The sequence below is a fragment of the Lycium barbarum genome, chromosome 6 (assembly GCF_019175385.1).
Source record: "Lycium barbarum isolate Lr01 chromosome 6, ASM1917538v2, whole genome shotgun sequence".
In the NCBI taxonomy this organism is placed as follows: Eukaryota; Viridiplantae; Streptophyta; class Magnoliopsida; order Solanales; family Solanaceae; genus Lycium; species Lycium barbarum.
Window position 1 is genome coordinate 72,506,923 of NC_083342.1, and position 144,179 is coordinate 72,651,101.

Below are 144,179 nucleotides of genomic sequence, written 5' to 3' on the forward strand. Positions count from 1 at the left end.
AAAGAATGATAAGGAGTAAAGTATAAACTAGATGAAGACTTCACAAAAGGACTATTGGCGTATAAGGAGCCCCTTAAAAAAGGGGGGGGGGGAGAGAATATATTATATCAGACTCTAAAGTAATCACAACACTTTCAAGCGCCAGAAAAGGGAATTTATTAACTCGGGGCTAGAGTTCAAAACATATCGGCATATCAAGAGAATGCATGAAAGGAATAGAAATGAGTTGACAATGAAGTGTACCGTGAGGCCGACATGAAGGGAAAGAATGGAAGACACCTTAGGAGAATGCTCCATGCCAACATGAATTATGATATGTTTATGACATGATTTGAATCCCTCATACTGGGCAAAATGGCACCGTACCTAAATACGCAGCGACATGTTTTATAGAGTAATAAAAAGAGCAGGAAAGGGCTACAAGATAAGTGCACAAAGGATAATGGACAGAATGATAAGACTTAAGAGATATTTCGGGTGACAATGACTATTATAACGAAAGTATCAACGATTGGTAGTTTGAAAATTTTTAAAGGAAAGAAATAACGCAGCGCATGTGAAGGGAATAAAAGAGCTTATCAGACACTAGAAAGTAGTTCATGGACCTTTGATTATACGTAGCATGAGAATACATGCTATGAAGTTATATGAATCATCGACGTGAAGCAATGCCCAACCATATTCGTAAGGAATCCACACCGAAGAGCCAACAAGGAATAACGATGGACGAAACGAGCGCCAATACAAAGAAATCAATGACAAGTATACTTGTGTCAAGAAATGTGAGAGCAAGGAACAGCCTGTGGCCATATTGGATCGTCAAGTGAAGATTGCGTGCCAAAGACATGACTTCTATTAAGATATTGTGATGAAACAGTAACAAAGAAGAGACAACCTGGGAAGGACAAGGATAATGAGTTGGTGCAGTGGAGTAGAAAACCCATGACACGGAATGAGGATTCATGTAAAGACCGAGGAGTTCGATTATAAAAGAAATAGGGTGAAAGATAAGGAATAAGCATGAAGAAAAGGACAACTATAAGAGGGACCCTCCCGAAGTATTATAACACCCCATAAGGCCAGTTGAACATTCGAGGACCAATGGTCTAAAGGGGGGGGGGGAGGATGTTATATCCCGTATTTTGTACATTCGGGTAATTCGAGAAAATTGCGAGAAGTCAAAGGCAAGACTATTTTCAAAATTTTTTTAATGAACAAGTTGTTTATTAGTATGGAAATATTGAGAAAGGCTAAAGGTAAAAAGGGAAATTCACAAAGTGGTTCATGGTAATATTGTGGAAAGCTAAGGGCAAAATGGGAATTTCACAAAATATTCAAGGGGGTTCTTGAAGGGGCCATGTTGGCCATGTGGCATATAATCATATGTCCACATTTTTATTTAATGGGGACTAATTATATATATATATATATATATATATATATATATATATATATATATATATGTGTGTGTGTGTGTGTGGACTAAAGCTTACATAAGAAGATACTTAGTCTTCCTTGTTTTTTTTTAAGAAACTTCAAGAAAAAGGGGGAAGGGGCATGTGTCCATATGCTATTTGATGAGGCTAAATATATATATCTGGACAATTTCTCACAAAGCAAGACAATTATTCATGAAAACTCCAAGAAGAAAAGTTGGAGAAAGGAAACAAAGGCCATTTGGCCATGACTCCATAATATGAGGTTATAGAAATTGATCAAGAATAATTATTTTCTTCTAGTATTTCCACCAATTGGAAGGTCCTCATTAACATTAGGGAGTTGTTGGAGCAAGCTAAGCATTCATTTGGGTGATTTATAAACCCTAGCCAAGTAAGAAGACAAGTGGAGGAAGGTAAGGTTCAATCTTCTTTTACATGTGTTATAGATGATTTATGTATGTTGAAGAATGTAGAAATATATGGAATTCATGAAACATGTATGTGTATAGTGTGGCCGAATATAGGTATGTTGATAAGGTGTGAAGAAGTGATTTTATTTAGCATTTTGATTGTTGTAGTTGTGGATTCCGTGATGAAAATAAAGGTTGGAAAAATTGAAATGAAGTTGTAATCGTTGAGGAATTATTGGAGGAATTAATGTGGTTCTAATATGGTTTCTTTTAATTACAAGAATAAAGTTGTTAGAGTGTGAATTATGGGTATAGTTCATGAATTGAAGGAAGAAGATGTGTTGTTATTGTTCTTGTTGAGTTTGGAAGGTTTCGGGTGAAGTAGTATGTTGATTGGGTTTTTTTGAATATTATGTGAATTGTTTGAAGTATTCTTGAATTGTGTTGGTAAGGTCTTGGGCAAGTATTTGAATGTGTAAGCGTTGATGTTGGCTTGATTATATGTGATAGAATTGAGTATAAATGATATGCCGTCGAATTGTGTAGAAAGGGTTGTTAATGTTAGAATATATTTTGGATTGATTGTTGAAGTTGTTAGTATGATTGTTGGTATCGTTGTTGTTAATTTGGCGTGTCTACGAGCCGTGTCCAATCGAGTCTTGTTTATGGGTCTGAAGTATGCCACACTTATAAACAAGAGGTCACGGGGCATTTAGGAATAATGACCGTCTTTCTTCTTCGTAGATCATGCGATAGAGCTGTAATATAAGATTTCTCTTTTCCCTAATTGTGCGTTATGATTTCAGCAATGCCAATGAAGAGGAAAGCAATAACCACCCAGAAGGGCAAAATTGCGGCAAGAAGGCGGACTAAACAGGAGCCACTGGTAAATAAAGAATAGGGTGAGTCCCATAATGAGGCTCCATCTCAAACTTCTTATACTCCGCCTGTTTTAGAGGAGCGTGAAGGGGCCTCAGCTCCAGCCCCAATGCCTCCAGTCCCTCCAGCAGTGCTTCGAGTTAGCAGATGACCAAGGCTATTCAGTTATTAACCCAGCTAGTTGCTGCTCAAGCTCAGCGACAGAGTGCGGGTCTAGGTGACAGAGCGACTAGTGCCAGAGCCTGTGATTTTATGAGTTTGAATCCTCCCGAATTTTTCGGGTCAAAGCCGGATAAAGACCCACAGGGTTTTATAGATGAGATGCTGAGGACGTTGAGAATAAAACATGCGTTCGATACTGAGTCAATGGATTTAGCTTCCTATAGGTTGCGGGATGTAGCCGTTCTATTGTATAATAATTGTATATCTTCGAGAAAGTAAAATGCACCTCCCCCGGTATGGCAGGAATTCGTAGATGCTTTCATCTACCATTATTTGCCACCTGGGGTCCGTCGGGCCCGAGGTGACAGGTTTTTGAATTTAAGGCAAGGGAATATGAGTGCGCGGGGCAGTATAGTTTCCATTTTAATTCATGGGCTATGTATGCTTCGGCCATAGTAGCTGACATGAGAGATCGCGTGCATCGATTTCTGAGTGCTTTAAGGCAACACTGGATCGAAGATTGCTTGACAGCTTCACTTCAGAAAGGGATGGACATTTTCCGTATTCAGGTCCATGCCCAGAATTTAGAAGAGCAGCAGCAGCCGCATAGGGGTGAGCGCGATATTAATAGAGGGCATAGTAAGAGGGCTAGATCTGTGAGTGCTAGTAGTGAGTATAGAGGGGGTCAATGGCAATAGTATTCCAGATATTCAGACCAGTCTGCGGCTAGTGCACCTCCTCGATTTGTGGGCAGGAGATTTGATCATCCCGTTTATTCTGGATCGGGCCAAAGCTCGAGAGTTTTGGGTTCCCATTTTGGAGGTGAACCTAGTCAGAGGAGACCACTAGTACCACGATGCAGCCAGTGCGGTAAACTACATTCAGGTCAGTGTCGCCGATGCTCAGATGCTTGTTATGCCTATGGTCAGACTGGGCATGTGATGCGAGATAGTCCATTAATGAGTGGTAGAGTTGGGGCCCAGCCTACAGGATCAGTAGGCTGCTTTTCTTCGTTCGTGCCCCCTATAGGGCAGACTCGCCAGACTTCAGCAAGTCGTGGCAGGGGCAGAGGGGGAGCATTAAGTTCGAGTGGCCCCTAGCCCCGTATATATGCATTGGCCGGTCGACAGGAACTTGAGTCCTCTCCTGACGTTGTCACACGTATCCTATCAGTGTTCTCTCATGATGTTTATGCATTGAATGATCCGGGTTCTACCTTGTTGTATATTACTCTGTATATTGCTGATCGTATTAGGGTGAAATCCGAGCCAATTAAACCTTTTGAGGTGTCTACTCCCGTTGGTGACCCGGTAATATCTAGTCAAGTATATAGAAATTGTATGATTGTGGTATGTGATCGTCAGACTAAAACTAATTTGATTGAGCTGGAAATGTTGGATTTCGATGTTATTATGGGCATGGATTGGCTGGCTTCTTGTTATGCGAATGTGGATTGTAGAACAAAAAATGGATCGATTCCAATTCTAGGAAGAACCAGTGCTTGAATAGAATGGTAACACAACATCTCCAGGAGGTAGGTTAATTTCCTATCTCAAAGCGAGGAAGATAATTGCAAAAGGTTATATTTACCATTTAGTCAGGGTTCATGAGACCGAAGCAAAGCTGCCGACTCTACAGTCTGTTCCGGTAGTGAATGAGTTTCCAGATGTATTCCCAGATGAGCTTCCAGGTCTCCCACCAGAACGGGAGATTAGTTTTACTATTGGTGTGCTGCCGAACACTAAACCTATATCTATTCCTCCTTACAGAATGGCTCCTATAGAATTGAAAGAGCTAAAGGCACAACTGAAGGGTTTGCTCGAGAAGGGATTTATTAGACCCAGTTCGTCGCCATGGGGAGCACCTGTCTTGTTCGAAAGGAAGAAAAATGGTTCCTTGCGAATGTGCATTGACTATAGGCAGTTGAACAAGGTGAAATAAAGAATAAATATCCACTCTCGAGAATCGATGATTTATTTGATCAATTGCAGGGTGCTAAGTGGTTTTCCAAGATAGATCTAAGATCAGGATACCACCAGGTAAGAGTTAAAGAAGAAGATATTTCGAAAACGGCTTTCCGAACCAGTTATGGTCATTATGAATTTCGGGTAATGTCATTTGGGTTGACTAACGCCCCGATAGTATTTATGAATTTGATGAATAATGTATTCAGGCCTTTTCTAGATATATTTATGATCGTGTTCATCGATGACATTCTGGTAAACTATCGGTCAGAAGCGGAACATTTACGTACTGTTCTCGGAATTCTTCGGGCATGTGAATTACATGCCAAAATTTCATAATGTGAGTTCTGGATTAATTCTGTAACTTTTATGGGCCATATTATTTCAGCCGATGGTATTCAAGTAGATACTCAGAAAATTGAAGTTGTGAAGACTTGGCCAAGGCCTATGACACCCATAGAAGTCCGTAGCTTTCTGGGATTAGCAAGCTATTATAGAAAATTTGTGGAAGGATTTTCTTCTATTATAGCACCACTGACGAAGCTAACTCAGAAATCAGCAAAGTTTCAATGGACCGATGCTTGTGAGCATAGTTTTCAAGAGGTGAAAGATAGATTAACTTCGGCTCCGGTCCTGACACCTCCAAAAGGATCCGGAGCCTATGTTGTTTATTGTGATGCCTCCGGTGTTGGGTCAGGCTATGTGTTGATGCAGTACGGTAGGGTTATTGCCTATGCTTCCAGGCAGCTGCGGAAATATGAGAAGAATTATCCGACTAATGACCTTGAATTACCTGCGGTTATTCATGCATTAAAGATGTGGAGACACTATTGTATGGTGTTCATGTTGATATCTATACAGATCACAAGAGCCTTCAGTATATTTTCACGCAGAAGGAGTTGAATCTGCGGCAGAGGCGATGGTTAGAGTTATTGAAAGACTATGATGTTAGTATTTTATATCACCCTGGAAAAGCGAATACAGTGGCCGATGCTCTTACCTGTAAATCTATGGGCAGTCCATGTGATGTTCAGCCAGAGAAGAAAGAATTAGTTTGTGAGCTCCACCAGCTAGCTAGCCTAGGAGTCTACTTAATGGACTCGAGCAAATCAGGAGTTTCTGTTCACAATCTAGCTGTTTCATCCCTAGACATGGAGGTGAAAAGGTGCCACTATGAAGATTCCAAGTTGCGTCATTATAGAGATACATTTCCCCATAAGGAGAAGTCAACATTTGAGATTTCTACAGATGGGGTTCTTAGGTATCGAAGCACATTGTGTGTTCCGGATGTTACGAGATTACGCCATCAGATTTTAGAAGAAGCCCATTATTTTCGTTATTCTGTTCATCCAGGAGCGACAAAGATGTACCATGATCTCAAGTCAATGTATTGGTGGAACGTAATGAAGAAGAATATAGCAGAGTTTGTAGCTCAATGTCCAAATTTTCAACAAGTGAAAATTGAACATCAAAAGCCAGGAGGATTGGTGCAAGCTATGGGAATTTAAACCTTAAAATGGGAAGTGATCAACATGGATTTTATTGTAGGCTTGCCTCATTTTCGATGTAAGTATGATTCCATATGGGTAATTGTTGAAGAACTTACGAAGTCATCTCATTTTCTACCAGTCAGAACTACATACTCAGCAGAAGATTATGCAAAGTTGTACCTTAAAGAAATAGTGCGACTTCATGATGTTCCATTATCTATTATCACAGATAGAGGGGCACAATTTACAGCTAATTTCTGGAAGTCCTTTCAATAAGGTTTGGCAACTCAGGTGAGACTTAGCACAACATTTCATCCACAGACCGATGGACAAACAGAACGCACTATTCCGACCTCGGAGGTAATTAGGATGATCATTTGCCGCTTATTGAGTTCACATACAATAACCATTATCATTCCAGTATCCAGATGGCCCCGTATGAGGCTTTATATAGAAGGAAGTGTAGATCGCCACAACTAATAGGTCCAGAATTGATTCAGCAAGCAGTGGAAAAGTTCAAGCTCATTCGAGATAGGTTGCCGACAGCCCAGAGTCACCAGAAATCTTATGCGGACAATCGTTGACGAGACTTGAAATTCTAAGTTAATTATTGGGTATTCTTAAAAGTATAGCCAATGAAACGTGTAATGAGATTTGGTAAGGAGGGTAGGCTTAGTCCCCGGTATATTGGACCTTACAAAATTATGCGCAAGGTGGGCCAAGTGACGCATGAATTAGATTTACCTCCAGAGCTTGAATTAGTTCATCAAGTTTTTCATGTTTTAATGCTCCGTAAGTGTGTTGGAGATCCTTCCAGAATCGTGCCTATAGATGATGTTCAAGTTACAAAGTAGTTGGCTTATAAAGAAGTACCCATTGCCATACTAGATAGACAAGTGCGGAAACTCAGAACTAAAGACGTAGCTTCAGTTAAGGTCCTATAGAGAAACAATAATAGAGAAGAGATGACTTGGTATGCAGAAGAAGATATGAAGTCTAGGTATCCTTACTTATTTCCGTTCCCAGAAGAGGTTCAGGATGACACATCATTGTCCCCAGGTATGTAATGTTTTCTTTTAATGCTTTTGGGTCGTGCGTGGCCATGTTTCTTGTTGTTGTATTGTAGCCCTGTGAGGAGATGTTATTTTGGGTTGCAGTGAAAGGACGGTAGTGCCTTATTACAGGGGAAAATCAGCAAATTATTTGTAGAATTCCCGAGAACTTAATATTCGAGGACGAATATTCCCAGGGGGGAGAATGTTACACCTTGGACATTTCATGTTGTTGTGCTGTGAATAGACTAACGCAAGCTCAAGGTGAACATGAAGTCCATATTAACTTAAGGAGGGCATTTAGTAGCTTTAAAGTGCATACGACAAGATTCTAAAGCTAGATGAATCGATGAAACTAAGTTCATCGAAGAAAGTAGAGTATAAGTCATGTTTGGAGAGGTTTTTGCAAGTATCGAGTTAACGCTTATTTAGTAATGTTTTGGGAAGGATATATAGGGCTCCTTAGATAGTTAAGGAAGTGTTAAACAAGTGCCGAGAAGACTCCGTAAGGATTTGAGATTAAACGAATCGACGAAAACAATTTTGGAAAAAGTGAGTTATACGACCACTTATACAGTCCGTATAACTTTATATGGTCCGTATAATGGTTCGTATAACATTAACAGTGAAGGGTCATCACTGGTGATATTATACGGTCACTTATACTGACCGTATAAAATTATACGGACCGTATAAGTGTCCATATAAATCCAATCGGGCAGCTTTGTTTTTTTTTGTTTTTTTTTAATAAAAGATGACCCAAGTTCTTATTTTCATTTCCAATCTTCTCCACACCTCTTGAGAGCTCTAGAATATTCTATATGCCATATTACCACAAATCCAAGGGAAATCAAAGATTAAACACCAAGAATCAAGAGGATCAAGTGCAAAGAGGCTCACTAGGGTTTATAGGAACCGAGAATTCCTTTGGTATTGAAGTTGGGGTTGTTCTCAAGTGAAGTATATTCATCCAAAGTTCATAATTACATGATCAAAGGCGAGTTTTACATCTATTTGATGTTAGTAAGAGTATTTGAGTGGTTGAATGACTTGGATGAGAGAAGAAAATAGAATATGAGCTCAAATATGGGAATAATGATATTTTGAGTAGTAAGTTAACTTGAGTCATGATTCTAAGTATGCTATGGGTATAATTTTGTTATGAATGATATTAAGGATGTTGAAGAAGTAGTATATGTAGATGAATATGGTGTTGTGTTATAATTATGGTTATGAATAACTTTGAAAAGGAGTTTTGAGGATTGAACAATGTTTAAACTCGTAGAAGTTTATTGATTACGGTATTATGGGTGTTGCTATTGATGTTTGGGAGCTGTTTAGCATATGGAGAAAGTTATCGAAACAAAGGAAATGCTGTCCAATTTTCGTTAGCTTTTAGTCGCTTTAGCCTAAACTTAAGCGTATCTTCATTTGTCTAATTTTAATACGAATTCTCTTGAATGTAGAGTCATGAGGTTGGAAGGAGAACGTTTAGTCGTTGAGAGGGCGTGAAGGTATGTTAAGGCTAGTCCCCTTCTTTTAAGGGCATGATTCCTAAATTATGATTTCTTCTCTACATTTCCATGACCTTCTTACATCCCAAAAGTTACAAGTTAAAGATTCTTAAAAGCTTCTCATGTGAAAGTAATAAGATGTGTTCTATGATAATGATGGTGATGATTTTACTTTTTGAGATTCCAAAGCTTATGAATTGATGCTATTATGAGCTTAATGATCTTATTTCATAATTTCCTTAATGTTATTCATCGTTGGCCATCTCACCTCATGATACTAGTTCCTTTAAGGTGAGATATAGTGACGATGATTGTTCCATAATATAATTGGAGGGTACAGACCTTACGTTACTCCGATAGAGTTATAGCTTTTACTTGAGCTCTCATGCATGCTTTATTCTAGGTATATGTATGATTACACCATGCCTTATTGGCTCGGCAAACACCACTACGCGGGGCGTAAGTGGGCGGCTTATGGATAACATCGTGCCTAGTTGGTCGGACAGTCACCACTTATGGGCGGCATGAGATGGTTACCACAGACGCGGGCTAATGATGGTATATAACTGAAACAGTTTACTTATGCATATGTATGTATGAAATGATGTTGTTTATATATAAAAGTTACCATGTTTGACTCCGCCTTAAGCGGCAATCAGTTACAAATTATCTCTTCATCTTATGCTCTTTTATTCCTGTATCGTGTTGTTATATGTCACACCCTAATCTTAATCAGGGTATGATGGGCACCCGACCTTTATTTAAGGCCGAGCGAAACCGCAGACACTTATTACACATATAATCTCTTTGGACTCTTAAATCAAATACAAATGACATTCATAGTAAATACTTTTAGAATATTCTTTTCATCTTTCTCAAATCAATAAAATCTATAATCCCATGGAATCCGTGACATAATATATATATATAGTCAGATCGGCTGGTGAAGCCGCTTACAAGGCTGACATATTATACCCACGACTCTGTCTGCAAAGTCTCTAACATCAATCCAGAAATCATAACATACATATACTCTGACTCAACAGCGCTCCAGAAGGAGATGGAGCTTGCCAATCCGCTGGATCATCTTTTGACAAAATCTTCTATTCATCTGTATGTACCTGCGTGGCATGAAACGCAGCCCCCGAAGAAAGGGGGTCAGTACGGAATATGTACTGAGTATGTAAAGCATGGAATACAGAAAACAGAACCATATCTGAAACAAACAGTACAGAAAGTCAGTACATTATTCAGAATACCAAAATGCTCATTTTTCAGAATGCAAATCGTGTATACCGATGTCATATGTCAGAAGAAGTACAGAAGATAAGTAGACCGTCCAGAGTACCAAAATGGTTACTTTCAAAACACAGACCATGCGTGCCAACATCATATGTCATCATATACATATACATATAACTGATTCATATGTAACATAACAGTGCCGAGGAACGTACGGTCCGATCCATATATATATATATATATATATATATCATATTAGTGCCGAGGAACGTTCGGCCCGATCCACAAATATATTACTGCGGAACGCGCAACCCGATCCATATACATATTTTATATTGCGGCGGAATGTACAGAAGGTCAGTACAGACAATAAGCTCCATATGCAGATTAATAAAAACAACTTACGGGAAACACGAATCATGCATGCCAGGAACGGTATCCGGTCCCTTGCGGGACCCGAGGAATGTGGCGCCACCCTGCCTTTGGTGCCACACACATCATACTCCAGAAGATTTGCTCAGTAATCTTCGTCACACATAACACATCATAACATATACACGGTACCCGGGAACCGGACATATATACACGAGAACTCGGGAACCGGACACATCATACTCCATAATATATACACGGTACCCAGGGACAGGACATATATACACGGTACCCCGAAACCGGACACATCATACTCCGAAATTATATAGATGGAACCCGACCCTCAGCAAGGGACTCGGCGAACCATACGCAAGATACATACCGGCCCGGGACTCGGTGAAAGAGGTCATGACAGATGCATGAGCAGAGTAGTCAGAAACTATATGTACATAAATTAAAACTCGATAGATACATACACTTACCGACATCTGAAGGCTCAGAAACAAGTTTCAGATCAATCCGACTTAGTATAGGAAAGTTATGAGCGTTTGAAGTACAGAACCTTCTACGAGCGTTTCAGAAGCCATTTTTGAAAAATCAAGGCAACAATCATATCAAGTACCTTTCGGACATAGTTATGGATCAAATCAAATAGAGCTTTAGGAACCATATGTACGTATCAAAATATATGAAAGACTCAAAGGTGTTACATCCGACATTTTTGCATATTCAAAAAAAAAAATTGAGATAACTTGACTTGTAATGAATAGGGCCATATTTGGACTTTATTAGGTAGGAATGTGGCGGTTATGAATACGTTGGTGTGGAATTAATAAAGGAGGCCAAGGGCAAAATTGGAATTTTGGAAATTTGTTCCATGAGTTACAATAATTAGCCCAACAATTGGACTAAAAAAAAAAGAGAAAATAAGGCCCAACAAAGGGAGGCCCAACCGGCCATGTACATTGACCCAAGTCCATGGAATTATTTTTTCCATGTGATAAATTATCTTATAAGTCATCTATATCTATAGAACATTCAAGAGAAAACAAGAAAAACCAAGAGAAAAGAAAGAGAGGCAATTCGGGTAAGAGAAAGAGAGAAGAGAAAAAGAAAGAAAAATTCTTGGAGCCAATTCCTTTGGTTCAAAAATTCAATTCTTGTGGGATTATTACCAAGCTCAAGATTCTCTACAACTTGGTATAATTAATTTGGCCAAAAGGTGACTTTGGTGGCTAGTGAAGAACTTGAGGAAAAGGTATGAATTAATTCATTTTCTTATATTATGAAGTTTGGTTTATGTTGTAGTATGTAGAATTGAATAGAGTGTATGAAAATATGGAAGTTTGTAAAGTGGGTATGTTGTTTGGAAGTTGGCCGTGTGTATGCATATGTTGCATGTATATAATGACTTGAATTCATGTTGGAATCTAGTTGTGATTATGGTAGAAATTGTATTGGAAGTGAAAGTTGAATGAATTAGTGGAAGTTGGAAAATTTAGTGTGTGGCCGTGTGATGTAGGAGTTTGAAATGAAAATGGATTTGTTGTATTTAGTATGTTAATGGTGTGATTGTGAAATGAATGGAAGAATAATGACTTTAGTTGTTATGGAAGAATGGTTGTTAAGTTGTTGTAGGAAATTATGCAAATTTATTGTCACTTATGTAAAAATTGAAATGAAAGTATTAAGAGTCAAATTATGGTTGTCATTGATGAAGTTGAAAGATAGAAATATATCATGAACATGTTTGCTAAAAGATTGGAAGTTGTGGGTGAATTATGCTTTTTGTAGGAAACTTGTATATTGTGTATACTTTATGTATATTTGGTGAAAACGATAGGATATGCCTTTGAATCATGTTGTAGTGATCTTGATGAGTGATGAATATGAAAATAATAAGTTTGGTTTGGAAGTGTATGGTCGGAATGAAAGATGTTACGTTATGATGGAAAGATGGTAAATTGTGCCATATTATGTGTTTTGAGATACTTGGTGTCATTATGGATATTGTTGTTGGGTTGCGTTGATTGTTTGGCTGTGTTTAACTTTTGGGGATGTCATATGTATAAAGGAAATGCTGCCAAAATTTCGGTAGGCAAATATGTAATGAATTTGGAGTCTTAAGTCTTCCATTTAACAATTGGTAAACATGACCATTTGTAGATTCTGGACGAAATTGGAAGTGAAGCTAAGCGAGCATAAGGTGCAATTGAGGTATGTAAAGCCTACCCCTTCATTCTTAGGCATGTTCTGAACATAATAGGCTCGGCCGCTAGCCTTAGCTACGACTCCGTTTCTCGGAATTCGAGATGGAAATCCGCCCCAATTCCTTCAGTAAGATTGAACCAATTTCCTTATAACTTGTCTTCAAAGTGAGCTTTAAGTATGCAACCTTCCTAAACGGAGTCGGAATACTTCCAAATGATTATGGACGACCTCATAAGGTCTACTATCTGTAATTTACGTACGTCTCCTCGGGTTGGTCCGAGGTGGGCCCTCAAGGCCCGATACTTTCTGTATAACTTTAACTACTTTGTTTCTGTCCGACTTTCTCAGACAACATCTGGACTATTATTCTGATCATGATATGACTACTTTTTATATAAATTTTACAAAATGGCTTTGACATCTGAAAATCTGATTCTGGTAATAATCCGTCGTGCCTTCCCAAGCAGGATATAGGCGTATATTATGAACGCTATCCGAATACTCTGATTTGACTCGCCATTTGGCCTACTTCAGTTTGATTGAGTCGGTATGACGATCTGTATGTATGTGGTTTCTCATTAATCTGTTCGTGGATGTCTCAATGCTTCCTTTCACCGAATACCGGGCCAGTTTATATCGTGCGGATGGGCCGCCGAGTCCCTGGTCGGGGGCCGGGTCCCATGTATGAATTCCGAAGTATGATGTGTCTGATTCCGGGGTACTGTGGTATATGTCCGTCCCCGGTTACCGTGTATATGTTACGAAGTATGATGTGTCCGGTTTCCCAGCGTGTGATCTGTCCCCGGGGTTACCTTGGTTATGATATGATGTGTTATGTGACGGAGATGTTCGAAGCTATGAAATCTTCTGAAATATGATATGTTGTGGCGCCAAAGGCAGGAGTGGCGACCACGTTCCTGTGCCCTATTATGATTCTGTCTATCTGATTGGATTCTGATTCTGTCTGTCCGTATGGATTCTGATGCTGTCTGTCCGTATGGATTATTATTCTGTCTGTCCGTATGGATTATGATTCCGTCTGTCCGTATGGATTGTGATTCTGCCCGTCCGTCTGGACCATATTTCTGTCCGTCCGACTGAGTTATGATTTTGTCCGGTATACTTCTCTCTGTCCGTCTGGACTATGCTTCTGTCCGGTATACTTCCGTCTGTCTGTTGGGTTATAATTCCGTTTGCTATATTTCTGTGCTTCTGATTCAGACTATGATTATGTTTGTTATATTTTCGCTTTACATACTCGGTACATCTTTCGTACTGACCCCCGGTTCTTCGGGGGCTGCGTTACATGCCCGCAGGTATAGACGCACCTGAAGATACGCCGCCAGTCTAGGGCTCAGATTCAGCTATTTTGGAGAGCTCCTTTGGTCCGGAGCGCGTACTTTTGGTATATATCTTCTGTCTTCTGTATATTCTGTATGTATGGCAACTCCGGGTACGGCGGGGCCCTGTCCCGTCATATGACTCTGTATGTCTGTTAGAGGCCTGTAGATATGTTTGTGGGTTAGGGTCTTTCTGTACGGATGTGTGTATGTGTTGTGTTTGGGGCAATCCCATTCGCCGCGGCGGCCGGTCCGCATATGTTTATATGTTGCTTTGTTGGCCGGTGTGGCCTTTGTTGGTATTTTCTGTGCGCAGGGTTATTCTGGATAGTCTGTAAAACAAAGGAAACTCTGCCAAAATTTTTCTGGAAATTATCTAAATTTGAAATATAGCCTTGACGGCTTCTGCTTTATACTTGAATGCGTTTGATAACAGTTGAGATAACATTGGATAGATGTGTTTGGGTGCCCAGATCGGGTACTAGTCACGACCTACGGGGTTGGGTCGTGACAGAAGTGGTATCAGAGCGGTTAGTCCTCGGAATGTCTACAGGCCGTGTCTAGTAGAGTCTTGTTTATCGGTGTGTTGTGCACCACATCTATAAACAGGAGGCTACAGGGCATCTAGGATGTTACCCTTCTTTCGATCTTAGATCGTGCGATAAAGCTGTATGGTTAGGATGTTGTTTCCTGATAACGTCCAAATCCACCCTATTAATTAGAATGGGCACGGTCGTATGCAAATATAATTTACCCAACTATGAGTCGGGGTTGAATCCTACAGAGAACAATATGTAGGTGATTTAAGCAGATTAGGAATTATCACTAACAATAGCTATGCCCGAACGCATCAATGGTTGTTTTTGATAAGTTTTTATAAAATATGGAAATATAAATTCTAATCTACAAAGCAAGTAAATTGATCAATGGCAACAAGAATGGAAGAAGGGAAACTACTTCTCAAGTAACGATCCAATCTATTTCACGAATTGTAAATAATAGCAAGTTTATGTTATTTAGCCTCGGATAATGACTCTAAATTAACTTCTTCCGAAGATTAAGTAGACTACCCAATTGAAGATCCCTCAAGCAATTAGGAGCATTAAGAACACCCGAATATGGCTACAAGTGGTATTGCCTATTCCTAGGTCAACTTCCATTAGATGAGGGTTAACGCCCCAAATTCATGTTAATTATTCTATCCCAACTCCGTTCTTCCTCTTCCGAGTTTCAAACAAAGTAAATGGGCGAGTTCAAAGGTTAGCTAATCCAATGAAAACATTCAAGAACAAGAATAATTAAAATAGCAAAAACTTACTTGATTAAGAACAATGCAAATGAATAAATAAGCACAACAAGAGTATCAATCTTAATTGTCACCAAGAGATTTCCATCAACAAGGATTAAAAAGAAGAGAGAACATTTTTGTACGAACCCTAGCCTCCAACTTGTGGGAGCTGCCAAAGATAATAATGTTTTTGCCCTAATTTTCTATTTATATGAACTGGAATGGAAGAAATCGTCAAAATTCGAGTTCTGGTCGAAATTTCCGAAAATCCTTCAACGCGATCGCGCCATGTGTCTGCGCGATCGCGTGGATGACGTCAGCTCCCCTGCTCCCTTAATCGCGATCGCGTGTCGAGCCTGCGCGATCGCGTGTCATTAACAACGCGCGTGAGCGCGGTCGCGTTACATTACAGCGCGAACGCGTGGAGTGCAATTCCCGCGTGGGCGCGATCGCGTGGGTACTCTGCGCGATCGCGTAGAGTATTTTTCCACGGTATTTTCCAGAACTTCCAGTTATTTCCAGTTTTGCAACTTTTTTGCTTGTTTTCCACACTTAGGCTCTAGGGACCTCGTATTACCTGAAACATGACAAAAACTACGTAAAATGACATAGACTTGCTTAAAAACAAGTAAAACTTATAGTTAAAAAGCATCGATTGTGGCGTAAAATCACGCCACATCATTTCCCTAGGAATTGCTGTATCTACAGCGAGGCTCCAAAAAAAAAAAGCATCAGTGTCAGTATTTGGGGAAAATGTTTCTGACCCTCTGCCTGCAGGTGATTGTAGATTGACAAGAATGAAGAGGACTGCTTCTGGCGATGTGGATGGGGGTGCTAAGAAGGCCCCCAGGATATCACCAGGACCGAGTAGGCAGATCCCCAGCTACTCGATTGAGACAGACCCTTCGGAGGATCCAGAGACAATTCCTCCAGAGTTTCTGATCCCCAGAGCAGAGGATCCCAGAGAAGATAGTTATGATACTGACCCTTCGGAGGATCCGGCGACGATACCTCCAGAGCTTCTTACTCCCAGGGAGGAGGATGGCCATGATGCAGATCCCCTCGAGCATTCCTCTGGGACGCCGGAGGAGGAGGTTTCCGGGGATGTGCCAGCAGCTCCTGTGATAGAGCACTATGTCAGACAGGCTTCTCCGCAGAGTGTTACGCCCTACTCCAGCCCATTGTCCTGGCCATCAGTGAACCAGCAATTGCCGGGCTACCTATACTCCTCTGATTCGGACGCAGGTAATAGCGGGGGCCAGGCGAGTGGGGGCCAGACAGACGACGATGATGATGGACACAGTTCCCACGACAGCTCCCCAGGTTAGACCTGAGATTGATCATTTATAAGTATATACGTTTCCTAGAATTCCCGATGTGTGTATGATATCTGTAAAATATTATTCGATGATGACGACGGAAAGTTTAAAAGGGTTAAAGACCTAGTGGTTAAAAGCAAGGGTGACTGAGATGTCCCCACTATCAGTGTGAATTTAGAAACCCCAGATGAAAGTGAATATCGAAAGTTAGAAGGGCAATATGGTAATTGTATGGTTTAGACCGGGGTGGGACACGCTACGAGAATTTTTCGAAAATTTACTAAGGTCCCGATCCGCCCTAAATTACTTGACAAAGGTCGTGCGGGGCAATCAACAAAATTATATTAGCCGTAACGCGCCAAAATGCATGAAAGTTTCGAGGTTAAGCGTGCTAAACCCAGAGCAATTCTGGGATAGGTGACCCCCTGGGAAGTAATACAAAATTTTTCACAAAGTGTAAGTATGATATATATAAATGGAAATTTGGGGTAACTTAAAGGAAAAGAGAATGTGTGGAATAGCTAGTGCCCTTACAGAAGCCGTGCAGACCGAGGAGGACTAAATGGGCGAAAGGAAAAAGTGCAATACCGCTCGGGAATTTGGGCGAACTTGAATGGCGGTTGGAGATGTTTGTAGGTAACATAATAATAAACGTATATGTATGTGTGTGATTTTTGTCTGGTGACCATATGGATTAAGAGCCGAGTTTCGGCGACTAATGTTGTGATAGACGAAAGGTGTTACTAAACAGAATGTATGAAACGAAGCGAAGGTAAGGATATGAATGTTGTAAAAATAAATGGATAAATCCTGATTACTTTATAAGTTAGTCTAGTGCGGCGATATCTGGAAAAGAGAATAAGTGTGGATATTAGAAAAGATGAAGGATAAGAGATGCGATTAAGCAAAACTTTCGAAGGAGTCGACAAGCGACACGTAAGATGATTTGTATGACAACTTGGCGAACAAGTTTATAAATGAGTGAACAGGTTTCGATGAGATAATCTGTGACACAATGGTCGGGGTGAATAACGAGATGTCGACAAAGGGAAATTTTCGTAAATCACTGGAGCCTTAATAGAAGTGGTCTGATTCTAATCATAACTCTATTTGTTATACTTCTGCACCTCTGATTCTGATAAGGCTCTGTCTATTACGCCTCTGTACTTCTGAATCCGATTACGTTTCCGTCTGATACACCTCTGTCCGATTGACTCGGGATATGAATCTGTCTAGTACATCTCTGTACGTCTGATTCTGATTACGAATCTTTCTGATACATATCTGTACGTCTGACTCTGATCTCGGATCTGTCTGATACCCTCCCATACATCTGATTTTGACTACGAATCCGTCTGCCATAGTTTAGTACATTTGCCTCCGATTACGATTCCGTCTGATATGCTCCTGTGCGTCCGATCTCAGTTCTGAATCTGTTTGGTACGACGTGGAATCATGATGATGTGGTAAGGAACCGAAGAGTATGAGAAGAAGTGATAGTAAGTATAATGTCTAAAAAGCTTTGAAGGAAAAGGAAGAAAGGACACAATGTTTGTGAAAGAGCGAAAAGCATTCATCTGTTACGAGAGTATAGTTCATGGCCTAGTGACTCTGTGGGATATGAGAAAATACGTTATGAAAGCATATGAGTCAGCAATGTGAAGAATTACTCCGTCATATTAGTAAAGAATCCATATCGAAAAGTCAACGAAGGACGATTATAAAAAGAACCCTCCCGAAGTAGTATGACGCCCCATGAGGTCAATTTAACATTCGAGGACGAATGTTTTAAAGGGGGGGAGGATGTTACATCCGACATTTTTGCATATTCAAAAAAAAATTTGAGATAACTTGACTTGTAATGAATAGGGCCATATTTGGACTTTATTAGGTAGGAATGTGTCGGTTATGAATACGTTGGTGTGGAATTATGAAAGGAGGCCAAGGGCAAAATTGGAATTTTGGAAATTTGTTCCATGAGTTACAACAATTAGCCCAACAATTGGACTAAAAAAAAAAAAAAAAAATAAGGCCCAACAAAGGGAGGCCCAACCGACCATGTACATTGACCCAAGTCCATGGAATTATTTTTTCCATGTGATAAATTATCTTATAAGTCATCTATATCTATAGAACATTCAAGAGAAAACAACAAAAACCAAGAGAAAAGAAAGAGAGGCAATTCGGGTAAGAGAAAGAGAGAAGAGAAAAAGAAAGAAAAATTCTTGGAGCCAATTCCTTTGGTTCAAAAATTCAATTCTTGTGGGATTATTACCAAGCTCAAGATTCTCTACAACTTGGTATAATTAATTTGGCCAAAAGGTGACTTTGGTGGCTAGTGAAGAACTTGAGGAAAAGGTATGAATTAATTCATTTTCTTATATTATGAAGTTTGGTTTATGTTGTAGTATGTAGAATTGAATAGAGTGTATGAAAATATGGAAGTTTGTAAAGTGGGTATGTTGTTTGGAAGTTGGCCGTGTGTATGCATATGTTGCATGTATATAATGACTTGAATTCATGTTGGAATCTAGTTGTGATTATGGTAGAAATTGTATTGGAAGTGAAAGTTGAATGAATTAGTGGAAGTTGGAAAATTTAGTGTGTGGCCGTGTGATGTAGGAGTTTGAAATGAAAATGGATTTGTTGTATTTAGTATGTTAATGGTGTGATTGTGAAATGAATGGAAGAATAATGACTTTAGTTGTTATGGAAGAATGGTTGTTAAGTTGTTGTAGGAAATTATGCAAATTTATTGTCACTTATGTAAAAATGGAAATGAAAATATTAAGAGGCAAATTATGGTTGTCATTGATGAAGTTGAAAGATAGAAATATATCATGAACATGTTTGCTAAAAGATTGGAAGTTGTGGGTGAATTATGCTTTTGGTAGGAAACTTGTATATTGTGTATACTTTATGTATATTTGGTGAAAACGATAGGATATGCCTTTGAATCATGTTGTAGTGATCTTGATGAGTGATGAATATGAAAATAATAAGTTTGGTTTGGAAGTGTAAGGTCGGAATGAAAGATGTTACGTTATGACGGAAAGATGGTAAATTGTGCCATATTATGTGTTTTGAGATACTTGGTGTCATTATGGATATTGTTGTTGGGTTGCGTTGATTGTTTGGCTGTGTTTAACTTTTGGGGATGTTATATGTATAAAGGAAATGCTGCCGAAATTTCGGTAGGCAAATATGTAATGAATTTGGAGTCTTAAGTCTTGAATTTAACAATTGGTAAACATGACCATTTGTAGATTCTGGACGAAATTGGAAGTGAAGCTAAGCGAGCATAAGGTGCAATTGAGGTATGTAAAGCCTACCCCTTCATTCTTAGGCATGTTCTGAACATAATAGGCTCGGCCGCGAGCCTTAGATACGACTCCGTTTCTCGGAATTCGAGATGGAAATCCGCCCCAATTCCTTCAGTAAGATTGAACCAATTTCCTTATAACTTGTCTTCAAAGTGAGATTTAAGTATGCAACCTTCCTAAACGGAGTCGGAATACTTCCAAATGATTATGGACGACCTCATAAGGTCTACTATCTGTAATTTACGTACGACTCCTCGGGTTGGTCCGAGGTGGGCCCTCAAGGCCCGATACTTTCTGTATAACTTTAACTACTTTGTTTATGTCCGACTTTCTCAGACAACATCTGGACTATTATACTGATCATGATATGACTACTTTTTATATAACTTTTACAAAATGGCTTTGACATCTGAAAATTTGATTCTGGTAATAATCCGTCGTGCCTTCCCAAGCAGGATATAGGCGCATATTATGAACGCTATCCGAATACTCTGATTTGACTCGCCATTTGGCCTACTTCAGTTTGATTGAGTCGGTATGACGATCTGTATGTATGTGGTTTCTCATTAATTTGTTCGTGGATGTCTCAATGCTTCCTTTCACCGGATCTCGGGCCGGTTTATAACGTGCGGATGGGCCGCCGAGTCCCTTGTCGGGTGCCGGGTCCCATGTATGAATTCCAAAGTATGATGTGTCCGGTTCCGGGGTACTGTGGTATATGTCCGTCCCCGGTTACCGTGTATATGTTACGAAGTATGATGTGTCCGGTTTCCCGGCGTGTGATCTGTCCCCGGGGTTACCGTGGTTATGATATGATGTGTTATGTGATGGAGATGTTCGAAGATATGAAATCTTCTGAAATATGATATGTTGTGGCGCCAAAGGCAGGAGTGGCGACCACGTTCCGGTGCCCTATTATGATTCTGTCTGTCTGATTAGATTCTGATTCTGTCTGTCCGTATGGATTCTGATGCTGTCTGTCCGTATGGATTATTATTCTGTCTGTCCGTATGGATTATGATTCCGTCTGTCCGTATGGATTGTGATTCTGCCCGTCCGTCTGGACCATATTTCTGTCCGTCCGACTGAGTTATGATTCTGTCCGGTATACTTCTGTCTGTCCGTTTGGACTATGCTTCTGTCCGGTATACTTCCGTCTGTCTGTTGGGTTATAATTTCGTTTGCTATATTTCTGTGCTTCTGATTCAGACTATGATTATGTTTGTTATATTTTCGCTTTACATATTCGGTACATCTTTCATACTGACCCCCGGTTCTTCGGGGGCTGCGTTACATGCCCGCAGGTACAGACGCACCTGAAGATACGCCGCCAGTCTAGGGCTCAGATTCTGCTATTTTGGAGAGCTCCTTTGGTCCGGAGCGCGTACTTTTGGTATATATCTTCTGTCTTCGGTATATTCTGTATGTATGGCAACTCCGGGTACGGCGGGGCCCTGTCCCGTCATATGACTCTGTATGTCTGTTAGAGGCCTGTAGATATGTTTGTGGGTTAGGGTCTTTCTGTACGGATGTGTGTATGTGTTGTGTTTGGGGCGATCCCATTCGCCGCCGCGGCCGGTCCGCATATGTTTATATGTTGCTTTGTTGGCCGGTGTGGCCTTTGTTGGTATTTTCTGTGCGCAGGGTTATTTTGGATAGTCTGTAAAACAAAGGAAACTCTGCCAAAATTTTTCTGGAAATTATCTAAATTTGAAATATAGCCTTGACGGCTTCTGCTTTATACTTGAATGCGTTTAATAACAGTTGAGATAGCATTGGATAGATGTGTTTGGGTGCCCAGATCGGGTACTAGTCACGGCCTACGGGGTTGGGTCGTGACAAAAGGAATAATCGAACGTGCTAGCATTTGAAAATCAAAACTTTAGTCATATCGATTATATTTCGAGTGCCATTCGGAAACATATCAAATAGAACTTCGGACATCATGGATACGCTTCAAAACCATATGAAATAGCTTATGGAGGTCAAGAATATTAGCCATCCTAGTGACTCTAAGAATAGGAATTTCCTTGAAAGCATATATATATATATACGTCATTTGTTCGTTCATAAAGATCATGCCAAAAGGAAGAAAGGGTAAGCCTTACATACCTGTCCCGCGTCCGATTCGCTACGCTTATTCGTCCAAACTCGCTAGTCTACATTCAAGAAAATCGATATAATCATTAAACTCATTGACATATACTTGTGTTAGTCTTCGAAACAAATTCGTTTATAATCTGCCGAAATTTCGGCAGCATCTCCCCTGTAAATACACCATCCCCGAGAATCTAACTCGGCCAATTTATCAATCAACAACCCGAGAATTCAACTCGGCCAAATTATCAATAACAATATCAACAGTTATTCTAACAACATCCACAATCAATTCAACCAATATTCAAGAATACTTCAAACAATCCGTACAATATTCAAAACAATTCAACCAATACTCTACTTCATCCGAAACCTTCCATATGCAACAAGAACAATAACAACACATTTCCTTCCTTCAAATTCATGAACTACACCAACAATCACACACTAACAACATTGTTTTCCATAAATACAAGAAATGGCTTTTAGCATCACATTAGGTTCTAAGCAACTCTCCAACACTTACAACTTCAACTAGAATCATTAAACTTTCATTTTCGTCATAGATTCCATTACAACAACAACCAAAATACTAGATAAAATTAGTTCACCATCCCTACACAATACAACACATACACGGCCAAGCTTCACACCACACGGCCACAACAATTTCAAGTTCAATTGAATTATTAATATCTCATTTTCACCATAGAATCCATGACGACAACAACCAAAACACTAGATAAAATAATTGGCTCATTATTTCTACACAACACACATATACACGGCTACAACCAATACTCCCATATTTCATGAATTTCATTCATTCTTACATACTACAACATGCACAAATCACCCATAACACATGAAAGAGAAGATTAAACCTTACCTTTTTCTTCACTTGTCTTCTTCCTCGGCCAAGGTTCCAAATTGCACCAATACGTTTTTGCTTGCTCCAACAACCACTCCACGTTAAAGAGGGCCTTCCAATTGGTGGGATTGCTAGAAGGATATATTTTTTTGATCAAGATTTTCCAAGGTTCTTCTTGGGTTAGCTATGGCCGAATGGCCCCTTTGGGTTTGTCTCTCCAAGTTTCTTGAATATTCTAAGTAATGAAATGAAAATATGACTACTTGGTCAACTTTTATGAACATGTATTGGGCCTCCATGTGGGCCTTGGCCCACACCAACTTGCGATGGCCACATGGCCCATTATTTCAAGAATCTTTTTTTTTTATTGTATTTGCAATTCATAAAAAATTATTTTCCTAATTCCAAATTTGCCCTTAGCTTTCCTCAATATTACCACGGACCACCTCGTGAATTTCCCCTTTTACCCTTATCCTTTCTTAATATTTCCACATCAAAATTTTCATAATCAACTTGTGTGTTTAACAAGATCAAAATGTAGCCTAGCCCTTAACTTCTCGCAATTGTCTTGAAATATCCGAATGTACGGAATGCGGGATATAACATCCCCCCCCCCCTTTAGAACATTCGTCCTCGAATGTTCAACTGGTCTTATGGGGTCTTAAAACACTTCGGGAGGGGGGGGGGGGGGGTCCCTCTTATAGTTGTCCCTTTCTTCATGCCCCATTCCTTATCCTTCACCCTATTTCCTTTATAATCGAACTCTTCGGTCTTTACATGAGTCTTCATTCCGTGTCATGGGTTTTTCTAATTCACTGTACTAACTTATTATCCTTATCCTCCCCAGGTCACCTCTTTTCTGTTACTGTTTCGTCACAATGCCTTAATAGAAGTCATGTTTTGGTACGTAACCTTCTCGTCCGATGATCCAATATGGCCACAGGTCGTTCCTTGTTTCTTTATGGCTGACATTTTGTCATTGTCCCTTTTAAAAATTTTCATTCTAAATATTCATCCAAAGACGTATGTACGTAATGTTTCTTTACTATTTATCAACCTTCGCAGTCCAGTTACCCTTATGGTAATTTATGATCCGAATTCACTTAACTTCTTAGTTCGCAACATCTTGAGTTCTTACTACAACTTTTCTTTACTTTCTTCCCTCACATTTCTCGACACAAGTATACTTGTCTTCGATTTCTTTGTGTTGGCGCTCATTTCGTCCATCGTTATTTCTCGTTGGCTCCCCGGTGTGGATTCCTTACGAATATGATTAAGCATTGCTTCACATCGATGATTCATATAATTTCATAGCGTATCTTCTCATGTTCCGTATGATTAATGGTCCATGCACTACTTTCTAGTATTCGACGAACCCTTTTATTTCATTCACAAGCACTGCGTCCTTCCTTTCCTTCAAAAATTCCCAAACTACCAATCTTTTTATGCTTTCGTTATCATAGTCGTTGTCATCCAAAATATCCTTTGATCGTTATCATTTTCTGCATTATCCTTTGTGAACTTAGCTTGTAGCCTTTTTCTGCTCTTTTTATTATTCTTAAAACATGTCGCTGCGTACTTAGGTGTGGCACAAATTTGCCCGATATGAGGGATTCCAATCATGGCATAAGCATATCATAATTCACGTTGATAAGAAGCATTCTCTTAAGGTGTCTTCCATCCTTTCCCTTCATGTCGACCTCACGGTACACTCATTGTCATTTCGTTTCTACTTCTTCCATGTATCCTTTTGATGTGCCAACATGTTTCGGACTCTGGTCCCGAGCTAATAAATTTCCTTTCTTGGCGCTTGGAAATGTTGTGATTCCTTTTTAAGCCTAATATAATATGGTCTCCCCCCCTTTTAAGGGGGCCCCTTATACGCCAACAACCCTTTTGTGGAGTCTTCGTTTATACCTCATTCCTCATCTTTCTTTCCAACCCTGTGCATAACATACAGAAACTTCTTATCCTAAGTTTTTGTTTTACTTTCTGTCTATATCATCATTTTGTCCACATTTCCATACTCTTTCACCCACTATTAATCCTCTCACCCGTTTAATTCACATACTCGTAAGTTTTCTTAACTATGCATTAGCGTTACAGTTGTGCATTCATGTTTTTCGAGCGTCCCGCTACTTTTGCTCTTAGCACAAAATCCTTACAGTTTATACTCTCTCTATCCTTGCTCATTGAGCCTTTAACTATACTTATGACACTATGACCGAGCGGTCTTCCATGCATATTCCTTATTTTTCATTCCATGTCATCTAAAATCAAATCTTTCAGACCTCACATGAACTCTCATTCCCTTTCATTAATTTCCTAATCAACAATGTCGTCCCATCATCCTTATTCTTCTCTCAATACGTAATCGAGTTCTTATTATTTTGCTCCCAAACGTTCTCTTTTTCCTTCGACTAACCCGTTGGTACACTCTCCCTACTTTCATCCTTACCCTTCCTTGGATTTCTTCCTCCTCGAACACTCTTCTCCTTTTGCCGTTTGTGGCATCGGCTCTAAAGTTCGTGAAGTTTTACTTTAAACTCACAAGTCCGTTCTATTCTTTGGTCATTCCTTCGGCAGAAAGCCCCCCTTCATGTACGAGGCAACCACATTAATTTTACCATACATTTATCCCTTTATATACTTCTCACCTTATCATCATCGCAAGACCTAAGCATTGTTTCTCTTACTTCACATCCCTCGTCATAGTCACTATTCCCTTAGCCTCACTTATTGAAATTGGTTCTTGAACCTCACACATTCCTCTTTTGTTCTATATTACCATACTTTATTCTTTTCACGTGCCTATCTTTGAGTCTATACCCAGGTAGTCTCATGTTTTGCCGGTAATTTCCCTCGGGGCTTCCCTTACCGGAATTTCTTACCTTTCACCTTTTTCCGACATTTTGGTCTCCTTATTTTCCATCTACTCACTCTCTTTCTTTTCCAAATATTGTTGTATTAGAAATTTCCAATCTTAACCTGTAGTAAAAATAATAGCAGCTTACCTTGTAACACTTGTACCATTTATTTTTGCTGTCACTCGAACTTCGGTACCCTTACTTGATTAATGCCTTCTTTACCGTAACATCGGTTGCTGGGGCACACATGCCCGCCGATACGATCATATGTGGGATATCCTACGCATTCATATATATATATATATATATATATATATGTATCATTGCTACTACCTTTCCCACAAAATATCTCCAAACGCTATTCAAGCCTATCCCAATTCCAAAGCTGTGATGCACTTTCTTTCTCTTCACCGATCTAGTCCGCCTCGTCCTACGCAACCCCTTATGGTCTCCAACCATCCCATATGATTTAGTTTCCCTTAGGACACTCTAGCTTCTCATTTGTCTCTCATGTCTGGATATACAGAATTTCTTGCACACTTCCTATGGGGGTCACCCATCCTAGAATTTCTCCCACCTTAGCACGCTAAACCTCGAAACTTCGATGGAATCCGGTGCCTTAATGCTGATATAATCGCGTCCGCTTCCTCACATGACCTTTATTACATGATCTAGAGCAAATTGAAGTCTTACAGGTTCCGGGACATTTTCGTAACACGTCCTTCCCTTTACAATTACTATTTTACCCTTTTCGATCCTCCATATTCACCTTTCACCTGTGAGTATGGTTACCTTTTATCCCAGATTTCCAGATTCCCGATGGTAACGAATATGCCTTCGTCGCAGTTACTTAAGCATACTCGATTATCAGCCTGTTTGAATTTCCGTTTCACCATCGTTACATAATAATCTACAACAAAACTGATTGTCAACTTCCTCTGAATCCTCCAGCAGACCTTGTTCTTACTAAACCTCGAATATTATCCATCTTAATCCTCTGGACTGCTAATCGTCTTTCTCACAATTGTTCTTCAGACCATGCCGAATCCATAACCCTTCTGAAACAATGCATCCCACTTATCGTCTGTTTACGATATTTCCTTTCCACTCTTCTTCGTGTTAGGTATACCTGGTTAAATGACCTGGTTTTGAAAAATTTTGATCGGGTCTCCTTTACAATTCTTACTATTCAAAATATGTACGCAATAAATATCAACAATGCCTTACAGAGCATACGGCTATATATCACATTCCAGCCATCCAGAGCTTCCGGTTTCAAGTAACAAAACAGAATATCAATACTTACCTCTGTGACTTTCCATAACGCCACTCACCTTCTTCCGTCGTATGTAAGGCTTATATAAGGGATCTCATTCCCTATGACTTGGCTCTATCGCACGATCTAAGACAGAAAGAAGGTCAACAATCCCTAGATGCCCCGTAGCCTCCTGTGTATAAGTGTGGTGCGCTTCACACCATAAACAGGACTCTACCGGACACGACTTTGCAGACAACCCCTAGGACAACCTGCTCTGATAACACTTTGTCACACGCTAATATTAATCAGGGTATGATGGGCACCTGAACTTTATTTAAGGCCGAGCGAACCCGCAGACACTTATTACACATATAATCTCTTTGGACTCTTAAATCAAATACAAATGACATTCATAGTAAATACTTTCAGAATATTCTTTTCATCTTACTCAAATCAATAAAATCTGTAATCCTATGGAATCCGTGACATAATATATATATAGTCACATCGGCTGGTGAAGCCGCTTACAAAGCTGACATATTATACCCACGACTCTGTCTGCAAATTCTCTAACATCAATCCAGAAATCATAACATACATATACTCTGACTCGGTAGCGCTCCAGAAGGAGATCGAGCTCTCCAATCCGCCGGATCATCTTCTGACAAAATCTTCTATTCATATGTATGTACCTGCGTGGCATGAAATACAGCCCCCGAAGAAAGGGGGTCAGTACGGAATATGTACTAAGTATGTAAAGCATGGAATACAGAAAACAGAACCATATCTGAAACAAACAGTACAGAAAGTAAGTACATTAATCAGAATACCAAAATGCTCATTTTTCAGAATGCAAATCGTGTATACCGATGTCATATGTCAGAAGAAGTAGAGAAGATAAGTAGACCGTCCAGACTACCAAAATGTTTACTTTCCAAACACAGACCATGCGTGCCAACATCATATGTCATCATATACATATACATATAACTGATTCATATGTAACATAATAGTGTCGAGGAACGTACGGCCCGATCCATATATATATATATATATATATATATATATATATATATATATATATATATATATATCATATTAGTGCAGAGGAACGTTCAGCCCGATCCACAAATATATTGCTGCGGAACGCGCAGCCCGATCCATATACATATTTTATATTGCGGCGGAACGTGCAGAAGGTCAATACAGACAATAAGCCCGATATGTAGATTAATAAAAACAACTTACGGGAAACACGAATCATGCATGCCAGGAACTGTAACCGGTCCCTTGCGGGACCCAGGGAACGTGGTGCCACCCTGCCTTTGGCGCCACACATATCATACTCCAGAAGATTTGCTCAGTAATCTCCGTCACACATAACACTTCATAACATATACACGGTACCCGGGAACCGGACATATATACACGAGAACCCGGGAACCGGACACATCATACTCCATAATATATACACGGTACCCGGGGACCGGACATATATACACGGTACCCCGGAACTGGACACATCATACTCCGGAATTATATATATGGAACCCGGCCCTCAGCAAGGGACTCGGCGAACCATACGCAAGATACATACCGGCCCGGGACTCGGTGAAAGAGGTCATGACACATGCACGAGCTGAGTAGTGAGAAACTATATGCACATAAATCAAAACTCGATAGATACGTACACTTACCGACATCTGAAGGCTCAGAAAGAAGTTTCGGATCAATCCAACTCAGTATAAAAAAGTTATGAGCGTTTGAAGTACAGAACCTTCTACGAGCGTTTCAGAAGCCATTTTTGAAAAATCAAGGCAACAATCATATCAAGTACCTTTCGGACATCGTTATGGATCAAATCAAATAGAGCTTTAGGAACCATATGTACGTATCAAAATATATGAAAGACTCAAAGGAATAATCGAACGTGCTAGCATTTGAAAATCAAAACTTTAGTCATATCGATTATATTTCGAGTGCCATTCGGAATCATATCAAATAGAACTTCGGACATCATGGATACGCTTCAAAACCATATGAAATAGCTTATGGAGGTCAAGAATATTAGCCATCCTAGTGACTCTAAGAATAGGAATTTCCTTGAAAGCATATATATATACGTCATTTGTTCGTTCATAAAGATCATGCCAAAAGGAAGAAAGGGTAAGCCTTACATACCTGTCCCGCGTCCGATTCGCTACGCTTATTCGTCCAAACTCGCTAGTCTACATTCAAGAGAATCGATATAATCATTAAACTCATTGACATATACTTGTCTTAGTCTTTCAAACAAATTCGTTTATAATCTGCCGAAATTTCGGCAGCATCTCCCCTGTAAATACACCATCCCCGAGAATCTAACTCGGCCAATTTATCAATCAACAACCCGAGAATTCAACTCGGCCAAATTATCTATAACAATGTCAACAGTTATTCTAACAACATCCACAATCAATTCAACCAATATTCAAGAATACTTCAAACAATCCGTACAATATTCAAAACAATTCAACCAATACTCTACTTCATCCGAAACCTTCCATATGCAACAAGAACAATAACAACACATTTCCTTCCTTCAAATTCATGAACTACACCAACAATCACACACTAACAACATTGTTTTCCATAAATACAAGAAATGGCTTTTAGCATCACATTAGGTTCTAAGCAACTCTCCAACACTTACAACTTCAACTAGAATCATTAAACTTTTATTTTCGGCATAAATTCCATTAAAACAACAACCAAAATACTAGATAAAATTAGTTCACCATCCCTACACAATACAACACATACACGGCCAAGCTTCACACCACACGGCCACAACAATTTCAACTTCAATTGAATTATTAATTTCTCATTTTCACCATAGAATCCATGACGACAACAACCAAAACACTAGATAAAATAATTGGCTCATTATTTCTACACAACACACATATACACGGCTACAACCAATACTCCCATATTTTATGAATTTCATTCATTCTTACATACTACAACATGCACAAATCACCCATAACACATGAAAGAGAAGATTAAACCTTACCTTTTTCTTCACTTGTCTTCTTCCTCGGCCAAGGTTCCAAATTGCACCAATATGTGTTTTGCTTGCTCCAACAACCACTCCACGTTAAAGAGGGTCTTCCAATTGGTGGGATTGCTAGAAGGAAATATTTTTTTGATCAAGATTTTCCAAGGTTCTTCTTGGGTTAGCTATGGCCGAATGGCCCCTTTGGTTTTGTCTCTCCAAGTTTCTTGAATATTCTAAGTAATGAAATGAAAATATGACTACTTGGTCATCTTTTATAAACATGTATTGGGCCTCCATGTGGGCCTTGGCCCACACCAACTTGGGACGGCCACATGGCCTATTATTTCAAGAATCTTTTTTTTTTGTATTTGCAATTCATAAAAAATTATTTTCCTAATTCCAAATTTTCCCTTAGCCTTCCTCAATATTACCATAGACCACCTCGTGAATTTTCCCTTTTACCCTTAGCCTTTCTTAATATTTCCACAATAAAATTTTCATAACCAACTTGTGTGTTAAACAAGATCAAAATGTAGCCTTGCCCTTAACTTCTCGCAATTGTCTTGAAATATCCCAATGTACGGAATGCGGGATATAACATTATACATGCCTTACATACTCAGTACATTGTTTGTACTGACATCCTTTATTTTATGGAAGCTGCGTTCATGCCCGCAAGTAGACAGGGATTCGGCACAGACGATTAGGAGCTCATCAGAAGATACACAGGAGCACTCCACTACTTCGGAGTTGCAGTTTATTGGTATATTCTTTTGTGTGCATGTTTGGGGCATGGTGGGTTCCTGTCCCGTCCTTATGATTTCAGTACTCTAGCTAGAGGCTCGTAGATACATATGTGTGGGTAGTAGATGTCTCATTATCCTCTTAGTGTATATCTTGTTTATCATTTTGTTGCCTCGTGGGCTTGTACATATATGTTTATTTTAAGGAGTAGTTGAAGATCATTTCATGATAATCTTGTGTTGGGAATGGTGTATGTTCAGGTTGAGTTTGATGATAAGTCTGTCGGGTGGTGCTCGGTACACTAGTTCAGTATTCCTTTCAATCTAGTATTCATATGTTCATGACAGTAGTGTACACATGTTCCCGTCAGTCTTGTCTTACCATGACATATCATTCGAGGACGAATGATCCCAAGGGGGAGATATTGTAACACCTAGAACCTCTAAACTAGCCTATGTTCATGATTCAGGGACTTAGAGACCAAGACAAAAGTTTTGAAGTGGAAAAATAGGCTCAGAACGGGAGAAGTACGACTTACGTCAATAGTATGTCCCATACTTTGAAGTATGGGACGTACATGGAAGATGTACATGGAGGGGAGGAAACCAGAGGTCACTGGTTTAGTAAAGAAAAGTACGTCATATGATGTACGGGACGTACATCCATGTACGGGTTGTACTTTTCTCCCATACATCATTGGCCAAAATACGTTTCTCACTTGATTTTTAAATCCAAGTACGAGATGTAAAGTACGACCTGTACTTCCATGTATGGGACGTACAAAGAGCTCGTACATGGCCAATCTCGCCAGAAACTATAAATACGTGGGGTTCAGCATTAATCTAACTTTTCATACTCTTCAAACCCTAGAACGACATGCCCTTCTCCTCCATCACCAAGAACACTAAGGTAAGCAATCCCAAACCATTCCAAGTGAATTCTAGCATATGTTAATGAATTTTAAACAAGAATTCATTGTTCCTAACCTAGGGTTTTCAAGAAAACCCATCTAAAGGGTTCAAGACTTAGGCTCTTGAGATTCTTCTAAAGTTCAGACCAAATGTTAGACCCCGTATTTTTATACATCGAGTTATTCGCGAAAGAATCGATGTGAGATAGAGACCTCGGATTTTTAATTTCTAAACTAGAACTAATCGGTTATAAATTTTACTTAGTATAAGAATGTTGTTGGAAATTAGGAACTACTTAATTGTGGTGTTAAGTAAAAATTAGTGGCAACAATGAGCCAATATGAACATTAACATGCCATGTCCAAAAGATGACTCAAAGTCATCTAAAATAAGGCTATTATGGAAGACATAAAAATATGCATTTAAATGTTGATTCATCCACTACATTTTCATCATATTATGGACAACAAAATTGGAAGAAAAATACATGTGAATTTCGGCCAAGGTGGCTAAAAAAGAAGACATCCATGTGAGGAATCCATTTTAATATGGAAGGCATCTATTACTTTATAAAAGCATGCATTATTTTATGAAGACACACATGTTAGAAAGAATCCTTGCACACTTAAATATTGACATTCAGCTTTGTATGATTGCAATGGACAAAGGTTAGTGTATGAATCATCCACTACACATGCAATTGTCTTGTAAACAATAAAAAGGAAAGGAAGAAGGAGAGGCAAGGGGGGGGGGGGGGGGGTTCGGCCAAGGCATATAGCCGAAAGTGAGGGAGAAAAATATTGAATTTTGGTGTAAAGTTAATGGAGTGACTCATTGTCATGAGTGGAGCATGTGTCCACCTTGTAGGCATCATAATTTAACCAAATAGTGACTAAGGAATCAGCCATTACAATTCATTTCAACTTCACAACACAAAGAAAGAAAACTAGAAAACCCTAGAGAGAGCGAGAGAAAGCTCACGACCAAAGGGCTGATTTTGGAGCTCCTTGTGTGTTGATCAAAAAAATATTTCTTCAAGAATTTCAACCCTTTAGAAGGTCCCTAGAAACGTGAAGATAGTCTTTGGAGCAACAAGAACCATTATCATTTCAATTCACAAACTCTAGCCAAGTTGAGAAGTCGGATTGTCAAGGTAAGATCTAACTTTCTTTTACATGTGTTAAGGGTGATGTAGATATGTGAATATAAGTTTCATGCATGAAATGATGTGTGTTGATGTTGGAACATGATAGTAGGCATGAACGTATATATGTTGATGTTGAAGTATGGTTGTAACTTGATGAACATGAATTGCATGCATAAGATCATGAATGTTGGTGTTGGAATGTTAATGTGGCCGTAGGGACTGTTTTAGTGGCCATGGTGGACTGATTTTCTTTAGTAATTATGGATGATGCTATCATATATTGCATGGTAAAAAGAATTAAAGGAATTGGAAGGTTAAAGGTGAAGTTGTGTTAGTATGAAAATAATTGAATCCATGATTTTATGTGTGTGATGTTGAAGCATGGTTAAGCCATGTAGTGGACTGTTTTGTGTGGAAGTTAGTGAACTGATTTTACTTGATATTTTGATTTTTATTGTCATGAATTTTATGATGGAAATAAAGGTGTTTAATGGTTGGAGTTGGAACTAAAGTCGTTTGTGAGTTGTTGTAAGGATTATAGAGATGACGATGTAGCTTAGTTGCGTATGAATTGATGATGTAGTTGTCATGTGATTGCTGGTCATAACTTACTGAAATTATATGAAAAGAAGACATGAAATAATGTGTAAGAATCATATGTTGTTTGCTTAGTATGTTCGTAAACGTTTGCAAGAATTCCGAACATTGTTATGTTGTCGGTTAGGGACTGCTTTGGACGTGTTGTTGGTTAGGGACTGTTTTGGACGTGTTGTTTTGGCTAAGTTGGAAAAACTAATTATAGTTAAGAATATACATCATGTTTTCATAGTGGTTGGGATGTTATAGAATCGTTTCGACGAAATGTTATGACTATAGACTAACAAGAATAAATTGGACGTGTCATAATCACATGTAGACTATTATTGGGTGTTGTAATGTGCGGACTGTTTGGAATGTTATGTGGGCTGTTCGGATTGGTATTGAACGTATAATTATTGATGTGGTATTGATTGTATGTAGTTGGTTTGACTACAAGAGAAAATGTCGTCTAAACATCTAGAAAGGAGTTACTAACGTTAGAATACGTTTTAAATCATCCCATAGCTTAACCGTAGTTTTTGGCGTCTTAATATAGGTTGAAGTATTATTGGGTAGCATATACATATTGTGTGACAAATAAGTGCTAAAGGTATGTGAAGCTAACCCTTCTTTCGTTTTGGCATGATCATTGTGAAATGAATATACGACATATATACGATTCCAAAGGAAATTCCTATTCCTAGAGCCACTAGGATGGCTATTGACCTTGATTCACATAATTTATGTTTTGCTTCATATATATTGATATGTACACATGATTTTAAAGTTCCATTTTGATATAATCCACAGGGACATCCGAAAGGTAAATGATATGACTATTATTGAAATTGCGAATGATGATTCGCATTGACTATTCTATTGAGTCCTTAAAAATGTTTTTAATTGCATATGGTTCTCACTACTCTACTCGTGCATACCTCGATGTATCTTTCACCAAGTCCCGGGCCGGGTATGTTATCGTGCACAACTTCAATGCATTGTTCACCGAGTCCCTCACTAAAGGGCCGGGTACGGTATATATGTATATGATGATATAATGATATGATGATATGATTATATGACGATATGACGATATGATGATATGATGATATAATGATATGATGATATGTTATGGCGGCCAGGAGGGCATATGACGATCTTATTCACTGAGTCCCTCATTAAAGGTCCGGGTACGTTATATATAAACATGCATACGATATATGATATTGACAAGTATGATTATGTTACAAAGGCAAGTGTTTTGACATTCTGGATATTGTACACATTTACTGTACTCCATGTTTCAGTTATGATCCTTTTACTGTATTTCATGCTTTACATGCTCAGTACATATTCCGTACTGACCCATTTTCTTCGGGGGGCTGCGTTTCATGCCTGCAGGTACAGATACGCGTTTTGGTGAATCGCCAGTTTAAGACTTCCTTTCTGCTATCTTGGAGAGTTCCGTTGTTCCAGAGCCCAGACTTTGGTATAGATCCTTCTTGATCTAAATATATGCATATGTTGTTTAAGGGTACGGCGGGGCCCTGTCCCGTCATATTTCACTGTTGAAAACTCTTAGGGGTCTGTGGACATGTGTGTGGGTCGTGTTCAGACGTTATCAGTATGTGTGTTCTATCGTTGTAGCAGCCTCGCCGGCTTGCAGATATTATCATGTTGTGGTAGCAGCCTTGTCGGCTTGCCTTTTTATGAATATTTATGCAACAGTTCTGAGACCAAGGTTTGGTCGTTATAAGTTACATATGGTGTTTATTGTGGACTGAACATGTAGCTAACGGGATTGTATATGAGTACCCAGTTCGGGTACTTAGTCACGGCCTACGGGGTTGGGTCGTGACACCAATAGTTACATGTTTTGGAGCGTATACAGGTATATGAGGCTAACTATCTACGTTAGGGAATATTCATGATTCTCCCTATGCCTCGTTCTTCATGCTTATCAGAAATTGACTCAGAATACAGTTTAGCCCTAGTTTCATGAATAATTGTAAAACTTCTATCTTCTAGGGATATAGTTTCATAATTCGTTCATGGTTATCATTTTGAATATCGTGAGCTCAATACGTAATCATTATAGACTTGTTTATTGACATCATATCAGTCTAAATTAGTGTATAATCAGTGATTGTCTTAAGTTCCATAATCTGAAGTAGTTTTCATGCTATCAGTTATCTCTTAGTCTCAAGATTATGAATTGCTTCATGTTGAGCACCTGTATCTGTATTTTGGGCCCCAGGCCACAGTTTATGCATACACATTGCTTGGTCCTGAGGACACAGATTTGTGTACATTTATTGGGCCCTAGGCCACAGATTATATTGTCAGTTACACAGGTTTTCTTCATTCAAAAAAAGAAGTATTCATATATTTTCTTCTCATGTCTAGTTCAGTTCTAAGGCATCAGTTTCAGTTTTAATTTCATGTGCTTACAGGTCCTTTTTTCAGTTTCCTTACATACTAGTACAATTCAAATTTCTTGATGTCCCTTTTCATTGCTTGGGGGCCTGCTTCTCACAATGCAGGTAACGATTTACAGGGTGACGATTTTGCTAGCTAGGACTTGCTCGTATCAGCTGCTTGGTGAGCCCCAGTTCCTTTGGGGTGTTATCATGTCTTTAGTTTTTACATTATGTTAGCCAGTTGGGTAGGCCGGGGCCTTGTCCCAGTTAGACAGTTATCCTTTCAGTATTCATTAGAGGCTTCATAGACTACAGTTCAGTCACTCAGATCCTAGCAGGCATTTGTGTTAGCCTTGTTGGCTACTTATTCAGTATTTTCGCATTTATAAGATATTGCAGTCAGACTTTTTTTTTAGCAGATCAGCATGTGCTAGTATTATTTTCGCATTTTACAATGTTTTGATATCACATCTTGATTTAGCCAACCAATAGGTTCGCTCAGTCACATGCAATTAGGCACCGAGTATCGTGTCACGTCTTAGCCATGGTTCGGGTGTGACAAATCTTTGACAGAAGTATCTGAACCCCCTTAATTAACCCATGACCCTCTTATTAGATTTATTTTAGCTAACCACACGTTTAAGAAACAGTGCAAAATATCAACTTGCCTGGAATTGCCGAATCTCGAATCACGAAGCCCGTTGCCATTTCAAATAGCCTCCAAATGATCAAAGTCTAGTCAAATAGGGGTCATACTTTAGAATACGAACGCACCAATACCCATATTGGTACATAAATCAAAAACCCAAATTAAGCCCTAAAATTAGAATTCTGAAACCTAAAAGGGCTAAACAGTAAATTGAACCTAGAATCACGTTCCTCATGCTTTATGTAACTAAAATACCAAAAATTATTCATTAACAACCATGAATTCATGCTCAAACATCAAAATCTGTAATTGTCAAATCAGGTTTCAAAACCCTTCAATTTACCTCTTTAATTCAACATTCTAAGCATGGGCTTTGATTCTAATCATAGAGATAATAAAAAAAATTGAGGTTGAAGACTTACCAACTGATTCTTCCTTGAAATCTCTCCAATTATCCTTCAAAAATGTTCTCAACTCAAGTGTTTTAGAATGGGGAAAGTGCAAGGAAATAAGACACTAAAATATATTCTGTCTAGCGATCTTGCGCACCTGCACATTCGCATCGGCTGAAAATAGCTCGCCGAGGTGAAACCTCACAAAATATCTCAGGTCCACGGCAGTGAAACATTGCTCGCCGCTGCAACCTCACTTCTGCGAAAATATCTTCAAAGAAGCAGAACCACCCCAACTCACCAGACTCTCGCTCCTGCGAACCTTCTCTCACTAGAGCACATCTGCTGGGGAAAAACTACCTTCGCTCTTGCGCGTACACCAAAACCAGCAAAATTTAGTTTTTGACTCTCATAACTCGAAATTCCGTGACTCTCCCGTAACCTCTCCGATACAAACTGTAATGACCTGCTAGGTCATTATGGGGGTGACTTAGGAAAACCAGACCTCCGTTTGGAATTTCGAGATAGTGGGTGAGTCCATAGCGTGTTTTTATATATATGTGCATGTTTGGTTTAAGTCTGTAGGCCCTCGAATAGGTGTTGGGATTTTGTTTGAAAACTTGTCAAAAACCTGAGCTTCTAGTAAAAATAGACCGCTGCAACGGGTGTGGGACCTTTGTAGCAAATTCGTCGTAGCAGGTAGAGAGTCGCCACCACAAGGAAGGGAAATTCACGAGGTCCACCATAGCAGGAAAATTCCCGCTGTAGCGAGACCGTTGCAACGGTCGACGGAAGGCAGAACCAGCGTTTTATATTCTTTATTCCGAACCCATTCCCCATATAACTTGGAAACAGTTCCCAACAACTCTTGCGGCGAAATTCTAAGGCTAGGGCTAAAACACTCTTGAAAGGTAAGTCTCAACCCTCTTCTTTGTTCATTCCCTCATCACATTAAGTTCCATGATTAGTTTAAGGTTTGTTAATGATGAAAAGAAGAGGATAGAACCCTAGAAGTTGCGAACCCTTGAATAATTGATGGGTTACTGATTTTATTGCTGTTTAACCATCTAGAAGTATAGATTATCACTTCTTAGGATGAGAATTTAATTATTAATGGTGAGAATGATGTATTGAGACTTAGGGTTTCATAAAGATGGTAACTTTAGCATAAAAACTGCTTGTAAAAGGGTTGAATTGATTAGAAATTGAAAGGGAGTAGTATGATGGTTGGGGTGGATTTTTATGATGAATTCACACCTAGTGATAGTTCACCCATTTGAAAAGGGTAGAAGTAGTTGGTATTTTTTCTCCAATTGTAGTTTGTTTAAGTAGATGATCCATTACTCACTTAGCATTATGATTGCTAGACTTTGAACGTTCTGAAGCTTTGCGAAAGGGAAAGCTATTGCGGAGTGATTGCATTGGCCCAGTTCGGATTTGAGGTAGGTTACGATCTACTTGAGTTAGACATTGATTAGTTGATTGTATTAAATTAATAGGAGAAGCATGATTAGGGCTCCGGACATAAAGTGTGGTTGGAAATTCCTAAGTTTGATATTGATTGATTGATTAAATGATTAACTATTTTGATATGATAAAGAAGGAGTTAATGAATACTCTTCTTGTTGACTTGGAGTAATCCCTTGTTCATGCTTTTGATGAATTGATTCTTGAGTCTTGATATGACTTGTGGCATGGTGAGTTTTGTTCTTTGATATTGGTGTATTGATTTTTCACATTCCTTACTGATTTTGGAAGAGAAATATATTGTGATAAGAAAGATAATATAAATATGAAAGGCACATTAGATAGGGGTGAGGATGTGGCCTAGGTATGGGCTCGTGATGCGACGTCAGTTTCGGAGCGAGTGGTACATGGACACCATGGGTCCCCTGCAGGTCATGGTTAATTGGGCAAACAATACAATTTAGCATGTGTGTACGGATATGTGATAGAGTTGAGATGATTCGTGAGTTATGGTTCTATTGGTAATGACACGGGTTGAGTTACTCTATTGATTATTGTTTGTGTAGGCTTATCTTATTTCAGTGTTGGATGATTCTTAGTGATAGTTTCATATGGTTCTGTGTTGTTGTGACTATCTGTCTATTCTATTGATTTTGTGATTTTATGCATGATACTAATCGTAATCAGCCTATGATATCTACCTGTACATAGTATTATTACTGATACTACATTGTTGCATTCTTTTGAGTGCAGATTGTGATCCCGAGATATCTACCAAACCTCATATTTAGTGTGAGGCCAGTTCCAGATCAGATCCGAGGGTGAGCTCTTATCCATGCCATGCCTCCTGAAGATCTTTCTTATTTTGGATGTCTATTTCCTTTCAGACATTTATGATTATTTCGGACAGATGTTCATTCTTTAGACAGTTATATTTTAGAGTCCTTGTACGATGACTTTCAAATTTTGGGGGTGTAATAGTTAGGACTTCCGCACCTTTATTTATTTATGGCATGATTAGACAGTTTGAAGATTTTTATTATCATTACATCCTTGAATGTGTTAAAATTGATTAAATAAATGATGATTGGTTAAGGGGATTGGTTTGCCCACTAGGGAAATTAGTGTGGGTGCCACTTACGGCTATTTAGGTCGTGACAGAGTTGGTATCAGAGCGCTAGGTTCGTCGATCTCGTTGTACAAGGACATGTCTAGTAGAGTCTTGCGGATCGGTACAGAGACGTCTGTACATATCTTCGAGAGGCTATGGGACACTAGGAAAATTTAATTTCTTTCTTTCGTGCTACTTGATTCCAATTGGCATGTGGATTATTCCAATTGGCATCTGACTTTTCTTTCTATTCTCTCACAGATGGTGAGGACTTGTATGGCAGCAGTAAATGTGGTACCCGCACCAGCCGCTGGGGTTGCAGCTCGCGGTGGAGGTCAGGTCGCTGGGGCTGCAGTTCGTGGAGGAGGCCAAGCCAGAAGCCATGGTTGCGGAAGAAGCAGGGGAGCAGCAGCACCATCCAGAGGCGGGGCTTCTACGGCTAGTCAGGCCCGCGCTGAGTCCCCTGAGCCTCAATAATTCCAGATGAGGTAGTAGATTTTGTAGCAGCACCAACTCAACCAGATATTGTAGCTCCTCTAGTATTGTCAGACATTATGGTTCGATTGTTGAACCTGCTGAACGGGCTGACAGAGGCAGGTGTGTTACTAGTTGTTCCAGGTGTTCAAGGTGCCAGAGTAGGTGATCTAGCTCTGGGCGGAGTTCGTGCTCTGGGGTTACAACATGTTACAGCTATGGCTTCTCGTTTGGATGAGGCTCCAGGACTGGAGGTATTTCCTAGGCCAGTGGGAGGTCTGATTTGGACAGGGGATAAGTACGATTTGTTCTGGAGGTTCACTAAGATGAAGCCTCCAGAGTTCTTTAGTACTGAGGTTGAGGATGCTTATGAGTTTATAATGGACTGTCATGAGAGGCTCCATAAGATGGGGGTAGTGGAGAAATATAGTGTTGAGTTTGTGACCTTCCAGCTCTTGGGTGATGCCAAGTTATAGTGGAGGGAATTTGTGGATTGCAGGCTAGCGAGGTCACCCCTACTTATATGGACTCAGTTTTACCATGTGTTCTTAGATAAGTATGTTCCTCGTACTTTGAGGGACCACAGGCGTGATGAGTTCAGTAATATTGACCAGGGTAATTTGTCTGTGGCTGCTTATGAGGGTCGATTCCATTCGTTGTCTCGCTATGCCCTCTAGCTTGTGCCTACTGAGGAGGTAAGGGTTAGGATATTCGTGAAAGGGTTGAACACTTCTCTTCAATTGTTAGCTCTTCAGCTTGCATCAATAGGTGCTTTCTTTCAGGAAATGGTGGATCATTTAGGACTGTCGAGGGTGTTAGGTAGGATGGTTATAATAAGTATCCAGAGAAGAAGGCCCAAAAGGATGGTAGTTTCACTGGCTCTTTCTCCAAGGGCTAGAGTTCCCAGGTCTATTCGGGATACCATGTTTAGTCAGCCATACAGGCTTCAGTTTGAGGTCCATAAGGGGCCAGTCAACACTATTCCGGTCAGACAGGGCAAGTTGATCACAATGGTTCACAGGCTTCTGGCAAACGGTTTTATTGTTATGCCTTTCCTAGTAAGACAGAGGCTGAGGGCTCAGATGCAGTTATTACATGTAACATCTCAGTCTGTCACTGGATGGCTTCTGTATTATTTGAGCCAGGTTCTACATTTTCTTTTGTATCTACATATTTCTCTATGGATTTTGATATGGTTTGTGATTTACTTGATGCCCCTATTCATGTATCTACTCCAGTAGGAGACTCTGTGGTTGTAGATAGAGTTTTTCGGTCTTGTATTATCACACTAATGAGGTATGGCACCTGGGTTGATTTAGTGATTCTAAACATGATAGATTTTTATGTCATCCTAGGTATGAGTTGGTTAGCTCCTTATCAAGCAACTTTAGACTGTCATGACAAGACAGTCACCTTAGCTATGCCCAGGGTGCCTAGACTTGAGTGGAAGGGTAACCTTAGTCCCTCTTCAAAGAAAATTATTTCCTTTATTCATGCAATGAAGCTAGTTGACAGGGGGTGTTTGGCTTATTATGCACATATTCGTGACACCAGTGTTGATGGTCCATCTCTTGAGTCAATTCCTATGGCGTGAGTTTGCGGAGATGTTTCCCGCAGACTTTGCAGGCATGCTACCAGATCGTGACATTGATTTTCTTATTGACTTAGAGCCAGGTAACCGCCCTATATCTATTCTGCCATATCGGATGGCACCAGTAGAATTGAGGGAATTGAAAGAACAACTTCAGGATCTTCTTAGTAAGGGTTTTATTCATCTGAGTGTCTCCCCGTGGGGCACTCCTGTGCTTTTCGTGAAAAAGAAGGATAGGACTATGCGGATGTGCATTGATTACCGCCAGTTAAATAAAGTCACCATCCGAAATAAGCACCCCATCCATCATATTTATTATTTGTTTGATCACCTTCAGGGAGTTTCTGTGTTTTTGAAAATTGACTTAAGATCGGGGTATTATTAGTTAAAGATTCAAACAGCTTTCCGGACTAGGTATGGGAATTATGAATTCCTCATTATGTCCTTCGGGCTTACTACGCCCTGACTGCTTTTATGGATCTGATGAATGGCATTTTTAAGCCATACTTGGACTCTTTTGTGATAGTTTTTATTGATGACATTCTAGTTTATTTGAAGAGTAAAGAAGATCATGAAAGACACTTAAGGGTTGATCTTGGGTTGCTGAGAGACAGGAAGTTATACGCTAAGTTCTCTAAGTGTGAGTTTTGGCTTGCGTCTGTGTCCTTCTTGGGACATATAGTTTAGAAAGTGGGGATTATGGTGGATCCGAAGAAAATTGAGGAACTGAGAGATTAGGCCAGGCCCACTTCTGTGATAGGGATTCGCAGTTTCGTGGGTTTGGCTTGTTACTATCGTCGGTTTGTGAAGGTTCTATTGCTTCGCATTTGACCCATTTGACTCAGAAAGAGGTGCCTTTTCAGTGGTCCGTCGAGTGTGAAGAGAGCTTCCAAAAGCCTAAGACTTTATTGACTACATCTCCTATTCTATCTTTGCCCGTGGAGGGCAAGGACTTTGTGGTTTATTATGACACTTCTCGGTCTGGTTTTCTTACACCTCGTAGTTTTTGTACGTTGAGGTTCGCTAGGTGTTAGTTGTTCAATTGTGGACACTGGAGTTATTGTCAAGGGTATATGAGATTATATGTGCCTATTTTATGATTATAAGGGTTTGAGCACATGTAATAGGCCATGGAAGGGTTGGAAAACAAGTAACTCAAGGAGATTAAGTTTTTTGAACTTTTAAGAAAAGTTTGAGCAAGATTTCGTACGATAATTTTGGTCTAACTTGGGGAAATAATATCTTTTATTCTATTAAGAGTTTTGAAGTGAAACCGAAGCCTAAATTGAAGTTCAGGAAGTCTAGTTTCCAACGCAACAAACCGCTCGTCAATCGGACATCGAAATCAAGAGTTATGAGCATTTTAAGACGGACTGCCAGAGTAGAGACTAACACTGCGCGAACGTGCCTAGAAGTGGCGCAAACGCGCAAAGGGGCATGGGATAACTCAGAGCGAACGCTCCCCAAGTTGGCACGAATGCCCTGAGCAAATTCTAGGTCGGTGCAGACAGACTCTAGAACAATATAAAAGGGGGTTTACCCCCTTGTTTTCATCCAAATACCTCTTAAAAACATCCCAAATATTCTGGAACTTTCCCCTAACTTCCATTCATCAAATTTTAACGCGAATCAAGTGTAACCTCGAGATTTAGGTTCAGATAGCGTATAGTTGTGATTATAATATATTATTGCAAGAAATCTTGGCTTGGATTCAAGGTGAAAATTGAAGATATTGCAGTTCTAGCAGGAACCTACAAGGTATGAATCTTTCCTTAGTGATATTGATTTAAGTTTACTTACGGAGGTAAAGCTATTAAATGACCGTATAATGAATTTGTAGGTTGAGAAATTAGATAAACATCGTGTGGGATGTTTTATGTAAAATTTTGGTATGGATAATGATATTGTTGACATTAAGGTTGTTGTTGTGTTGGTTGTTGGTATTATGATTTTGGGCTAGGGATATCAACAGGGGAAATGCTGCCCGAATTTTAGCAGATTCTAAAGGGATTTAATTTGAAGACTTAAGATAAGCATATGACGATGATAAGCCTAACAGTAGTATGAATTCTCTTGAATGTAGATTTACCAGCTTGGGAGGATAAACGTTAATTAGTAAGAGACCGAAAAGGTATGTTAAGGCTAGTCTCTTTCTTTCCAAAGCCATGATTCTTTTATTATGCACCCATATACGTTTCCCATAACATCCTTATTCTTAAAAGTTAGAAGTTCATGATTCTCAAAGTTCTTATGATAATAAAGATAGATGTTTTCTATGATGATAATGATATTGATGATGATTTTATTTCTAGAGATTCCAAGCATATGGATTTGATGCTATTATGGATTATTGAGCTTATTGCATGATTTCCCTGACTTTATCCATTCTTGTTGGTCTCACCTCATAATACTTGTTCCTTCAAGGTGGGATATAGGGCTGACGATAATTCCATTTCAAATGCTATCCAAGTTCATCATTCTTGATACTCTCATGACACTATTGGTCTCATCCTAAGAAAAATGATCCTCTAAGGAATAATATAGTGATAATGATAATGATAATGATGATGATGATGTGCTTTTATTTATGTACTCTTATATATGTATATATATAGTTATGTGTGACACCGAGCCTATGTGGCCGGGTACGATATATATTGCGCGCGCACCACTGCAGTTGGGTACGGACATTACCCAGCCTTACTACGGCCGGTTACGAATACTATCGAGCCTTACTATGGCTGGGTACGGTTATTACCGAACCTTACTATGGTCGGGTACGGATAATACTGTGTCTATATGGCTGGGTACGGTATTGTATTGGTAGGTATGTGGATGTATGAAATATTTTTTCTAGAGAAAGGGTAAGTAAGTATGACTAATGTCTTAAGAGGTATTACGAGGTATACATAGTTCTTTTACCTCACGCTATTTTTCATGTTTCTATCATGTTGTTATTCATGCCTTACATACTCAGTACATTGTTCGTACTGACGTCCTTTCTTGTGAATGCTACATTCATGCCCGTAGGAAAGCAGGGGAATGGATCAGATCCTTAGGGACTACATCAGCGGAATCTCAGGAGCGCTCCTGTTGTTTCAGAGCTGCAGTTATTGGTACTACTCTTTTATATATATATACTTGGGCATGGCGGAGTCCTACCCCATCCTTATGGATTCATGTGTTATATATAGAGCCTCGTAGACATATGTATGTACCTAGATGTTCTATAACCTTATCAGTTCATATTGTTATATAATATTTTGGCAGCCTTGTCGGCTTGTGATGATGGGCATAGTTGTTGATGATTATATAGAAATGTGTTGTTATCTTATGGCTTGTGCCTTTACAGACCATGATACCTATGAGCTATCTTTGTGATCCACCTAGAGATGGTTATGAGATGTATGTTCAGAAGTACTCGGTAGGTTAGCTCCCGGTGCCCGTCATGCCCCCCTGGTTAGGTCGTGACAAAAGTGGTATCATAGCAGTTCGTCCTTGGGTGTGCCTACAAGCTGTGTCTGGTAGAGTCCTGTTTATGAGTGTGAAGCGTGCCACACTTATAAACAGGAGGTTGCAGGGCATTTAGGAATAATTGACCTTCTTTCTTATCTTAGATCGTGTGATAAAGCTAGGCTGCAGGATCTCCTTTTTCCTAATCGTGTGCTATGATTTCAGTGATACCTCTGAAGAGGAAAGCCACAGCGGCCCAGAAGGGCAACATGGTGGTCGGAAGAAGGACTGAATGGGAGCCACCAGCGGAGATAGAAGAGAGCGAGTCTCATAACGAGGTTCCATCGTGGACCTCTCCTACTCCGCCCCTATCATAGGAGCATGAAAGGGCTTCAGCTCCAGCTCCAGTATCCCCAGTTCCTCCGCAAGACACCTTGGGCAAGCAGATGAGAGAGGCTATTCCGTTCTGACCCAGTTAGTCACCGCTCAGGCCTAGCGGCAAGTTGCGAGCCAAGGTGATAGAGCGGTCAGTGCAAGAGCTCGTGATTCTATTAGTTTAAACCCTCCAGAATTTTATGGGTTGAAACCGAATGAGGACCCGCAGAGCTTTATAGACGAAATATCGAGAACCTTGTGAATAATACATGCTTTGGATATGGAGTCGGTAGAGTTGGCCTCCTATAGATTATGGGATGTTGTGGTTCATTGGTATAGGGTTTGGTTGTCCTCTAGAGGAGTAAGTGCACCTCCCTCGGTATGGCAAGAGCTTATAGATGCTTTTCTCTTAAATTACTTGCCGCCAGAGGTTCGACAGGCCAGAGCTGACAAGTTTTTGAACCTTAGACAAGGGAATATGAGTGCTTGAGAGTACAATCTCCGTTTTAATTCCTTGGCAAGGTATGCTCTAGCCATGGTAGCTGATATAGGGGACCACGTACACCGGTTTGTGAGTGGTTTGGGGCCACATTTGATTAAGGAGTGTTTTACGGCTTCCCTTCAGGATGGGATAGATATTTCTCATATTTAGTCCCATGCCCCGAATCTGGAAGAACAACAGCGGCCGCAAGGGGTGAGCGTGATTATGATAGAGGTTATCATAAAAGGGTAAGATCTTCAGGTGTCATCAGTGAGTCTGAAGGGGATCAGAAGCAACAACATTCTAGACACTCAGGCCATCCAGTAGCTAGTGCATCTCCTCGATTTGTAGGCAAGAGATCTGATCGTCCTAATTATACTAGACCAGGTCAGAGCTCTAGAGTTTTGGGTTTCCAGTATAAAAGTGAATCTGGTCATGTAAGACCGCCCTTACCATGGTGCAATCAATATGGTAAGCAATAGTTTAGACAGTGTCGCTTGGGTTTGAATGTTTGCTATGCCTGTGGTCAGTTAGGCCATGTTATACGTGAGTGTCCATTTCTAAGCAGTCGAAGTAGGTGTCAGCCTACCGGATCGGCAGTCGGATCGTCATCGTCGGTACGACCTCCAGGAGAAAACACTCAGATATCCACAGGTCATGGTAGAGGTAGAGGGGGACCATCCAGCTTGAGTAGTCCTAGAGCCGTATTTACGCATTGACTGATCGACAGGACTTGGACTCTTAACCCGACGTTGTTACAGGTATATTGTCAGTATTTTCTCATGATGTGTACACATTTATTGATCCAGGTTCTATATTATTTACATTTATTGATCCAGGTTCTATATTATTAGATGTTACTCCTTATATTACTGGTCGGATTGGGGCGAAACTTGAATCGATTAAACCTTTCAAAGTGTTTCATTAATGAGACATTAGTATGATTAGATGGGAGTGTAAATTCTTCTCGAAGTAAGAAGTGGAAGGGATAAGTATATGTTTAAATGTGACTTTAAGTATAAATATGCTAATGATTTATGAGTACAGAGGGGTAGAAGAGATAAGGGAGTGATGTACGTTACCAAAAAGAAAAAAAAGCCAAATATCGATAAGGGCCTTTTTATTACATAAACTATATTGGCAAGGATGTTGTACGGAGGTACGAGTATAAGGACATATGAATATAAGACAAAGGTGGAACTAAAGTACAAAATAATTCTCTTCTAGAAGTTCTCTTTTCACAAGATTATTAAGTTAGTAATACAACGTTGAATAGCTAATGGAAGATGTGAATGATGATTTGTAGGAATTAGTTATATGGTTGTAGATGAATAAGGTTGAATTCGCGAGTTCATATAAGATGCCCCCTTCATTAATGAGATGAATTTGTAATTTAAAGAAGGCTTGTCTAAAGATCGAGTGTTCATGTAGCGAAGAAAAAGAGGACTAATGGGTTGTTGAATATAGAATAATGGGCTAACACCCTAAGGGGGGAGGATGAGACAAACAAGTATTGGACTCGGAGTATGCTTTCTTAGAAGCTGGAAAGATAGCAACAAAAAGGAATCGGGAACCACCTCAAAAAGGATAAGGTTAGGAAATAAGGTACCAAGGAAAGTCTTACCCGAAGTTCCAAGAAAAAGAGGGTACGAAAGGTCCAATAATGAAGAAATAAAGAAGGATTGGGTGTCACCTAGGAGCAAAAGCTTATAGATGATACAAGAATCTTAGGTACGGATGATTCAAGAGGTAAAGGAATTAAAGTCACGATTGCAGTAAGGTGGAACCAGATAGACCTAAATGAGGGACTAAGGACTGGTGGTGATAATGGAGAAGGATAACGACGAGTAACTTCACGTAAAATGGTTTGGTTGATTAGGAATAATAAGGGTGAATCTAGCATCAGATGGATACGTTCATTCTGGGTGGTAGAAAAAGGGTATAGAATTATATATCAAAGACAGGATAGGCATATATGAGAAGCTTGTCAGGATTATTATAGAGCTTCAACTGGTGAAGCGTAGCGTAGTCGAGGATAGCAATGGAAAATAAAATGAGACTATGCGTAGGATGAGCCAAATTAAGATTGGAAATATGTACATCCAGTCTTTTATATGTCCATGCCTTGTAAACATGTTGGGAATTCGCCTAGAGTTGCGCCAGGTGATGATTTTTAGGGTTCAGAACAATTGTAGTTTGAGAAAGTTTTTACTACCCTATCAGATCACCAAGTTTCAGATTGTGGAGGTAAAAGAGACGACTTGAGAAGTTAAAAAAGATATGAGATCCAAGTATCCGCATTTGTATTCATTACTAAAGGAGATCTAGATTGAGACATTATAACCTTCAGGTTGGTAGTAATACAGCTACAGAGGAAGCTCTGCCGAAACATTCATAAGATCTCTAACAACTTAACATTCGAGGACGAATGTTTCTAAGGGGGGAGGAATGTTACACCTTGTAGTTTTTGTACAATGAGATTCGCTAGGTGTTAGTTGTTCAATTGTGGACACTAGAGTTATTGTCGAGGATATATGAGATTATATGTGCCTATCTTATGATTATAAGAGTTTGAGCTCATGTAATAAGTCATGGAAGGGTTGGAGAACAAGTAAATCAAGGAGATCAAGTTTGTGAAACTTTGAAGAAAAGTTGGGTAAGATTTCGTATGATAATTTTGGTCTAACTTAGGGAAAGAATATATTTTATTATATTAAGAGTTTTGAACTGAAACCAAAGCCTAAATTGAAGTTCAGGAAGTCTAGTTTCAAACGCAACAAACCGAGCGTCAATCCGACTTCGGAATCAAGCGTTATGAGCATTTTAAGATGGACTGCCAGAGAAGAAATTAACTCTGCGTGAATGTGCCTGGAAGTGGCGTGAACGCGCAGAGGGGCATGGGATAACTCAGCGCGAACACGAAGCGCAAATTCTAGGTCAGTGCAGACCGACTCTAAAGCAATATAAAAGCGGGTTTACCCCCATGTTTTCATCCAAATACCTCTTAAAAACATCCCAAATATTTTGGAACTTTCCCCCAACTTCCATTCATCAAATTTTAACACGAATCAAGTGTAACCTCAAGATTTGGGTCCGGATAGTGTATAGTTGTGATTATAATATCGTATTGCGAGGAATCTTGGCTTAGATTCAAGGTGAAAATTGAAGATATTGCGGTTCTAGCGGGACCAAGGTATCGATATTTTCTTATTGATATTTATTTAAGTTTATTTATGGAGGTAAAGCTATTAAATGATCGTATAATGAATTTGTTGGTTGAGAAAATGTGTGGGATGTTTTATGGAATATTTTTGGTATGGGTAATGATTTTGTTGGTGTTAAGGTTGTTATTGTTGTGTTGGTTGTTGGTATTGTGATTTCGGGCTAGGGGTACAAACAAGGGAGATGCTAGCCGAATTTTAGCGGATTCTAAAGGGATTTAATTTGAAGACTTAAGATAAGCATATAATGATAAGCCTAACAGTAGTATGAATTCTCTTGAATGTAGATTTACTAGCTTGGGAGGATAAGCGTTAATTAGTAGGAGACCAAAAAGGTATGTTAAGGCTAGTCCCTTTCTTTCCAAAGGCATGATTCTTTTCTTATGCACCCATATACGTTTCCCATAACATCCTTATTCTCAAAAGTTAGAAGTTCATGGTTCTCAAAGTTCTTATGATACTAAAGATATATGCTTTCTATGATGATAATGGTATTGACGATAATTTTATTTCTAGAGATTCCAAGCATATTGATTTGATGCTATTATGGGATTATTGAGCTTATTTCATTATTTCCTTAATTTTATCCATTGTTGTTGGTCTCACCTCATAATACTTGTTCCTTCGAGGTGAGATATAGCGATGATGATAATTCTATTTCCAATGCTATCCAAGTTCACCGTTCTTGATACTCTCACGACACTATTGGTCTCATCCTACGAGAATTGATCCTCTAAGGAAAGATATAGTGATAATGATAATGATGATGATCATGTGCTTTTAATTATATATATAGTCATGTGTGACACCAAGCCTATGTGGCCGGGCACGAGATATATTGCACGCGAACCACTACAGTTGGGTACGGACATTACCAAGCCTTACTACGGCCGGGACAGATACTACCGAGCCTTACTATGGCTGGGTACGGATATTACCGAACCTTACTATGACCGCGTACAGATAATACCGAGTCTATATGGCCGGGTACGGTATTATATAGGTAGGTTTGTGGATGTATGAAATGTTTCTTCTAGAGAAAGGGTAAGTAAGTATGACGAATGTCATAAGAGGAATAATGAGATATTGTTACACCTCGGAAAATCTTCCTGTTACACCTTGGAAAATCCCCTGTATATGTGTAGTGCATAGGCTAACAAAGGACATAGCGTATGTGATGTTTTGATGAGTAAGAAATAGTATTTGATGACCCTCAACGAGATTTCAAAGGCATATGATGCACGGAAAGAAAGTTGCCAAGGAAAGCGAACCATATGTTGTGTATCAGATAAGAATTTTGAGCAACGAGTCTATGATGGCATAATGATGTCTTGGAGACAAGTAATAACGTCCCTTAGATTGGTATTGAGATGTTAAACAAGTGTCAAGAAGGTTCCATAAGGATTGGAGATCAAACGAGTCGACGAAAACAAGTTCCGGAGAACTGGACAACATACGGCCAGACATACTGGCCGTATAATATTCACGGACCGTATGTCCAGTCCATAGATCCAGTCCAGAACAACATGGCTCACTGGACCAAATATACGGTCCCAACATACGGTCAGTAAAAATTATACGGATCGTATGTTTGTCCGTATAAAGTGGTTCGGCCAGCTTTTGTATTTTAATATAAGGGACTCTTTTCATTTCATTTCATTCCATCCTCCACTCCACAAGACAAGAACACTCTAGAATATTCTCCAACATCCATCCACAAGAAAATCAAAGGAAATCAATGATCAACAACACCAAATCCATGAATTAAAGTGTATGAAACCCAAGTAAAGTTCATCTTCCTCAAAGAAAACCAAAAGAGGTGAAGTAGGGTTTTGGTGCTAGAGGAGAAACTCCACTCAAGACCTGTTCAACCATCATCTAAGGTAAGTTTCATGACTAAACCATGTTGTTTAAGGTAATGGAAGATTAAGATACTTGAATTGTAGCAAGACATAGGAAATGGGTCATTAATGAGTGAATAGTGCCATGTTTGGATGGTAGTTGGATTGAGTCATAAATGTTGGTGTGTTATGATTATGAATACGTTATAAATGACATTTAGACCATGAAATAAGTGTGATACATGAGAAAACGTGATAGTAAGCTATAACCATAAATGTGGAGAAATTGAAGAGGAATGGTGGATTATGGTCATTGTATATGGATAATGATTGTTTATTGCTATATTGTGAATGTTGTTGTGACTGTGGGGATTTGATATAGAATATGGGAAAAGTAGTATAAACAAAGGAAGTTCTGCCCAATTTTTCCCTAGCTTTAGAAAGCCCGTTCTTATAATTGCTTAGCTAATGACGATATAAATTCTCTTGAAGGTAGAACGTGTGCACTAAAGGAGGCAAGTGATAACTTAGTTAAACGCCAAAGGTATGTAAGGTTTATCCCTTCCTTCAAAGGCATGAATCTTTCAAACTTTCCATGATCCTTCTATGTAATGGAACTTATGAGTCTTTAATATACTAAATTACATACGAGCATGATAATAATGATGATAAGTTAAAGTATAGAGATTCGATAATTCTTGATATGATGATCTCATAACGCTAATGATGTTATTACTGTGAACACTCAACTTATGCACTACTTCCTTCGAGGTGAGGTAAGATACTCCTAAATGTTCATAATATAATCGGGGGTTTACGACCTTACGTCACCCCGACATAGCTATAGTTGTCTTCAAAGTCTAATGTATACTCCTAATGCTAAATGTGAAATAATGCAAAGTCATGATATGTCTATAAGGTGATTAATGATGCTAGCTTATATTATGCCTATGTTATGCATGAATATGCCAAGCTATGATAAGATTATGATACGTTCATGAGATGTGCAATAGTGATGGGTAATGATTGATTTTGTGATGAAATGATTCCACCGCGCCAGAAGGGCCAGGCATGTCACCGCTAAGGCAGGCTGCATATGGTTCCACCGTGCCTAGATGGCCGGGCATGTCACCAATAAGCGGGCTGCGATGTTACACCGAGCCTAGAGGGTCGGGCATGATCACCACTAGTGGGCGGCATATGATGGTTACCCGAACGCGAGATAACGATGAGATATGTGATGTGATGAGACATATGATGTGACGAGATATGTAATGTGACGAGATATGTGATGTGATAATATACGTACCATGATTATGTGAAATATGATATATGTACGAAATATGTTTGCTTATGACACTCTTACATGTTATATCTTTCTCTTATGGCTCATAATCCTCCTTTTATATTTATTTCATTCTTGTCTTACATACTCAGTACAATGTTCGTACTGACGTCCGTTTTCTTTGGACGCTGTGTTCATGCCCACAGGTAGACAGGGAGGCGAGCCAGAGCCAGATTCGTAGTAGCCGTCAGCCGATTGAAAGCACTCCTTTGTTCCGGAGGTGCTTGATCATTCTTTTATGTATATTTGTATATATTGGGCTCGACGGGGTCCTGTCCCGCCTATTCGTTTTGTACTTCAATAGAGGCTCGTAGATACTCAATGTGGGTTATGTGGTCGGATAAAGTCACTATGGTATAATTGTATATATATTATTATTGATAGCCTAAAGGGTCTTATGTATATGAAACTATTTATGTTTACAAATGAAACATGACTTTCCTATAATTTGAGTATAAAATCGACAAAAGAGTAGTTAATGAGCATGATGGGTAGTAGAACGAGCGGTGCTCGGTGGTTAGCCCCGGGTACCCGCGCGTGGCCCCTAGCTGGGTCATGACACTTTCGCTGATGCACAAGTGAATATACTAGTGAAGAGTACGAGTATACGATATTTCCATAAGTGAGAAATTATATTTGATGACCCTAAGTAAGATTTCAAAGACATCCGATATTAGACAAGAAAGTTGGCCAAGAGGAGGCTAGGCATATGATGAGTATCGGAAAGGAAATACGAGTAACGAGTTAACAAGACTTTAATGATGTCTTGGAGAAGAGTGATAACGTCCCTTAGATTGGTATTGAAGTGTTTAACAAGTGTTAAGAAGGTTCCACAAGGATTGGAGATCAAACGAGTCGACGAAACGAACTTCAGAATCACTGGGGATTATATGGCCAAACATACTAGCCGTGTAAATTATACGGTCCGTATGTTCGGGACCGTATAATCAGCCCAGAGTGGCCTAACTTTCTGGACCAAATATACAGCCAAACATATGGCCCGTACAAATTATATGGACCGTATGTTGGTCCGTATATACGGTCGGGGACAACATGGTTCATTAAATAAGGGAGTCAAGGTTTATTTCATTTCATTTCCATATCACACCCCTTCTCTCTAAAACATCTCTCTACATTTATTCCACAAGAATTCAAGAGTTATAAGTGATCAATAACATAAACTAAGTGAATCAAGTGTAAGAAAACCAATTAAAGATCATTCAAGTCAAGAATCTCATTAGAGATGAACTAGGGTTTTGCTTAAGTGGAGTACTATCAACCAAGGCTTGTTCCTACAACATCTAAGGTAAGATTTATGTTTTTTCTATGTTGTTTAAGGTATTTGAGAGTTGAAATACTTAGATTGTAGAAGGGTATAGAAAAATGGGTCATGAATGTGGAATAGTGCCATTTTGAGAAATAGCTCGAATCGAGTCATGATTTTTGATGTGTTGTGATATAAATATGTTATAAATGACGTTGAGAACATGGGATAGGAAATGTAAGTGAATGAAAGTAGTCGTGTGTTATAGCCATGGGTATGAGTAATTGAAAGTGAATTGAGAAGTGTGGATAATGTGGATGAATAATGGCTAATGTTATGATATTGTGAATGCATTATTGACGTTTGGGAGATGATATACGCTATGGAGGGATGTCGTATAAATAAAGGAGATGCTGTCCGATTTTCTCTAGTTTAGTCATGTATGCTAGCTATCGATTTCTAATGACAGTATGACTTTAATAAAGGTAAAAAACGTGAGCATTGAAGAAGCACGTGCAAGTGAGAGAATAGTTGAATGGAAAGGTATGTAAGGCTAACCCTTCTTTCGTAAGACATGGTTCTTTGGCAAAACATCTAAATCTTCCATAAGTCTATGATGTCTTACAAATCATTCGATCTTCCGAGCTATTGAGCTCACAATTCTTGATATGCTACGACTGTACTAAGTTCCTCATATGACGAGTAAGCCTATAAAGATAGATGTAATGAATGACGATTATAGTGATAATGATGTGGATGACGACTATAGTGGTAATCGCGATAACGATGACAATAATGATAGTGATGATAATATTAAAGATGCTCATGAGATATTATGTATATGTATCTGTCACACCCTCATCTTGATAGGGCATGATGGGCACCCGACTCTCTTCAGAGTCGAGCGAACCCTTAAACGTTCGCTTTACCAAAACCTGTCATTTCAAAAAACTTTTAAAAACATGAAACTTTTCCAAATAGAGGTCATTATCTTTATACAGATTATGAAAAATTTCCATCAATTACATACTTTTTTTTACCAACTGAAATCATATGAAAATACATACTCTTTCAACATCTAAAAATGATTCGCGCTTCCCGACGCCCTATCCACAGGACACTGTCTGCAAAGTCTCTAACATATACAAAATGCCATAACAAAAGTACTTGACTCGGCAATACTCCGAACTGAGATGGAGCTCGCCAATTCAGCTGGTAGCCTGGGAACATCCTATAGCCAATGCCTTCCACTCATCTGTATACACCTGTGTGGCATGAAACGCAGCCCCCGAAGAAAGGGGGTCAGTACGGAATATGTAAAGCAGTAACAAATCATGACAATAGCTTAATTTAGGAGAGAAGAAATTACAATCAAACTCAATACCTGCAGCCTTCGCTGGAAGAAGCATAAAGGTATACACGAGGTCTCAAACAATCCTTAAGTAAATAATGCAAGTGAACACACATTCTTTAAGCAAATGATGCAATCTAACACACGTGTCGCTTCCGGAATTCTAACCAAATAGTCCATTCGGACGGCCTCTTCCGACGTAGCAATGATGGCCCCTTCGGGCATGCCGCTTCCGGCATAATAATGATAATGGCCCCTTCGGGCAGCCACTTCCGGCTTATTAATGATAATGGCCCCTTTGGGCAGCCGCTTCCGGCATAATAATGATAATGGCCCCTTCGGGCAGCCGCTTCCGGCTTAATAATGAAAATGGACCATTCGGGCAGCCGTTTTCGGCATAATAATAATGATAATGGCCCCTTCGGGCAGCCTCTTCCGGCATAGTAATAATGATGGTCCCTTTGGGCATGCCGCTTCCAGCATAATAATGATAATGATGACGTCGTGCATGTATGTAAATATGCAAATACATGAAAATCTTTGAAAACCATCGAAAGACTCCCTTCGGAGTAGCTTTAGTTTCAAACGAGAACTTCTTCCCTTTCTCTTAGTCACGTCATGAAATCATCCAATAGCTTAGGCTCGAAAATCTCGCACCCCCTTCGGAGTGGTTTTGAAAGTCTAAATAGTAAAATCTCGCACCCCCTTCAGAGTGGGTTTGAAAGTTTAAATAGTGAAATCTCGCACCCCTTTCGGAGTGGTTTTGTGAGAGTCTACATAGTAAAATCTCGCACCCCCTTCGGAGTGGTTTTGAAAGTCTACATAGTAAAATCTCGCACCACCTTCGGAGTGGTTTTGAAAGTCTAAATAGTGAAATCTCGCACCCCCTTCGGAGTGGTTTTAAAAATCTAACTTTATGTTTCTTTTAGTATAAAACTGATTATTTTTCTCGAAATTATTTGTAAAACCATATGCACAACTCAATTGGCATAACATAAACTGAGGCCATATGTTATATAGCACGCTCAGACATAAGCTGAGGCCATAGCACACTCAGAGATCAGCTAAGGCCATAGCACACCCGGACTTAAGCCGAGTCCGTATGTGATATAGCACACTCAGTCACGTCATGAAATCATTTAGAAAAAAACTATTATGGACGTCATGTATGAAATCAAACCCTTTTCATTTGTCTCTTTCGAGACTCACAAATTTAAATGTAAAATGCATAGGTAAGAGAAAGACCTTATGAATGTCCCCTTCGGGATTTAGACAGCATTATGAAGTCGCACAACTTGAGGATGCCCCTTTGGACTTAAGAGGTCAAAGAACTCACGATATCCTACATCTAGGAATGGATTCATTATCGATATCGTTACGCTACGTTTCCAAAACAATCCGAGTTAGCATATGAAAGTTAGGAACGTTATTCATTATAGAAACCTCTACGAACATTTCCAAAACAATCCGAGACCATCCACGAAAGTTAGGGACATTACTACTTACATAACTCTTTAAAAGAAAACAAGAACTCTATATGCTTGCTGGTTATTCAATCATATGATAATCTCGACTATACTAAGCATACTCACATCAAGAAGTGAATAAGAATCATTAACAAGCTCGGAATCAAGAATAGAGTTACCCCAAGATACGTATCATAACTTACTTAGCTCTAGGACATTCCAAAAGAAAGAAAGGGTAAGCCTTACATACCTGTCCCACGTCCAATTAGCCACACTTATTCGTCCAAACTTGCTAGTCTACATTCAAGAGAATTTACATAATCACTAGACTCATCGACATATGCTTGTCTCAGTCCCTCAAATGAATTCATTTATATTCTGCCAAAATGTCGGCAGCATTTCCCCTGTAAATGCACCATCCTCGAGAATTCAACTAGGACAAATTATCAACAACAATACCAACAATCATATCTCCAACTTCAATAATTATTTCAAATACATTCTAACACTAGCAATACTTTCTACACAATTCGACGACATTCCTTTTATATTCAATTCAACCACACATAGTCAAGCTAACATCAATGATTACACATTTAAGTATTAATCCGAAATCATTCTAACATGATACAAGAACACTTCAAACAATTCAACCAACATACCCCTTCACCCGAAACCTTCCAAATTCAATAAGAACAATAACAACATATTTTCTTTCGTTACAAATTCATGAACTAAACCAATGATTCTGTTATATCCCGTGTGTTCGCGTGTTCAGAAAATTTGGAATAATTGTGACTTGGAAAGAATAAAGCCACATTTTAATTTCATTTGACATATATGTTGTTGTTTATGAAAAGTGTTGACGCGGAGACATCGGGGAAGGCCAAGGGCAAAAATTGAAATTTCGAAAATTAGTTTTGGGAATTTCAAAACGAGATTTCTAACAATTTGGGCTCACAAAAATTTGAGACAAATTGAGGCCCAAGACCACAAGTGGCCGGCCATATGGCCAAATGGCCCAAGGCCCATGAAAATTTTAATTCAAGAAATAAAAATAGATATGGCCCATGTATTAGTTCATTTTATCACTTAGAATGTTCAAGAAAGTAGGAAAGAAAATAGAGAGCAAGAAACACAAGGTGTTTCGGCCATGACCATGGAGAATTGAGACCTCCAATTTTGATTCCAAAAAATATTTTCTTTTAGTATTTCTACTAATTCAAGGTCCCTCTACAACTTGGTGTAGTTGTTTTGGAGGGTGGAGCACTTAATTTCTCAATTTGATCACATATTCAAGTGAAGAAGACTAGGGAAAAAGGTAAGAATTCATCCCTTTTATTTGTGGTATGAAGTCTTGTTTGTGTTGTAGTATGTGGGAATGAGTTGATTGTATGGAAAAATTGAAGTTTGCAAAGTGGGTATGGAATATAGAGTTTGGCCGTGTGTGTGTGTCAATGTGTAAGTGAAATGAGTTGAAATTTATGTTGTATTCTAGTTGTGTGTAGGATGGAATGTATATTGGAAAGGAAAGTTGAATGAATGGGATGGAAGTTGGAAAAATGGAATATGGCCGTGTGGTATAGGTATTGAAATGGGAATGGATTAATTTTGTTTAACATGTTAGTTGTGTTGTGGTGATGCTTGCAATGTAAATGAAGATAATATGATATAAGTTTGCATTGAAATGGAATGTAGAAGCTTATGTCCTTTAGGTATGATCTTACGACATTATGAAAAATGAAGTTGTTAGGGTGCAAATTATGATGATTATTGATGAACTTGGAAGATGGGAACATGTTATGAATATGTATGTCAAAGGTTAGAAGTTTTGAATGAATTATGACTTTGGTGTAAAGTTGTATATTTTGTATATCGTATGAATATTTTGTGGAAACGATATGAAATGCTTCTAAACTATATGGTGATGATCTTGATTAATGATGAATATGAAAATATTGAGCCTAGTTTGGAAGTGTGAAGTCGGAATGAACGTTATTGCATTATGTCGGAAAGTAGAACTAGTTGCCTTATATTGTGATGATTGTTGACATTGTTGATATTGTTGGGTTGTTGTTGCTGCTATTTGAGCAGAGATGATTCTTGGGGGTGCTATATTTATAGGGGAGGTGCTGCCGAAATTTCGGTAGACAACTGTGACTTTAAGATGAATCCTTAGAATCCATAACTTACAATTGGTAAATGTGACCATTTGTAGATTCTGGGTGAAACGGGAATCGAGTTTAAGCGAGCGAAAGACGCACGTAAGGTATGTAAAGCTAACCCATTCCTTCTTTTGGCATGTCCTAAGTATACTAGGTCGATACTTGAGCCTCGGGGATAATTCCGTTCATGGAAAATTCGAATTTGAATTTGAGTACTATTCATTCAATCCAATTGAATTATAAAACTTCACATTTTGTTGGAAAATGATCAAACGTCCGAAACTTTTGTAAATGTAATAGAATCGCTTCGAAACTTCCACTGATGATTACATAGATCCTAATACTTGTGATTCAGGTCCGCCACCTCGACTTGACCCGAGGTGGGCCCACTAATCCCGAGACTCCTTTATTTGTTCTAATAGGCGTATTTTTGTATAGTGTCGGAAAAAGACTATTGTTTATGACTTTGGCTATTATAGAATAATGTCTTGACTGTCCCTGACGTTCTAAATTACATTTCGAACTATAAATGTAACTTTGAAAGTAATTTCGTGAAATAAATCCTGTATTGACCAATTGTTCGAACTAGTTTGACTAATGGGCTGATATATGATTATATCAAGTTTTATAACTATTTTGATTTATAAATTGTATTAGTCGCTCATGACTCTGCTCGTGCCCCTTTATTACGATATCGTTCACCGGTTCTCGGGCCGGTTATTGATCACGCGCACTATGACAATTCGACCGTATGCCCTTTTGTTGACATGAGTATCCGGGCATAGGTGTTCCGATACAAGTACTCCGCTAGAAGTATTTTGATATAAGTATTCCGATATAAATATTTTGATATAAGTAATCTGATGTAAGTATTTTGATATAAGTATCCGGATAAAGTATTATGATATGAGGCTTCTGAAATAAGTATTCGACATAAGCATTCTGAAACAAGATTTTTGATGTAAGTGTTCTATTATAAGTATTCTACTATGAGTATTCTGATACAAGTACTCTGATGTGAGTATCCAATATGAATGTTTTCTGTAAGCTTTAGCGTCTCCAACTTTCGTATACGACATCGGATTGCTTAGAAGTGCCCGAAGAGGTTCCGGTACCAAAAACGCTCATGATCTTTCTGTATGTACATATGGTTCCAAAATCTCTGTTTGATCTGATTCGTAAGGACATCTGAAGGTGCCTGGTATGACTATGACTCTGATTCTCCGAAAAAGGCTTCTGAAACGCTTACGAAGCGTTCTGTACTTCAAACGCTCGTAACTTTCTCATACTACGTTGGATTGACCTGAAATCTGCTCCGAGCCTCCAGGTATCGGTAAGGACGCTTGTCTGTCGAGTCTTGGTTTCCATGTGCATCTGGTTTCTCACTACTCTGCTCGTGCGAGCCTTAGCATGTCTATTCACTGAGCCGGGCCAGGATATGTTATCGTGCGCTGTTCCCCTATGTTGTCTACAGTGTTCTGAAATAAAACCGTGAGGGGTGGTCTGGGCAGAGCTCGATCCCCAAAGCGGACAGTATCTGCGCTACATAATCTGATGCTAGGCGGACGCGTTGGGAGTGTACTGGGCAGAGCTCGAGCTCCCGAGACTGATCCGTGACCCGTGTACTGGGCAGAGCTCGAGCGGGAAAAACGGGCAGTTTCTGCATGGGATGACCACTGTACTGGGCCGAGCTCGAGGTGGCATACCCCTTGTAGACGCGTGTTCTGATATGATATGATATGATCTGATATGATATACTCCGGCTATACGCCGCCTGATACGATACATTTATGTATGGTGTGACCATTGTACTAGCTGAGCTCGAGGTGGCACACTTCTTGTAAACATCATATGATTCCCAGGTTGCAGCATTTGATCCGATACGCTACAACGTTCTGATATGGCATATGACTATAATGTGCACTATGTGTGATCTGCGTCTGGAAAGTAAGTTCTGATACTCTGTACGTCCTGTATTCCAACCGGTATACTATATCATCTGAGTACCCGGTAAGTCCCGTATTCCTTTTTATATATGACGTCATCTGAGTATTCTGTATGTCATACATTCCGGCTGACACATGAGCTAGGTAGGCATAAGTTGCGTCTGGAAACCCTGTACGTTTGGCAACCCTTCTGACAGATTATATCGGTTTATATGATATGTGATGATCTGTATGACCTGGGCCTGGGAAGTGAGTGATTTTGATACTCTGGACCATGTACTTATTCTATTACCGCTTGTTTCGATAATAGTTCTGATTTTTTTTGTGTTCCATGCTTTACATACTCAGTACATATTCCGTACTGACCCCCTTTCTTCGGGGGCTGCGTTTCATGCCCGCAGGTATAGACGCTTATTGTGGTGATCCGCCAGCCTAGGGTACACAGTCTGCTGTTTGGAGTGGTCCTTTGATCCGGAGCCCATACTTTTGGTACAGAACTCTTTGTTGTATATGGTTTCGTGCTTATGGTTATTTTTGGGTACGACGGGGCCCTGTCCCGTCATATGATTCTGTTGTCTATATTAGAGGCCTGTAGACATGTATGTGGGTCGTGGGTCGTGTTTGGTCCGTGATGTTTGCTTGGTTTGTGCTCGGTTTATCCCTACGCTACGTTAATATGTTCGATCTATGTTTTATGGTATAAACAATGGTTTAAATGATATGTTTATAATCTGGGACGCACGAGATTCATAATATGTAGGCACAAGTGAAATTTGGTTACCATGTATGTACGAGTGTCCATGTCGGGCACTAGTCACGGCCTACGGGGTTGGGTCGTGACAAAAGTGGTATCGGAGCGGTTCGTCCTCGGAGTGTCTACAGGCCATGTCTCGTAGAGTCTTGTTTATCGGTGTGTTGTGCACCACATCTATAAACAGGAGGCTACAGGACATTTAGGATGTTACCCTTTCTTTGAATCTTAGATCGTGCGATAGAGCTGTGCTATTAGGGTGGCTCCTTTCTAACAGATTGCTATGTTTACAGTGATGCCTCCGAAGAAGGCGACGGCTGCCCAGAAGGGCAAAGCAGGAGAGATCAGTCAGATACAGAGAGTCACCCGGGCTCATACTCAGATTATGCCCGATATTGCACCCCAGTCAGAGGATTCTGCTACGCCATCATCAGCAGACGATCCTGGAGCGGCTCCGCCATTAGCTCCAGAGGCTCCAGCGCCCGAGCCTCCAGCTCCTCAGCCAGGGGCGGAGGACAGGACACTGAGAGAGGCCGTGCAGTTGTTGACTACGTTGGTAGCGGGGCAGGCTCGCAGACGCGGGCAGAGAGATGACGATGATGATGACAGGCGTGATAGCCTAAGGGTTCGAGAGTTTCTATTATGTGGCCCCCCAGAGTTTTTCGGGTCTAAGCCCGACGAGGACCCCCATGACTTCATTCGGGGGATGCGGCGCTCATTGGACTTGGTCAGGGCTTCAGAGACCGAGTCTGTCGAGTTGGCCGCGCACAGATTGCGGGATGTTGCTGCTAACTGGTACGAGTCCTGGGAGCTATCCAGGGGCGAGGGTGTTTCCCCAGCTACTTGGGACGAGTTCGTGGCTGCTTTTACCCGTCACTTTTTGCCCCCAGAGTTACGGCGGGCGCGGGTTGACCGATTTTTGCATCTGCAGCAGAGGGGTCGGAGCGTTCGTGAGTATAATATGGAGTTTGATTCTCTGGCTAGGTATGCACCCGCGATAGTAGCTGATATGGCTGACCGGATGCACCGGTACGTGATAGGGTTAGACCCCTACTTGGTTGACAGCTGCATGGCGATGGCATCGCAGACTGATATGGACATCGCCCGATTACAGGCTTATGCTCTAGGGATGGAGGACCGGCACAGGGAGGATCAGTCAGGTAGAGGTTGTGACAGGAGACAGCCCAAGAGGGCTAAATTGGCTGGGTATTCTAGGAAACTCTTAGGCAGACAGCCTCAGCAGCAGCATAATAGACATTTTTCCCAGCCAGCAAGGGATACCCCTCCACAGAGTTCGGGCAGGAGGTCTGGTGACACATGGTACTCCGGGGCAAGTCAGAGCTCCAGAGTCTTGAGCTCGCGGGTGGATGGAGGTTCCGGTCAGTCGAGGCCACCCAGACCTCGGTGTCCGTATTGTGGGAGACGCCACTCTGGAGAGTGTCATTATGCTACAAATTCTTGTTTTTCCTGTGGCCGTCAAGGCCACATTATGAGAGAGTGTCCGTATAGGACCAGTTCGGGTGGTGCAGCCCAGCCCAGCGGGTCAGTTGCTGATTTACCTTTTCCTTCTGTAGCGATACGCCCTATGGGGCAGAGTGTGTCGACACCATCGGGCCGCGGTAGAGGTCGTGACGGAGTTTCCGGTCCTAGCGGTCCTTTGAACCGCTTATATGCTTTGGCTAACCGGCAGGACCCAGAGGCGTCACCAGATGTGTTTACAGGTACATTGTCCACTTTTTCCGAATATATATATACATATATATACACACATGCATTGGCAGGTCCGGATTCTGTTTCATCACGTATTCCTCCCCGATTACTAGTAGAACTGAGATAAGGCCCAAATTGATAAAATCGTCTGAGGTAATGATATATGTGGATAAAAAGTGAGAGTCGAAAATTTAAAAAAGGGCTAACGCAGTAGTTACATAATCGGAAAAATAAAGGGGCCCTCTCTCTATATCAGAGCGGGACCCGCCACAAAAACTTTCCAAAAATTGCCAAGACCCCGACTTGTCCTAAATTATGTGACCAAGGTCGTGCGGGGCGGTCGATGCAACTATACCGGCATTAACGTGTCTAAATGTACTAAAGTCTCGAGGTTAAGCGTGCTGGGGCCAGAGCAATTCTGGGATGGGTGACCCCCTGGGAAGTGTACAAAAAATTTCATAAACGTAGATATAAGAGACCAATGGAAAGTCTGGGGTAACCTAAATAAATTAGAATGTACCGAAGGGTTAGAAACCCTAAATAGGTCGGGTAGGCTAAGGCGAACTCGGCCGCCAAAGAAAAGGAAAGTGCGACACAGTTCAGGAATTAGAATAAATATAAATGGCGTTTGAAAATGTATTGTAAGGGAAATGTTAATAAAGGTATATGTGTGTAAATCACATCCCAGTTACGACTGTTTCAACTGACAGGTGGGCCCCAACAGTCAGCATTAAGATATATGAAAACTTTGACTGAATGGAACCTAAAAGACAAAGCGAAAGACACGATATGACTGTTATAAGTAGACTAATGTCGGTTTAACCACTAGTTAAAGCCGGAAAGTCTTAGCGTAATGATATTCGAGAATAGAACTAAGGCGAGTGTGTAAAAGGGGATAGTAATTGTGACGTTTGGCAGAATTTTGAAGGAAATAAGGAGAATTCCCCCGAAATGCTTGTAAAACCCTATAAGGCTAATTTAACATTCGAGGACGAATGTTCAAAAGGGGGGGAGGATGTTATATCCCGTGTTTTCGCGTGTTCGGAAAATTTGGAATAATTGTGACTTGGAAAGAATAAAGCCACATTTTGATTTCATTTGACATATATGTTTTTGTTTATGAAAAGTGTTGACGCGGAGACATCGGGGAAGGCCAAGGGCAAAATTTGAAATTTTGAAAATTAGTTTCGGGAATTTCAAAACGAGATTTCTAACAATTTCGGCTCACAAAAATTTGAGAAAAATTGAGGCCCAAGACCACAAGTGGCCGGCCATATGGCCAAATGGCCCAAGGCCCATGAAATTTTAATTCAAGAAATAAAAATAGATATGGCCCATGTATTAGTTCATTTTATCACTTAGAATGTTCAAGAAAGTAGGAAAGAAAATAGAGAGCAAGAAACAGATGGTGTTTCGGCCATGACCATGGAGAATTGAGACCTCCAATTTTGATTCCAAAAAATATTTTCTTTTAGTATTTCTACTAATTCAAGGTCCCTCTACAACTTGGTGTAGTTGTTTTGGAGGGTGGAGCACTTAATTCCTCAATTTGATCACATATTCAAGTGAAGAAGACTAGGGAAAAAGGTAAGAATTCATCCCTTTTATTTGTGGTATGAAGTCTTGTTTGTGTTGTAGTATGTGGGAATGAGTTGATGGTATGGAAAAATTGAAGTTTGCAAAGTGGGTATGGAATATAGAGTTTGGTCGTGTGTGTGTGTCAATGTGTAAGTGAAATGAGTTGAAATTTATGTTGTATTCTAGTTGTGTGTAGGATGGAATGTATATTGGAAAGGAAAGTTGAATGAATGGGATGGAAGTTGGAAAAATGGAATATGGCCGTGTGGTATAGGTATTGAAATGGGAATGGATTAATTTTGTTTAACATGTTAGTTGTGTTGTGGTGATGCTTGCAATGTAAATGAAGATAATATGATATAAGTTTTCATTGAAATGGAATGTAGAAGCTTATGTCCTTTAGGTATGATCTTACGACATTATGAAAAATGAAGTTGTTAGGGTGCAAATTATGATGATTATTGATGAACTTGGAAGATGGGAACATGTTATGAATATGTATGTCAAAGGTTAGAAGTTTTGAATGAATTATGACTTTGGTGTAAAGTTGTATATTTTGTATATCGTATGAATATTTTGTGGAAACGATATGAAATGCTTCTAAACTATATGGTGATGATCTTGATTAATGATGAATATGAAAATATTGAGCCTAGTTTGGAAGTGTGAAGTCGGAATGAACGTTATTGCATTATGTCGGAAAGTAGAACTAGTTGCCTTATATTGTGATGATTGTTGACATTGTTGATATTGTTGGGTTGTTGTTGCTGCTATTTGAGCCGAGATGATTCTCGGGGGTGCTATATTTATAAGGGAGGTGCTGCCGAAATTTCGGTAGACAACTGTGACTTTAAGATGAATCCTTAGAATCCATAACTTACAATTGGTAAATGTGACCATTTGTAGATTCTGGGTGAAACGGGAATCGAGTTTAAGCGAGCGAAAGACGCACGTAAGGTATGTAAAGCTAACCCATTCCTTCTTTTGGCATGTCCTAAGTATACTAGGTCGATACTTGAGCCTCGGGGATAATTCCGTTCATGGAAAATTCGAATTTGAATTTGAGTACTATTCATTCAATCCAATTGAATTATAAAACATCACATTTTGTTGGAAAATGATCAAACGTCCGAAACTTTTGTAAATGTAATAGAATCGCTTCGAAACTTCCACTGATGATTACATAGATCCTAATACTTGTGATTCAGGTCCGCCACCTTGACTTGACCCGAGGCGGGCCCACTAATCCCGAGACTCCTTTGTTTGTTCTAATAGGCGTATTTTTGTATAGTGTCGGAAAAAGACTATTGTTTATGACTTTGGCTATCATAGAATAATGTCTTGACTGTCCCTGACGTTCTAAATTACATTTCGAACTATAAATGTAACTTTGAAAGTAATTTCGTGAAATAAATCCTGTATTGACCAATTGTTCGAACTAGTTTGACTAATGGGCTGATATATGATTATATCAAGTTTTATAACTATTTCGATTTATAAATTGTATTAGTTGCTCATGACTCTGCTCGTGCCCCTTTATTATGATATCGTTCACCGGTTCCCGGGCCGGTTATTGATCACGCGCACTATGACAATTCGACCGTATGCCCTTTTGTTGACATGAGTATCCGGGCATAGGTGTTCCGATACATGTACTCCGCTAGAAGTATTTTGATATAAGTATTCTGATATAAATATTTTGATATAAGTAATCTGATGTAAGTATTTTGATATAAGTATCCGGATAAAGTATTATGATATGAGTCTTCTGAAATAAGTATTCGACATAAGCATTCTGAAACAAGATTTTTGATGTAAGTGTTCTATTATAAGTATTCTACTATGAGTATTCTGATACAAGTACTCTGATGTGAGTATCCAATATGAATGTTTTCTGTAAGCTTTAGCATCTCCAACTTTCGTATACAACATCAGATTGCTTAGAAGTGCCCGAAGAGGTTCCGGTACCAAAAACGCTCATGATCTTTCTGTATGTACATATGGTTCCAAAATCTCTGTTTGATCTGATTCGTAAGGACATCTGAAGGTGCCTGGTATGACTATGACTCTGATTCTCCGAAAAAGGCTTCTGAAACGCTTACGAAGCGTTCTGTACTTCAAACGCTCGTAACTTTCTCATACTACGTTGGATTGACCTGAAATCTGCTCCGTGCCTACAGGTATCGGTAAGGACGCTTGTCTGTCGAGTCTTGGTTTCCATGTGCATCTGGTTTCTCACTACTCTGCTCGTGCGAGCCTTAGCATGTCTATTCACTGAGCCGGGCCAGGATATGTTATCGTGCGCTGTTCCCCTATGTTGTCTACAGTGTTCTGAAATAAAACCGTGAGGGGTGGTCTGGGCTGAGCTCGATCCCCAAAGCGTACAGTATCTGCGCTACATAATTTGATACCAGGCGGACGTGTTGGGAGTGTACTGGGCAGAGCTCGAGCTCTCGAGACTGATCCGTGACCCGTGTACTGGGCAGAGCTCGAGCGGGAAAAACGGGCAGTTTCTGCATGGGATGACCGCTGTACTGGGCCGAGCTCGAGGTGGCATACCCCTTGTAGACGCGTGTTCTGATATGATATGATATGATCTGATATGATATACTCCGGCTATACGCCGCCTGATACGATACGTTTATGTATGGTGTGACCACTGTACTGGGTTGAGCTCGAGGTGGCACACTTCTTGTAAACATCATATGATTCCCAGGTTGCAGCGTTTGATCCGATACGCTACGGCGTTCTGATCTGGCATATGACTATAATGTGCACTATCTGTGATCTGCGTCTGGAAAGTAAGTTCTGATACTCTGTACGTCCTATATTCCAACCGGTATACTATATCATCTGAGTACCCGGTAAGTCCCGTATTCCTTTTTATATATGACGTCATCTGAGTATTCTGTATGTCATACATTCCGGCTGACACATGAGCTAGGTAGGCATAAGTTGCGTCTGGAAACCCTGTACGTTTGGCAACCCTTCAGACAGATTATATCGGTTTATATGACATGTGATGATCTGTATGACCTGGGCCTGGGAAGTGAGTGATTTTGATACTCTGGACCATGTACTTATTCTATTACCGCTTGTTTCGATTATAGTTCTGATTTTTTTTGTGTTCCATGCTTTACATACTCAGTACATATTCCGTACTGACCCCTTTTCTACGGGGGCTGCATTTCATGCCCGTAGGTACAGACGCTTATTGTGGTGATCCGCCAGCCTAGGGTACACAGTCTGCTGTTTGGAGTGCTCCTTTTATCCGGAGCCCATACTTTTGGTACAAAACTCTTTGTTGTATATGGTTTCGTGCTTATGGTTATTTTTGGGTACGGCGGGGCCCTGTCCCGTCATCTGATTCTGTTGTCTATATTAGAGGCCTGTAGACATATATGTGGGTCATGGGTCGTGTTTGGTCCGTGATGTTTGTCACGACCCATCCCCGTGGGCCGCGACTGGCGCCCTACTTGGGCACCCCAAACGGACATACGAGCCAAATCGTCAAATCAAAACTTAACTCAGATTTCATAATAGTTATTTTAAACATAATTTAAAACAAAACTTGTCTTAAGCGGTCGCATACCAAAATATCATATCGGAACAAATAGAAGCGGCGGAATGCACATCGCCGATCATATGTACAAATATAAACATTAGGGCCATTTTGGCCACCATAACAGACGGACCGCATTAAGACACAAATCGTAATCAAATAGACACATATTGGACCCTCGACCCACAAACATGACTACAGGCCTCTACAAATACAAAACGAAAACATATGACGGGACAGGGCCCCGCCGTACCCCAAATAGTCAAATATACCGATACATATACATCACAAAAGATTTATACCGACATATGGGCTCCAAATCCAAAGGAGCACTCTGTAATAGCAGGACGGGGAGCCTACGGTGGTGGATCACCGGCGTCTGTACCTACGGGCATGAAACGCAGCCCCCGAAGAAAGGGGGTCAGTACGAAAGATGTACTGAGTATGTAAAGCATAGAGTGCAGAAGTGTAAACCATAACTGAAACCAAACAGGATACAAAAAAAGCTAATACTGACCAGTATATCAAAATCTGTACCAAAACGTATGTACCTAATGCAGATAAAAATCATGCGAAGCTCAGGAACGTGGTCACCCCTCAGACGCAGGTGCCATACACAGCATAACACCAGAAGGTTCAAATCTCCGTACATCCCCGAACACACATATCATCATAACATATCACCGGCCATATCACAGCATAACTCCAAACGGAACCCGGCCTATGGCGAGGTCTCGGGAATCGTAACACAGCATACGGCCGAATTAATCATAGGGCGCACGAATCATAACCGGCCCGGGAACCGGTGAACGAAATCATAATAAGGGCACGAGCGGAGTCGTGAGCAAACAATGCAATTCACATATCAAAATACTTTTGCAAACTTGACAAAATCATATGTTGACTTATTAGTCAAAATAATTCGAACAATTAATCAAAACGGGGTTCATTTCACAAAAGTTTTTCCAAAACGATAATTATGGTTCAAAATATAATTTAGGATATCGTGGCAATCAAAACATTATTTTACAATAGCCAAGTTCATAAACAAAAGTCTTTTGCCGATGTTATACAAAAATGAGCCTTATAGGGCAACCGAAAGAGTCTCGGAGTTAGCGGGCCCACCTCGGGTCAAGTCGAGGTGGCGAACATGAATTACGAACATTTGGGGTCTATGAAATCATACGTGAAAGTTTCGAAGCGATTCGAATACATTTACAAAAGTTTCGGACATTAGATCACTTTTTAACACAAATGAGAGTTTTATGCTTCAATTGAATTGAATGAATAGTACCCAATTTCTAATTCGGATTTCCGAGAACAGAATGGCCTCCAGGGCTCTGATGTCGACCTAGTATACCTAGGGCATGCCAAAAGAAGGAAATGGGGTAGCCTTAGATACCTTTCGCGCTCCCTACGCTTGTCCAAAATCGAATCCCGTTTCGCTCAGAATCTACAAATGGTCAAAGTCACCAATTAGGAATTTCAAGACTTTAAGAATTCATTTAACTTCATATTGGTCTACCGAAATTTCGGCAGCACTTCCCCTATACATATAGCACCCCCGAGAATTCAACTCGGCCAAAATATTCACAACACTAACAACAATAACCATAGCTACAAAACACACAATATGGCACAACTAACCTTCTTCCCGACATAATGTCACAACCTTCATTCCAACTTCATATTTTCAAATCAATATCAACATCCTCACATTCATTACTAATTAAGACCATGACAATATAATTCGAGAGCATTTCATAACATTTCTACAAAATATTCATACGATATACAAAGTATACAACTTCCCACCAAAATCATAATTCATTCAAAACTTCTAACCTTTGGCATACATATTCATAGCATGCTTCCATATCCCAAATTCATCAATAATCATCATAATTTGCACCTTAACAACTCCATTTTCATAATGTCATAAAATCATACTAAAACGACATAAACTTCTACATTCCATTTCAATGCAAACTTATATCATTTCATCTTCATTTACATTGCAAGAATCACAATAACACAACTAACATGTTAAATCAAAATTTAATTCATTCCTATTCCATTCCCTATATCACACGGCCAACCTATACATTTCCAACTTCCACCAAATTCATTCCACTTTCATTCTCAATATGAATTCCATCCTACACACAACTAGAATACAACATAAATTCAATCCACCATAAGCATACAATGTATATATATACACGGCCATGCACCATATTCCATACCCACTTTGTAAACTTCCATGTTTTCATGAATTCTACTCATTTCCATAGACTACAACACAAACAAACCTTCATAACATAATAATATGGAATGAATTCTTACCTTTTCTCTTCAACTTCTTCAAACTTCCACTTGCCAACACAAGTGCTTTCTTGCCTTAAAAATTATACCATCTTGAAGAGCATCCTTGAGTTAGTAATATTGCTAGAAAATTATGATTTTTGAACCAAGATTAATGGACTTGAATTTTTTTTTCTTTTCTCTTGGAGGGGGCCGAAACCCTCCCCCTTGTTCTTGCTCTATTTCTTTGTTTTTGCTCTCTCTCTTTTTCATTATGTTTCATGAATCTTCTAAGGGGTAAAGCTTCTTATATAAATTAATCACATGGCAAAATTAATTAAAACATGGGTTGGGCCATGAAGCATTGCCGGCCACCCCTACTCTTATTGGGCCTCATTTTCATTTAATTTTTATTGAGCCCAATTAGTTACAAATCTTGTTTTGTAATTCCCGAAACAAATTTCCGAAATTCTAATTTTTGCTCTTGACCTCCTCCCGTGTTTCCACACCAATATTTTTCATAAACAACACACACATATATTAATTCAATCAACATATGACCTTATTCCTTACAAATCAAAATCATTTCGAATTTTCCCGAATACACGAAAATACAGGATATAACAATGTTTGCTTGGTTTGTGCTTGGTTTACCCCTACGCTACGTTAATATGTTCGATCTATGTTTTATGGTATAAACAATGGTTTAAATGATATGTTTATAATCTGGGACGCACGAGATTCATAATATGTAGGCACAAGTGAAATTTGGTTAGCATGTATGTACGAGTGTCCATGTCGGGCACTAGTCACGGCCTACGGGGTTGGGTCGTGACAGATTCACACACTAACAACATTATTTTCCATAAATACAAGAGACTACATTCAACCCACTTTGGCTTCCAAAACAGCCCACAACAATTTCAACTTCAATTTGAATCATTAAACTCTCATTTTCATCATAGAATTCGTGACAACAACAACCAAATTACTAAGCAAAATTGGTCCCTTATTTCTACACAACACACACGGCCAAGCACCACATATGCACAACCACAACATACATCCATATTTTCATGAATTTCATCCATTTCTACATACCACAACATACACAACCACCCATAACATATAAAAGAAGATTAATTCTTACTTTTTTCCCTTAACTTCTCACTTGGCTAAGGTTATGAACTTGCAACAAAGAAAGGTCTTCTTGCTCCAACAATTATACCACATTAAAGAGGACCTTCAAATTAGTAAGAATACTAGAAGAAAATATTTTTTTGATCAATTTCTATGGCCTCACTTTAGCTAGCCATGGCCGAATATGGCCCTTGTTATTTTTCTTTCTCTCCATGCTTCTTCAAAGTTCCAAAGATGAAGATGAAAAATGAGCAAATGGGTCATCTTTATTCACTTTTATTTAACCCCCATGTGGGCTTTAGCCCACCCAACTTGGACAGCCCACTTGGCCTTTTTATGACCATTATATTTTTTTGTTTTGTTTTATTTTGGAATCCATGAAAAATTATTTCTCCAATTTTCAAATTTTCCCTTAGCTTTCCTCAATATTACCATGAACCACCTTGTGAATTTCCCTTTTTGCCCCTAGCCTTTCTTAATATTTCCGCATCAATAATTTTCACAACCAACTTGTGTGTTAAACAAGATCAAAAATATGGCCTTGCCCTTAACTTCCCGCAATTATCTTGAATTATCCGAATACGCAAAATAAGGGATATAACATCCTCCCCCCCCCCCCTAGAACATTCGTCCTCGAATGTTCAACTGGCCTTATGGGGGTGTTATAATACCTCGGGAGGGTCTCTCTTATAGTTGTCCTTTCCTTCATGTCCATTCCTTATCTTTCACCCTGTTTTCTTTATAATCGAACACCTCGGTCTTCACATGTATCCTCATTCTATGTCATGGATTTTCTAATCAACAGCGCCAACTCATTATCCTTGTCCTTCGTACCGCCACATGTTCTTCCTATTTGTCTCTTATAACTACATTTATAGAAATTTTAGTACACTTCCCAGGGGGTCACCCATCCCAAAATTTCTCTCGCCCTAGCACGCTTAACCTTGAAACTTCGGTGAAATCCAGTGCATTAGTGCCGATATAATCGCATCCACCTCTTCGCGTGACCTTCATTACATGATCTGGAGCAAGTCGAAGTCTTACAGATTACGAGACATTCTCGTAACACGTCTTTCTGCTTAAAAATTCCTAATTTAGCCCTTTCGATCCCTAATATTCACCTTCACTTTCATCCCCCACTTTACATTTCAATCATATTTCAATATTCTTACCTCATCCAACATGCCTCTTCTGCACTGTTACTTACCGTTGTACTCTGTAACTGCTAATGTCATCGGTCGCCTTCTTCTGTCGATGTCGTCCTTTAGCTGAAATCAAAGGTTAGTACGAGGGACTTCATTTCCTACGACTGGGCTCTATCGCACGATCTTAGATATGAAAGAAAGAATGACACCCTATTAATGTCTCGTAGCCTTCTGTTTATAGATGTGGTGCACAACACACCGATAAACAAGACTCTACTAGACACAACTGTTATATCCCGTACTTTCGCGCGTTCGGGAAAATTTGAAATGACATTGATTTGTAAGGAATAAGGTCATATGTTGATTGGAATTCACATATGTGTGTGTTGATCATGAAAAGTATTGGTGTGGAAATACGGAGGAAGGCCAAGGGCAAAAATTGGAATTTTGGAAATTAGTTTCGGGAATTACAAAATACGGACTACATCAATTGGGCTAAAAAAAATAGGAAAAGAGGCCCAAATGGCATGGGGTGGCCGGCCATATGCTTGGCCCAAGCCCCAAATATTAAGTCATGTGTTCAAATTAATAAAAAGGGGCCAATTATTCATTAAAATCCCCTAGAACTTTCAAGAGATAATGAGAGAAGTAAAGAAACAAAGAAGAAGAGAAACAAAGGGGAGCATTTCGGCCAACCCATGGGAATTTGACCATGAGAAATCTTGTTCTAAAAATCATTTTCTTGTGGTATTCCTACTAATTCAAGGGTCCTCTACAACATGGTATAATTATTTCGGAAGATAAGTCGTTCGTTTCATCAATTTAACACTTGAGCCAAGTGAAGAAGTTTGGAGAAAAAGGTAAGAATCCATCCCTTTTTATTATGTTATGGAGCTTTGTTCATGTTGTGGAATGTAGGAATGAGTAGAAACTATGAAAATATGGAAGTTTGTATGGTATTTATATATATGCTTGTGTGGCCGTATGGGTGCCTTGATGTATAGCCAACATGAATTGAATTTTATGTTGTAGTCTAGTTGTGGTTATGATAGAAATTATATTGGAAATGAAAGTTGAATGAATTCAACGGAAATTGGAAATATGGAATGTAGCCGTGTGGTGTTGTGTTGATGGTGAAGGATAAATTAAATTTCCTTAGTATGATGATTGTGTTGTTGTGAAGTGAATGGAAGAAAAATGGTTCTTGTTGTTATGGAAAGTTTGTTGTTAAGTTGTTGTAGGAAATATGCAACTTTATTGTAGTTTATGTATATATGGAAATGAAAGTGGTAAGGTGCAAATCATGATATTCATTAATGAAATTGGAAGGTAAGAATGCATTATGAACGATTATGTTGAAGATTGGAAATTTTAGATGAATTATGGTTTTGGTGAAAAGTTTGTATATCGTGTATACCTTGTGAATATATTATAGAAAGGATATGAAATGCTTCCTATTTGCGTTGTAATGATCATGACTAATGATGAATATGAAAATATTAAGATTGGTTTGGAAGTGTAAGGTCGGAATGAAAGATATTGTGTTATGTCGGAAAGATGGCTAGTTATGCCATATTGTGTATTTTGTAGTACTTGTTGTTGTTGTTGTTAATGTTGTTGTTGGATTGTTGGGTTGTTGTTGTTGATATATTAAGCCGAGCTAAGTCTCGGGGATGTTATATGTATAGGGGAAATGCTGCCGAAATTTCGGTAGGCAAGTATGTGCTTAAGTTGGATTCTTAAGGTTTGAATTTGACAATTGGTAAAAGTGACCATTTGCAGATCTTGGACGAATCGGGAATCGAATTCGAGCGAGCGTAAGGCGCAGCCAAGGTATGTAAAGCTGTCCCTTTCCTTCTTATGGCATGTCCTAGGAGTACAAGACTTGAATTTGAGCCTCGGGGATTATTCTGTTCGTAGAAAATCGAGTTTGATTTTGGGCACTATTCATTCAGTAAGATTGAATCACTTTTCTTATAATTTGTCCTTAAAGTAAACTTTGAGTATGTAACTCTCCTAAACCGAGTCAGTATGCTTCCAAATGATTATGGACGACCTCATAAGGTCTATTATCGGTAATTTATGTACGCCGCCCTGAGTGGGTCCGAGGTGGGCCCACAAGGCCCGATACTTTCTGTATAACTTTAATTACCTTGTTTCTGTCCGATCTTCTCAGACAACATCTGGACTAATATTTTGTCCATTATATGACAGGTGCTATGCCTATTTTTATAAATCTGACCAAATGCTTTTGACATCTGGAAATCTGATTCTGGTAATAATCTGTCGTGCCATCCCAAGCGACATATATGCGTATGTTATGAATATTTGTCCGAATATTTTGATTCGACCTGCCATTTGTCCTACTTCAGTTCCATTGAGTCTGTATGATGATCTGTGTGTATGTGGTTTCTCATTAATCTGTTCGTGGACGCCTCAATGCTTCATTCACTGCGCCCGGGTCAGGTTCTGTTATCGTGCACATTCCACTGCATTGTTCACCGCGTCCCTCGGTGTGCGGGCCGGGATCTGTTTACATCTGTATGTGATATTTTGATGTGTGTATGGGGATGGTGGCCAGGATGGCATATGATCTGATCTGTTTGTCCACCGCGTCCCGTACTAAGAGGGCCGGGTTCTGTTACCGCGTCCCTCATGAGAGGGCCGGGATCTGTATGTATGTATTTATGTATATGCTATCTGCATCTGTATAAGCATATGACTCTGTATGACTCTGTATGACTCTGCATGCATGATTCTGTCCGGTACATTTCTGTCCGTCCGTCCGGATTATGATTCTGTCCGTCCGTCTAGATTATGATTATGTCCGTCCGTCTGGATTATGATTCTGTTCGTCCATCTGGATTGTGATTCTGTCCGTCACACTTCGGTCTGTCCGATTGAGTTACGATTCTGTCTGTTACGCTTCTGGTAATCTGACCCGGACCATGATTCATTCTGCTACACTTCTGTACCTATGGCTCTAATTATGATTATGACAGTCACGTTCTGTGCCCCTGATCCGTACGATGATTCTGCCAGCTCAACTCTGTATTTCTGTTTCGGGTTCTGGTTCGATTCTGTCCGCTATATTTCTGTACTTCTGGTTCGGATTATGATTATATTTGTTATATTTTCGCTTTACATACTCGGTACATTTTCCGTACTGACCCCCTGTTCTTCGGGGGCTGCGTTTCATGCCGCGCAGGTACTCCTAGATGAGCTGATGTTATTACAGAAGATGATCCAGCGGAGTTGGCAAGCTCCATTTGCTCCTGGAGTGCTGCCGAGTAAGAGTTTGTATGTTACGGTTCTGGATTTATGTTAGAGACTTTGCAGACAGTGTCGTGGGTTGTGGTTGTCAGTCTGTAAGCGGCTCCATCAGCCGATATGTCGGTCTGTGCTATGCATCGCATTCTGCATGATTATGGATCTGTTCAGCTTGAAAGAATATTTCTGGAAAAAAAAATTATTATGTATCTTATCCTATTTGACTTGAAAGGTTTGATGCGATTTCATGTGCAGTAGGAGTCTGAGGGTTCGCTCGGCCCTAAGTAAGGGTCGGGTGCCTATCACACCCTAGTGAGGACGGGGTGTGACAACGACTTTGCACACAACTCCTAGGACGACCTGCTCTGATACCACTTTGTCACACCCTCATCTTGATAGCGCATGATGGGCACCCGACTCTCTTCAGAATCAAGCGAACCCTTAAACGTTCGCTTTACCAAAACCTGTCATTTCAAAAAACTTTTAAAAACATGAAACTTTTCCAAATAGAGGTCATTATCTTTATACAGATTATGAAAACATTCCATCAATTACGTACTTTTTTTTACCAACTGAAATCATCTGAAAATACATACTCTTTCAACATCTACAAATGATTCGCGCTTCCCGACGCCCTATCCACAGGACACTGTCTGCAAAGTCTCTAACATATACAAAATGCCATAACAAAAGTACTTGACTCGGCAATACTCCGAACTGAGATGGAGCTCGCCAATTCAGCTGGTAGCCTGGGAACATCCTATAGCCAATGCCTTCCACTCATCTGTATACACCTGCGTGGCATGAAACGCAGCCCCCGAAGAAAGGGGGTCAGTACGGAATATGTACTGAATATGTAAAGCAGTAACAAATCAAGACCATAGCTTAATTTAGGAGAGAAGAAATTACAATCAAACTCAATACCTGCAGCCTTCGCTGGAAGAAGAATAAAGGTATACACAAGGTCTCAAACAATCCTTAAGTAAATAATGCAAGCGAACACACATTCTTTAAGCAAATGATGCAATCTAACACACGTGTAGCTTCCGACATGCCAACCAAATAGTCCCTTTGGACGGCCGCTTCCGGCGTAGCAATGATGGCTCCTTCGGGCATGCCTCTTTCGGCATAATAATGATAATGGCCCCTTCGGGCAGCCACTTCCGGCTTAATAATGATAATGGCCCCTTCGGGCAGCCGCTTCCGGCATAATAATGATAATGGCCCCTTCAGGCAGCCGCTTCCGGCATAATAATAATGATAATGGCCCCTTCGGGCAGCCGCTTCCGGCATAATAATAATGATGGCCCCTTCGGGCAAGCCGCTTCCGACATAATAATGATAATGATGATGTCGTGCATGTATGTAAATATGCAAATGCATGAAAATCTTTGAAAACCATCGAAAGACTCCCTTCGGAGCAGCTTTAGTTTCAAACGGGAACTTCTTCCCTTTCTCTTAGTCACGTCACGAAATCAGTCAATAGCTTAGGCTCGAAAATCTCACACCCCCTTCGGAGTGGTTTTGAAAGTCTACATAGTAAAATCTCGCACCCCCTTCGGAGTGGTTTTGAAAGTCTACATAGTAAAATCTCGCACCCCCTTCAGAGTGGTTTTGAAAGTCTAAATAGTGAAATCTCGCACCCCCTTCGGAGTGGTTTTAAAAATCTAACTTTATGTTTCCTTTAGTATAAAACTGATTTTTTTTCTCGAAATTATTAGTAAAACCATATGCACAACTCAATTGGCATAACAAAAACTGAGGCCATATGTTATATTGCACGCTCAGACATAAGCTGAGGCCATAGCACACTCAGAGATCAGCTGAGGCCATAGCACACCCGGACTTAAGCCGAGGCCATATGTGATATAGCACGCTCAGTCACGTCATGAAATCATTTAGAAAAAAACTATTATGGACGTCATGTATGAAATCAAACCCTTTTCATTTGTCTCCTTCGAGACTTACAAATTTAAATGTATAATGCATAGGTAAGAGAAAGACCTTATGAATGTCCCCTTCGGGATTTAGACAGCATTATGAAGTCGCACAACTTGAGGATGCCCCTTCGGGCTTAAGAGGTCAAAGAACTCAGGATATCCTACATCTGGGAATGGATTCATTATGGATATCGTTACGCTACGTTTCCAAAACAATCCGAGTAAGCATATGAAAGTTAGGAACGTTATTCATTATAGAAACCTCTACGAACATTTCCAAAACAATCTGAGACCATCCACGAAAGTTAGGGACATTACTACTTACAGAACTCTTTAAAAGAAAACAAGAACTCTTTATGCTTTGCTCGTTATTCAATCATATGGTAATCTCGACTATACTAAGCATACTCACATCAAGAAGTGAATAAGAATCATTAACAAGCTCGGAATCAAGAATAGAGTTACCCCAAGATACGTATCATAACTTACGTAGCTCTAGGACATGCCAAAAGAAAGAAAGGGTAAGCCTTACATACCTGTCCCACATCCAATTAGCCACACTTATTCGTCCAAACTTGCTAGTCTACATTCAAGAGAATTGACATAATCATTAGACTCATCGACATATTCTTGTCTCAGTCCTTCAAATGAATTCATTTATATTCTGCCAAAATTTCGGCAGCATTTCCCCTGTAAATACACCATTCCCGAGAATTCAACTCGGCCAAATTATCAACAACAATACCGACAATCATATCTCCAACTTCAACAATTATTTGAAATGCATTCTAACACTAGCAATCCTGTCTACACAATTCGAAGGCATTCCTTTTATATTCAATTCAATCACACATAGTCAAGCTAACATCAATGATTACACATTTAAGTATTAATCCGAAATCATTCTAACATGATTCAAGAACACTTCAAACAATTCAACTAACATACCCCTTCACCCGAAACCTTCCAAATTCAATAAGAACAATAACAACATATTTTCTTTCCTTCAAAATTCATGAACTATACCACTGATTCACACACTAACAACATTATTTTCCATAAATACAAGAGACTACATTCAACCCACTTTGGCTTCCAAAACAGCCCACAACAATTTCAACTTCAATTTGAATCATTAAACTCTCATTTTCATCATAGAATTCATGACAACAACAACCAAATTACTAAGCAAAATTGGTCCCTTATTTCTACACAACACACACGGCCAAGCACCACATATGCACGGCCACAACATACATCCATATTTTCATGAATTTCATCCATTTCTACATACCACAACATACACAACCACCCATAACATATAAAAGAAGATTAATTCTTACCTTTTTCCCTTAACTTCTCACTTGGCTAAGGTTATGAACTTGCAACAAAGAAAGGTCTTCTTGCTCCAACAATTATACCACGTTAAAGAGGACCTTCAAATTAGTAAGAATACTAGAGGAAAATATTTGTTTTGATCAATTTCTATGGCCTCACTTTAGCTAGCCATGGCCGAATATAGCCCTTGTTATTTTTCTTTCTCTCCAAGCTTCTTCAAAGTTCCAAAGATGAACATGAAAAATGAGCAAATGGGTCATCTTTATTCACTTTTATTTAACCCCCATGTGGGCTTTAGCCCACTCAACTTGGACTGCCCACTTGGCCTTTTCAAGACCATTATATTTTTTTTTGTTTTGTTTTGGAATCCATGAAAAATTATTTCTCCAATTTCCTTATTTTCCCTTAGCTTTCCTCAATATTACCATGAACCACCTTGTGAATTTCCCTTTTTGCCCCTAGCCTTTCTTAATATTTCCGCCTCAATAATTTTCACAACCAACTTGTGTGTTAAATAAGATAAAAAATATGGCCTCGCCCTTAACTTCCCGCAATTATCTTGAATTATCCGAATACGCAAAATACGGGATATAACAGTATCGATGTATGACTATTATGGAACCCCGAGATTTTGAGGCCGGGTAGGATATGTGAATAAGTATGTATATGATTATATAATGTGTGCACACCTCTGCAGATGGTACGGATAACCCTGACGCCTTGGTAGTGTTACACCTCGGAAAAGCCCCCGTACATGTACAAGGAATAGACCAACGAAGGGTATGAGTGTGTGGTGTTTTACTAAGTAAGGGGTGATGATTCATGAATTTTTGGAAATAAGAAAGTGGTGGAATTTTATCAAGCCCAGTGGTCGTAAAGTCATTTACGGCCCGTAAAGTGATTTACGGACCGTAAATCACCATCTTACTCCAGCCTTCCAAAATCTCAACTTTCTGTTAAGTGTGGAAATCGTTAAAAATGACTTGGTATACGGCCCGTAAACTGGTTTACAGACCGTAAACCTCGATCGTAAATCACCATATCATCAGCCAACCTTTCTGTTTTTGACATGCTTAAATACGACCACACTATACGGTTCGTAAACTGTGGTTTACGACCACTGTTCACCCCGACAATTGCTCATTAAAAATCAGATTTTGAGTTATTAAAAAGGGACCCAAGCCTCATTTTATTTCATTACTCATCCATACCATTCAAGAACACTCTAGAACTCTCTCAACACTTCCTCCATAAGAATTAAAGAGAATCAAAGGGAAACTAAGATCATCAACACCAAATCCAAGCAACAAAGTGTATGAAACCTAGTTGGAGGTCATCTTCTTCAAGAAATTCCAAAAGAGGTGAAGAAGGGTTTTAGTGCTAGAGGAGTATTCCCATTGAAAGCTTGTTCAACCATCATCTAAGGTATGTTTCATGACTATACCATGTGATTCAAGGTATTGTAAGGCTTAGATGGTTGAAATGTAGAAGAACATAGAAAATGGGCCATTGTTGAGTAAAAGGGTGTCATAGTTGGGTGGTAGCTAGATGGAATCGTGGAAGTTGACAGGTTTTGATTATGAATACGTTATAAATGGTGTATAGGTCAAGATATAAGTGTTAAACTCATGGAAATGCGATAACGGGCTAAAACCATAAATGTGGAGAAATTGGAGGAAAATGGTGGATTTTGCTTAAAGTATACAAATGAGGATTGTTGCTTGCAATATCACCAGTGTTGTTGCAAATGTTTAGGAGTTGAAATAGAACGGGGAGAAAGGTAGTAGAAAAAAAGGAAATGCCGCCTAGTTTTCCTTAGGAATAACGATGTGTTTTCGTAATCTATTAACTAACGCTAGTCTAAATTCTCTCGTGAAGGTAACGACGTGACATCGAAGGAAGACAAGTGAATGATAGCCTAGCTAGACGATAAAGGTATGTGAGGCTAGTCCTTTCTTTCCAATGGCATGAATCCTATGGTATAAGTTCTTTCCCATTCATGAGTTCATATATCCCGAGAAGCTAAAAGCCTATATTCCTATACATCTACATAAGATAAGAGATATGATATGATGATGCCATATTTACAATAATGTCCTGGATTGCTTACACTCACCTTATGTACTAGTTCCTTCAAGGTGAGGCAGAATGTCAATAATTGCTCCATAATGAAATCGGGGGATCTCGACCTTACGTCACCCCGATAGAGTATGTATGATCTTGAGCCTTATGCATGTATTATGTTAAGATAAGCATATTTTGATAATCATATTATTATAAGTATTTTATAATGAACATGTCATGATTGCATCACACCGCGCCTCGTTGGCCGGGCAGTCACCGCTACGGCGGGCAGCTATACGGATACACCACGACCTTCGGGCGAGGGCAGACACCACTAATGGGCGGCATGAGATGGTACCCCAGACGTGGGAGGCCTGGACACGGGCTTATATTATTGATTATCACACTGTTCCGGTAAGGACGGGCAGCTTGCATGTCGTGCATACATGATTTGATGATGAGTATGAGTAAGACAGCCTGTATCACTTCTTTCATGATTATCGTTCAGAATCAGATGTTCATATTGATGCTCTCATTATATTATTGTTGTCCTTCTTCATTGTTTATGCCTCTCATACTCGGTACAATATTTGTACTGACGTCCTTTACTTTGGACGCTGTGTTCATGCCTACAGGTAGACTGGGAGGCGAGCTTGATCCAGATTCTTAGGAGCTGTCAGCGGACTGAAAGCACTCCATTGTTCGGAGGTGCTTATGATTATTCCTTTGGTGTATATACATTTTGGGCACGACGGAGTCTTGTTCCGTCTATATGTGCAACATGTCAGTAGAGGCTCGTAGATGCGCAGTGTGGGTAGTATGGTCTCACATTTTTCATGTATATGTGTACATATTATTTTGATATATTAAACGTCCCTATATATGTAAAAGTATTTATGTTTCCCTATAAACTATGACTTTTCAATGCTTTGAGTTAAAAGAAAAAAAAAGGGCATTAATCTAGTAAAGTGAGTAATGGAGCGAGCGGTGCTCGGTGGTTAGCCCCGGGTACCCGTCGCGGCCCCTAGTTGGGTCGTGACAGGTAGGGCCAGGTAGATGTAACCATGAAGCCTTGGTAGGGCCATGTATTTGTGACCTTGAGCCTTGGTTGGCCAAGTATGTATGAAACACCGAACCCTCGTGGTCGGGTACTTTATGCAAATGGTATGGGTAGGATATGAATATGTATATGCTATGGATAGATATATGATATAGACACGAGTATGATATGATTATGAAATAGAATATGTACATGATAAGAATGTGAATAAGGATATGTAAATGAGTACGGATACGAATATGGATGTGGATACGGATGTATGTGCACTATCACACACTCGAAATGGAAAGTTCCTATTTAAGTGCTTATGACGACGATTCCACTATCTCCCATCTTATGTTATTTCTTACGTTGCTTATTATGCTTCTATATTGATATTGATCATGCTTTACATACTCAGTACATTCTTCGTACTGACGTCCTTTTGTTTGGGGACGATGCGTCGTGCCCGCAGGTGCACAGGGAGACAGATTTGATTCATAGCTACATTCTCATAGATTACATAGCAGAGCTCCATTTCATTCGGAGCTATAGCTTTTGGGTACTTATTCTTTTGTGTACATAATTATGGGCATAGCGGGGTCCTGTCCCGCTTATGTGATATGATATACTCTTCTTAGAGGCTCGTAGACATGTGTATATGGTTAGATATGTTTGGCCTTGTCGGCCGATATTTTGTATATCATTTTGTAGCCTTGTCGGATTATGTACATGAGTACGGCATGGATGCCGGAGGAGGACCCTCGGGATTTTATTGATGGTATGTTGAGGACGCTTCGATTGATACATTCTTCGGACACCGAATCGGTGGAGATAGCGTCGTATAGATTGAGAGATGTCTCGATCCAATGGTACACCGTTTGGATGGCTTCACGGGGAGCTAATGCACCTCCCCCGGTATGGCAGGAGTTTGTTGATGCTTTCCTCCGACACTATATGCCTCCAGAAGTTCGGCGAGCTAGAGCCGATAAGTTTTTGAATTTGAGGCAAGGTAGCATGAGTGCTTTAGAGTATAGTCTCCGCTTCAATTCTTTGGCTAGGTATGCTTCGGTCATGGTAGCGGATATGGGTGACCGAGTACACCAATTCGTGAAGGGCCTAGGGGCACATTTGACGGATAGGTGCTTGACTACGTCCCTTCAGGACAATATGGATATTGCACGCATTCAGGCACATGCTCAGAACTTAGAAGAAAGTCGGCAACAGCAAAGTAGTGAACGTGATCATGATAGGGGACATAGCAAGAGGGCCAGATCTTCAGGTCCGATAAGTGAGTTCAAAGGTGGGCACAAGCAGCAGTTTTCTAGGCATTCAGGATATTCTATGACCAGTGCACCTCTATGATTTTCAGGCCAGAGATTTGATAGGTCGACCCCTTCCGGGCCGAGTCAGAGTTTTTCAGGGTCTCAGTTCAGAGATGATTCAGGTCAGGCAAGGCCACCCGTACCATGATGTTCCCAGTGTCGGAAGTTGCATTGGGGTCGATGCCGATTGGGTTCAGATGTTTGCTATTCATGTGGTCGATCAGGCCATATTATGCATGATTGCCCCTCAGTTCATGGTAGAGGTAAGACCTAGCCTTCAGTGGGACCCACACATCGAGATCAACCGTGGCGCGTACCCAACGTACATTCAAGCCAATATCAACGCTCACATATTCATTACTTGTTATATCCCGTATTTTTGAACGTCAGATTATTTGCTGAGGTGGGACCCACACATCGAGATTTTTTTGGGACATCTGAAAATTCATATGAATCACATATGAGAAGTTAAACACGACTCAAGAAGGACCCTTGGGCCAAATCAAAGTGAAAGTCCTCCAAACGAATATTTTTAAGAAAACGTTTTCGGGTGATCTGACTTCAAGGGGAAAATCGGTATTATAAGTTTGGAATTTGGAAAAATACCAAGAAATAGAAGTTGTAGGTAATTGAATTAGCTTTCCAACCATAGGTCGTGGGAGCCCAGGTGACGTCGGTACAAGGAGATATGAACGTTTTAAGGTCGAAAGGTCAGTGGGCTAGGCCCAACTCGGAACCAAACCGAGTTGGCCCAAAAAAAATAAAAAATATAATAAGGCCCAAATTTGTGAGGCCCAACCGGCCATGGTTATGGCCCAAGCCCATATTAAATAAAATTTGGTCAATAAATAAGATGACTAAGTCATCTTTATCACACAACCTCTAGAATATTCAAGAAGTTGAAGAACAAGAAAGAGAAGGAGAAAAGTTGAAGGCCATTTCGGCCAAGGGTAAATTTCCAAGGAAAAATTGACAAAAATTCTTCAAAAATCATTTTCTACCAAGTAAAGGGTGCTTAACAAGGTGGAGTTGTTGTTGGAGCAAGAAAGATTCAAAATCATACAAGTTGTCAAGTTGTAGTCAAGTGAGAAGTTGAAGAAGAAAGGCGAGTTTTGATCTTTCTTTATGTGTTATATATGGTTTATATGTGTTGTAGTATGCTAAAATGGATGAAATTCATGAAGGAGAGAAATATAGTATATGGCCGTATATATATATGTGTGTAGGAGTCATGCTTCAATTATTTTAATTAGTGTTTGGTTGTTATTGTTGTGAATGATATGTGAAAAATGGAAGTTGAATAAATTTGGAGAGGTTGTAGTGTGTATGCTTGATGTTGGCCGTGTAGTTGTAGAGTAATATGGAAGAAAAGGAGTCAATTCTATTTAATGTTTTGGTTGTAGTTGAATTGTGGATGCTAGATTGCTAATGAATGCATAATAATCTTGTGAAGTTGAAGTAGGTGGAGGTTTGTTTTAGAAGTTATGTGAATTGAATGTAATGTTCTTGCATGCATGGAAGGTAATGTGGTTAGTATGATGTTGTTGGAATATAGATCATGAGGTTGTGATTGTTTTCATTAAAGTTAGAAAGTTTTTGGAAGAAGTAGTAAGTTGATTGAATATGGAAGTTGTTAGTATTGTTGTTGTTGGAATTGTGGTTGATATTTTGGCCGGGTTTGAATTCCCGGGATTGTTGTTGATTGAAATTAGCCAAGTTGAACTTGGTGGGATGGAGTATTTATAGGGGAAGTGCTGCCGAAATTTCGGTAGCCAAATGTTTCCTTAAGAATTCAACTCTAAGTATCCTAACAAGAGTTTTGGTAAACATGACCAATTTGCAGATTTTGACGAGATTGCAACGTGAATTCGGAATAGCAAAAGAAGCGGAAAGAGGTATGTAAGGTTTCACCCTTCTTTCTATGGCATGTCTTAGACGTAATAAGTTGGGTACGCGCCATGGGGACAACTCTCTTCCCCGGAATCCGCATCCAAAGTTTTCCATTTTTTGTTCAATAGAATTGAACTAGAAAGTGTGCAAATGATGGAAAGACCTCTTAAACCCCTAGAACTTGCATAAGTGGGACCCGATTACCCTAGGACCCTCACAAGTAATGACATGACACGTAATATATGTAAATCATATACGTCACCCCATCCGGCCCGAGGTGGGCCCGCTACTCTCGGATATTTCCTTACAGTCTTGCTTGACTTACTTGAAGTGAATCCAAAGGGAACCTTTGATCCCGATTTCGTTACCAAATGATAAATACTATGACTCCTCTAACGAGGGTACTTCCATGACGATAACGATAACAATGATGTTAGATAAGAGAATATGCCTATGATACGTATTACCGGAACGACTCTATGCCTAAGATGACTAAGCTAAATATCTTATGTAAACATGAAAATGATAAACTAATTTTTGAATCTTATTTATATTTCCTAGCTATGACTTTATTTTCTAAAAGATTTCAAAGTCTATGAACTGTCATCTATGATGCCCCGATTTCATTCTACGTTTACTTTAATATTATTCCCCGTTGGTAGTCTCACCTTAAAATACTCGTTCCTTCAAGGTGAGACAAAGCGATCACGAGTGTTCTATAATATAATTGGAGGTCACCGACCTTACGTCACTCCGATGACTACATGATTCTTCTTTGGGCTTTCCTGCGTGCCTATGAGACATATGTATATAGGATACTTAAATGCATATAAGACATGTAAATGTATGTAAGATATGTGTATATATTTTTAAAACATGCACATGACGAAAGAGCTAGAGCGCTATAGACGCTGATACATGCACATGATACACGTATATGTATATGATAAAAGCACCAGAGCGCTATAGACGCTGATGTACCTACGCGACACACGTATATGTATATGATAAAAGAGCTAGAGCGCTATAGACGCTGATATATGTAAATGATATATGCATGTGTATACGGGGAAAATGGAGGTAAGGGCAGAGCGTTATGAACGCATATCCACCTGATCAGTTGGCATTACATGATATGATATCGTCCCGGACGCGGGATGCCCGGACGCGGGATGTGTATATTTATGGTTAGATGGATCGGCTGCCGACGCCTCGGCAATATGAGATGTCCTATTTTATATGTATATGTATATGAACAAGGAAAGATTCTTAAAGGAAAGCTAAGTACGCATAGCACCTGCCAAGGGTATATATATACAGGTTATGTTTCTACCTCAGGACATATGCTATTATTCTCTTATGTCGTTATTTCCGTTTTATACTTCCCGTATGCTACTATTCATGCCTTACATACTCGGTACACTATTCGTACTAACGTCCCTTCTTGTGGACGCTGCGTTTCATGCCGCGCAGGTCAGTAGACAGGTGGACTTGATCCTTAGAAGCCTTACCAGCAGTGTTGACAGCGCTCCAGTTGTTCCGGAGTCCCACTTTCGTGGTACTATTTTGTGTATGTATTTTCGGGCACGACAGTACTCGGCCCTTTCTATGTACAAGTGTACTATGTCTAGAGGCTCGTAGACAGATATGTACAGTCAGTTAAGTACAGTTAGGTATATGGTGTTTTGGCATGCTAATGTTGATGTATAAGTGATAACGAAGTTTATTAGTCTATATTCAGAATGACGCCGCTAATGTTAATGTTAAAAAAAAAATGGCTCTATTTACATGGCTTGCTAATAGGTAAAGGTAAAACGATAGACAAGGGGTGCTCGGTACAAGTATCGGGTACTCGTCACGGCCCCTAGACGGGTCGTGACATTACTAATCCGAGATCATTCAAACACAATTCAAGAACATTTCAAACAATCTATACAATATTCAAACAATTCCACCAACACACCATACTCCACCCGAAATCTCTACAAATGCAACAAAACTACAACGTCGCATTTTCTTCTTTCAAATTCATAACTATCACAACAATGCACACCTTAGCAACTCCATTTCCACAATTACATAAAACCATATTAAAATCACATTAATTTCCTACAACAACCCACAACAAATTTCAATGCCGACTTGAACCATTAAACCTTCATTTACATCATAAAGGCCACAACAACACAACTAACATGCTAAATAAAATTAATTCATCCTTCCTCCACTATACAACACCACACAGCCACACACACTCACACACACCCACACGACCGCACCCACAACACACTATTTTCATGCTTTTAATTCATTTCTACATACTACAACATACATAAACCTTCTATAACATATAAAAGAAGAGAAATTCTTACCTTTTTCCTCAATTTTCCACTTGAATAGAATTTTTGGACTTGCCACAAAAGTAGTTTTCTTGCTCTAATAATTATACCACATTGAAGAAGGTCTTTGAATTAGTAAGAATACTAGAAGAATCAATTTTCGGATCAAAGATTGATGGCTTAAATTTTTTTTTTCTCTTCTTTTTCCTCTTGGCCGAACCCCTCTCCTTGCTCTCACTTTCTCTTTTTTTTTTTTTCTCTTGAATGTTCTTGAACAAGTGATGAACAATAGGCCCTTCCTCTTTTTATTATTTGGATTAAAATTCTTCATGGGCCTTGGCCCAAGCCCCCTATGGACGGCCACTCTTTGGGCCTTTTTTTTTCCAAGCCCAATTACTTATAACTAATATTTTTGTAATTCATGAAACTATTTTTCAAAATTCCAATTTTTGCCCTTAGCCTTCCTCAACATTTCCGCGTCAATATTTTCGTGAACAACTTATGTATTAAATAAGATCAAAATATTGTCTTATCTCTTACTAGTCACAATTATCTTGAATTATCCGAATGTGCAAAATTACGGGATATAACATCCTCCCCCCCTTTAGAACATTCGTCCTCGAATGTTAAACTAGTCTTTTAGGGTCTTGTAAGCATCTCGGGGGAGTTTCTCTCTTTTTTTTTGGACAGCACATATAATTCATTCACCAATTAATATAACCAATTAAGGAATTTAGATTACCTATAGGCATAGGAAACAAGTGAGGATACTTCTTCTTCATCTCGTCCTCTGCTTCCCAGGTCATTTCTTCTCGGTTATTGTTCCGCCACAAGACCTTAACAGAAGGCACATCTTTGGTACGCAGTCTCCTCACCTGACGATCCAAGATTGCTACAGGCTGTTCTTCGTAGGACAGTTCCTCTGTTACTTGGATATCTTCTAAGGGGAATATTCTAGAAGGATCGCCAATACATTTGCGGAGCATTGATACATGAAATATCGGATGTACTGCTTCCAGATCGGATGGTAAGTCTAACTCGTAGGCAACCTTGCCTATCTTTCGAATAATCTGGTAAGGCCCAATATATCGCGAACTGAGCTTTCCTTTTCTGCCGAATCTCATTACACCTTTCATAGGTGATACTTTCAGAAATACCCAATCGCCAATCTAGAATTCTAAAGGTCGACGTCGTTTGTCTGCATATGATTTCTGTCGACTCTGGGCTGCTAATAACCGTTCCCGAATGAGTTTCACCTTATCAACTCCTTGCTGGATCATATCTGGACCAATTAATTTAGTTTCACCCATATCGAACCAACCAATCGGAGATCTGTATTTTCTACCACATAAGGCTTCATACGGTGCCATCTGGATGCTGGAATGATAACTATTATTATAAGAGAATTCAATAAGCGGCAAATGATCATCCCAGCTACCTCTTAAATCAATAACACAGGCCCGTAGCATATCTTCCAGCGTCTGAATAGTACGCTCGGCCTGTCCGTCAGACTGAGGATGGAATGCGGTGCTAAGGCTCACCTGAGTCCCTAATCCTTCCTGAAACGACCTCCAGAAGTTAGCTGTAAACTGAGCACCTCTGTCGGATATAATAGATATAGGAACTCCGTGAATCCTTACTATTTCTTTAATATACAACCGGGCATAATCCTCAGCCGAATAGGTGGTCCTGACCGAAAGAAAATGGGTTGATTTTGTCAGCCTATCAACAATAACCCATATAGAATCATACCTTCGTGGAGTACGTGGTAAACCTGTAATGAAATCCATATTAATTATTTCCCATTTCCAAGCTGGAATTTCCATTTCCTGTAGCAATCCACCGGGCTTCTGATGCTCGATCTTAACCTGTTGGCAGTTTGGGCACTGGGCAACGAACTCTGCAATGTCACTTTTCATGCCATCCCACCAATATAAACATCTGAGATCATGGTACATTTTAGTGGATCCAGGATGAACAGAATACCGAGCGTCATGTGCCTCTCCCATAATCTGTCGCCGCAGCCCTGCAACTTCAGGTACACATAACCTGCCTCCATATAATAATACCCCGTCTGGTGAAATCTCGAATTGGTTCTTGTCCTTATCAAGGGCCGCATCTCTGTACTGTACCAAAATAGGATCCTCATATTGGTGTCATTTTACTTCTTCCGTGATAGATGATTCAGCAACTTCTCAGACAAAACCCCCAACATTTCCAAAATCTGCCAAACGGACTCCAAGACTGGCTAGTTGATGAATCTCACGAACTAATTCTTTCCTTTCTGGCTGCACGTCGGTCAAACTGCCCATGGACTTGCGGCTAAGTGCATCGGCTACATCGTTGGCTTTTCCAGGATGATACAAAATGTCAACATCATAATCTTTCAATAACTCGAGCCATCTCCTTTGCCGCAAATTCAGCTCCTTTTGCTTAAAAATATACTGAAGGCTTTTGTGATCCGTATAAATATCAATATGAACCCCATATAAGTAATGCCACCATATCTTCAAAGCATGAATTACCGCGGCTAGTTCCAGATCATGAGTAGGATAATTTCTCTCGTGCGGTCTGAGCTGCAGGGAAGCATAGGCTATAACACGACCATGCTGCATTAGTACACAACCTATTCCCATGCCTGAAGCATCACAATAAATAATATACCCGTCTGGCCCCTCGGGAAGAGTTAGAACTGGAGCTGTAATCAACTTTTCCTTCAGAAACTGGAAGCTGCGTTCACAAGCATCGGTCCACTGGAATTTTGCTGCCTTCTGAGTTAGCTTCGTTAATGGTGCAGCAATCAAAGAAAAATTCCCTACAAACCTCCTGTAATACCCTGCTAATCCCAGAAAACTGCGTACCTCGGTCGTTGTCGTAGGCCTAGGCCAATTCTTTACAGCTTCGATCTTCTATATATCAACCCGAATACCATCTGCTCTGACGATATGCCCCAAGAATGCCACTGAGGTTAACCAGAATTCACACTTGGAGAACTTAGCATATAATTTCTATTGCCGAAGTGTGCCAAGTATTGTCCTCAGATGATCTGAATGCTCCTCTGCTGATCGTGAATAAACCAGAATGTCATCAATAAATACGATCACGAACATGTCTAGAAACGGCCTGAGTACCCCATTCATCAAATCCATAAACACTGCTGGAGCATTAGTTAGCCTAAAAGACATCACCCTGAACTCATAATGCCCGTATCAGGTCCTGAAAGCAGTCTTTGGAATATCTGCCTCTCGTACCCGCACCTGATGATAACCAGAGCGCAAATCTATCTTCGAAAAATATTTAGCACCCTGCAACTGATCAAATAAATCATCAATCCGGGGGAGGGGATATTTATTCTTTATAGTCACCTTATTCAGCTGTCTGTAATCAATGCACATCCACAGCGACCCGTCTTTCTTTCTTACAAACAATACCGGTGCTCCCCAAGGTGACGTACTGGGTCTGATGAAGCCTTTTTCTAATAAGTCTTTCAGTTGTTCCTTCAATTACTTCAATTCTGCAGGTGCCATTCTGTAAGGAGGAATAGATATAGGCTGAGTATCTGGCAGCACATCTATCGTAAATTCTATCTCCCATTCAGGTAGGAGACCTGGAAGCTCATCTGGAAATACATCTGGAAATTCATTAGCAACCGGGACTGTCTGGAGTGTAGGTGTTTCTGCTTTAGTATCATGCACACCAACCAAATGATAAATATACCCTTTCTGAATCATCTTCCTGGCCTTGAGGTATGAAATAAACTTACCCCTCGGCGATGCTGTATTTCCTACCCATTCTATAACTGGTTCCCCTGGAAACTAGAAACGAACTACCTTTTTTTGACAGTCAACATTAGCATAACAAAAGGCTAACCACTCCACGCCCATAATAACATCGAATTCCATCATATCTAATTCTACCAAATCGGCCTTGGTGCAACGGCCACATATAATCACAGAACAATCCTTATATACCTACCTTGCTATAATAAAATCCCCGACCGGTGTAGCTACCTCGAAATGGCTCTATAGGTTCAGGTGTTATCCCAATTTTACTAGCCACGAGGGGAGAAATATATGATAAAGTAGAACCTGGGTCTATCAATGCATATACAGCTCGAGAGAAAACCAATAATGTACCTATGACTACATTTGGCAACACCTCCTGATCCTGTCGGCTAGCCAAGGCATATATGTGGTTCGAGGGACCGTTAGAATCAGAAATCTCGCCACAGCCTCTACCGCAGCCTGCTGGTGCTTACGTAACCCGCCCCATAGGGCGCATAGCAACAGAAGTGGAAGATGAACCAGCAGCTGATCCCGTCGGCTGAGCTGCACCACCGGAACCACCCGCCAACGGACAATCTCTCATAATATGGCCCTGGCGGCCACAAGAAAAACAGGCACCTGTAGCTCGATAACACTCTCCTGGGTGAGACCTCCCACAATAAAAACATCGAGGCATAGGTGGCCTCGCCTGGCTGGAACCTCGGCTCACCTGCGAACCTGAAGCCCTGGAGCTCTGGCCTGCTCCTGAATGCCCTGCACCATCAAATCATCTGCCTGTAGACTGTGAATGTGCACTCCGGCCGGACTGAGGAGGATATCTGCTATACTGCTGCTGAGGCTGCCCGCCTCGAGACTCCCCAGAATAACTAGCTGACCTAGCCCTCTTGGGCTGCCTCCTATCACAGTCTCTATCGGGCTGACGCCCTCTGTGCCGGTCCTCCATTCCTTGCGCATATGCCTGTAACCGGGCAATGTCCATACCAGTCTGCGATGCCATCGCCATACAGCTATCGACCAAGTAATGATCCAAACCTATCACGTACCGGTGCATCCTGTCGGCCATATCAGCTACAATGGCGGGCGCGTACCTGGCCAGAGAATCAAACTCTAAGCTGTACTCTCGGACACTCCTGCCTTTCTGCCTCAGCTGTAGAAATCTGTCAACTCTCGCCCGCCGCAACTCTGGAGGCAAAAAGTGGCTGAGAAAAGCTGCTGTAAACTCATCCCACACAGCTGGAGGAGCATCCTCGCCTCTGGACAGCTCCCAAGACTCGTACCAATTAATCGCTACATCCCGCAATCCATGTGAAGCCAGCTCGACAGACTCAGTCTCAGAAGCCCTGACTAGTCTCAGTGTGCGCTGCATCTGTCGAATGAAATCCTGGGGGTCCTTCTCGGGCTTAGACCCATAGAACTCTGGGGGATTACAGGTCAAGAAATCACGGACCCTCAAACTGTCACGTCTGTCCACATCATCACCCCCTGGCCCGCGCCTGCGAGCCTGTCCCGATACCAATCTCGCCAATAACTGCACAACATCTCTCATTGCCCTGTCCTCCGCCCCTAGCTGAGGAGCTGGAGGCTCGGGCGCTGGAGCCTCTGGAGCTACTGGTGGCAGCGGCTGCCGCTCCAGGCTCCTCTAATGGTGGGGGTGTAGCAGAACCCTCTGACTGGGGTGCAATATCGGGTATAGTCTGAGCACGAGCCCGAGTGACTCTCTGTATGTGGCTGGTCTCTCCTGCCACCGCTTTGCCCTTCTGAGCTGCCGTCACCTTCTTCGGAGGCATCACTGTAAACATAACAATCGGTCAGAAAGAAATCATCCTAATAGCACAGCTCTATCGCACGATCTAAGATCGAAAGAAAGGTAACACCCTAAATGTCCTGTAGCCTCCTGTTTATAGATGTGGTGCACAACACACCGATAAATAAGACTTTACTAGACACGGCCTGTAGACATTCTGAGGACAAACTGCTCTGATACCACTTTTTGTCACGACCCAACCCCGTGGGCCGTGACTGGTGCCCTAGCTGGACACCCATGCACACTCACTTACCAATTCGATATATCAAAGATTTATCCGTAGTCAGCTTACATTAAGTTATACCGATACTAAAATCAGATGTCATCTTAAGCGGTCATATATAGAAAAATATCATACAGAAGCCGACGAGGCTGGCGGAAAACACATCGCCCAAAATATATACGTCCAGACACACATATGGGCCGTTTCGGCCATCACAACAAACGGACCGCTTAAGATTCCGATCACAGACATAAATGAACAATAATGACCCATGACCCACATATATGTCTACAGGCCTCTACAAACCATAACAGAAACATATGACGGGACAGGGCCTCGCCGTACCCCAAATAGTCATACATATATATACAGAGACATACACATTGAAAGATCTGTACCAAAAGTATGGGCTCCAAGTCAAAGGAGCACTCCAAAGTAGCAGAATATGTATCCTACACTGGCGGGTTACCAGAACGAACATCTGTACCTGCGGGCATGAAACGCAGCCCCCGAAGAAAGGGGGTCAGTACGAAATAGGTACTGAGTATGTAAAGCATGAAATATACTATCCAAAGTCATAACGGAAATATGGAGTATGGAAAATAAGAATAGAATCAATATACCGAAAATCTCGTTTTAAGACACACATAATGCAAATATAAGAATCATGCATAGGGCTCAGGAACGTGGTCGCCACCCCGACGCTGGCGCCACAACACATCATACTCCAGAAGGTTTCAAATCTCCGTACAAACCCGAACATATCGTATCATCATAACATATCACAACATCAGAGCATATCATATGCCATATCACATCATAACTCCGTATATAAACGGTACCCGGCCCTATGACGAGGAACTCGGGAACCGTAACACATCATACTGCCGAATATAACATAGTGCGCATGATAACAAAACCGGCCCGGGACTCGGCGAACGATATCATAGTAGTATGCACGAGCAGAGTAGTGAGAAACCATATGCATATAGATGAATAAATAAATTCCAAGATTCGACGAACAAATATATATTTACGACATCCGATGGCTCGGAAAACAAGTTTCGGGTCAATCGGAATTAGTATACGAAAGTTACGAACTTTTGAAGTACAGAACTTTCTAAAAGCGTTTCATAAGCCAATTTTAAAAATCAAGTGACCATCATATTATGTACCTTTCGAATGTCGTCATGGATCAAACTAAATAGAGCTTTTAGAATCACGTGTACGTATCAAAATGTGTATCAAAGACTTTAATCATAGCAATCCTCTTTCATACAGCATTCGGAAACATATCAACTAGAACTTCGAATATCATATATACGCGTCAAACCATATGGAGTATCTTATAGAAGTCAAGGATATTAGTTATCCTAGTAGCTCTAAGAATAGGATTTTCTTTAAAATCATACATGTATGTCATTGGTTCTTTCATAAAGGTCATGCCAAGAGAAAGAAAGGTTGGGCTTTACATACCTCGCTCGCCTCCTAAGCTAATCGCAACTCAAGTCTCGGGCTCCCCACGATCTACAATAACGCCATTAATTACCAAACATTAGCTACAAGTACTTAGAAATTCAATTCTAACTAGTACTTGTCTACAGAAATTTCGGCAGCATCTCCCCTGTAAATTCAACATCCCCGAGAATTTAACTCGGCCAAATTTATCAACAACCATACCAACAATACCAACAACCATATAATAACATAAACAATCAATTTAAAACGTATTCTAACATTAGTAACCTTCTTCTCTACGTAGCTTATCACATTCAATTCAACTACATACATTCAAGCCAATATCAACGCTCACATATTCATTACTAAGCCGAGATCATTCAAACACAATTCAAGAACATTTCAAACAATCTATACAATATTCAAACAATTCCACCAACACACCATACTCCACCCGAAATCTCTACAAATGCAACAAAACTACAACGTCGCATTTTATTCTTTAAAATTCATAACTATCACAACAATGCATACCTTAGCAACTCCATTTCTACAATTACATAAAATCGTATTAAAATCTCATTAATTTCCTACAACAACCCACAACAAATTTCAATGCCGACTTGAACCATTAAACCTTCATTTACATCATAAAGGCCACAACAACACAACTAACATGCTAAATAAAATTAATTCATCCTTCCTCCACTATACAACACCACACGGCCACCCACACACACTATACAACACCACACGGCCACACCCACAACACACTATTTTCATGCTTTTAATTCATTTCTACATACTACAACATACATAAACCTTCTATAACATATAAAAGAAGAGAAATTCTTACCTTTTTCCTCAATTTTCCACTTGAATAGAATTTTTGGACTTGCCACAAGTAGTTTTCTTGCTCTAATAATTATACCACGTTGAAGTGGGTCTTTGAATTAGTAAGAATACTAGAAGAATCAATTTTTGGATCTAAGATTGATGGCTTAATTTTTTTTTCTCTTTTTTTTCCTCTTGGCCGAACCCCTCTCCTTGCTCTCACTTTTTTTTTTCTCTTGAATGTTCTTGAACAAGTGATGAATAATAGGCCCTTCCTCTTTTTATTATTTGGATTAAAATTCTTCACCGGCCTTGGCCCAAGCCCCCTATGGCCGGCCACTCTTTGGGCCTTTTTTTTTCAAGCCCAATTACTTATAACTAATATTTTTGTAACTCATGAAACTATTTTCCAAAATTCCAATTTTTGCCCTTAGCCTTCCTCAACATTTCCGCGTCAATATTTTCGTGAACAACTTATGTATTAAATAAGATCAAAATATTGTCTTATCTCTTACTTGTCACAATTATCTCGAATTATCCGAATGTGCAAAATTACGGGATATAACACATACAAATTATACGGACCGTATATACGGTCAGGGACAGTATGGTTCATTAAATAAGGGAGTCAAGGTTTATTTCATTTCATTTCCATATCACACCCCTTCTCTCTAAAACATCTCTCTACATTTATTCCACAAGAATTCAAGAGTTATTAGTGATCAACAACATAAACCAAGTGAATCAAGTGTAAGAAAACCCATTAAAGATCATTCAAGTCAAGAAATCTCATTGGAGATGAACTAGGGTTTTTGCTCAAGTGGAGTATTATCAACCAAGGCTTGTTCCTACAACATCTAAGGTAAGATTTATGGTTTTTATATATTGTTTAAGGTATTTGAGAGTTGAAATACTTGGATTGTAGAAGGGTATAGAAAAATGGGTCATGAATGTGGAATAGTGCCATTTTGAGAAATAACTTGAATCGAGTCATGATTTTTGATGTGTTGTGATATAAATATGTTATAAATGACATTGAGAACATGGGATAGGCAATGTAAGTGAATGAACGTAGTCGTGTGTTATAGCCATGGGTATGAGTAATTGAAAGTGAATTCAGAAGTGTGGATAATGTGGATGGATAATGGCTAATGTTATGATATTGTGAATGCATTATTGACGTTTGGGAGATGATATACGCTATGGAGGGATGTAATATAAATAAAGGAGATGCTTTCCGATTTTCTCTAGTTTAGTCATGTATGCTAGCTATCGATTTCTAATGACAGTATGACTTTAATGAAGGTAAAAAACGTGAGCATTGAAGAAGCACGTGCAAGTGATAGTATAGTTGAACGGAAAGGTATGTAAGGCTAACCCTTCTTTCATAAGGCATGGTTCTTTGGCCAAAAATCTAAATCTTCCATAAGTCTATAATGTCTTACAAATCATTCAATCTTCTGAGCTATTGAGCTCACGATTCTTGATATGCTACGACTGTACTAAGTTTCTCGTATGACGGGTAAGCCTATAAAGATAGATGTAATGAATGATGATAATAGTGATAATGATATGGATGACGACTATAGTGGCAATAGCGATAACGATGACAATAATGATAGTGATGATAATAGTAAAGATGCTCATGAGCTATTATGTATATGTATCGATGTATCACTATTATGGAACCCCGAGCTTTTGAGGCCGGGTAGGATATGTGAATAAGTATGTATATGATTATATAATGCGCGCACACCTCTGCAGATGGTACGGATAACCCTGACGCCTTGGTAAGGCCAGGTAGATGTAACCCTGAAGCCTTGGTAGGGCCATGTATGTGTGACCTTGAGCCTTGGTTGGCCAAGTATGTATGAAACACCGAACCCTCGTGGTCGGGTATGCTATGCAAATGGTATGTGTATGATATGAATATGTATATGCTATGGATAGATATATGATATAGACACGGGTATGATATGATTACGAAATAGAATATTTACATGATACGAATGTGAATTAGGATATGTAAATGAGTACGGATACGAATATGGATGTCGATACGGATGTATGTGCACTATCATGCACTCGAAATGGAAAGTTCCAATGTAAGTGCTTATGACGACGATTCCACTATCTCCCATCTTATGTTATTTCTTACGTTGCTTATTATGCTTCTATATTGATATTGATCATGCTTTACATACTGAGTACATTCTTCGTACTGACGTACTTTTGTTTGTGGACGCTGCGTCGTGCCCGCAGGTGCACAGGGAGACAGACTTGATCCATAGCTACATTCTCAGAGACTACATAGCAGAGCTCCATTTCATTCGGAGCTATAGCTTTTGGGTACTTATTCTTTTGTGTATATAATTATGGGCATAGCGGGGTCCTGTCCCGCTTATGTGATATGATATACTCTCCTTAGAGGCTCGTAGATATGTGTATATGGTTAGATATGTTTGGCCTTGTCGGCCTATATTTTGTATATCATTTTGTAGCCTTGTCGGATTATGTACATGAGTACGGCATGGATGCCTATAATGATATAAAAGATGTTGTTGTCCAATGTGACTAGCGTGACGGATAAATAGAAATATATGTTTTATCATGTGGCTCACCTAGATGTAAGTGTAAGTGTATGACAAGGGGTGCCCGGGTGGGATAGCACCGGGTGCTCCTCGCAGCCCTAGTCGGGTCGTGACAGATATAAATGGTTATTTTACCTCATGCTATTTCTCATATTTCTATCATGTTGCTATTCATGTCTTACGTACTCAGTACATTGTTCGCACTGACGTTCTTTCTTGTGGACGCTGCGTTCATGCCCACAGGAAAGTAGGGGAACAAATCAGATCCTTCGGAGCTCCATCAGCGGAATCTCAGGAGCGCTCCAGTTGTTTTGGAGTCGCAGTTAATGGTACTACTCTTTTGTATATATATACTTGGGCATGGCGAAGTACTGCCCCGTCCTTATGGATTCATATGTTCTATATAGAGGCTTATACACTGATGTATGTACCTAGATGTTCTATAACCTTATTAGTTCTTATTCTTCTATAATATTTTGGCAGCCTTGTTGGCTTATGATGATGGGCAGAGTTGTTGATGATTATATAGAAATGTGATGTTATCTTTTGACATGTGCCCTTACAGACCATGATACCTATGATCTATCTTTGTGGTCCACCTAGAGATGGTTATGAGATGTATGTTCAGAAGTGCTCGGTAAGTTAGCTCCGAGTGCCCGTCATGGCCCCATGGTAAGGTCGTGACATGTTTGGGTGTTGTCTTGATGCAGGAAAAGAAGGTGATTTCTTATGCTTCCCGACAGCTGAAGATCGATGAGAAGAACTATCCTACTCATGACTTGGAGTTTCCAGCTGTAGGTTTTCCAGTGAAGATTTGGGGGCACTATCTCTATGGTGCCCGTTTACTGATCATCGTAGTCTTCAGTATGTGTTTACTCAGAGGGATCTTAATTCTAGGCAGCGAAGATGGATGGAATTGCTTAAGGATTATGATATTACTATCTTGTATCATCCTTGCAAGGCAAATATGGTGGCAGATACCTTGAGCAGGATATCAACTAGCATGGTCAGGTTAGCTCATTTGATTGCATCAGAGCGTCTGTTGGCCAGGGATGTTCAGACTCTGGCTAACAGTTTCATGAGGCTTGATGTGTTTGGTTCGGGGAGAGTGTTGTCTTGTGTTGAGGCGAGATCGTCATTTCTGGAGCAGATTAAGGCCAGAGAGTTCGAGGATGCGAGTTTGAGTAAGATACATGATAAATTCTTACGTGGTGAGGCCAAGGAGGTCGTAATTGATGATAAGGGTGTCTTGCAAATCAAGGGGCATTTTTGTGTTCCCCGTGTTGATGATTTGATTAAGACAATTTTAGCAGAGGCTCACAGTTTTAGATATTTCATTGCTACCCAGATGTATCGTGACTTGAGGTTGCACTACTGGTGGGCTAGGATAAAGCATGATATCGTTGAGTTCGTTGCGCAGTGTTTGAATTTCCAGTAGGTGAAATACGAGCACCAGAAACCTGTGGGTACACTTCAAAGGATACCCATTCTAGAGTGGAAGTGGGAGAGGATAGCGATGGATTTTGTGGTTGGTCTTCGAAAGACCTTGGGTAAGTTTGATTCGATTTGCGTCATTGTTGATAGATTGACCAAGTCTGACCATTTCATACCGGTTCAGATCACCCACACGACTCAGAAGTTAGCTCAGATTTATATCTGTGAGATTGCTCGTCTGCATGGGGTTCTTATTCACATCATATCCGATAGAGGCACGACATTTACATCCCGGATCTGGAAGACTTTGCATTTAGAATTTTGCACTAGATTGGACCATAGTACAGCTTTCCATCCTCAGACAGATGGCCATTCTGAGCGGACTATTCAGGTCCTAGAAGATATGCTCGGAGCTTGTGTGATTGACTTCAGTGGCCATTGGGATCAATTCTTATCATTGGAAGAGTTTGCATATAACAATAGTTACCACTCGAGCATTGATATGGCCCCATTTGAGGCTCTTTATGGGAGAAGATGTAGGTCTCCTATCAGGTGGTTTGATACATTTGATGTAAGGCCATGGGGAATCGATCTTTTGAGAGAGTCATTAGATAATGTTAAGGTGATTCAAGAAAAGCTCTTGGCGGCTCAGAGTAGACAGAAGGAGTATGCGGACCGAAAGGTCTGAGATCTTAAGTTCATGGTTGGAGAACAAGTCTTGTTGAAGGTCTCACCCATGAAGGGTGTGATGAGGCTAGGGAAGAAAGGTAAGCTTAGTCCCATATTCATTGGTCTGTTTGAGATTCTCAATCGTATGGGGGATGTAGCCTATAAGTTGGCATTGCCCCCAGGTTTGTCCCGTGTTCATCCTGTTTTCCATGTCTCTATGTTGAAGAGATATCATAGTGATGGTTCATTTCTCATTCATTGGTATTCTGTCTTGTTGGATGAGAATCTTTCCTATAAGAAATAGCCTATTGCGAGTATAGATAGAGAGGTTCGTAAGTTGAGGTCGAAAGAGATAGTGTTGGTAAAGGTTCAGTGCAAGAACCGTCCCGTTGAGGAAGCTACTTGGGAGATCGAATCCAATATGTGAGAGAATCAGCTTTTTACTGAGTCAGGTACCTTTTCCCTTATTTCTCTACCTTTTCTTTTTGAGGATGAACGGATGTTTAATTGGTATTTGATATAACGACCCACTAGGTCGTTATGGGGGTGACTTAGTAAACTAGACCTACGCTTGGAATTCTGAGGCCGGGGATGAGTCCGTAGCGTGTTGTTATGTATATATGCATGTTTGGTTTGTGTCTGTAGGGCCTTGGATTGGTGTTTGGCTTTTGTGTGAAAAACCGGTGGAAAATCCCGAGCTATTGATCAAAATAGACCGCTGCAGCGTGTATGGGACAACAGTAGCAGGTAGAGATTCGCCGCCGTGAGACGGGGGAAATTAATGAGGTCCACCATAGCAGGACATTTCTCGCAATTTCGAGACCGCTGCAGCAGCAGTCGACGGGAGGCAGAATCAGCGTTTTATATTCTTTATTCCGAACCCATTCCCCACATAACTCCAAAAAAATAGTAACCAAGAACTTTTGTGGCAAAATTCTAAGGCTTAGACTAAAACACTCTTGAAAGGTAAGTCTCAACCTGTTATAGCCCGTATTTTCGTGCATTGGAAAGCGTGCGAGTTAAATGACACTACTAACGGAAACGTGGTTATCCCCAAGCTTATAAGTGATTAAAGTGAGTGCAGATGTATCATAAGGATTAGAAGTTAAACAAATCGAAGGAAATAATTTTCGTCGAGGTTTGAAATTTATTTGAATAAAATACGATCCAAGCTATAATATCTGTATTTTTGGACTAGGAAATTGAAAAGTCCAACATGAGAAAATTTACTCAAGCATGGAGGATTTGGTCATATTCAAATATGCAAATTAAGAACTCGGTGTATAAAAGGATGAAGTCCCGAAATGATTTAAGAAGGTAAAGAGTGACATCAATGATTGGAAATAATATTTTATGTGTGGCTAAAGAGGCCATGAACTAGTGACATATCATAGGAGTATAAAATGAGTATATAAGGTGTGCTAAAAATGATTATTATTCAAGTGAATTGGGATCAAGAAATTAGTTATGTGGGTAATTGGTTAAAAGTGGAATAAAGTGGGGAGTATGGAATTAATTAAAATTAATTGGATAAGGGCCTTTTGTTGGTTTCCACATGGCCCTAGGTGCTGCCACATGGCATTAAGTGTTAGTGGTGATTCACAAAGCACATAAAGTGCATGGTGACACGTTTAAGGCCAAGGAAGTGAATGCCTTTTTGCATTTACAATTGCTGCACATTACTTTCTACTTGGAGAATTCCCATTTTTACACTACTTCCATTTTACTCCTTAAGAAAATGTACCAGCACCCCTAAATTAAACCATTCTCTTATAGCTAATCATTTGGTTTCTTAAGGAAAGAAGCGACAGCCATGGCTGCCATGGCAGCTCACGGATGCGCTTAAAGAATTTGAGGAAATAAAAATTAAGTTCTAAAAGTGTTCTACGCGTTCAAGGAGGTGATAGCAACGTTGGATATTGAATCGGGGAAGAAGAAATTGCGAAATTGGAGCAATTAAGAGTAGAAATTCCTCCGAGAAAAATTTGGTAAGATTTTTGTATTTTATACTGTAATTACGTTAATGGTGTTGTAATGGAAATATTAAAATTGGATTGGACGAAATTGGAATTAAGAAAGTGCCTGAAATCGATGTTATAGGAAATTGTGGGATGAAATGAATTAAGGAAAGTTATCGGGTTGTGTAGAATTGTTATGGGCTGAATTGTGAGAATTTTATGTGTATATTGTTTTTGTTGGTATTTCTGTGTTGACAGGAGAACAATTAGAAATTCGGGTTAGGCGAATATATAGGGGAAATGCTGCCCGATTTTCGTTAAGCCCTTAACTAATGGAAAACCCTAAACGAGAGTGTATAGGTTAAAGAACAAGTTCTATAAGTGATGGGCTACGGATTTGCGAACTAAAAAGTATAGTTACTGACGATAACGTTACCTTTATGTTAACTAGGCTAAAAGAGCGACAAAGCGAACGGTTTTGCGATTAGTCATCAACAGGTATGTAAAGCCTATCCTTCCTTTCTTTCTTTTGGCATGTCCTAGATGTAAGTAAGATATTATATGAGCTTTGGGGTAATTCTACTCACTAGTTTCGAGCATGACTTATGATTTTTATTCGTTTCTTGATGTTAGAACTCTCAGGATAGTTGAGCTATTGCCCTCGAGTCTCTTATATGATTGACTAGTATATGATGTATAAAAGTTCCTATTCTTAAAGAATTCCATAATGAGTGGTGTCCTTGACTTTCATAAGCTATCTCATATTAATTTGATATATATATATGATCCCTGAGACGTTCCTTGATATAGTTCGTAATGACATTTAGAAAGAACTTAATATGGCTATTATTTTGATACTTGAGAGCTGATTAGTCTACTTATCTATTGAGTCTCAAAGATGATTTGTATGTATATGGTTACTCACTACTCTGCTCGTGCTTACGATTACATCCTTCACTGAGTCCCGGGCCAGGACATGTTTTCGTGCACAGATCCACTGCATTATTCACCGAGTCCCTCACTAGAGGGCCGGGATACGTTATATATATGTATATGATGATATGATGACATGATGATATGATGATATGGGGATGGCGGCCAGGTTGGCACATGATGATCTTATCCACCGAGTCCCTCACTAGAGGGCCGGGACGCGTTATATATATACATGATGATGATATGATTTTATTTACCGAGTCCCTCACTAGAGGGCCGGGACACGTTATACATATGCATATGAACAGGATGATTCTCTAATGGTGACATTAAGTTTCATAACGAGTTAAGTCTAATATTGATACCATGATTTATGATTCAAAGGTAAGCCTTGTGGTTTTCTGGTTATTGTACTGGTTTTCTGTACTCCTAACTTCAGTATGATCCTGTTTATTGTATTTATGTTTTACATGCTCAGTACATATTACGTACTGACCCCCCTTCATCGGGGGGCTGCGTTCATGCCCGCAGGTACAAATGCTCACGTTGGTAACCCGCCAGCTTAGGAGTCCTATTCAGCTATCTTGGAGGGCTCCCTTGTTCCGGAGCCTAGATTTTGGTACAAAATCTCTGTGGTGTATATGTATTTTATCCAGGGGTACGGCGAGGCCCTGTCCCGTCATATGATACTGTTGTTACTCTTACAGGTCTGTAGACATATGTGTGGGTTGCGTATCGATGTTGTTCAATTGTGTCTATATGGCTTATGTTTTGGGACGTTCCCTTTCGTAGTGGCAGCCTTGTCGGCTTGCATATATATATATATGTTTTGAGAAGTAATGTGTTATGATAGCCTTGTCGGCTCATTTATGGCGGGGATGTTCCCTTATATATTATGAAAGCCTTGTCGGCTTATGTACTATAATGTCTGTTGAAAGTTGTACCTCCCCAAGAGACAGGTTGTTGTGATACGTCTAAATAATGCGACAATTTTGAGACGACGCCTTGCCTTGGTACTGATATGTCTGTATTATGCTAGTTGTGGATGATTATAGTTAACAGGTACATACGAGTGTCTAGTTCGGGCACTAGTCACGGCCTACGGGGTTGGGTCGTGACACAACCCCCTTTTTTGTTCATTCTATCATCACATTAAGATTCATGATTAGTTTAAGGTTCGTTAATGGTGAAAGAAGAGGATAGAACCCTAGAAGTTGCTAACCCAAGAATAATTGATGAGTTACTGATTTTATGGCTGTTTAATCATCTAGAAATATAGATTATCACTTCCTAGGATGAGAATTTGATTATTAATGGTGCGAATGATGTATAAAGACTTACGGTTTCATAAAGATGATAACTTTAGCATAAAAACTTCTTGTAAAAGGGTTAAATTGATTAGAAACCCTTGAATGGGAATAGTATGATGGTTGCGGTGGATTTTTGTGATGAATTCACACCTAGTGATAGTTTACCAATTTGAAAAGGGTAGAAGTAGTTGGGTACTTTTCCTTAATTGTTGTTTGTTTGAGTAGATGATCCATTACTAGCATTATGATTTCTAGACTTTGAACATTCTGAAGCTTTGCAAAAGGGGAAAGTGATTGTAGTGTTCCAGTTCAGCTTTGTGGTAGGTTACGATCTACTTAAGTTAGACTTTGATTAGTTAATTTTATATGTTATGAAATTGATAGGAGAGGCATAATTAGGGCTTCAGACATAAAGTTTTGTTAGAAATTCCTAAGTTTCATATTGATTGGTTGATTATGTGATTAACTATTTTGATATGATAAACAAGGAGTTAATGAATACTCTTCTTATTGACTTGGAGTAATCCCTTGTTCATGCTTTTGGTGAATTGATTCTCGAGTCTTGATATGACTTGTGGCATGGTGACTTATGTTCTTTGATATTGGTGCATTGATTGTTCACATTCCTTATTGATTGTGGAACAAAAATACATTGTGATGAGAAAGATAATATAAATATGAAAAGACACATTTGACAGGGGTGAGGAAGTGACCTAGTTATGGCCTCGTGATCCGAGGTCAGTTTCGGAGCGAGTCGTACATAGACACCATGGGTCCCCTATAGGTCATGGCTAATTGGGACAACAATACTATTTAGCATGTGTGTACGGATATGTGACAGATTTGAGATGATGCGTGAGTTACGGTTGTGTTGGTAATGACACAGGTTTACTTACTTTATTGATTACTATTTGTGTGGGCTTATCTTATTTCAGTGTTGGATGATTTTGGTGATAGTTTCATATGGTTATGTGTTGTTGTGTCTATATATATATTCTATTAATTTTGTGATTTTATGCATGATACTAATCTCAGTCGGCCTATGATATCTACCGATACCTAGTATTTGTACTAATACTACCTTGCTGCATTCTTTTGAGTGAAGATTATTGTTACACCTCGGAAAATTCACCATTAACGTACAGTGAATAGACTAGCAAAAAGCATGACGTGTACGTTGCTTCGATAAGTAAGAAAATGCATTTGAAGATCCTAATTATGATTTCAAAGGCAATTGAGATAAGAGAAGAAAGTTTGCCGAGAGAAGGCAAGGCATACGATGTGTATCGGAAAGAAATTACGAGTAACGAGTTAATGATAACTAAATGGTGCTTTGGAGAAGAGTTATAACGTCCCTTAGATTGTTAACGAGGTGATAAACAAGTGCTAAGAAGGTACCTTATGGATTAGAGATCAAACGATGTGACAAGAAAAATATCAATGAAAAGATGAGTTATACGGTACATTATACGGACCTTATAATGTTATACGACCCGTATAATGGACCATAGGATTGTTACAGAATGATGTTGTTGAGGGGTTGATTTCACGGTCACTTATACGGACTGTATAAAATTATACGGCCCGTATAATGTGCCGTCAAATTGACACAGAATGGGATGGCCACTGGAGCAGTTTTACGGTCACTTATAAGGACCGTATAAATTTATACGAACCGTATAAGTGTCCGTACAATTGTCCGACGGGATCAGTTTTTAAGTTATTAAAAGGAGACCCAAGTTCATTTTATTTCATTTCTCTCCTACACAAGTCAAGAACTCTCTAGAATATTCTCCACTCTTCATCCACAAGAAACCAAAGGAAATTAATGATTAACTTCACCAAACCAACAAAAATCAAGAGTGTGAAGCACATTAAAGTCAACCAAGCCAAGAAATTTCAAGAGAAGTGAACTAGGGTTTTGGTGCAAGAAGAGTAATACCACTCAAGGCTTGTTCCTACAATATCTAAGGTAAGTTTTATGATATTTTCATGATGTTTAAGATATTGAGAAGTTGAAACACTTGGATTGTAGAAGAATATATAGAGAATGGGTCATAAAAGTGGGAATAGTGCTATTGTTGAGTAGTAGTTTGGAATGAATCATGAATATGGATATGTTGTGATTGTAAGTAGGTTATGAATGACATTTAGAACATGGAATGAGTATGATATGTGAAAGAACGTAATAGTGAATTATGACCATGATTATGGGGAAATTGAAGTGAAATTGTGAAATATGGATAATGCAGATAGATGATGATTGTTATTTATGATATTATGAATGATGTTACGGATGTTTGGGAGTTGATATGGAATATGGAGGAAGTCATATAAACAAAGGAAAATGCTGCCCAACTTTCTCTAGCTTTAGTAAGCACGTTCTTATAATCGCTTAGCTAATGTTAATGCAAATTATTTTGAAGGTAAAGACATGAACATTAAAGGAGAATGAGCAAGCAATAGAGTAATTAAACGACAAAGGTATGTGAGGCTAGTCCTTTCTTTCTAAGGCATGAATCTTATGGTATGAATTTCCTTCTTCTTCAAGAATTTCCCATCTTCAAGAAAACTAATAGCCTATGTGCATTTATAGCTATATGAGATGAGAGATACATTATGAGTCCAATAACGATGATGATGAGTTAAGTATAAAGATTCTAGAGTTCATGATATGATGTTCCTATAAAGTTAATGATGTTGTTTGTTGTACACACTCACCTTATGTACTATTTTCTTCAAGGTGAGGCAGAATACTGTTGAGCTAATGATGTCAGTTATTGTATACACTCACCTTATATACTATTTCTTTCAAGGTGGGGCAGAATACTTGTAGATGACCATAATGGAATCGGGGGTTCACGACCTTATGTTACCCCAATATAGCCATGGTTGCCTTCAAGTTCTAATGTATGTCTTTAATGATATGTATAATGATGCTAAATCATGATATGTCTATGAAATGAGCAATAATGTAAGCTTATAACCCACCTATGCTATGTATGAAAATGTTGAATTACGATGGTTATATGACGATGTGATTACACCGTGACTAAGCCGGACATGTCACCGCTAATGCGGGCTGCTTATGATTACACCGTGCCTAGATGGCCGGACATGTCACCGCTAATGCGGGCTGCTTATGATTCCACCATGCCTAGAGGGCCGGACATGACACCACTAGTGGGCGGCATATGATGGTTACCCGGACACGGGTTAACGATGAGGATTATGATGTGATGATATTCGCTGTGATGACATATGTATTATGCATATATAAATATACGATATATGTATGAAATGCATTCACTTATGAAACTCATACAGGTTATACCTTCCTCTTATGGCTCATGATTCTCTATTACGTTTATTTCGTTCTTGTCTTACATAATCAGTACAATGTTCGTACTGACGTCCATTTTCTTTGGACGTTGTGTTCATGCCCACAGGTAGACAGGGAGGTGACCTTGATCCTGACTCGTAGGAGTTGTCAGCTGACTAGAGAGCACTCCATTGTTTCGGAGGTGCTACTTGGTTCGTTCTTTTGTGTGTGTGTGTGTGTGTGTGTGTGTGTGTATATATATATATATATATATATATATGTATATGTATTTTGGGCACGACGGGGTCTTGTCCCGTCCATATCTCTAGTACTCTAGTTGAGGCTCGTAGATACGTATGTGTGGGTAGTATGGTCTCACGATGCTATGATTGTAGATATTATTATTTTGATAGCCGAAGGGCTTATGTATGTAAAATCAATTATATTTTCAAACGAAAAAATGGTTCTCTTATGATTATGAGTATATGAATGGTAAAGAAGTGTAGAATGACCATGACGAGTAAGGAAACAAGTGGTGCTCGGTCGTTAGCCCCAGGTACCCGTCACTGCCCCTAGCCGGGTCGTGACAAAAGTGATATCAGAGCAGTTCTGTTACACCCCAGAAATTTCTCCGTGAACGTACAATGAAAATACCAACGAAGAGTATGAGTGTACGATGTTTTACTAAGAAGGGGATGACTACTTATGAGTTTTGAGAATGCGAAAGTTGCAAATTTGCACTTCAGCCCAATTGGTCTTAAAATAGAATACGGCCCGTAAAGTGGTTTACGGACCGTAAACTGCTATCGTCTTTCAACATTCCAAAACTTTAACTTTCTGCCAAATGTCTAAATGGTTAAATACGACTCAGAATACGGACCGTAAATTGAAATACGACCCGTAAATTGAAATACGGCTCGTAAACTATGACCGTAAACCACTATGACTCCAGCAAACCATTCTGGTTCTGTTATGCTTAAATACGGTCGTGAAGGACGGACCGTAAACTAGAATACGACCCGTAAATTGGGTTTACGGCCACTGTGCATTTCGACTACTGTTCATAAAAATCAGATTTTAAGTTAAGTATAAAGGACACTTTTTCATTCCATTCATTTCATTTTCACTCCACACTTCAAGAAACATCTAGAATACTATCTAATATTTATCCACAAGAGAATCAAAGGAAAATCAAGATCAACAACACTAAATCCATGAAATCAACAGTGTGAAACTCATCAAAGTTCATCTACACCAAGAAATTGCAAAGGAAATGAAGTAGGGTTTTTGGTATAGGAGAGTATTGCTACTGAAGGCTCGTTCCTACCATATCTAAGGTAAGTTTTATGACTTTCTCATGATGATGGAAGTATTTGTACATTGAAACACTTGGATTATAGAAGAGTGTAGTGAATGGGTCATAAAATGTGAATAGTGTCATAGTTGAATGATAGTTGGATTGAATTATGAATGTTGATGAGTTGGGAGTATAAATATGTTATAAATGACGTGTAGACCATGAAATAGGTCTGATGTATGAGGAAATGTGATGATGAGCTAAAACCCATAAACGTGGAGAAATTGAAGAGAAATGGTGGATTTTGGTCAATGTACATGAATGATGATTGTTGATTGCATTATTGTGAATGTTGTTGTGAGCGTTATGGAGTTGATATAGAACATGGGAAAAGTAGAATAAACAAAGGAAGTGCTTCCCAATTTTCCCTAGCTTTAGAAAGCCCGTTCTTACAATTGCTTAGCTAATGATGATATAAACTCTCTTGAAGGTAGAACGAGTGCATTAAAGGAGAACACGCAAGCGATAGCATAGTTAAATGACAAAGGTATGTGAGGCTTATCCTTTCTTTAAAAAGGCATGAATCCTTCATGTCTTATATAATCCTTCTACAAAATGAAGCCCATGAGTCCTTCTATATGTATTGAATTACATATGAATATGATGGTGATGATAATGAGCTAGAGTATAGCGATTCAAGAAATTGTGGCATGATGTTCCTATAACGCTAATGATGTTATCTTTGTTAACACTCGCCTTATTCTCTATTTCCTTCAAGGCGAGGCATGATGCTCATAAACGTTCATAATATAATCGGGGGTTCACGACCTTACGTCACTCCGACATAGTGTGGTTGCCCTTAAAGCTTAACGTATGCTCTTAATGCCAATATATGATATGTCTATAAGGTGATTAACAATGCTAGTTTGTAATATGATGTTGATATGTATAAGATACCAAGAAATGATAAGATGATGCTATGGTATGAGATGTGTAATAGTGATGTGTTATGATTTATTTTGTGATGATAAGATTCCACTGTGCCTATTTGGCTGGGCATGTCACCGTGAATGCGGGCTGCATATGATTCCACGGTGCCTAGATGGCCGGACATGTCACCGCTAAGGCGGGCTGCGATGTTACACCGAGCCTAGACGGCCGGGCATGATCACCACTAGTGGGCGTCATATGAGGATTAGACGCGGGTAATGATGAGGAGTACGATGTGACGATGTACGTGATGAAGTATGTGATGAAGTATGTGATGATGTATGTGATGATATATGGGATATGACAAAACATATACTATGATGTTGTAAAATATGATATATGTAAAAAGTATGTTGCTTATAACACTCAAGCATGTTATATCTTTTCTTATGGTTCATGATGCTTCTATGACATTATTTATTTTATTCCTGCCTTACATACTCAGTGCAATGTTCGTACTGACGTCCGTTTTCTTTGGACGCTGTGTTCATGCCCACAGGTAGACAGGGAGGAAATCTTGCTCCGGACTTTTAGAATTTGTTAGCTGACTGAAAGCACTCCCTTGTTCCAGAGGTGCTCATGATGCATCTTTTGTGTACAGTTGTATGTGCAATCCAATAGAGGCTCGTAGATACTCAATATGGGTTTTGTGGTTTCCTGACGTGGATATTATGTAAATATATTGATTTATGTTATTGCGTAAAAGCATTATGTTTTGTAATGAAAAGCAGTTTCTTTTGCAAAATGAGCATGGAATCGATAAATGATTGTTGAATGAGTCTAAGAAGTAATAGTACGAGCGGTGCTCGTGGTTAGCCCCGGGTATCCGTCGCGGCCCCTAGCTGGGTCGTGACAGAAGTGGTATCAGAGCAGTTCGTCCTAGGAAGTGTCTACGAGCCTTGTCTAGTAGAGTCTTGTTTATGGTGTGTTGCGCGCCACATCAATAAACAAGAGGCTACAGGGCATCTAGGAAAAATGACCATCTTTCTTCTCATGAGATCGTGCTACAGAGCCGTGTATAAGATTTTATCCTCCCTAATAGTGTGCTATGATTTCAAAATACCGCCAAAGGGAAAGGCTACAGCCGCCCAGAAGGGCAAGACTACGGCAAAGAGGCGGGTAGAAAGAGAGCCTACGATGAATATAGAAGAACGAGAATCACATAATGAGGCCTTGTCTAATACTTTTTCTACCCAGCCTAATGTGGAAGAACAAGGAGGAGCTCCAGATCCAATTCCTCCACTGGTTGCTTCGGGTCAACAAGTGACCGAGGCTATTCAGTTATTGACACAATTGGTCGCCGCACAGGCACAACGACAAAATGCGAGCCCTAGTGATCGGGCAGCAAGTACCAAAGCCCGTGATTTTATGAGTCTAAGTCCTCCGGAATTCTTCGGGTCAAAGTCGGATGAAGACCCGCAAAGTTTCATAGATGAGATGTTGAGGACATTGAAGATTCTCCATGCCTCCGAAACTGAATCCGTGGAGTTGGCATCTTATAGACTCCGGGATGTGGCAGTTTTATGGTACAACAACTGGGTATTACCAAGAGGAGAGAATGCGCCCCCTCCGGTTTGGCAAGAATTCGTGGATGCATTTATTCGTCATTATTTGCCACCCGAGGTCCGCCGAGCTAGAGCGAATAGATTTCTAAATTTGAGGCAAGGAAATATGAGTGCCCGGGAGTATAGCATGCAATTTAATTCTTTGGCTAGATATGCCCCGGCTATGGTGGCCGACATGGGAGATCGTGTACATAGATTCGTGAGTGGCTTGGAGACACATTTGTTCAAGGATTGCTTGACGGCCTTTTTACAAGAAGGAATGGATATTTCTCGAATACAAGCCCATGCCCAGAACTTAGAGGGACGACAACAACAACAAAGGGGTGATCACGACAGTGATAGAAGACAAAGCAAAATGGCTAGATCTATGGGCACAGGCAGTGATTATAGAGGGGGATTGAGGCAGACCTATTCTCGACATTCAGGTCAGTTAGTGACTAGTACGCCTCCACGATTCGCGGATAGGGGAGTTGATCGCTCTTTTCCTTCAGGACAGGGTCAGAGTTCTAAAGCTTCGGGTTCTCAGTTTGGGGGTGACTACAGTCAGAGGAGACCACCAGTTCCACGATGTAGCTGGTGCCGGAAGTTGCACTCAGGGCCATGTCGTCAGGACACGGATGCTTGTTATGTTTGTGGACAGACTGGACATTTGATGTGAGATTGTCCCTCGCGGTATGGTAGAGGTGGGGTTCGGCCCACAGGTTCAGCAGCTGGTTGTTCCTCAGCGCACCTGGCAGGGCAGACTCCCCAGATGTCAGCAGGCCGAGGTAGAGGTAGAGGGGCAGCACCTACTTCAGGTGCCACTCAACCCCGTGTATATGCTTTAGCGGGACGGCAGGATCTTGAGTCCTCTCCGAATGTGGTTACAGGTATATTGTCTATATTTTCCCGTGATGTGTATGCATTGATAGATCCGGGTTCTACATTCTCTTATATTACTCCATATGTTGCTGGTTGTATTGGAGTGAAACCTGAGTCAATCAAACCTTTTGAGGTGTCTACTCCGATTGGTGATCCCGTAATAGCAAGACAAGTGTATAAAAAATGTGTAGTGGTGATATGTGATCGCCAGACCATGGCTGATTGATTGAGCTGGAAATGATTGATTTTGATGTGATTATGGGTATGGATTGGTTGGCGTCGTGTTATGCTAACGTTGGTTGCCGATTGAAAGTGGTTCGATTCTAATTTCCAGGAGAACCCGTGCTTGAATGGATGGGTAATGCAGCATCCCCAAAGGGTAGGTTTATTTCCTACCTTAAGGCAAGAAAGATGATAGCCAAACGTTATATTTATCATCTAGTTCGGGTTCATGACACCGAGGAAAAGTCACCAACTTTCGAATCCATTCCGGTAGCGAATGAATTCCCGAATGTGTTTCCAGACGAACTTCCTGGTCTTCCTCCAGAGAGAGAGATTGACTTTGCCATTGATGTGTTGCCGGACACAAAGCCTATTTCTAGTCCTCCGTATCAAATGGCTCTGGCGGAATTGAAGGAGCTAAAGGCGCAGTTGAAAGATTTTCTCGGAAAGGGGTTTATTAGGCCCAGTTCATCACCGTGGGGAGCACCGGTCTTGTTCGTGAGAAAGAAAGACGGTTCCCTACGAATGTGCATCGATTACAGGCAACTGAACAAGGTGACGATAAAGAATAAATATCCTCTCCCAAGGATTGATGACTTATTCGATCAATTGCAAGGTGCCAAGTGGTTTTCAAAAATAGACTTGAGATCGGGTTATCATCATGTAAGGGTTAGAGAAGCGAATATTCCAAAAATAGCCTTCCGAACGAGATATGGCCATTATGAATTCCGAGTGATGTCATTTGGATTGACTAATGCTCTGGCCGTGTTTATGAACTTGATGAACAATTTATTCAGGGTCCTCTTTGACTTATTTGTGATAGTATTTATTGATGATATTCTGGTGTATTCTCGCACGGAATCAGAACATGCAGATTATTTTCGAATTGTTCTTGGTATTCTTCGAGCCAGAGAATTGTATGCAAAATTTTCAAAGTACGAGTTCTGGCTAAATTCTGTGATATTTCTGGGCCATGTTATTTCAAATGATGGCATTCGAGTTGACACTCAGAAGATTGAAGCTGTGAAGTCTTGGCCAAGGCCTACAACTCCTACAAAAGTTCATAGTTTTCTGGGTTTGGCAGGTTATTACAGAAGATTCGTAGAGGGCTTTTCATCTATTTCAGCCCCATTAACGAAGCTAACCCATAAGTCAGTCAAATTTCAATGGAATGATGCTTGTGAACGTAGCTTCCAAGAGTTGAAAGACAGATTGACCTCAGCTCCGGTCTTAATACCTCCAGAAGGATCAGACGGCTATGTTGTGTATTGTGACGCTTCCGGTGTGGGATTAGGCTGCGTATTTATGCAGCATGGTAGAGTTATTGCCTATGCTTCGAGACAATTGTGGAAACATTAAAAGAATTATCCAACTCATGATCTCGAATTGGCTGCGGTTATTCACGCCTTAAAAATGTGGAGACATTACTTGTATGGTGTGCACGCTGACATTTACACAGATCACAAGAGTCTTCAATACATTTTCAAACAAAAGGAGTTGAACTTGCGGTAGAGGCGGTGGTTGGAATTGTTAAAAGATTATGATGTGAACGTTTTGTACCACCCTGGAAAAGCGAATGCAGTAGCCGATGTGCTCAGCCGCCGATCAATGGGCAGTTTATGTGAAGTCCCTCCGGAAAAGAAAGAGGCGGTTCATGAGCTCCACCAACTAGCTAATCTTGGAGTACGTGTAATCGATTCGAATAATATGGGGATTAGTATCAATGATCCCACGATTCCGTCCTTGGATATGGAAGTAAAAGAACGGCAATATGAAGATCCTCAATTGCGTCGTTACAGAGACACATCTCATGGAAAGGAGAAGTCTTCATTTGAAGTTTCTATGGACGGAATTCTTAGATACCGAGGCAGGCTATGTGTGCCAAATGTAGCAGAATTACGCCGAAAAATTCTAGAAGAAGCACATTGTTACCGGTATTCTATTCACCCAGGTGCAACCAAAATGTATCATGATCTCAAGATGATGTATTGGTGGGATGGCATGAAGAGAGACATAGCGGAATTTGTAGCGCAGTGTCCAAATTGTCAACAGGTAAAAGTTGAACATCAGAAGCCGGGAGGCTTATTGCAAGTAATGGAAATCCCTACATGGAAATGGGAAGTGATTAATATGGATTTTATTGTGGGGTTACCTCATTCTCGTGGCAAGTATGATTCTATATGGGTGATCGTGGACAGATTGACAAAAGCGGCCCATTTTCTTCCAGTTAGAACCACGTACTCAGCAGAAGACTATGCGAGGTTATATCTCAAACAAATTGTGCGACTTCATGGTATTCCATTATCTATTATTATAGATAGAGGAGCACAATTTACAGCCAAGTTCTGGAAACTTAGCACGGCATTTCATCCGCAGACCGATGGACAAGCCGAGCATACTATTCAGACTCTAGAATATATGCTATGAGCATGTGTGCTGGATTTTGGTGGTAGTTGGGATGACCATTTTCCGCTAATCGAATTTGCATACAATAATAGTTACCATTGCAGCATTCAGATGGCCCCATATGAAGCCTTATATGGGAGGAAATGTAGATCCCCAATTGGATGGTTCGAAATAGGGGAAGCACAGCTAGTAGGCCCTGAATTGATTCAGCAAGCGGTGGAAAAAGTTAAGGTGATCCGAGATCGATTGCTAACAGCCCAAAGTCGCCAAAAGTCTTATGCAGACAATCGTCGACGAGACTTGGTATTTCAGGTTGATGATTGGGTATTTTTGAAAGTATCGCCAATGAAAGGGGTGATGAGATTTGGCAAGAGAGTGAAGCTAAGTCCTAGATACATTGGACCCTATAGAGTTATCCGCAAGGTGGGTCATGTGGCCTATGAATTGGATTTGCCTTCAGAGCTTGAATCAGTCCATCCAGTCTTCCATGTTTCGATGCTCCGCAAGTGTATTGAGATCCCACAAATATTGCCCCGATAGATGATGTGCAAGTGACAGAAAAGATAACCTACGAAGAAGTACCTACTGCTATTCTAGACAGGCAAGTGCGAAGACTTCGAAATAAAGAGGTAGTTTCAGTCAAAGTCTTATGGTGAAACAACAATCGGGAAGAAATGACTTGGGAAGCGGAAGAGAAGATGAAGTCCAAGTACCCGTACTTATTCCAACACCCGGGAGAAATCCAAAGTGAAACGCCAACAAGAAGGTATGCATGCATTAAATGAAGTGTCTGAATACCCCAACTCCCATCATTTCTCAGAATTTTATTGTGTTATGGCCCTGTGAGGCAGTGATGTGATATTATGGGTTGTTGCGACAGGATAGTAGTGCCATATTATAAAGAAAACTCTGGCAAAATTTTTCTAGAATCCTCACTGACTTAACATTCGAGGACGAATGTTCCAAAAGGGGGGAAGAATGTTACACCTCGGAAATTTCTCCGTGAACGTACAATGAATAGGCCAACGAAGAGTATGAGTGTGCGATGTTTTACTAAGAAGGGGATGACTACTTATGAGTTTTGAGAATGCGAAAGTTGCAGATTTGCACTTCAGCCGAGTTGGTCGTAAAATAGAATATGGCCCGTAAAGTGGTTTATGGACCGTAAACTGCTATCGTCTTTCAATATTCCAAAACATCAACTTTCTGCCAAATGTCTAAATGGTTAAATACGACTCAGAATACGGACCGTGAATTGAAATATGGCCCGTAAACTGTGACCGTAAACCACCATGACTCCAGCAAACCTTTCTGCTTCTGTTATGATTAAATACGGTCGTGAAGGACGGACCTTAAACTAGAATACAGCCCGTATACTGGGTTTACGGCCACTGTGCATTTCGACTACTGTTCATAAAAATCAGATTTTAAGTTAAGTATAAGGGACCCTTTTTCATTCCATTCATTTCATTTTCACTCCACACTTCAAGAAACATCTAGAATACTCTCTAATATTTATCCACAACAGAATCAAAGGAAATCAAGATCAACAACACTAAATCCATGAAATCAAGAGTGTGAAACTCTTCAAAGTTCATCTACACCAAGAAATTGCAAAGGAAGTGAAGTAGGGTTTTTGGTATAGGAGAGTATTGCTACTCAAGGCTCGTTCCTACCATATCTAAGGTAAGTTTTATGACTTTCTCACAATGATGGAAGTATTTTTACGTTGAAACACTTGGATTATAGAAGAGTGTAGTAAATGGGTCATAAAATGTGAATAGTGCCATAGTTGAATGATAGTTGGATTAAATTATGAATGTTGATGAGTTGGGAGTATAAATATGTTATAAATGATGTGTAGACCATGAAATAGGTGTGATGTATGAGGAAATGTGATGATGAGCTAAAACTTATAAATGTGGAGAAATTGAAGAGAAATGGTGGATTATGGTCAATGTACATGAATGATAATTGTTGATTGCATTATTGTGAATGTTGTTGTGAGCGTTAGGGAGTTGATATTGTCACGACCTAGCTAGGGGCCACGACGGGTACCCGGAGCTAGTTACCGAGCACCACTCGCTCTACTACTTGTCTTTCTCATTTAATACTCTTTTATCAATTTTACATACCAATTGTAGGAAAATCATATTTAATCAAAACATAAATACTTTACATACATTTGCCTCTCGGCCATCAAATTAATATACATACATATGAAAACATCTTGTGAGACCCTCTAACCCACACTGCGTATCTACGAGCCTCTACTAACATAATGAATACATAGACGGAACAAGACTCCGTCATGCCCAAAATATGCATATATGAATGTACATCAAAAGAATAGCCATAAGCACCTCCGAACAATGGAGTGCTATCTATCAGCTAACAGCTACTGAGGACCTGGGCCAAGCTCTCCTCCCTGTCTACCTGTGGGCATGAACACAGCGTCCGAAGAAAGGACGTCAGTACGAATATTGTACCGAGTATGAGAGGCATACATAATGAAAGGAGACATCAATAATATGGGAATAACATCAACATGAGACATCTGGATCTGACTGATAATCATAAATGAAGTAATGCATGCTATCTTACTCATACTCATCATCATAACATGTATGCATCATATGCAAGCTGCCCGTCCATGTCGGAACGGTGTGATAATCAATAATATTAGCCCGCGTCCAGGCCTCCCGCGTCCGGGGTACCATCTCATGCCGCCCACTAGTGGTGTCTGCCCACGCCCGTAGGTCGTGGTGTATCCGTATCGCCGCCCGCCGAAGCGGTGTCTGCCTGGCCAACTAGGCCCGGTGTGAATGCAATCATGACATGCTTAACGTAAATACTCATAGTAATATGCTTATCATAAAATACTTATTTTATCATAATGCGTATATAAGACTCATGATCAACTTTACTCTATCGGAGTGACGTAAGGTCGTGATCCCCCGATTACATTATGGAACCATTATGGACCTTCTGCCTCACCTTGAAAGGACTAGTACATAAGGTAAGTGTAGGCAAGGAATAACATCATCATCATTCTAGTGTCATCATATTGTATAACTTATCTCATATAGACATTCATAGGTATAAGCTTTTAACTTCTTAGAATATAAGAACTCATGAAAGGAATAGGGATTCAAGCTAAAATATGCCATTAGAAAGAAGGACTAGCCTCGCATACCTTGGTCGTTTAGCTAAGATATCGCTCACTTGTTCTCCGTCGAAATCACGTCGTTACCTTCATAAGAGAATTCATATCAACATTAGTAACTAACTATAAGAACGCGTCGCTGATTCTAAGAAAAATCGGACAACGCTTCCTTTGCTTATACTACTTTTCTCACGTTCTATATCAACTCCCAATATTCATAATATTATTCGCAATATCATAATCGACAATAGTCATTTACGTACATTTGGCAAAATCCACCATTTTCCTCCAATTTTCCCTTATTTCTACTTCTAGCTCATCCTTGCGTTTTCATGCATTTAATGCTTGTTTCATGATATAAACATCATTTATAACGTATTAGTACTCACAACACTTAAATATTCATAGTTCCATTCCACTATCATTCATTTATGTCACTATTCATTCAATAATGACCTATTTTTATGTTCTTCTACATTTCAAGTGTCTAAGCTTTCCAATACTTCAAACAACATGGAAAAACCATGAAACTTACCTTGGATGATGGTTGAACAATTCTTAAGTTGAAATACTTCAATTAGCCAAAACCCTAGTTCCACCCTTTGTGGGATTTCTTGACTTAGATGATCCTTTGTTGTGTTCTTACACTTGATTTCATGAATTTGGTGTTGTTGGTCTTGGTGTTCTTTTGATTTTTTTGGGATTTCTATAGATGAAGTATGTGGAGAGGTCTAGAAGTTTCTTGAGTTGGTTGAATGAATAATGAGTTAAAATGAGGCTTAAGTCCCCTTTAAAAATCACAAATCTGATCTTTAATGAATTTTTGTCGGTATGAACAGTGGTCGTAAACCACCATATACGGACCGTATTTTGATTTACGGTCCGTCCTCCATGGCCATATTTAATCATTTCAAAGACAGAAAGTTTGGCTGAGGATTATGGCAATTTACGACTGAGGTTTACAGTCCGTAAACCAGTTTACGGGCCGTCCTCCAAGTCGTTTTTAACCATTTTCACAATTTACAGAAAGTTGGGATTTTTGACAAGCTGGAGGACGATTGCACTCTACGGTCCATAAATCACTTTACGGGCCGTATAGTGCCATATACGACCACTGGGCTGAAAAAATTTCCGCGACTTTCTTATTTCCAAAAATTCTTAATTAGCCACTCCCGACTTATTAAAACATCATTCACTCAAACTCTTCATCATTCCACTCATCATACAAGTACGGAGAAATTTCCGAGGTGTAACAGATATAGAACATGGGAAAAGTAGCATAAACAAAGGAAGTGCTGCCCAATTTTCCCTAGCTTTAGAGAGCCTGTTCTTACAATTCCTTAGCTAATGATGATATAAACTCTCTTGAAGGTAGAATGTATGCATTAAAGGAGAACACGCAAGCGATAGCATAGTTAAATGACAAAGGTATGTGAGGCTTATCCTTTCTTTCAAAAGGCATGAATCCTTCAAGTCTTATATAATCCTTCTACAAAACGAAGCCCATGAGTTCTTCTATATATATTGAATTTCATATGAATATGATGGTGATGATAATGAGCTTGAGTATAGCGATTCAAGAAATTGTGGCAAGATGTTCCTATAATGCTAATGATGTGATCTTTGTTATCACTCGCCTTATGCTCCATTTCCTTCAAGGCGAGGCACGATACTCATAAACGTTCATAATATAATCCGGGGTTCACGACCTTACGTCACCCCGACATAGTGTGGTTGCCCTTAAAGCTTAACGTATGCTCTTAATGCCAATATATGATATGTCTATAAGATGATTAACAATGCTAGTTTGTAATACGATGATGATATGTATAAAATACCAAGAAATGATAAGATGATGCTATGGTATGAGATGTGTAATAGTGATGTGTTATGATTGATTATGTGATGATAAGATTCCACCGTGCCTATTTGGCTGGGCATGTCACCGCGAATGCGGGCTGCATATGATTCCACCGTGCCTAGATGGCCGGGCATGTCACCGCTAAGGCGGCCTGCGATGTTACACTGAGCCTAGAAGGCCGGGCATGATCCCCACTAGTGGGCGGCATATGAGGATTACTCGGACGCGGGTAATCATGAGGAGTATGATGTGATGATATACGTGATGAAGTATGTGATGAAGTATGTGATGATGTATTTGATGATGTATGGGATATGACAAAACATATACTATGATGATGTAAAATATGATATATGTAAAAAGCATGTTGCTTATAACACTCAAGCAGGTTATATCTTTTCTTATGGTTCATGATGCTTCTATGACATTATTTATTTCATTCTTGCCTTACATACTCAGTACAATGTTCGTACTGACGTCTGTTTTCTTTGGGCGCTGTGTTCATGCCCACAGGTAGACAGGGAGGAGATCTTGCTCCGGACTTTTAGAAGTTGTTAGCTGACTGAAAGCACTCCCTTGTTCCGCAGGTGCTCATGATGAATCTTTTGTGTACAGTTGTATGTGCAATCCAATAGAGGCTCGTAGATACTCAATGTGGGTTATGTGGTTTCACGACGTGGATATTGTGTAAATATATTGATATATGTTATTGCGTAAAAGCATTATGTTTGTTAATGAAAAGTAGTTTCTTTTGTAAAATGAGCATGGAATCAATAAATGATTGTTGAATGAGTCTAAGATGTAATAGTACGAGCGGTGCTCGGTGGTTAGCCCCGGGTATCCGTTGCGGCCCCTAGCTGGGTCATGACAAGGTCAGTCCTAGGAAGTATCTACGAGCCGTGTTTAGTAAAGTCTTGTTTATGGTGTGTTGCGCGCCACACTAATAAACATGAGGCTGCAGGGCATTTAGGAAAAATGACCATCTTTCATCTTAAGAGATCGTGCGATAGAGCTGTCTTATAAGATTTTCCCCTCTTAATAGTGTGTTATGATTTCAGAAATGCCGCCAAAGGGAGAAGCTACAGCCGCCCAGAAGGGCAAGACTACGACACAAAGGCGGGCGAAAAGAGAGCAGCCAATGAATGTAGAAGAGGGCGAGTCACATAATGAGGCCCCATCTAATACTTCCTCCACCCCGCCCAATGTAGAAGAACAAGGAGGAGCTTGATCTCCAATTCCTCCACCGGTTGCTTCGGGTCAACAAGTGACCGAGGCTATACATCTATTAACACAGTTGGTTGCCGCCCAGACACAGCGGCAGAATGTGAGTTCAAGTGATCAGGCAGCTAGTACCAGAGACCGTGATTTTATGAGCTTAAATCCTCCGGCGTTTTTCGGGTTAAAGCTGGATGAAGATCCGCAAGGCTTTATTGATAAGATGCTGAGAACATTGAGGATTATCCATACCTCCGAGACTGCATCTGTTGGCATCTTATAGACTCCAAGATATGGCGGTATTGTGGTACAATAATTGGCTCGCATCAAGGAGGGAAAACGCGCCTCCTCCCGTATAGCAAGAATTTGTAGATGCTTTCATCCGTCACTATTTGCCACCCGAGGTCCGCCGAGCTAAAGCGAATAGATTTCTAAATTTGAAGCAAGGAAGTATGAGTGCCCGGAAATATAGCCTTCAATTTAATTCCTTGGGCAGATATGCCCCGACTATGGTGGCCGACATGGGAGATAGAGTGCATCGATTTGTGAGTGGCTTGGGGCCACACTTATTCAAGGATTGTTTGACGGCTTCGTTACAAGAAGGGATGGATATTTCCCGAATACAAGCCCATGCCCAGAATTTACAAGGACAACGACATCCGCAAAGGGGTGATCGCGACATTGATAGAAGGCAAAGCGAGAGAGCCAGATCTATGGGGGCAGGTAGCGATTATAGAGGGGGATTGAGGCAGACTTATTCCCGACATTCAAGACAGTTGGTGACAAGTGCGCCTCCACGATTTGCAGATAGCAAATTTGATCGCTCCTTTCCTTCAGGACAGGGTTAGAGTTCGAAAGCTTCGGGTTCTCAGTTTGGGGATGATTATAGTCAGAGGAGACCACCAGTTCCACGATGTAGCCAGTGTAGAAAATTACACTCGGGGCCATGTTGCCAGGGCACAGATGCTTGCTATATTTGTGGACAGACTGGGCATGTGATGCGAGACTGTTAGTCGAGGTATGGTAGAGGTGGGGTTCAGCCCACAGAATCAACAGCGGGTTCCTCCTCAGTGCGCCCGGTAGGGCAGACTCCTCAAATGTCAGCAGGTCGAGGTAGAGGCAGAGGGGGAGCATCTACTTCAGGTACCACTCAGCCCCGTGTGTATGCTTTAGCCGGACGATAGGATCTTGAGTCCTCCCCGAATGTAGTTACAGGTACATTATCCATATTTTCCCATGATGTGTATGCGTTGATAGATCCGCGTTCTACTTTCTCTTATATTACTCCATATGTTGCTGGTTGTATTGGGGTGAAACCTGAGCCAATTAAAACTTTTGACGTATCTACTCCGGTTGGTGATCCCGTGATAGCTAGACAAGTATATAAAAATTATGTACTTGTGATATGCGATCGCCAGACCAAAGCTGATTTAATTGACCTGGAGATGCTAGATTTTGATGTGATTATGGGTATGGATTGGTTGGCCTCATGTTATGCTAGTGTTGATTGCCGAATGAAAGTGATTCGATTTCAATTTTCGAGAGAGCTCGTGCTTGAATGGAAGGGTAATGCAGCATCTCCGAAAGGTAGGTTTATTTCCTACCTTAAGGCGAGAAAGATGATAGCTAAGGCTACATTTATCACTTAGTCCGAGTACATGACACCGAAGCAAAGTCGCCAACTTTCCAATCCGTTCCAATAGTGAATGAATTTCTAGATGTATTTCCAGATGAACTTTCAGGCCTTCCTCCAGAATGAGAGATTGACTTCGCTATTGATGTGCTGCTGGACACCAAGCCTATTTCTATTTCCCCGTATCGAATGGCTCCGGCAGAATTGAAAGAGCTAAAGGCACAGTTGAAAGATTTGCTTGAAAAGGGGTTTATTAGACCTAGTTCATCACCGTGGGGAGCACCTGTTCTATTTGTAAGGAAGAAAGATGGCTCCCTACGAATATACATCGATTATAGGCAGTTGAATAAGGTGACGATAAAGAAAAAGTACCCTCTCCCATGGATTTATGACTTGTTTGATCCATTACAGGGTGCCAAGTAGTTTTCTAAAATAGACTTGAGGTCGGGTTATCATCAAGTTAGAGTTAGAGAAGAAGATATTCCCAAAACAGCCTTCAGAACGAGATATGGCCATTATGAATTTCGGGTGATGTCGTTTGGGTTGACTAATGCTACGGCAGTGTTCATGAATTTGATAAATAATGTATTCAGGTCACTCTTGGATCTATTCGTGATAGTGTTCATTGATGATATTCTGGTATACTCTCGCACGGAATCAGAACATGCAGATCATTTACGTATCGTTCTTGGAATTCTTCGAACCCGAGAATTGTATGCAAAATTTTCAATGTGCGAGTTTTGGTTGAATTCTGTAACATTTCTGGGCCATGTTATTTCAGACGATGGTATTCGACTTGATACTCAGAAAATTGAAGCTGTGAAGACTTGGCCAAGGCCTACGACGCCTACTGAGGTCCATAGTTTTCTGGGATTGGCAGGGTACTATAGAAGATTCGTAGAAGGATTTTCCTCTATTTCAGCCCCATTGAAGAAATTAACCCAGAAGTCAGTTAAATTTCAATGGAATGATGCTTGTGAACGTAGCTTCAAAGAGTTGAAAGACAGATTAACCCCCGCTCTAGTCTTAACCCTTCCAGAAGGGCCAGATGGTTATATTGTGTACTGGGACGCCTCCGGTGTTGGGTTAGGATGTGTGTTAATGCAGCACGGTAAAGTCATTGCTTATGCTTCGAGGCAGCTGTGGAAACATGAGAAGAACTATCCAACTCACGACCTCTAATTAGCTGCAGTCATTCATGCATTAAAAATGTGGAGACGTTACTTGTATGGTGTGCATGTTGATATTTATACAGATCACAAGAGTCTTCAGTACATTTTCAAATAGAAGGAGCTAAATCTGCGGCAGAGGCGGTGGTTAGAGTTATTGAAAGATTATGACGTGAATATTTTATACCACCCTGCAAAGGCAAATATAGTAGCTGATGCGCTTAGCCGCCAATTAATGGGCCGTTTATGTGAAGTTCCTCCGAAAAAGAAAGAGATGGTTCATGAGCTCCATCAACTAGCTAATCTTGGAGTATGTGTAATTGATTCGGGCAGTGCAGGAATTGGTATAAATGATCCCACGGTTTCGTCTCTAAATATGGATGTGAAAGAGCGCCAGTATGAAGATCCTCAATTATGCCATCACAGAGACATGTCTTATGAAAAAGAGAAGTCCCCATTTGAAGTTTCCATGGATGGAATTCTTAGATACCGAGGAAGGCTATGTGTGTTGAATGTGGCAGAATTGCGCCGACGAATTCTAGAAGAAGCCCATTATTCTTGGTATTCTATTCACCCATGGGCAACAAAAATGTATCACGATCTCAAATTGATGTATTGGTGGGATGGCATGAAGAGAGACATAGCAAAATTTGTAACCCAATGTCCAAATTGCCAACAAGTAAAAATCTAACATCAAAAGCTAGGAGGATTATTGCAAGCAATAGAAATCCCTACATAGAAATGGGAAGTGATCAACATGGATTTTATTGTGGGGTTACCTCGTTCCGGAGGCAAGTATGATTCCATATGGGTGATGGTGGACAGACTCTCGAAAGCAGCTCATTTTCTTCCGGTCAGGATCACATACTCGGCTGAAGATTATGCAAGGTTGTATCTCAAGGAAATTGTGCGACTCCATGGTTTTCCACTATCCATTATCACAGATAGAGGAGCACCGTTTACAGCCAAGTTCTGGAAATCCTTTCAAGAAGGTCTAGGTACCCAAGTGAAGCTTAGTACGGCATTTCATCCGCACACTGATGGACAAGCCGAACGTACTATTCAGACCTTGGAGGATATGCTAAGAGAATGTGTTCTGGATTTCGGAGGAAGCTGGGATGATCATTTGCCCTTAATAGAATTTGCATACAACAATAGTTATCATTCCAGTATCCAAATGGCTCCGTATGAAGCCTTATATGGAAGGAAGTGTAGGTCCCCAATTGGATGGTTTGAAACAGGAGAAGTACAGCTAATAGGCCCTGAATTGATTCAGCAAGCGATAGAAAAAGTCAAGGTGATCCGAGATCGATTGTTGACAGCCCAAAGTCGCCAAAAATCTTATGCGGACAACCGCCAGCGAGACTTGGAATTTCAGGTTAATGATTGGGTATTTTTGAAGGTGTCGCCAATCAAGAGTGATGAGATTTGGCAAGAAAGGGAAATTGAGTCCACGATACATAGGACCTTATAAAATTATCCGCAAGGTGGGTTATGTAGCCTATGAGTTGGACTTGCCTTCGGAGCTTGAATCAGTCCATCCAGTCTTCCATGTTTCGATGCTCCGCAAGTGTCTTGGAGATCCCATGAAAATTGTCCCAATAAATGATGTGCAAGTGACAGAAAAGCTAGCATATGAAGAAGTGCCCATTGCCATTTTAGACAGGCAAGTGCGATGATTCCAAAATAAGGAAGTAACTTCAGTCAAATTTTTGTGGCGAAACAACAACCGATAAGAAATGACTTGCGAGGCGGAAGATAAAATGAAATCCATATATCCGCACTTATTCCAACCCCCAGGAGAGGTTCAAAATGAAACACTAACATTATAAGGTATGTATGCTTTCTTTTCATGCTTCTGGTCGTGTGTGGCCAATTTATATAGTTATTGTGTTGTGGCCCTATGAGGCAACATTATTGTGGGTTGTTGTGACAGGATGGTAGTGTCATATTACAGGGGAAACTCTGGCGAAATTTACGTAGAATCCCCAGGTGTTTAACATTCGAGGACGACTGTTCCAAAAGGGGGGAAGAATGTTACACCTCGGAAAATTCCCCATTAACGTACAGTGAATAGACTAGCAAAAGGCACGACGCATACGTTGTTTCGATAAGTAAGAAAATGCATTTAAAGATACTAATTACGATTTCAAAGGCAATTGAGATAAGAGAAGAAAGTTTGCCGAGAGAAGGCAAGGCATACGATGTGTATCGGAAAGAAATTACGAATAACGAGTTAATGATAACTAAATGGTGGTTTGGAGAAGAGTTATAACGCCCCTTAGATTGTTAACGAGGTGATACACAAGTGCTAAGAAGGTTCCTTATGGATTGGAGATCAAACGAAGTGACAAGAAAAGGATCAACGAAAAGATGAGTTATACGGTCGATTATACGGACCGTATAATGTTATACGGCCCGTATAATGGACCGTAGGATTGTTACAGAATGACGTTGTTGAGGGGTTGATTTCACGGTCACTTATACGGACCGTATAAAATTATACGGCCCGTATAATGTGCAGTTAAATTGACACAGAATGGGATGGCCACTGGAGCAGTTTTACGGTCACTTATACGGACCGTATAAGTGACCGTATAATTGTCCGACGGGATCAGATTTTAAGTTTGTTAGATCCCGTACTTTCGAGTGTTCGGGAAAATTTGAGATAATTTTGATTTGTAAGGAATGAAGTCATGTGTTGATTTGAATTCACACATGTGTGTGTTGTTCATGAGAAATATTGGTGTGGAAATACGGAGGTAGGCCAAGGGCCAAATTTGGAATTTTGGAAATTAGTTTCGGGAATTACAAAACGAGAGTTATAAGTCTTTGGGCTCAAAAAAATATGAAAAATTAGGCCCAAAAGAGTGGGGTGGCCGGCCACTATTGCCCACTATGGTCGCTTTACATACTCGGTGCATTTCCGTACTGACCCCCTGTCCTTCGGGGGCTGCGTTTCATGCTGCGCAGGTACTCCCAGTTGAGGTGAGGACAGATGGAAGATATCTCACCACAGATGGCAAGCTCCATTTGTTCCCGGAGTGTTGCCGAGTCAGAGCCTGTATGTTATGCGCTTGGAATCTGGTTAGAGACTTTGCAGACAGTGTTGTGGGTGTTGGTTGTCGGTCTATGTATGTAATGAATTTTGTATGTTCACAAATTTGTTCGGCCTGAGGGCCACGGGAAAGAATTTTTCTGAAAGAAAAGTTTTGCTATGTACTTTATTATTTGATTTAAAAAATAAAATAAAACAAAATATGACGTGATTTTATGTGTACCAAGAGTCTGAGGGTTCGCTCGGCCCTAAGTAAGGGTCGGGTGCCCATCACACCCTAGTGAGGTAGGGGTGTGACAGAGTGGTATCAGAGCAGGTCTGTCCTAGGGGTTGTCTGCAAAGTCGTGTCCGGTAGAGTCTTGTTTATGGTGTGTTGCGCGCCACATTTATAAACAAGAGACTACGGGGCATCTAGGGATTGTTGATCTTCTTTGAATCCTGGACCGTGCGATAGAGCCAGCTGTAGGGAATGAATTCCTTCTTACTAACTCTTGATTTCAGCTGGAGGACGATATCGACGTAAGGCAGCAACTGCCGATATTATAGGGTACACCGTACACAAGTAAGCAATGGTATGAAAGACGTATGCCGGGTAAGGTATTTGCAATATGATTGAAACGTAAGGTTGAAAATTGAAAGGAAAATTAAACAAGAATGTGTCGCCAGTGCCGTTTGAGTTGGGCACGTGAGGTAAGCCTCGACCTCTTTATACCCTCATCTGAAATTGTTAGCCCTGTGTGGCTATGATGCGATATGATATGATGTATATATACGTGTATGTGTTTGCCCTGTGAGGCGTGGTTGGTATTTCCTGTGTACAGGTTTTGCGATAGTGAGAAATACAGAGGAACCTCTGCCCAAATTTTTCTAGAAATACGAAGAGGAAAATGAGATATAGATTCTTAACAAGTCTTGAAGGTCGATATCGATAGGGCAAAAATGCCTAACGATCAAGTTTCCTCTAATTGGAAGAATTCAAAGTGTATGACGGGTCGTTGAGAATTGAGCGGTTCGCTCACGACTCATGAATATATATGTACGCATAAAGGTAAACACTGAGGATTTACAGGGGATGACCCGGTAATCAGAAAAGTAAAAGAATCTTCTCTAGATCGGGGTGGGACCCGCTACGAGAACGTTTTGAAAGTTGTTAAGACCCCGACTTGCCTTAAATTATGTGACCAAGTTCGTGTGGGGCAGTCGACGTAATTATGTCAGCATTAACGTGTCAAAACGTGTGAAAGTTACGAAGTTAAGCGTGCTAGAGCCAGAGCAATTTTGGGATGGGTGACACCCTGGGAAATATACCAAAATTTTCATGAATGTAAAAAATGAAAGACAAATAGGAAATCTGGGGTAACCCGAAGGAAATCGGAATGTACTAAACGATTGGGAGCCCTAAATAGGCCGGGCAGACCAAGGCAGACTCGGCTGGCGAAAGGGAAAGGAAACACAATACAATCCCTGGATCAGGGTAAGTTTGAATAAGCGTTTGGAAATGTTTTGTGAGCTAAATGGCAGTAGATGCATAGATGTGCATATGATGTGTCAGGACCCAACTCCGTGGGCCGCGACCAGTGCCCTAGCTGGGCACCTATATGTACCCGATACCCAATTTAGCATATTATCAAAATAATGTAATATAATAGCAACATTAGTGGATGCTACAGAATTTAGCAGAAAAGCAGACTTGGCACACAGAAGCCGATAAGGCTGTCATAAAACCAAAACATCCCAAACATATGTACAGAACCCACACAGATGTATCCACAGACCTCTACAGAACATATCATAATCATAAGACGGGACAGGGCCCCGTCATACCCTGAACAAAGTACATATCCAGATAGCAGTGACAGACTGTACCAAAAGATGGGCTCTGTAGAAGAGAGCGCCCCAAAATAGCAAAAATGGGATCCTAAACGTGCGGATCAGCAAACCTGTCGTCCGTACCTGCGCGGCATGAAAACGCAGCCCCCGAAGAAAGGGGGTCAGTACGAAATATGTACTGAATATGTAAAGCGGAATCACAGAAGTCAAATCATAATGATTACAGAAAATGGGTACAAAATCCAGAGTGTCAAATCAGACAGAATGTGTACAGAAACATATGTCACATCATATCCGATCCCTGCCACGGGACTCGGCAGACAGAACGTGGTCACCCTCCCGACACTGGTGCCACAATACAGAGGAATCAGAAAAGGGGGCGTGGCCCCGTATCATAAAATGTCATATCAGAATGGCCATAGCAGATCAGATCAGAATAGGCGGACATGGCACATCATACTCCACAGACCCATGTACGCGTATACCTGCCCCCTCACATCGGGGCGCGGCGAACAATGCAGAGAATTACGCTTGACAACATATCCTGGCCCGGGCTCAGTGTGGGTAACATTGGGACATCCACGAATGGAGTAGTGAGAGACTAATGCAATTTAAAAATATAATAAATGTTTTCAAAGACTCGATGAAGCGTATCAAAGACAAACAAATCCAATGGGGTCGGACGGAATCATAATAAATGTATTTCGGATATCATAATAAATTACAAAACTATAACTTTCTCGATGTCATTCCGAGTGTCAAAATAATTTATAATATTTAACAGAATATTTAAAATAATATTCGTTAAGCGATTAGTAGGGTAATTAAAACATTTCTTTCAAAAATCGTTTAAAAAGAAAGCTTTAACACATTAGGGGCAAAAACGTAAATAGTGGGCCCGCCTAAGAACAAATAAGGCGGCGGGCTCAAATTGTGCCCTCTAAACATATAATATCATCTAAGAAGGTTATACAGACATTCTATGACTTTCTGAGTAACTTAGAGCACAATTGCATAATTTCAGAAAAAGCGTATCAAAATGGTTCAATTCTACTGAAGGAAAAACTGAAATTTTGTCTTGCGGATTCCGAGGGCCAAGAGGTCCTTCGAGGCCCGGATCCGACCCTAATACACTAGGGGCATGCCAAGGGAAGAATTGGGTTTGCTTTACATACCTTTCGCGCTCCTTAAGCCTTTCCAAACTCACTTCCCGTTTCGTCGAAAAACTGCAATTGGTCAAGTTTACCAATTGTGAATTATTAATGCCATTATTTCAACTTTAAGCATATTTGGCTACCGAAATTTCGGCAGCACTTCCCCTATACATATGACACCCCGAGAATTCAACTCGGCTATAAATCATCAACAACAACCCAAACGACAACTACAATATCAACAATGAACATTAAAAACACAAATATCCTTCAACTAGTCATTTTTTCTCACAAGTTGACATAATCTTCAATTTAACCCAACTTTCAACTAAGATCAATAATTTCATATTCAACAACCATCATGATCATCACCATATAGTTCTAGAAACATTTCATATCGTTTTCCCTTAAGATATACACTCGATATACATGATATACAATCTTCCGCCAAAATCATAACTTATGCAAAACATCAAATCTTTGGCATACAACTTCATAACAAGTTTCCAACTTCCAAATTCATCAATGGTCATCACAACTAACAACCAAACAACTTCATTTCCTTAATGTCGGAAAAATCATACTAAAACGACATAAGTTTCTACATTCCAATTCAATACAAACTTATATCATTCTAACTTCATTTACATATCAAGCATTACAACAACACTCCAATACTCTAAACAAACTTAATCCATTTCATTCCCAAGTCAAATATACCACACGGCCATATGCTATTTTTCTCCATTCAATCAAATTTATTCCACTTTCATTCTCAACATAAATTCCATCACATTCACAACTAGAATACAACATGAATTCTATACATTTTTGGCTATACAACATGTATATACACGGCCATACATATATACTACATACCCACTTTGCAAACTTCCATTTCTTCATACAATCAACACATTTCCATAAACTACAACACAATCAAAACTTCATAACACAAATAAAAGGTAGAAATTCTTACCTTTTCTTCAAGTTTTCTTCACTTGGATATATGATCACTTTGGTGAATTGGATGCTCCCCACTCCAAACCAACTATACCAAGTTACAAAGGAACCTTGACTTAGTAGGAAAACAACAAGAAATAAATTTTTGGAACAATATTTTTGATGGCTATTTTCCTAAGCCAAACCCGAAACCCCCCTTTTTTTTCTCTTGTTCTTGACTTCTTTCTTGCTTATTTTTTTCTAAGTCTCTTAATGCCTTAAGTCTTCTAATGTCTATCATTTAAAGACTTGGTCACATGACCAAGCACATGACCAAGTAATGGGCTTGGATCATGGCCTTAAGTTAATTAATCCATGGAAATTTAGTACAAATTTTTGGGCTTGGGCCACCATGGCCGACCACTCCAATGCATTGGGCCTTAAATTCCATTCCATTATTTTTGGCCCAATGACTTATAGTCCACGTTTTGTAATTCCCGAAACTAATTTCCAAAATTCCAAAATTACCCTTAGCCTTGTCCCACACTTTCATGACTCTAATCTTTCATGCATAACCCTTATGTACAACAAAATATCAAATTGATCTTATATCTCAAGAATCCAATATAATTCAAGTCTTTCCAAACGTGTGAAAACACGGGTCATAACATCCTCCCCCCCTTTAGAACATTCGTCCTCGAATGTAAAATTAATCTTATAGGGTTGGAAAATACTTTGGGGGAGTTCATGCTTACAAACAACACATAGGACATACGATTGACATTGAAATGAAATTAAGCAGGATTTAAGGTTGCCTGTGGGCATAGGGAACAATTGAGGATATTTTTTCTTCATTTCTTCCTCAGACTCCCAGGTCATTTCCTCCCGGTTATCATTCCGCCACAGTACCTTAACGGAGGCCACATCTTTATTCCGGAGCCTCCTTACCTGACGATCCAAGATAGATACGGGCTGCTCCTCGTACGATAACTGCTCCGTCACCTGAATATCATCAGCAGGGAATACTCTAGAAGGGTCACCAATGCATCTGCGAAGCATAGAGACATGGAATACCGGATGTACCGCTTCCAAATCAGATGGCAAATCTAACTCATAGGCGACATTTCCAACCTTCCGAACAATCTGATAAGGCCCAATATAACGCGGACTGAGCTTACCCTTTCTGCCGAACCGCATCACGCCTTTCATAGGCGATACCTTCAGAAATACCCAATCGCCTACCTGAAACTCCAACGGTCGACGCCGTTTATCCGCGTATGATTTCTGTCGACTCTGGGCTGCCAACAGTCGCTCTCGAATAAGTTTCACCTTGTCCACGGCCTGCTGGACCATATCTGGGCCAATCAACTCTGTCTCGCCGATATCAAACCAGCCGATCGGCGATCTGCACTTCCTGCCATATAAAGCCTCGTACGGAGCCATCTGGATGCTGGAATGGTAACTGTTATTATATGCAAACTCAATCAACGGCAGGTGATCATCCCAGCTGCCTCTGAAATCAATAACGCAGGCTCGCAACATATCCCCCAGCTTCTGTATAGTGCGCTCGGCCTGCCCGTCGCTCTGAGGATGAAATGCGGTGCTCAGACTCACCTGAGTCCCTAGTCCCTCCTGAAAAGATCTCCAGAAATGCGCCGTAAACTGGGCGCCTCTGTCAGAAATAATAGATATAGGAACTCCGTGAAGCTTCACAATCTCCTTAATATAGAGCCTGGCATAATCCTCGGCGGAATAGGTAGTCCTGACGGGAAGAAAATGGGCTGATTTCGTCAGCCTATCAACGACGACCCAGACGGAATCATACTTCCGTGGAGTGCGAGGCAATCCTGTAATGAAGTCCATATTAATAACCTCCCACTTCCAAGTCGGGATTTCCATCTCCTGCAACAGTCCACCCGGCTTCTGATGCTCAATCTTGACCTGCTGACAATTAGGGCACTGGGCGACGAACTCTGCAACATCCCGCTTCATACCGTCCCACCAGTATAAGCATCGGAGATCATGGTACATCTTCGTAGACCCAGGATGGACCGAGTAGCGAGCATAATGTGCCTCCCTCATAACCTGCTGCCGAAGGCCTGCAATATCCGGTACACACAACCTGCCTTTGTATAACATAGTGTCGTCCGGTGAAAACTCGAACGGAGTCCTCTCCTTATCATAGGCTGTGTCCCTGTACCGAGCTAAGACAGGATCCTCGAACTGATGCCGCTTAATATCGTCCCTGAGGGATGACTCAGAAACCCCTCGAACAGAAATCCGTGTATCTCCAGAATCGGCCAGACGAACCCCGAGACTAGCCAACTGCTGAATATCATGGGCTATCTCTCTCCTGTCTGGCTGTAAATCGGCCAAACTGCCCATAGACTTCCGACTGAGCACATCGGCAACAACATTAGCCTTACCCGGATGATACAGAATATCCACGTCATAATCTTTCAGAAGCTCCAGCCACCTCCGCTGTCGCAAATTAAGCTCTCTCTGCCTGAAAATATACTGGAGACTCTTATGATCAGTATAGATATCCACATGAACGCCATATAAATAGTGTCTCCATATCTTCAGAGCATGAATTACCGCTGCGAGCTCCAGATCGTGGGTAGGATAATTCTTCTCATGCTTTTTGAGCTGCCGGGAAGCATACGCTATAACTCTGCCGTGCTGCATCAATACACAGCCTAACCCCATGCCAGAAGCGTCACAATAAATAACATACCCGTCCGGTCCCTCTGGAAGAGTCAGAACTGGGGCTGTAGTCAGCTTCTCCTTCAGCAACTGGAAGCTCCGTTCACAAGCGTCAGACCACTGGAACTTAGCTCCCTTCTGAGTCAGCCTTGTCAAAGGCGCTGAAATCGAAGCAAACTTCTCCACAAACCTCCTGTAATAACCTGCTAACCCCAGGAAACTGCGTACCTCTGTGGGCGTCGTAGGTCTGGGCCAATTCTTCACGGCCTCAATCTTCTGTGTGTCCACCCGGACACCATCAGCTGCAATAACATGCCCCAAGAAAGCCACTGAAGACAGCCAGAACTCACACTTAGAAAATTTCGCATATAACTTCTGATGCCGGAGTACCCCTAATACCGATCTCAGGTGATCTGCGTGCTCTGCCTCCGACCGAGAATAAACCAGGATATCATCAATGAATACAATCACGAACATATCCAAGAATGGCCTGAATACCCGGTTCATTAAATCCATGAATACTGCGGGGGCATTAGTAAGCCCAAAAGACATAACCCTAAACTCATAATGCCCATATCGGGTCCGGAAAGCTGTCTTAGGGATATCGGCCTCTCGTACTCGCACCTGGTGGTAACCGGATCGAAGATCTATCTTCGAAAAACACTTAGCGCCCTGCAGCTGATCAAACAAATCATCAATCCTGGGGAGGGGGTATTTATTCTTTATAGTTACCTTATTCAGCTGCCGATAATCAATACACATACGCAGCGACCCGTCTTTCTTACGCACAAATAATACCGGGGCTCCCCAAGGCGAAGTACTGGGTCTGATGAAGCCCTTATCCAACAAATCTTTCAGCTGCTCCTTCAACTCCTTTAACTCTGCAGGCGCCATTCTATACGGAGGAATAGAGATAGGCTGAGTGTCTGGGAGTAAGTCAATAGAGAAGTCTATCTCCCGCTCTGGAGGAAGACCTGGAAGCTCGTCGGGAAAAACATCTGGAAACTCATTAATCACGGGGATTGACTGAAGTGTCGGCGTCTCGGCGTCCAAGTCTTGCACCCGAACCAGATGATAGATATAACCCTTTCTGATCATTTTCTTTGCCTTAAGGTATGAAATAAACTTACCTTTCGGTGATGCTGTATTACCAGCCCAATTTATAACTGGCTCCCCGGGAAACTGGAAGCGAACTACCTTATTCTGGCAGTCAACATTAGCGTAACAGGAAGCTAGCCAATCCATACCCATAATAACATCAAATTCAGTCATATCTAACTCTACCAGATCTGCCTTAGTGTCACGGTCACAAACGATCACAGAACAGTCTTTATAAACCTGTTTCGCTACAACAAAATCCCCTATCGGCGTGGCTACCTCAAATGGCTCTATAGGTTCAGACATAATACCAATTTTACCGGCAACAAGGGGTGAAATATATGATAAAGTCGAACCTGGATCAATTAATGCATACACAGACCGAGAGAAGACCAATAAAGTACCTGTAACAACATTAGGAGATGCCTCCTGATCTTGGCGACTGGCCAAAGCATAAATACGGTTCGAAGGACCGCTAATACCAGAAGCTCCACCACGACCTCTGCCGCGACCCGCTGGTGCCGAAATACCCTGCCCCGTAGGGCGCATAACCACTGACGAAGATGAAGACCCAGCGGCTGATCCGGTAGGATGCGCTGCACCACCAGAACTACCCTTATACGGGCAATCTCTCACAGAATGGCCCTGACGGCCACAAGAAAAGCATGCACCGGTGGCTCTGTAGCACTCTCCCGTATGGTATCTGCCGCAAAAAGAACACTGAACCCTGGGTGGCCTCATCTGACCAGAACCCCTATCTGTCCGCGAACCTGAAGCCCTGGAGCTCTGGCCTGCTCCTGAATACCCTGGGCTATCGAACCTGCGACCTGTAGGCTGGGGAGGCGCGCTCTGCGCTGGCTGAGATGAAAATCTGCTAGGCTGCTGCGGCTGTTGGGGCTGTCTGCCCCAAAAATCTCCAGATGACCTGGCCCTCTTGGGCTGTCTCCGATCCTGGCCCCTGTCAGGCTGGTGTCCTCCTCTGCCCCGATCCTCCATACCCTGGGCATGGGCCTAGATACGGGCAATGTCCATACCGGGCTGAGCAGCCAATACTAAGCAGCTATCAACAAAATACCGATCCAGCCCCATAATATATCTGTGCATCCGGTCCGCCATAGTAGCCACCACAGTAGGTGCATATCGGGCCAAGGAATCAAACTCCAAACTGTAGTCCCGGATACTGCGGCCCTTCTGCCTCAATAATAAGAATCTATCAGATCTGGCTCGTCGCAACTCTGGGGGCAGAAAATGTCCAAGAAATGCCTGAGAAAAATCGCCCCAAACTGCTGGAGGAGCGCCGTCCCCCCTGGATAGCCCCCATGACTCGTACCAGTTTGCCGCCACATCATATAACCGGTACGAAGCTAACGCGACTGACTCTGTCTCGGAAGCATTAATCAAATCTAGAGTGCGTCGGATCTTCCTGATAAACTCCTCAGGATCCTCCTCGGGCTTTGTCCCGAAGAACTCTGGAGGGTTACAAGTCAAAAACTCACGGGCTCTCGAACTATCACGCCTGACTGCCCGGTCACCTCCCAGTCCATGCCCCTGAACCTGCCCTTCCACAAGTCTCGTCAGCAACTGGACTGCCTCCCTCATAGACTGATCCTCAGTTCCTGGCCGTGGAGCTGGAGGCTCAGGTACTGGAACTGCGGGAGCTGGCGGTGGAGCCGCCCCCCGATCTGCGGCTGCGGCCGCCCCAATCTCCTCCACGAGTGGCGGTGTAGACGAACCCTCTGTCTGAGGCAAAGTCCCCGGAGCAATATGTGCCTGGGCCCTGGTAATCCTCTGGACTCGGCTAGTCTCTCCCAAGGCTGCTGACTTGGCCTTTTGGGCCGCTGTTGCCTTTTTTGGAGGCATATCTGCAAACATAGCCACTCGTTAGGGAGGGGTCATCCTGATAACACAGCTCTATCGCACGATCTAAGACAGAAATAAGGGTAGTATCCTAAATGCCCTGTAGCCTCCTGTTTATAGGCGTGGTGCACAACACACCGATAAACAAGACTCTACTAGACACGGTCTGCGGACATTCCGAGGACGAACTGCTCTGATACCAGTTTTGTCAGGACCCAACTCCGTGGGCCGCGACCAGTGCCCTAGCTGGGCACCTATACGTACCCGATACCCAATTTAGCATATTATCAAAATAATGTAATATAATAGCAACATTAGTGGATGCTACAGAATTTAGCAGAAAATCAGACTTGGCACACAGAAGCCGATAAGGCTGTCATAAAACCAAAACATCCCAAACATATGTACAGAACCCACACAGATGTATCCACAGACCTCTACAGAACATATCATAATCATAAGACGGGACAGGGCCCCGTCATACCCTGAACAAAGTACATATCCAGATAGCAGTGACAGACTGTACCAAAAGATGGGCTCTGTAGAAGAGAGCGCCCCAAAATAGCAGAAATGGGATCCTAAACGTGCGGATCAGCAAACCTGTCGTCCGTACCTGCGCGGCATGAAAACGCAGCCCCCGAAGAAAGGGGGTCAGTACGAAATATGTACTGAATATGTAAAGCGGAATCACAGAAGTCAAATCATAATGATTACAGAAAATGGGTACAAAATCCAGAGTGTCAAATGCATATTTCCAAATCAGACAGAATGTGTACAGAAACATATGTCACATCATATCCGATCCCTGCCACGGGACTCGGCAGACAGAACGTGGTCACCCTCCCGACACTGGTGCCACAATACAGAGGAATCAGAAAAGGGGGCGTGGCCCCGTATCATAAAATGTCATATCAGAATGGCCATAGCAGATCAGATCAGAATAGGCGGACATGGCACATCATACTCGACAGACCCATGTACGCGTATACCTGCCCCCTCACATCGGGGCGCGGCGAACAATGCAGAGAATTACGCTTGACAACATATCCTGGCCCGGGCTCAGTGTGGGAAACATTGGGACATCCACGAATGGAGTAGTGAGAGACTAATGCAATTTAAAAATATAATAAATGTTTTCAAAGACTCGATGAAGCGTATCAAAGATAAACAAATCCAATGGGGTCGGACGGAATCATAATAAATGTATTTCGGATATCATAATAAATTACAAAAGTATAACTTTCCCGAAGTCATTCCGAGTGTCAAAATAATTTATAATATTTAACAGAATATTTAAAATAATATTCGTTAAGTGATTAGTAGGGTAATTAAAACATTTCTTTCAAAAATCGCTTAAAAAGGAAGCTTTAACACATTAGGGGCAAAAACGTAAATAGTGGGCCCGCCTCAGAACAAATAAGGCGGCGGGCTCAAATTGTGCCCTCTAAACATATAATATCATCTACGAAGGTGATACAGACATTCTATGACTTTCTGAGTAACTTAGAGCACAATTGCATAATTTCAGAAAAAGCGTATCAAAATGGTTCAATTCTACTGAAGGAAAAACTGAAATTTTGTCTTGCGGATTCCGAGGGCCAAGAGGTCCTTCGAGGCCCGGATCCGACCCTAATACACTAGGGGCATGCCAAGGGAAGAATTGGGTTTGCTTTACATACCTTTCGCACTCCTTAAGCCTTTCCAAACTCACTTCCCGTTTCGTCGAAAAACTGCAATTGGTCAAGTTTACCAATTGTGAATTATTAATGCCATTATTTCAACTTTAAGCATATTTGGCTACCGAAATTTCGGCAGCACTTCCCCTATACATATGACACCCCGATAATTCAACTCGGCTATAAATCATCAACAACAACCCAAACGACAACAACAATATCAACAATGAACATTAAAAACACAAATATCCTTCAACTAGTCATTTTTTCTCACAAGTTGACATAATCTTCAATTCAACCCAACTTTCAACTAAGATCAATAATTTCATATTCAACAACCATCATGATCATCACCATATAGTTCTAGAAACATTTCATATCGTTTTCCCTTAAGATATACACTCGATATACATGATATACAATCTTCCGCCAAAATCATAACTTATGCAAAACATCAAATCTTTGGCATACAACTTCATAACAAGTTTCCAACTTCAAAATTCATCAATGGTCATCACAACTAACAACCAAACAACTTCATTTCCTTAATGTCGGAAAAATCATACTAAAACGACATAAGTTTCTACATTCCAATTCAATACAAACTTATATCATTCTAACTTCATTTACATATCAAGCATTACAACAACACTCCAATACTCTAAACAAACTTAATCCATTTCATTCCCAAGTCAAATATACCACACGGCCATATGCTATTTTTCTCCATTCAATCAAATTTATTCCACTTTCATTCTCAACATAAATTCCATCACATTCACAACTAGAATACAACATGAATTCTATACATTTTTGGCTATACAACATGTATATACACGGCCATACATATATACTACATACCCACTTTGCAAACTTCCATTTCTTCATACAATCAACACATTTTCATAAACTACAACACAATCAAAACTTCATAACACAAATAAAAGGTAGAAATTCTTACCTTTTCTTCAAGTTTTCTTCACTTGGATATATGATCACTTTGGTGAATTGGATGCTCCCCACTCCAAACCAACTATACCAAGTTACAAAGGAACCTTGACTTAGTAGGAAAACAACAAGAAATAAATTTTTGGAACAATATTTTTGATGGCTATTTTCCTAAGCCAAACCCGAAACCCCCCTTTTTTTTCTCTTGTTCTTGACTTCTTTCTTGCTTATTTTTTTCTAAGTCTCTTAATGCCTTAAGTCTTCTAATGTCTATCATTTAAAGACTTGGTCACATGACCAAGCACATGACCAAGTAATGGGCTTGGATCATGGCCTTAAGTTAATTAATCCATGGAAATTTAGTACAAATTTTTGGGCTTGGGCCACCATGGCCGGCCACTCCAATGCATTGGGCCTTAAATTCCATTCCATTATTTTTGGCCCAATGACTTATAGTCCACGTTTTGTAATTCCCGAAACTAATTTCCAAAATTCCAAAATTACCCTTAGCCTTGTCCCACACATTCATGACTCTAATCTTTCATGCATAACCCTTATGTACAACAAAATATCAAATTGATCTTATATCTCAAGAATCCAATATAATTCAAGTCTTTCCAAACGTGTGAAAACACGGGTCATAACATGATGTCTCGTTCGTGACTGTACCGATCCGTAGTGGGCCCCAGCGGCCAGTGTTACGATATCTGAAGATGTTAGCTAAACGAAACTTGGGAGGCAAGTAAAAGGTGTGATATAGAGGTGTTATGAAGTAAATGAGTACTGAACTCGTTAAAACAAGGGTAGAATCTTCCGTTACGGCAATATTAATGAGGAAGAGGAAAGTGAGTAAGCGGAAGAAAGAGAGATAGCAATGGCAACTCTTGGAAATATTCGAAGGGAAGATGGATACCTCCCCGGATGTAAGAGAAGACCCCATAAGGTCAGTTTAACATTCGAGGACGAATGTTCTAAAGGGGGGGAGGATGTTAGATCCCGTACTTTCGAGTGTTCGGGAAAATTTGAGATAATTTTGATTTGTATGGAATGAAGTCATGTGTTGATTTGAATTCAGACATGTGTGTATTGTTCATGAGAAATATTGGTGTGGAAATACGGAGGTAGGCCAAGGGCCAAATTTGGAATTTTGGAAATTAGTTTCGGGAATTACAAAAGGAGAGTTATAAGTCTTTGGGCTCAAAAAAATATATGAAAAATTAGGCCCAAAAGAGGGGGTGGCCGGCCACTATGGCCCAAGCCCACACCTCACAATTTCCATGTGTTAAATATTAGATTAAGGGGGTCTTTATCCTTTAGAAGTTTCATGAATAATGGAGAGAAAGAAAAAAAAAATATGACGTGATTTTATGTGTACCAAGAGTCTGAGGGTTTGCTCGGCCCTAAGTAAGGGTCGGGTGCCCATCACACCCTAGTGAGGTCGGGGTGTGACAGAGGAAAAAAAAATAAAGCAAGAGAGCAAGAACAAGAGGAGGGGTTTCGGCCCCTTCAAAAAGAAAAGGAAAAAATCTTAGCTCCTTGAATCATGGTCAAAAAATCATGATTTTCTAGTAATATTACTCACTGAAGTATGCTCTCCAACATTGTATAATTTTCAAGGCAAGAAGGTGTTTGTGTTGGCAAGTGGAGAATTGAAGAAGAGGTAAGGATTTCATGTTCTTGTGATGTTATGAAAGCTTGGTTTATGTTGTAGTGCATGGAAATGAGTGGAAATTATGAAAATATGGAAGTTTACATGGCATTTATATATATACATGTGTGGCCGTGTGTGTGCCTTGATGTATAGATAATATGAATTGAATTTTATGTTGTAATCTAGTTGTGGTTATGATGGAATTCATATTGAGAATGAAAGTGGAATGAATTTGGTTGAAGTTGGAAATTTATATGATTGGCCGTGTGATGTTTGAAAATTGAAATGGAAATGAATTAATGTTGTTTAGTATGTTAATTGTGTCGTTGTGAAGTGAATGGAAGAATAATGGTTTTTGTTGTAATGGAAAGTTTGTTGTTGAGTTGTTGTAGGAAATATGTAACCTTATTGTAGTTTATGTAAATATAGAAATGGAAGTTTTGAGGTGTGAATTATGGTGATTGTTGATGAAGTGGAAGATGGAAACATGTTATGAATATGTATGTTAAAGATTAGAAGTTTTGTATGATTTTATGACTTGGATGGAAAGTTGGTATATTTGGTATATCGTGTGAATATTTCGTAGAAATGATATGAAATGCTTCCAAATGTCATTGTAATGATCTTGATTAATGATGACTATGAAAATGTTGAGATTAGTTTGGAAGTGTGAAGTCGGAATGAAAGTTTTTGCGTTGTATCGAAAAGGAAGCTAGTTGTATTATGATGTGTTATATTGGTGATTGTTGTTGTTGTTAGTGTTGTTGTTGGTTTGGTTGTTGACATATGGAGCCGAGCTAAGTCTCGGGGATGCTATGTATATAAAAGAAATGCTGCCGAAATTTCGGTAGGCAAGTATGTGCTTAAGTTGGGCCCTTAAGGCTTGAATTTGACAATTGGTAAAAGTGACCATTTGCAGATTTTGGACGGAACAGGAATCGAGTCTGGACGAGCGTAGAGCGCAACTAAGGTATGTAAAGCCTTCCCCTTCATTCTTTGGCATGTCCTAGACATACTAGGCTGAGATTTGAGCCTCGGGGGCAATTCTGCTCATAGAAATCCGAGATTGATTTTTGGTACTATTCATTCAATGCAATTGAACTACAAAAGGTGCATTTTGTTAGAAAAATGGTTAAGCATCCGTAACTTTCACAAATGTAATCCGATCGCTCTGAAACTTTCCTGGGTGACTCCGTAGAGTATAATGTGCGTGATTCATGTCTGCCACCTCGACTTGACCCTAGGTGCGCCCGCTATCCCCGACTTCTCTTCTATGGTCCTGTTTGTTTCATTCCTGTACGATAAGTCAAGGGAACTTATGGTTATTGTTCCGACTACTAAACGAGAGTTATTTTAACTATTCTGAGTTTGATTTAATGTTTATTGAAACGATTGTGGAGACAGAAACCTTGATATCTTCGGAATGGCTTTAGCCAGCTCACTTTTGTCCGGAGCTCACAGGTAGATCCTGGTTATTATGCTGTTCACTATACGATAGGTGCTATGACCACCTTTATGAGCCTTATAAAATATTTTTGACATCTAAACCGTTTTGAAAATCTTACCCTGATAATTTGGATAAACTACTTATCTTCTGTATTTTCTGATATACGATTTTGGCATACCTGAATCTTGTGTGACGCATGATCTTGGCACGTGTGATTTATGTTTGGGAAGTAGTGATTTGGTATCCTGTATGGTTATTTTCTGTTTTACCGAGTCCCGGGCCGGTTATGTGAATACGCGCATATGAGATATTGGCCGCTGGACCCTCGACCGCGGCGTGTCCGACATTGACTGCTGGACCCTTGACCGCGTCATGCCGGACGTGTGGCATTGGCTGCTGGACCCTTGACCGCGCCTGCCGCACTTGTGATTATGCCCGACATAGACCGCTGGACCCTTGACCGATGTATGTCGAAATTGTGATAGTGACCGCTGGATACTTAACCACGGTATGTATGATTGTGACCGCTGGATACTTGACCGCGGTATGTGTGATTGTGACCGCTGGACCCCTGGCCGCGGTATGTGTGATAATGACCGCTGGGTACTTGGCCGCGGTATGCGTGATGGTGACCGCTGGACTTATGGCCGCGGTAAGTGTGCGTTTGATTCTTTTGTATGCATGAAACAAAAATGATTTTCAAAAGAAAGTAAAGCATTTTGGCATTCTAATTGCCGTATTCGTCAGCCGGAACCTCTTGTGTGTGACTTGCACGTCAGAGGTGACATTGTGGCATCCTGGTTATTCGTGCACACCCCGTTGCACTGTCTACTGCGCCCCTCATTAAAGGGCCGAAACCTGATATAAATGTATATTATCTGTACTTGTGTAAGTTATGATTCTGTATGCATAGTTCTGCCTGTTACACTTCTAGACAGTTGATTCAGAGAATGATTCTGTCGGTGTTGCTTCTGTATGACTGAGCCGGACTATGATTCAGTCGGCTATAGTTCTGCACCCCTAGCTTCGGTTGCGGGTATGTCAGTCGCACTCTGTGCCCCGATCCGCACGATGATCCTGTCAGTTAAGCTCTGTGCCTCTGTTTCATATCACGATTCAGACGGCTACACCCCGTGCTTATGATATATGTCGTGGTCTTGCACACACACTCTGTATT